General features: G+C 43.7%; 1 protein-coding gene across 3 annotated transcripts; it reads right to left on the bottom strand.

Annotated features, from left to right (window-relative positions):
* Positions 1–24,466: 24,466 nt before the first annotated feature.
* DSP (desmoplakin) lies at positions 24,467–117,614 on the bottom strand. Of its 3 annotated transcripts, none has more exons than XM_063923109.1 (24): positions 117,113–117,614; positions 95,679–95,775; positions 87,013–87,161; positions 86,704–86,872; positions 82,259–82,387; positions 81,965–82,015; positions 73,156–73,317; positions 70,281–70,385; positions 67,377–67,472; positions 66,327–66,452; positions 65,423–65,575; positions 64,606–64,760; positions 63,430–63,556; positions 63,098–63,332; positions 62,774–62,997; positions 60,341–60,507; positions 58,417–58,555; positions 51,054–51,247; positions 48,989–49,151; positions 46,841–46,924; positions 46,190–46,297; positions 45,055–45,153; positions 29,403–31,697; positions 24,467–28,221 (listed from the first exon to the last, which is right to left on the bottom strand). In XM_063923109.1, the coding sequence occupies exons 1-24, from the start codon at positions 117,322–117,324 to the stop codon at positions 25,042–25,044; spliced, it is 8,619 nt and encodes a 2,872-aa protein (XP_063779179.1). In that variant the 5' UTR covers positions 117,325–117,614; the 3' UTR covers positions 24,467–25,041. The 3 variants fall into 3 exon arrangements, with proteins under 3 accessions (XP_063779179.1, XP_063779180.1, XP_063779181.1); XM_063923110.1 differs by having other exon boundaries at positions 30,732–31,697; positions 117,113–117,612; XM_063923111.1 differs by having other exon boundaries at positions 31,200–31,697; positions 117,113–117,612.
* Positions 117,615–122,412: the final 4,798 nt, after the last annotated feature.

The raw sequence follows: 122,412 nt of genomic DNA, 5'->3' as shown, positions 1-122,412 counted from the left end.
CCCCGATAGAAAATTATTGGCGGTATACCTTTTCCCGCCAGAAGTTAGGGCGCGTTGGGAAACACCCCTTAGGGTGGATAAGGCGCTCACACGCTTATCACAAGTGGCGTTACCGTCTCCAGATACGGCCGCCCTCAAGGAGCCAGCTGATAGGAGGCTGGAAAATATCCTAAAAAGTATATACACACATACTTGTGTTATACTGCGACCAGCGATCGCCTCAGCCTGGATGTGCAGCGCTGGGGTGGCTTGGTCGGATTCCCTGACTGAAAATATTGATACCCTTGACAGGGACAGTATTTTATTGACTATAGAGCATTTAAAGGATGCATTTCTATATATGCGAGATGCACAGAGGGATATTTGCACTCTGGCATCAAGAGTAAGTGCGATGTCCATATCTGCCAGAAGATGTTTATGGACACGACAGTGGTCAGGTGATGCAGATTCCAAACGGCACATGGAAGTATTGCCGTATAAAGGGGAGGAGTTATTTGGGGTCGGTCCATCGGACCTGGTGGCCACGGCAACAGCTGGAAAATCCACCTTTTTTACCCCAAGTCACATCTCAGCAGAAAAAGACACCGTCTTTTCAGCCTCAGTCCTTTCGTCCCCATAAGGGCAAGCGGGCAAAAGGCCAGTCATATCTGCCCAGGGATAGAGGAAAGGGAAGAAGACTGCAGCAGGCAGCCCATTCCCAGGAACAGAAGCCCTCCACCGCTTCTACCAAGTCCTCAGCATGACGCTGGGGCCGTACAAGCGGACTCAGGTGCGGTGGGGGGTCGTCTCAAGAGTTTCAGCACGCAGTGGGCTCACTCGCAAGTGGACCCCTGGAGCCTACAAGTAGTATCCCAGGGGTACAGATTGGAAATTCGAGACGTCTCCCCCTCGCAGGTTCCTGAAGTCTGCTTTACCAACGTCTCCCTCCGACAGGGAGGCAGTATTGGAAACAATTCACAAGCTGTATTCCCAGCAGGTGATAATCAAAGTACCCCTCCTACAACAAGGAAAGGGGTATTATTCCACACTATATTGTGGTACTGAAGCCAGACGGCTCGGTGAGACCTATTCTAAATCTGAAATATTTGAACACTTACATACAAAGGTTCAAATCAAGATGGAGTCACTCAGAGCAGTGATAGCGAACCAGGAAGAAGGGGACTATATGGTGTCCCTGGACATCAGGGATGCTTACCTCCATGTCCCAAATTTGCCCTTCTCACCAAGGGTACCTCAGGTTCGTGGTACAGAACTGTCACTATCAGTTTCAGACGCTGCCGTTTGGATTGTCCACGGCACCCCGGGTCTTTACCATGGTAATGGCCGAAATGATGATTCTTCTTCAAAGAAAATGGACGATCTCCTGATAAGGGCAAGGTCCAGAGAACAGTTGGAGGTCGGAGTAGCACTATCTCAAGTAGTTCTACGACAGCACGGGTGGATTCTAAATATTCCAAAATCGCAGCTGTTTCCGACGACACGTCTACTGTTCCTAGGGATGATTCTGGACACAGTCCAGAAAAGGGTGTTTCTCCCGGAGAAGAAAGCCAGGGAGTTATCCGAGCTAGTCAGGAACCTCCTAAAACCAGGAAAAGTGTCAGTGCATCATTGCACAAGGGTCCTGGGAAAAATGGTGGCTTCTTACGAAGCGATTCCACTCGGCAGATTTCACGCAAGAACTTTTCAGTGGGATCTGCTGGAAAAATGGTCCGGATCGCATCTTCAGATGCATCAGCGGATAACCCTGTCTCCAAGGACAAGGGTGTTTCTTCTGCGGTGGCTGCAGAGTGCTCATCTATTAAAGGGCCGCAGATTCGGCATTCAGGACTGGGTCCTGGTGACCACGGATGCCAGCCTGAGAGGCTGGGGAGCAGTCACACAGAGAAAAAATTTCCAGGGAGTGTGATATAGTCTGGAGACTTCTCTCCACATAAATATACTGGAGCTAAGGGCAATTTACAATGCTCTAAGCTTAGCAAGTCCTCTGCTTCAAGGTCAGCCGGTATTGATCCAGTGGGACAACATCACGGCAGTCGCCCACGTAAACAGACAGGGCGGCACAAGAAGCAGGAGGGCAATGGCAGAAACTGCAAGGATTCTTCGCTGGGCGGAAAATCATGTGATAACACTGTCAGCAGTGTTCATTCCGGGAGTGGACAACTGGGAAGCAGACTTCCTCAGCAGGCACGACCTCCACCCGGGAGAGTGGGGACTTCATCGGGAAGTCTTCCACATGATTGTGAACCGTTGGGAAAGACCAAAGGTGGACATGATGGCGTCCCGCCTGAACAAAAAACTGGACAAGTATTGCGCCAGGTCAAGAGACCCTCAGGCAATAGCTGTGGACGTTCTGGTAACACCGTGGGTGTACCAGTCGGTGTATGTGTTCCCTCCTCTGCTTCTCATACCCAAGGTACTGAGAATTATAAGACGTAGAGGAGTAAGAACTATACTCGTGGCTCCGGATTGGCCAAGAAGGACTTGGTACCCGGAACTTCAAGAAATGCTCACAGAGGACTCATGGCCTCTGCCGCTAAGAAGGGACATGCTTCAGCAAGTACCATGTCTGTTCCAAGACTTACCGCGGCTGCGTTTGACGGCATGGCGGTGGAACGCCGGATCCTAAGGGAAAAAGGCATTCCGGAAGAGGTCATTCCTACCCTGGTCAAAGCCAGGAAGGAGGTGACCGCACAACATTATCACCACATGTGGCGAAAATATGTTGCGTGGTGTGAGGCCAGGAAGGCCCCACGAAGAAATTTCAACTCGGTCGATTCCTGCATTTCCTGCAAACAGGAGTGTCTATGGGCCTCAAATTGGGGTCCTTTAAGGTTCAAATTTCGGCCCTGTCAATTTTCTTCCAGAAAAAATTGGCTTCGGTTCCTGAAGTCCAGAAGTTTGTCAAGGGAGTACTGCATAGACAACCCCCTTTTGTGCCTCCAGTGGCACTGTGGGATCTCAACGTAGTTCTGGGATTCCTCAAATCACATTGGTTTAAACCGCTCAAATCTGTGGATTTGAAATATCTCACATGGAAAGTGACCATGCTGTTGGCCCTGGCCTCGGCCAGGCGAGTGTCAGAATTGGCGGCTTTGTCTCACAAAGCCCATATCTGATTGTCCATTCGGACAGGGCAGAGCTGCGGACTCGTCCCCAGTTTCTCCCTAAGGTGGTGTCAGCGTTTCACCTGCACCAGCTTATTGTGGTACCTGCGGCTACTAGGGACTTGGAGGACTCCAAGTTGCTAGATGTTGTCAGGGCCCTGAAAATATAGGTTTCCAGGACGGCTGGAGTCAGGAAAACTGACTTGCTGTTATCCTGTAGGCACCCAAAAAACTGGGTGCTCTTGCTTCTAAGCAGACGATTGCTAGTTGGATGTGTAGTACAATTCAGCTTGCACATTCTGTGGCAGGCCTGCCACAGCCAAAATATGTAAATGCCCATTCCACAAGGAAGGTGGGCTCATCTTGGGCGGCTGCCCGAGGGGTCTCGGCTTTACAACTTTGCCGAGCTGCTACTTGGTCAGGGGCACACCCTGGCTGAGGAGGACCTGGAGTTCTCTCATTCGGTGCTGCAGAGTCATCCGCACTCTCCCGCCCGTTTGGGAGCTTTGGTATAATCCCCATGGTCCTGACGGAGTCCCCAGCATCCACTTAGGACGTCAGAGAAAATAAGAATTTACTTACCGATAATTCTATTTCTCGTAGTTCGTAGTGGATGCTGGGCGCCCATCCCAAGTGCGGATTGTCTGCAATACTTGTACATAGTTATTGTTACAAAAATCGGGTTATTATTGTTGTGAGCCATCTTTTCAGAGGCTCCGCTGTTATCATGCTGTTAACTGGGTTCAAATCACAGGTTGTACAGTGTGATTGGTGTGGCTGGTATGAGTCTTACCCGGGATTCAAAATCCTTCCTTATTGTGTACGCTCGTCCGGGCACAGTATCCTAACTGAGGCTTGGAGGAGGGTCATAGGGGGAGGAGCCAGTGCACACCACCTGATCCTAAAGCTTTTACTTTTGTGCCCTGTCTCCTGCGGAGCCGCTATTCCCCATGGTCCTGACGGAGTCCCCAGCATCCACTACGGACTACGAGAAATAGAATTATCGGTAAGTAAATTCTTATTTTTTCTCTGACGTCCTAGTGGATGCTGGGAACTCCGTAAGGACCATGGGGATTAGCGGCTCCGCAGGAGACTGGGCACAAAAGTAAAGCTTTAGGACTACCTTTTGTGCACTGGCTCCTCCCCCTATGACCCTCCTCCAAGCCTCAGTTAGATTTTTGTGCCCGGCCGAGAAGGGTGCATTCTAGGAGGCTCTCCTGAGTTTCTTAGTAAAAGTTTAGTTTTAGGTTTTTTATTTTCAGTGAGACCTGCTGGCAACAGGCTCACTGCATCGAGGGACTAAGGGGAGAAGAAGCGAACCTGCCTGCTTGCAGCCAGCTTGGGCTTCTTGGCTACTGGACACCATTAGCTCCAGAGGGACCGAACACAGGCCCAGCCTCGGAGTCCGGTCCCAGAGCCGCGCCGCCGGCCCCCTTACAGAGCCAGAAGCAAGAAGAGGTCCGGAAAATCGGCGGCAGAAGACATCAGTCTTCACCAAGGTAGCGCACAGCACTGCAGCTGTGCGCCATTGCTCCTCATACACACTTCACACTCCGGTCACTGAGGGTGCAGGGCGCTGGGGGGGGCGCCCTGAGAAGCAATAAAAACACCTTGGCTGGCTAAAATTACATCACATATAGCTCCAGGGCTATATGGATGTATATTAACCCCTGCCAGATTACAGATAAAAGCGGGAGAAAAGTCCGCCGAGAAGGGGGCGGAGCCTATCTCCTCAGCACACTGGCGCCATTTTCCCTCACAGCCCCGCTGGAAGGACGTCTCCCTGACTCTCCCCTGCAGTCCTGCACTACAGAAAAGGGTTAAAAAGAGAGGGGGGGCACTAATTAGGCGCAGTATAAATAAAACAGCAGCTATAAGGGGAAAAACACTTCTATAAGGTTATCCCTGTATATATATAGCGCTCTGGTGTGTGCTGGCATACTCTCCCTCTGTCTCCCCAAAGGGCTAGTGGGGTCCTGTCCTGTATCAGAGCATTCCCTGTGTGTGTGCTGTGTGTCGGTACGATTGTGTCGACATGTATGAGGAGGAAAATGGAGATGTCACCCCCTGGGGAGTCGACACCTGAGTGGCTGAGCTTATGGAAGGAATTACGTGACAGTGTCAGCTCTTTACAAAAGACAGTAGATGACATGAGACAGCCGGCTACTCAGCTCGTGCCTGTCCAGGCGTCTCAAAAGCCATCAGGGGCTCTAAAACGCCCGTTACCTCAGATGGCAGATACAGACGCCGACACGGATACTTACTCCAGTGTCGACGATGAAGAGACGAATGTGACTTCCAGTAGGGCCACACGTTACAGGATTGATGCTATGAAAAATGTTTTACATATTTCTGATAATACAAGTACCACTAAAAAGGGTATTATGTTGGTGAGAAAAAACTGCCTGTAGTTTTTCCTGCATCTGAGGAATTAAATGAAGTGTGTGATGAAGCGTGGCTTTCCCCCGATAAAAAACGGATAATTCCTAAAAGGTTATTAACATCATACCCCTTCCCGCCAGAGGATAGGGCACGTTGGGAAACACCCCATAAGGTGGATAAAGCGCTCACACGTTTGTCTAAACAGGTGGCACTACCGTCTCCTGATACGGCTGCCCTTAAGGAACCTGCTGACAGAAAGCAGGAGAATATCCTAAAATGTATATACACTCACACGGGTGTTATACTGCGACCAACAATCGCCTCAGCCTGGATGTGCAGTGCTGGGGTGGCTTGGTCGGATTCCCTGACTGACAATATTGATACCCTAGATAGGGACAGTATATTACTGACTATAGAGCATTTGAAAGATGCATTTCTATATATGCGTGATGCACAGAGGGATATTTGCCGACTGGCATCAAGAGTAAGTGCGCTGTCCATTTCTGCCAGAAGAGGGTTATGGACGAGGCAGTGGTCAGGTGATGCTGATTCCAAAAGGCATATGGAAGTATTGCCTTATAAAGGGGAGGAGTTATTTGGAGTAGGTCTATCAGACCTGGTGGCCACGGCAACTGCTGGGAAATCCACATTTTTACCCCAGGTAGCCTCTCAACATAAGAAGACGCCGTATTATCAGGCGCAGTCCTTTCGGCCCCATAAGGGCAAGCGGGCAAAAGGCTCCTCATTTCTGCCCCGTGGCAGAGGGAGAGGAAAAAGGCTGCAGCAAATCAGCCAGTTCCCAGGAACAGAAGCCCTCTCCCGTTTCTGCCAAGTCCTCAGCATGACGCTGGGGCTTTACAAGCGGACTCAGGCACTCCCCCTCGCCGTTTCCTAAAGTCTGCTTTAATGACGTCTCCCTCCGACAGGGAGGCGGTATTGGAAGCCATTCACAAGCTGTATTCCCAGCAGGTGATAATCAAGGTACCCCTCCTGCAACAGGGAAAGGGGTATTATTCCACGCTGTTTGTGGTACCGAAGCCGGACGGCTCGGTGAGACCTATTTTAAATCTGAAATCCTTGAACACTTACATACACAGGTTCAAATTCAAGATGGAGTCACTCAGAGCGGTGATTGCGAACTTGGAAGAAAGGGATTATATGGTGTCTTTGGACATCAAGGATGCTTACCTCCATGTCCCAATTTACCCTTCTCACCAAGGGTACCTCAGGTTTTTGGTACAGAACTGTCACTATCAGTTTCAGACGCTGCCGTTTGGTTTGTCCACGGCACCCCGACCCCTTACCAAGGTAATGGCCGAAATGATGATACTCCTTCGAAGGTAGGGAGTTTTAGTTATCCCGTACTTGGACGATCTCCTGATAAGGGCAAGATCCAGGGAACAATTGGTAGTCGGGGTAGCACTATCTCAAGTAGTGTTGCGGCAGCACGGTTGGATTCTCAATATTCCAAAATCGCAGCCGATCCCGACGACACGTCTTCTATTCCTAGGGATGATCCTGGACACAGTCCAGAAAAAGGTGTTTCTCCCGGAGGAGAAAGCCAGGGAGTTATCCGAACTAGTCAGAAACCTCCTAAAGCCAGGCCAAGTGTCAGTGCATCAATGCACAAGGGTCCTGGGAAAAATGGTGGCTTCCTACGAAGCAATCCCATTCGGCAGATTCCACGCAAGAACTTTTCAGTGGGACCTGCTGGACAAATGGTCCGGATCGCATCTTCAGATGCATCAGCGGATAACCCTGTCACCAAAGACAAGGGTGTCTCTCCTGTGGTGGTTGCAGAGTGCTCATCTTCTAGAGGGCCGCAGATTCGGCATTCAGGACTGGGTCCTGGTGACCACGGATGCCAGCCTGCGAGGCTGGGGAGCAGTCACACAGGGAAGAAATTTCCAGGGCTTGTGGTCAAGCCTGGAGACATCACTTCACATAAATATCCTGGAGCTGAGGGCCATTTACAATGCCCTAAGCCAAGCAAGACCTCTGCTTCAAGGTCAGCCGGTGCTGATCCAGTCGGACAACATCACGACAGTCGCCCACGTGAACAGACAGGGCGGCACAAGAAGCAGGAGGGCAATGGCAGAAGCTGCAAGGATTCTTCGCTGGGCGGAAAATCATGTGATAGCACTGTCAGCAGTGTTCATTCCGGGAGTGGACAACTGGGAAGCAGACTTCCTCAGCAGGCACGACCTCCACCCGGGAGAGTGGAGACTTCACCCAGAAGTCTTCCACATGATTGTAAACCGTTGGAAAGAACCAAAGGTGGACATGATGGCGTCCCGCCTCAACAAAAAATTGGACAGGTATTGCGCCAGGTCAAGGGACCCTCAGGCAATAGCTGTGGACGCTCTGGTAACACCATGGGTGTACCAGTCAGTGTATGTGTTCCCTCCTCTGCCTCTCATACCCAAGGTACTGAGAATTATAAGACGGAGAGGAGTAAGAACTATACTCGTGGCTCCGGATTGGCCAAGAAGGTCTTGGTACCCGGAACTTCAAGAGATGCTCACAGAGGACCCGTGGCCTCTACCTCTAAGAAGGGACCTGCTCCAGCAAGGACCCTGTCTGTTCCAAGACTTACCGCGCCTGCGTTTGACGGCATGGCGGTTGAACGCCGGATCCTGAAGGAAAAAGGCATTCAGGAAGAAGTCATTCCTACCCTGATCAAAGCCAGGAAGGATGTGACCGCAAAGCATTATCACCGCATTTGGCGGAAATATGTTGCGTGGTGCGAGGCCAGGAAGGCCCCAACGGAGGAATTTCAACTGGGTCGATTCCTGCATTTCCTGCAAACAGGAGTGTCTATGGGCCTAAAATTAGAATCCATTAAGGTTCAGATTTCGGCCCTGTCGATTTTCTTCCAGAAAGAACTGGCTTTAGTTCCTGAAGTTCAGACGTTTGTCAAGGGGGTGCTGCATATACAGCCTCCTTTTGTGCCTCCAGTGGCACCTTGGGATCTCAATGTAGTTTTGGGGTTCCTAAAATCACATTGGTTTGAACCACTTAAATCTGTGGATTTGAAATATCTCACGTGGAAAGTGGTCATGTGTTGGCCCTGGCTTCGGCCAGGCGCGTGTCAGAATTGGCGGCTTTATCCTGTAAAAGCCCTTATCTGATTTTCCATTCGGACAGGGCGGAATTGAGGACTCGTCCTCAGTTTCTCCCTAAGGTGGTGTCAGCGTTTCACCTGAACCAGCCTATTGTGGTGCCTGCGGCTACTAGGGACTTGGAGGACTCCAAGTTGCTGGACGTAGTCAAGGCCCTGAAAATATATGTTTCCAGGACGGCTGGAGTCAGAAAATCTGACTCGCTGTTTATCCTGTATGCACCCAACAAGCTGGGTGCTCCTGCTTCTAAGCAGACTATTGCTCGTTGGATTTGTAGTACAATTCAGCTTGCACATTCTGTGGCAGGCCTGCCACAGCCAAAATCTGTAAAAGCCCATTCCACAAGGAAGGTGGGCTCATCTTGGGCGGCTGCCCGAGGGGTCTCGGCTTTACAACTTTGCCGAGCAGCTACTTGGTCAGGGGCAAACACGTTTGCTAAATTCTACAAATTTGATACCCTGGCTGAGGAGGACCTGGAGTTCTCTCATTCGGTGCTGCAGAGTCATCCGCACTCTCCCGCCCGTTTGGGAGCTTTGGTATAATCCCCATGGTCCTTACGGAGTTCCCAGCATCCACTAGGACGTCAGAGAAAATAAGAATTTACTTACCGATAATTCTATTTCTCGTAGTCCGTAGTGGATGCTGGGCGCCCATCCCAAGTGCGGATTGTCTGCAATACTTGTACATAGTTATTGTTAACTAAATCGGGTTATTGTTGTTGTGAGCCATCTTTCCAGAGGCTCCTCTGTTATCATGCTGTTAACTGGGTTCAGATCACAGGTTGTACGGTGTGATTGGTGTGGCTGGTATGAGTCTTACCCGGGATTCAAAATCCTTCCTTATTGTGTACGCTCGTCCGGGCACAGTATCCTAACTGAGGCTTGGAGGAGGGTCATAGGGGGAGGAGCCAGTGCACACCAGGTAGTCCTAAAGCTTTACTTTTGTGCCCAGTCTCCTACGGAGCCGCTAATCCCCATGGTCCTTACGGAGTTCCCAGCATCCACTACGGACTACGAGAAATAGAATTATCGGTAAGTAAATTCTTATTTTTCTGCTGCGGGGTACACTGGGCTCCACAGGGAATGACATTGGGGTTTAGAGTAGGATCTTGATCCGAGGCACCAAGAGGCTCAAAGCTTTGACCTTCTTCCCAGAATGCGTAGCGCCGCCTCCTCTATAACCCCGCCTCTGTGCACAGGAACTCAGTATTGTAGTTTGTGCCATGCAGTAAGCAAGCATACAACAGGGGGGCTGCTCCAGCAGCCCTGAGAAGAAGCTTTTAAAGAAAAATGAAGACTTCAAGGGCTGCAGCAAAGACACTGTGTTAGATGTCAGTCAGACATCTCCTGCTGCAGCTCCATCACCTCCCCCAGCGGCGCTGTACACTCCCGCGCCCTGGTTGCCGGGTACGTACAGCAGAGGATCCGATTTTCTTCCCGTTAGTCACACACGACCGCTGTTCACCTAGTTCGCGTGGCCACACTCAGGGAGGAGGTAAGTGGGTCCCCCCGGCGGGACTCGCTGTAAATCGCGATCCCGCGCGGCCGGTGGGTGGCGGGCTGGTGCGCTGACGTGGACACTGTGGTAGTACAGGGACCCCACTAGACCACCAGGGCAAGGGCACAGGTCGGTTTTCTCTCATAAACCGTTTATATAAGCCCACATTAACCGGTGGTGAAGTCCAGCAGGGGGATAAGGCTTTGACCTGTAGCCCCTCCCCCAGACCCAGGGCACCATTTAGAGTAAATGTTCCCGCCCTGGAGCTGCATATCTCCCTCACTCCCTGTCAGCGTTTGGGCGCCATTACCTCAAGCTGAGTTGATCCTGGGACTGTTTGGGCAAATCCTCCTCTGTAAAGCCGCCTGCATGTCAGCGCTGTGCATTTTACAGGACACTTAAGTATCCTACATGTCTGCTGACAGTGTAGTTAAGAAAGAGTGCATTTAGTCAGGGTTATATAGTACAAGTACCCTGTGATATACATCCAGTCTTTACTGTGCATTGTTATATCTATTGAGTGTATAGCTATACTTAGTACTACTCATTATTGCTAGTCCAGTGCAGTTTTATTGCATGTCATAATTTCTGCATTGTACAATGGTGGTCATTCCGAGCTGTTCGCTCGTTGCCGTTTTTCGCAACGGAGCGATTAGATGGAAAATGCGCATGCGCATAATACGCAGCGCGCATGCGTTCACTAATTTAACACAAAACTTTGGAGATTTGCACAAGCTCGAGTTTGAGTGATTGTAGTGTGTTTGACAGGAAGTGGGCGTTTCTGGGCGGAAACTGGCCGTTTTCAGGGAGTGTGCTCAAAAACGCAGGCGTTCCAGGTAAAAACGCAGGAGTAGCTGGTGAAACGGGGGAGTGGCTGGCCGAACGCAGGGCGTGTTTGTGACGTCAAACCAGGAACTAAACGGACTGAGGTGATCGCAATCTAGGAGTAGGTCTGGAGCTACTCAGAAACTGCAAGGAATTATTTATTAGCAGTTCTGCTAATCTTTCGTTCGCTGTTCTGCTAAGCTAAGATACACTCCCAGAGGGCGGCGGCCTAGCGTTTGCAATGCTGCTAAAAGCAGCTAGCGAGCGAACAACTCGGAATGACCACCAATGTGACTATGTGTGTGTGCATATAGCTGCTGTGTGACCTCCATTTCGTGTATCTCACTCAGATTGCTATCCCTATATTTTATAACCTGAGGGAGCTAAGTGCGTCAGTTTTATCATTTAATATAGGTAGTTCACAGGATATACTCAGTGTGTATTTTTTTCTGTGATTTCTAGTCACCATATACTTCTTGAATTCCCTGTTTGTGCTGATACACTGCACAGGGGGTTCTTGTCAGTTATTGTGCTGCTGATATTGTACTGTGTTGCCTTGTATTGAGCTTTCGGATATGTCAGTTACAAAGAGCAATGGTGCTGGAGCTGATCCCACCGTGCGTGGTGGTGACGCTGCAGACACATTTGAGGAAAACATAGCAGCTGAAGGTTCAGGTTCTGTTGATCCTTACGCCCAAGTGGGACTGTAGCAAAATGACCCACCTTGGGCTACCTTCTCCACGCTATTGAATGCGCTGCTAACTAGACTAACGCCCCTTATGGGAACTCCTGTGCCGGTACTACCGCTTATGGGTGGTCATTCCGAGTTCGCTAGCTGTTTTCGGTCGCTGCGTAGCGATCAGGCAAAAAAGCGGCACTTCTGCGCATGCGTATGCTGCGCAATGCGCATGCACGACGTACTTTCACAACAGCCGAAGTAGTTTCACACAAGGTCTAGCGAAGCTTTTCAGTCGCACTGCTGGCCGCAGAGTGATTGACATGAAGTGGGCGTTTCTGGGTGGTAACTGACCATTTTCAGGGGAGTGTGTGGAAAAACATAGACGTGTCAAATACAAACGCAGGCGTGGCTGACCGAACGCAGGGCGTGTTCGTGACGTCAAAACAAGAACTAAATAGTCTGAAGTGTTCGCAAGGTAGGAGTAGGTCTGGAACTGCTCAGAAACGGCACAATCTTTTTTTGTAGCCGCGCTGCAATCCTTTCGTTCGTACTTCTGCTAAGCTAAGATACACTCCCAGAGGACGGCGGCTTAGCGTTTGCACGGCTGCTAAAAGCAGGTAGCGAGCAAACAACTCGGAATGAGGGCCATGGTCCCCGCGGTTAACCCGCCATGGGCAGATCAATTGTTCGCTCAGTCACTGACTACTCAGAAGTCTAACCCTCGCCCGCCTAAGACCAAGGGGTCCTCTAAGTGGGCCATTACTTCCTCACAATCCACCAACGTCCCAGACTCCTCGTCTGATGAGGATGGCGTTTATACTGACCCCACAGATTCTTATCCCGATGCTTCTGATGGGAAATCTGTTTCACAGGTGGATGTTCCTGACTTGTTGGAGGCTATCAGGACCATTCTTCAAATTACTGGTGACCCGGAGCTTGATGCTGCCCCTAAGAAACCGGACAGGTTTAAACATCAGAAAGTGGTTAAACAAGTTTTACCTCATTCTGACCATTTACTTGACATACGTCAGGAGTCCCGGGAAATAAATTCACGCCTCACAAGAAGATGCTGGCTCGCTACCCCCTCACTGCGGCGCTAAGTAAAAATTGTGAAACACCCCCGCCAGTGGATCCGCAGGTGGCGCTGCTGGTGGTATCTTCAGCTCTGCCGGTAGCTACCGTCACGTCTCTGAAAGAACCGACGGATAAGCGCTTGGAGGGTTGTTTAAAGGCAATTTACACCCGAACTGGTGCTGCGCATAGGCCCACCATTGCAGCGACATGGGCTGCAGAGGCTGTGGAATCGTGGGCTCAGGAGCTGGAGGCAGAGTTGCCTTCCAACGCTTCTGATCATGCTAGGCAATGTCTGTCATATATTGTCACAGCTTCTCATTACATTAAGGAGGAGGCTTCTGATGCTGGTATTCTGGCAGCCAAGGCTTCTACTACGTCCATTTTGGCTCGCCAGATTCTCTGGTTACGGTCCTGGTCTGTGGATGTGGACTCTAAAAAAACCCTGGAGGTACTCCCTTTTAAGGCGAAGACCTCAACAAGATAGTGGCTGACTTAGCGTCTGCTAAAACAGCATGTCTACCTAGTACTGCTCCTTCGGTGCCGAAGGCTAAGAGTACTCCCTTTCACTCCTTTCGTCCTTCAGGGAAAGCAAAAGGTCAGGCGTACCTGAAACACGTTCGCACTTCCAAACCCAATAAGCCCAAACCCAAAAGGGCCAGGGCTGCCCGTCAGCCTGCTTCCAAAACTGACAAGCCTGCCGCATGACGGGGTGGGCTTCCCTATGGGGGATACCAGGGTGGGGGGCTGACTTCTAGGGTTTACCCAGGAATGGTTGTAGACCACTTCCTATGCCTGGGTACGGGAAGTCGTCACTCGAGGTTACGCCGTATCCTTCAAGAATCATCCCCCTCATCGATTTTGCCTGACAGATGTCCCTTCGGATCAGGTGAAGGCAAAAACTTTTCATTCGGTGGTACAGTCCCTCACGTGGTAGTACAGGTGCCTCTGGCTCAGAGAGGCAAGGGGTACTATTCACCGCTGTTCCAAGTCCCGAAACCGAACGGGTCCTCCAAGCCCATTCTCAACCTCAAGTCCTTGAACAAATTTGTGAGGGTCTCCAAGTTTCGTATGGAAACTCTTCACTCTATTGTTCTGGCATTGGAACCTGGGGATTATATGGTCTCCCTGGACATACAGGATGCTTACCTGCATATTCCCATTGCAGTGTTGCATCAGCAATACCTGAGGTTTGCAGTTGGCAACCTCCATTACCAATTTCGGCCGTTACCTTTTGGTTTGACCACGGCTCCGCGAGTTTTCACCAAGGTCATGGCGGTAATCACGGCTGTACTCCGCCGTCAAAGGGGTCAGGATCCTACCGTACCTGGACGACTTGTTGATCCTGGCAAATTCCCCAGAAATTCTCCTATGCCATCTAGATCTGGCTATCCAGTTTCTGCAAGCCCACAGGTGGCTCATCAACTGGAAGAAATCTTCCCTGGTTCATGCTCAGAGCATGGTGCACCTGGGTGCGTTGTTGGACACTCACAACCAGCGGTTGTTCTTGTCTCAGGAGAAAGTCCTGAAGCTTCAGGACAGGATTCGATGCTTCCTATCTTGTCCGCAAGTGTCGATACATTTGGCAATACAAGTGCTAGGTCTCATGGTGTCGGCTTCCGACATGGTGGAGTACGCTTAATTCCATTTCCGCCCTCTGCAGAAGCTAATTCTTGCCAAGTGGGACGGCCTGTCTAACCGGATCAGGTCTCAAATGATCTCCTTGTCTCCAGAGGTCCGTCTGTCACTGAGCTGGTGGCTTCAGGACCAACGATTGAGCAGGGGTCGTCCCTTTTGGATCTCCAACTGGGTCCTTCTGACGACGGATGCCAGTCTGAGAGGTTGGGGTGCGGTGTTGGAGCAACACTCCCTTCAGGGTCGGTGGACCAAAGAGGAGTCTTTCCTCCCAATAAACATTCTGGAATTGCGGGCGGTGTTCTTGGCCCAGCATTTAATACAGAACAGACCTGTTCAAGTACAGTCGGACAACGCCACCATGGTGGCATACATCAATCATCAAGGCGGCACTCGAAGCCGCATGGCAATGAGGGAAGTATCACGGATTCTTCAGTGGGCGGAACGCCATCTCCCAGCCATATTGGCAGTGTTCATTCCAGGGGTCCTAAACTGAGAAGCGGACTTTCTCAGTCGTCAGGACGTACACGCCGAAGAGTGGAGCCTCCATCCAAAAGTGTTTCAACTCCTCGTGGACAGGTGGGGCCTTCCAGATGTGGACCTGATGGCGTCTTGACACAATCACAAGGTTTCGGTCTTCGGAGCAAGGACAAGGGATCCTCAAGCAGCGTTCGTGGACGCACTGGCAATTCCATGGAACTTTCAGCTGCCATACGTGTTCCCTCCGGTTTCACTCCTGCCCAGAGTAATAAGGAAGTTCAAGCAAGAAGGAGGAATCCTACTTATGATCGCTCCCGCATAGCCCAGACGGCATAGGTTCTCAGACCTTCAGGATCTCTCGATAGAGCATCCTCTTCTACTTCCACAGCGCCCAGATCTCCTCGTTCAGGGCCCCTGTGTATATCAGGATTTAGCCCGGTTGGCTTTCACGGCATGGTTCTTGAAGCTTACGTCTTGAGGGCCAAAGGATTTTCTGAGGTGGTCATTCAAACCATGTTGAAGGCCCAGAAACCGGCTTCTGCTCGGATTTACCATAGGGTCTGGCCTCCATCAAGCTTCATATTTCTGCCTTGTCGGTTTGGTTCCAGAGAAAAATTGCGATTTTACCTGATGTACATACGTTCACTCAGGGTGTGTTTCGGATTCAATCTCCATATATCCCGCCTGTGGCCCCTTGGGATTTGTCGGTCGTTTTGGAGGCGTTGCAAGGGTCTCCGTTTGAGCTTCTTGAATCTGCAGATCTTAAGTGGCTTTCTCTTAAGGTATTGTTTCTGCTGGCTATTGCCTCTGCTAGAATGGTGTCGGATTTGGGTGCCTTGTCTTGTAGGTCACCATATCTGATTTTTCACTGTGATCGGGCAGTTCTTAGAACACGTCCCGGGTATTTACCGAAGGTGGTGTCTTCTTTCCACCTTAATCAGGAGATTGTGGTTCCGGCCTTTGCATCTCCTGAATTGTCTTCCAAAGAGCGGTCTTTGGATGTGGTATGGGCTCTCCGTATCTACGTGAAGAGAACTGCCTCCATCAGGAAGTCGGATTCTCTCTTTGTTTCTGTGTGGTTTTCACAAACGTGGCTGGCCTGCTCACAAGCAGACCCTGGGCAGGTGGATTAGAATGGTGATTGCACATGCTTATGTACAGGCTGGCCTTCCAGCTCCTGCTACCATAAAGGCCCATTCTACTCGGTCGGTTGGACCTTCTTGGGCGGCCCGCCGTGATGCGACCCTTGAACAATTGTGCAAGGCGGCTACGTGGTCCTCAGTGAACACGTTCATAAGGTTCTATGCGTTCGATACTTCCGCCTCCCAGGATGCTTCCTTTGGACGCCGGGTTCTTGTGCCCGCTACAGTGCGTCCCCTCCCATAAGGAACTGCTTTAGGACATCCCCAATATCATTCCCTGTGGAGCCCAATGTGCCCCGCAGCAGAAAACGAGATTTATGGTAAGAACTTACCGTTGTTAAATCTCTTTCTGCGAGGTACACTGGGCTCCACAGGGCATCCACCCTGACGCACTTAGCTTCTTTGGGTTGGTATGGCATTAGCCGCTGACACTTCTCCTGTCATGAGAATGTGGTGTATGTGGCTACTAACAGTTGTCGTCTCTTTTGCCTGCTACTGCATTGGACTGGTTAACAAAAACTGAGCTCCTGTGCACGGAGGTGGGGTTATAGAGGAGGCGGCCCTATGCATTCTTGGAACAGTCAAAGCTTTGAACCCGTTGGTGCCTTGGATCAAGATCCTCTACACCCCAATGTCATTCCCTGTGGAGCCCAGTGTACCTCACAGAAAGAGATGTAACAACGGTAAGTTCTTACCATAAATCTTGTTTTTACACTGCTTCATGAATAGACCCCTGTGTAGTCATCTGCTAAACAGGACATCAAAGGTACTGCTGGCACTTTGATTTGCTGGTGTAGTTGAACTGCTGGATAACCATATTTGAGCAATTTGGTCCTGAACACATATGGCCATTTTATAGGGATCAGTACTAAATGCCGCTGGTCGGAATCCCGGCGGTCGAAATACCGACGCCGGAATCCCGACCACACAATGCCTACAGGGGTGGCGAGCGGAACGCAGCCCCTTGCGGGCTCGCTTCGCTCGCCACGCTGCGGGCACGGTGCCTCGCTACGCTCGGCACACTATTATATTCTCCCTCCGTGGGTGTCCACGACACCCATAGAGGGAGAATATGTCGGGATTGTGGCGGTCGGGATTCCGGCGTCGGTATTTCGACCGCCGGGATTCCGTCCGGCGGCATCTTGACCGGATCCCATTTTATATAGCTGTCAAGACCCAAGTGGGCATCTTGGTGGAACATTATTAAATATACAGTATGAGAGATTCACAGAAAATATTTTGTTGAAAGAGAGAACTGTTTGAAATACAAGACCTCACAGGCTGACTGAATACCTTGGTCATGCCAAAAGAAAGAAATGTTGGGATAAGATTTCATTAATTCATTATAGCCAGTGGCATTGTTATTTGGATTTAGCCTAGAACTCCAGGCTTGAATGAACTGAAATATGGCATAATAAATGTATTATTTGCCTAATATGACAGGATGATTACACTAATTGGTATTGAAATAGGAATACAAAGCTATATTTATTTATTTGTTGTTGCTTGTACTTATTTCTCTTAATTGAATTTGATTTATTTTGTTAGTATTTGACTACTGTAGAACTAATAAAACAAGTATCAATCTAATTCTCCATTAGAGCAGCCACACTGCCATCTATATGCATCCTTATTTCATTCTTCAACATAATCATTAATCAATTTCTTTCTACGTTTTCTGTACATGAGGGCCAATATAATCCAATTTATTTTAGTTTCATGAATTCTCTGGATGCAGTTGACCTTCAGTATTTTGTGTTTCACCTGCTTGTACTTCACGAGCTGCTGCCTATCCCAAACCTCTGCACACATATAAGGGATGGTCATCAGTGTGCTCTTCATCAGTGGTTACCATCGATGGCAAACCTATGGATGGCCATTGATGGTAACAAACTGTCATGGAAGACATCATTGGTTTCAACCACCAATGGCCATCTCTGTTTTTTACTGATCAGCATGTGAGCCAATCACAGCTTGGGGGTGGGGCTTTGTGGATGTCAGGGGAAAAAAACATTGGGTGGTTCTATACTATTGATGGTAGGAGAGCATTTGGTTCCTCCCATCGATGGCAAAAGTATTTGAAATCGGGCAAATACTGTTGATGATTTTGAATCATTGATGGTCGATGGCCATCCCTAGTACACATGTATATATATATATATATATATATATATATACACACACATGTGTTTGGATATTAAGCTAACAGTTCACATCCATGGTTGGAATAAAACTAGATTGTAAGCTTGCAAGCAGGGCCTTCCTACCTCTATGACTGTTTGTTATTACCCAGTTTTGTCTTATCATTGTATAGAGTTGTAAAGCGCAACAGAATTTGCTGCGCTATATAAGAAGCGGTTAATAAATAAATAATATTATGAAGGGCAAAGTTAGTAACAGAAAATATGTAATAGATTTTAGACCCAGAGATTCTTAACTCACAAAAAAATAGATTTTTATACTTACATTAAATCCTTTTTTCTGCATGCATTTGGGGAAACTGGCAGATGTAGAACCAGAACTACGGCTGTGGCACTTTAAAAAAAAACTGTAAACTGCTTAAATTTATGTTTTACATGCACATCCTTCCCCTTTGGGTGTGTACACTCACCAAGTCATGGCGCCTATCACCTTCCCAAGAACACTTAAAAATTAAGTTGTAATGAAAAGGTATGCATCAAGGAACATGTGGCTGCCCAACACAGATGCAGTACTGTGTCATGACCCATATATGTACTTACTGATTTGTAGGGTAAGCAATGGAAATGTCAGAAGTGATCCGTCTAGCTGTAATGTGTTTAGACAAAGGCCAACCTTACGTAAGAAATATCTTAATGGACCAGAAGATCATCAGTCTTCCAACACTCAAGTGAGTCACTGACATTTCTTTAATGCCATGAAGAGAAAATATCCCTCTACATATGATTCTAACCCAGTGCCAGACTCACAATGTCCTGATTTAAGGAGACTCTAGAAACCGCCCAAGTTATCGAGATTCCATCTAAGGGTGCGTCTCAGATGATGTGCAAAGATGCAATGTCAGCAACGATTTTCCTTCAACACCCAGACAAACAATATAGTGCACACATGCTGTGCAATCTTACAAACGACCGACCGATATACAGTATCTTACGTTGTTTGGTCATTTGGTTGTTAACGATATATCAGGTATCAGGTACGTAGGTAGGGCATACACTAGACAATTTGATGAAAATCTTTGACAATATCATCAGATTGAGCTGCATGCACGACCAACCTGAAGACGTGATGAACAATTCACGGGAGCATGCGATAGTGTGTAAGTCCCTATCTGTTGGAATCGGGTACATTGTTAAAAAATTGTCTGATGTGTACCCAGCTTAAGTCAGAGGCTTCAGCTCAGACATTCTCCAGGCTATGGAAAAAGGCAAAGGCAAAACATTAATCCATGTGAAAAAAATGGAGTTCATTTACTTACAGTGAATTAAAAGGAGCCAGTTGTAATACTTTTAGCAGTAGTTACCTAAGACTCAAGGGACTATATAGGAGGACTGAATGATGGTCTAAATTGGATCATGTCATATTAAAAAAAGTCTGCACCTTTGGCAGGAATATTATCCTGTTTTGGAAAAAAACAGACTGCAGAGACCTGAATCTTGAGAGAACACTGTTTGAAGTCATTATTGAGGCCATAATGCAAAAACAGTAGGAGTCAGGATAAATGGACAGAAGTAGGTGGAACCAGCATCCTCTATAACAAGAAACAAGTCTTCCAGACCCTGTGATAGCTTGGCCCTGGCACGGTTTCTATCACCTTGTCAGAAAACCCTTTCTTAAGTATCATAACTTCTATTGCCACACCTTTACAGCCAGTCATGCTAAACACTGATGGTACTGTTCAATGGTCCCTGGGTTGAGGAAAGTAACACAATAGACTCACTAAGAATGTCTGTGTACTACAACTTCTTTAGCCATTCAATTGCTGTTTCACCATCAGCAGTTGAATCCCTTGTCTTTTTAGCTTTTTAACACATGGCAGTAATGCCACAGATGGCAACAAGTACCAAATTAAATTGTCCAGATCACCACATGGGGCAGTCAGGGAATCTACAAGAAACCCGGTGTATGCCTGACCCTCTAAGTAAAGCTACTCATCTTGTGGTGCAGCCGAGACACCATCATTTTATTGTCTGGCTGACCCTCAAGTGTAAACAGTCTGCCAAAAGATGTCCTTTCTCCACGATGTAGAGTATGTCTGCTGAAATATTTAGCTTGCTTCTGTTCTACTACTTGTATAAAACATGTGATCTCTAGAATTAAACTACTTTAAAATCTGCATTTACATAACGGCTAATAAAGATACTTATCTAGAACCTTGTAGGAGTCATTCTGACCCGCACTTTTCTGTAGCCATGTTGGCCCAAGTGCAAGCAGAAATATACTTTTCAGGGGAGTATCCACTGCTTCATAAATAGACTAAGGATGGTCTCTTTTCACATCTGTACCATCCTCAAGAGTAGTGGCATTGTAATTGGAATAGTTCACTAATATGCTCCTGGGGGAACCACCTTGGGCAGAAGATAAAGGGTCTGCAATCTGCAGGTAACCTGAAATTTCTACTCATGTTTGGTCCATGCTTTACTGTGCAAGCAATTCAACTGTGCGGTCGAAGGAAATAAAATCAACTGTACACATATGAGACCTACTCAGTCTTCCTCCTTTAAAACCTGGTAGGAATCCTCAGAATAAGACCCTCACTAGGATGGTTATAAGGCAGAGCTCTTATGCTTCCAGGGTCTCACCAATTCTCCAAGATACTCTCTAATGAGTAGGAAATCTTAACCAGCCATGAAACTGATTTTGGGGGGTGATATACTAAGCCTTATAGAGTGATAAAGTAAAGAGAAATAAAGTAGCAGCCAATCACTTCCTAACTGCCATGTTACGCGCTGTGTTTGAAAAATAACAGATACGCTGGGTACACACTGGCGGCAGGTGTGTACCCCCAACATGTCTGAACTACATCATTCACAGACATATTGTATTGGCCCTGCTGCAAAGCTGATGGGTGATATATTTGCAGATATATCAGCACAATGGGCTGTGTGTATGTGCAGTTTGCAGACCGCCTGTGCACTTGCTGCAGTTGCCACAAGTGACTGACATCACAACTGGGCAGGCACACATCGTGCTGATGATCGGCAAGTGTGTATGCACTTACAGTTGTCTAATAGGTCGGTTGATCCGTCAGCCTAGTGTGTATCGAGCTTTAGGAGCTGATTGGTTGGTCCTTTATCTCTCTCTACTTTATCACTCTTTCAGGCTTATTACATCTGCCCCTTCACCAGTAGCTGAGCATCAGCGACAGAGGTGGAGGAGAGATCTTTTCACTTGCCACCTAGAGAAGCGCAGATAGTTGTGCAAGTTCATAGACAGAATGGTCCCGGAATCTAATGCAAGCTGGTTCTCCCAGATCAGTGATGCCAAGCACAGGGGTGAGTGACAGTTGGGTATTAATCTCATATACTGCACATATTGTAAGTGCCAATGTCCAACCGTTCGCTGGGCAATTTAGACTTGCATTTCACACAAGTATTGAAATTTACTAATAAAACACCTTTATACTTAGACCTGGAATTACTCCTCTTCTATGACATAAGGAGAGAATGACAAATACAGGTACACAATAGATCAAATTAAACCTGTTGGCAGCACACACAGAAAACTCAGCAATAAGATGGTATCCGGACTCCAGGTCGACAACAAAAAGGTCGACACACCTTAGGTCGATGCCAATTGCTTGACACACCTTATGTCGACATGGACAAAAGGTCGACGTGGACAAAAGGTCGACATGAGTTTTTTATGTTTTTTTTCTTTTTTCGAACCTTTTCATACTTAACGATCCACGTGGACTACGATTGGAACGTTAAAGTGTGCCGAGCGAAGCGGTAGCGGAGCGAAGGCACCATGCCCGAAGCATGGCGAGCGAAGCGAGCCATGCGAGGGGACGCGGTGCACTAATTGGGGTTCCCGGTCACTCTACGAAGAAAACGACACCAAAAAAACAAACTCATGTCGACCTTTTTCCATGTCTTGTTCCTGTCGACCTTTTGTCCATGTCAACCTTTTGTCCATGTCGACCTAAGGTGTGTCGACCAATTGGCGTCGACCTAAGGTGTGTCGACCTTTTTGTTGTCGAGCCTGAGTCCCAGACCCCAATAAGATATAAGTACATAATCACAGAGCCGTAACTAGACATTTTGGTGCCCCGTGCCAGAAGAGAATTACTGCCCCCTTCTTCCCCTATATGAAAAGCAGAGACAGTGCGCGCAGAAGGCACATGTCAAGAATATAGGGGTGTGGCCTAATGGGGAAGGGGTATGGGCACAGAATAATACCAATTCAAATTACACTGCACGGTAGTGTCCATTATTCAAAGTACACCACAGAGTAGTACCCCTTAAACACGTTACACTACAGTAGAGCCCCTTATAAATGTTGAACCACAGTAAAACCCTTTATTCACATTACACCAAAGTAGAGAGTTCCTTATACATGTTATGCCACAGAAGAGCCCCTTATATATGTAACACCAAAGAACAGCCCCCTTATACACATTAAAAGAGGGAGAGGGTAAGAGAGCTTCTGTGTGTCCGCGACAAGTAACTCACATTACTGCTTGTGTCCTCAGTGCCGGCAACCAGCTCGGACACCCAGAAGTTCCGCATTAACACTGCACATACACAGCAGGAGGGGGAGCACATGGCTGTCATGTCTACAATATCCAACACATTCCAAGATGAACAATTGGGGTGGCTGCAGACAGTGCACCCACAGCCCAAATACACTGTGTGCAAAGCACCATCTGTACCACCATAGTTACGGGCCTGCATACTCACTCAGAAAGTAGGCAAATAAATGTGCATTTTCATTAGCTTCAGTGACTAAAGCTCACCAAAGAGGAGGTGCTATTCTGCCTCAGGATGTCTGTTCCAGTTGACTGGCTTAGCAGAAAATTGAAAAGATAAAAATATGATAAAAATCTCCATTTGAGTGATTAAGAAATATACAATGACTGAATAGAAAAACAAGTACTGCTTCAATGTAACGGATCTGTAGGTTTGTTTCCCATTGATACTCATATAATATTTTGGTATGTTTCGGCATAAACATGGGGGGTGATTCAGACCTGATCGCTGGGCTGCTAACTTTGCTGTCCTGCGTTCAGATAGTCGCCGCCTCCAGGGGGAGTGTAAGTTCGCCATGCAAGTGTGTGATCCTATGTGTACGCCGAGCTTCTAAAATCCACTTTGTGCAGTCTCTGCGCAGCCCAGGACTTACTCCTACAGTGCGATCACAACAGGCTGAACTGGTCGGAGCTGACGTCAGACACCATCCCTTAAAACGTTTTTCCGGACACTTCCAATAAACGGTCAGTTACCACACACAAACTGCTTCCTCCTGTCAATCACTTTGCGAACGCCCATGCGATCGGATTTTTCGCACCATCCCGTCGCTGACCAGCGATGCCCTTTGTTGCGTGCGCATTGCGGTGCATACGCATGTGCAGTTAGTACCTGATCGCCCGCTGTGCGAAAACGCACAGCAGCAATCAGGTCTGAATCCCTCCCATGGGCAGCACTGTATTTTCATGAAGATAGCTTAGATATGCATTCAATGGTATCACAGGCTAAATACAATAAAAAGAAATGTACTGTCCGGGATGGTGAAGTGCCACAAATAAGTCTTGAATGTAGTCTGCAGGCACCCAGCAGAACAACCTTGACCGGAAGTAGTAAATGTCGGTGGGGGCCGTGTGTGTGTTTGTGTGTGTGTGTTTATTGCAAACTAAAGTGGGATGTAAAGGGGCCCAAACAAAATTAACTCCTAAGGACTCATGAGGTCTTAATCTCTTAAGCCTGCCCTGGTGAATTGTATGCCAGTTTTGTCACTGAACATCTAAAAACAAATATGGGGGTCATTCCGAGTTGTTCGCTCGCAAGCTGTTTTTAGCAGCTTTACACACGCTAAGCCGCCGCCTACTGGGAGTGAATCTTAGCATCTTAAAATTGCGAACAAAAGATTCTCAAAATTGCGATTACACACCTCTTAGCAGTTTCTGAGTAGCTTCAACCTTACTCGGCATCTGCGATCAGTTCAGTGCTTGTCGTTCCTGGTTTGACATCATAAACACACCCAGCGTTCGCCCAGACACTCCTCCGTTTCTCCAGCCACTCCCGCGTTTTTCCCAGAAACGGTAGCGTTTTTCCGCACACACCCATAAAACGGCCAGTTTCCGCCCAGTAACAACCACTTCCTGTCAATCACACTACGATCACCAGAACGAAGAAAAAGCCGTGAGTAAAATTCCTAACTGCATAGCAAATTTACTTGGCGCAGTCGCACTGCGGACATTGCGCATGCGCACTAAGCGGAAAATCGTTGCGATGCGGAATAATTTCCGAGCGAACAACTCGGATTGACCCCCTATGTTTTTTGATAGTCATTCAATTTAATATAAACATTAAAAAAGTGAACAAATAAAAATAACATTTGAAATGGTTCAAACTTTATTGCCAGCAAATATAACAAAGAAGCAAGAATGAAAACAAAAATCTTAGGCACCACACACAGTAGATGTAAATAGTATTGCAAATATTGAGCTAGCAATCGTAGAGTAAGTTTATATAAAAAAATATATGGTATGGAATCCTAACCTTTATAGCATTTTGGAAGAAATTACAATACGAAATTCATCTCCAATTGTAAAAATCCAGGAGAATATTAAAAAACAGCTAGGAAGCATTCACTAACAAAGCTTTTACTAGCACAGACTTTATAGAAAAGGCACACCAAATGTTAACTACAATACAAATAATGTATGTTATGCCTATTTTCCTAAACAAATGGCATTGTTTTCTTTAACCATTTTAGTAGTGATCGGCTTAAAAAAAAAATGTAGTCCCTCATAACGACAAGTTTAAATTCTCTCATATTCAGTGCACATATTCAAAATTCTCAAATTAGAAAAAAACAAGCAATTTTAATTTCCCCATCTACATTTTAAAAAAAGGCAAAACTAGTAACGTTCCCTACTGTAGATAGTTAATCCCCATTACCAATTAGTTCCCCAAAGAGCCATTACTAATAGACTGGAAAGTATAACTGTAAGAGGAAGAGGCGGAAGATCCAGCATCAAAACTTCCTCTTCGGGATCCACTGCGTGAACCAGAACGAGATCCTGAACGGGATCCAGGTGCTGAGGACACATTATATGGACTGCTTATGCCTTTAGATGACACTGAAGCAGCTTCCAGCATTCGTAAACCTGTTATGTCTTCAACCATTGATTTATCAAACGCTTCTTTGTAGGATATTTTCAGTTTAGTTTTTGGACAGGTGAGAATTTTAGGGTAGCTGTTTATATCTCGTAACTTCTGAGCACCACGGCCATCAATCATGCCCTTCCGAATTGCTTCTTCTGTAGTAATTCTTAATTGTGTTTCTGGGTCAATAAGGCCTCCTGTTAAGTACTGGAACTCAAGAAAGCGTTGTCCAGCCTCATATGGCAGCCAGTTTACCTTAATGGCTTCTGCAGCAGATAATTTTTTCTGTCCTCTAACTCCATCAAAACCAGAGTAAGCTTTTTGAGATTGCTTGAGCCTGGCTGACATATCATGGTCTATTATGCCTTGGGTGACAGCATCTTGCAAAGAGAGTTTCTGTCCACTGGTTGGGTTTATAATCCCTCCAGTACATGCTTGTGCCTCCAATAAGCGCTGTCCAGTTATTGTGTCAACAATACCACGTTTGATGCCTTCTGAGATTGAGATTTTTTCTAAATTTTCTGTATCAAATATTGCTGCAATAGGACTGGATTCTTCTAAGGTGTCTGAAAATGAGCCACTTTTAGACCATGAACTGGTTCGAAACCTGGGAGAGGAAAGAGAATCTTGCCTCGAAGTAAATAACACATCATCACTTAGATTTTTGTTGGAGATCTTATCTGCAAATTGAGTAAGGCTAAAAGTACCAGAACGATATTGTTCAAAATCATTTTTGCTGATTACGCCCAATTCTATTGCTTCTTGGACATCATACTGGTTTCCTGTTTTTCTATCAACAAGGACAACCCTGGTTGAACCATCTGAACCCGTGCTAGTTATTTCTTCCCATTCACACTCCTGTTCTGAAAGATCCAGATAGGTGTCATGATCAATAAGACCTTTGCTATAAGCTTCTTGTACTGTCATTTCTCGGTTTGTGTCTGGATCTACTATGACCACTCTACGCTTCCTAGAAGTTTTCTTTTGGGATGCTTGTACCAACTTTTTCTTCTCTCTTAGTGGCAGTAGGCAAAGATTTGTTTTATCATCAACAATGCATCTTCCTTTTAGTTGCAGGTATGTCAGATTTTCTTCTGTGTTTGGGTCAAAAAAGCCTTTGGTATCATCATTTGGATCAGAAAGAATTTCATTCATTTCTTGGTTAAAGTATCCACGCTTGTAAGCAGCATCAACTGGTAAACGATGACTTGCTTTGGGATCAATGATTCCACCAGTGGCAATTTGAGCTTCCAGCAAGCGGATACCATGTCCCTTTTCAATAAGTTCTTTGTTCATAGCCTGAAATAAAGATATAATGTTCCCAGTTTCTGGGTCTTTGTAACCTGTCACTGCCCTTTCTGCAGACAATAGTTTTTCCTTAAATTCAATTCCAACAAGACCTCTTCTGTAAGCTTCTTCAACTGGAAGTCTTAGATTATTTACCGGATCTACTATAAATCCAGTGGCTGCCTGTGCTTCTAGTAGTTCAAGTGTGGTTCCTGGTCTTAGTAAGCCTTTTTTCATTGCATCGTAAATCCCTAATTTTTCTTTTGTAGCCTCATTAAAGATTCCAGCAATACAACTGGATCCCTGCAGGAAGTCTTTGATTCGTTCACTGACTTCTTCCACAGAAATTTGCCCAGCTTCTAGTTGATCTACTGTAGATGAACGAATGATACCCGACTCCACTAACTCATTCACAGAAACTGCTTGTCTAATGCCTTGGAATGAGATGCTTTTCTTCATTACTGGTAGCAAAAGAAGTCCTGAGTGAGCCTCAACTCTGCATTTCTGTTTAAGCTGTGCATAACTTACATTTTTCTTAGTGACTGGTTCTAGGAACTTCTTTGCATCATTACTGGGATCATTTAATGAGCTGTTTAAATCCCGATCAATCAAGCCACGAGATAATGCAACTTCAACAGGCAAAAACACACTGTTTACTGGGTCTACTATTCCTCCAGCTGCCACTTGGGCTTCTAGAAACCGCATACCAACGTCCCGGCTAATTAAATTTTTCTTAATAGCTTCAGCAACAGATACTATCTTTCCAGAGAAAGGATCTTTAAAACCAGTGACTGCTTTTTCTGCAGTATACAAGGCTTCTCTGTCTTGGAAATCAATTAGGTCCCTGGCTATAGCATTGTCTACGGATAGCTTCTCATTCTTCTGCAGGTCTATTATTCCTCCTGTTGCAGCTTGAGCCTCTAGTAGCATGACTGTACTTTCAGGAGAAATCAGTTTCTTCCTTTTAGCTTCCACAAATGAATATTTTTCTTTAGGTGTAACAGAGACACCAGCAATTACACCAGCACCCTTCAAATAAGGTTCAATCTCAGCTGCTACCTCTTCAAATGATTTTTGTCCCTTTATTAATTTTTCAAAAGTTGACTTTGTTAATATTTGACATTCAAGAAGCTGGTGTGCTGTAATCTTTTTCTTCAGCCCATCAAAAACAAACTTTGAAGGATCTATTGCCATGTCCTCATCAGTCTGAATCTGCTTACTTGAACTAAGAGGACGCTTCTTAAGATTTTCTAACTCCCATTGCAGCGCACTCTGTTTTGCTTCCAACTCTGCCTGGGTTGATCGATGTGTCTCCTCTACTTTACGTCTGCATCGTTCTTCAATTGACCTAATCTCTGCCTGCAATCTTTCAATTTCACTTTTCAATGAAACTTTTTCTCTCTCACTCCTCTGCCAGTCACTTTCAACCCTCTTCACATCCTCCTCCTTCCGTGTATATTGACTCTTCCACTGATTAAATTCATTTCGAATTTGCTGCTTCTCTTCTTCCAAGCGCTGCTTACTCCTGGTTTCTGCATCTAGTGAAGCCTTTGCACGGCTTAGTTCCTCTTCCAGACGTTGAAGCCTTACTTTCTCTTGTTCCAAAAGTTTTAGTTTCATGAGTAGGCTTTCCTTTTCTTGGAAAATTTCAGAACATTTCGTACTGGATTCCTGTATCTTACTAGTTGCCTAGATCAAAGACAAAAAACAGAATCAGACAACTCATTTCTATCTTACTTCAAAATTTCTACTTCTAAGATTCATAAAACCAATCATTGGTTTTCCTTGTAGCACTGTTTTTGTTTTTGTTTGGAGTACAAATTCTTGTCCATTATGTTATATGTCCCTCCTCTGTAATATTATTCAGAATTTTCATGTACTTTGTGATTCGTTTTTTTATTTTTGGTGCACCAATATTCTCATAATAAAAATGAAAAGCTACAATAAATTTATCAGTTTCAGTTAAACATAAATCTGAAGGTTACACAAAAAAAATGTAAATAGAGCTCACAAACTGTAAACGACAAAATTTAATAAGAAAAGGCAGATGCATTGACAACTGAGACATGTAATACATATGATTAGAACAAGAGATCAAAGCTATAGTTACTTGGTTACATCACAAACAAAGACAATCATAAAGGACAATAACAATATTAGTTATATTAAGTTATCTAAAGTATTTATATATTGACCTCAAATAATAGTGCAGAGCTGTATAAGTGTGAATATTGCGGTGCTAAAGACATTTGTTCCTTCTGAAGTATAGCTTCTATTTAGATTTGTTCTGTATAACAAACGCATGCATATTGAAGATATACTATATAATAGCTGCCATTCTTTAATATAACAAGATAAATGCATAGGTTTGTGTTTTTAGCGAGATTTTAATGTAAACTTAGTTATCTAAATACTTTGACTATGTGTTAAATATAATAAACCTTTTAAACTAAGTACGCATTTTGGTATCCATAGTTGCATATTTTCAGTTCTAACTGAATATGCTTTCTTAGGTACTCATTTTAAATATTATATTCATTTATGATGGGTTAATCATCTGAGCCAGATTTATATTGTAGGTTTTCAAGTAAGGAGACTACTGTTTATACAGTGGTAAATAGTTTGATCTTAATGGGAATTATATTTAAAATGGATTATGTCATATGTATTTTGTGAGATTAAATTAAGGGGTTTATGACAGTGATTCACTGGACAGTTTGACTATGGTGCCCCTGTCCTTAAAGCACCCATAAAAGGACACCTAATGTTCCAATTATAAATCTGACTCAATTATGAATAATTAGTTTTAAATAGCAGATATATGAACGATTACTGGACATAAGTTACATGAAGGACATTTATGTGAGTACCTCTAGTGCTTGCTTTTGGAATTTTTCAATTTCCTGTCTCAAATTTTGTCTCTCTTTCTGTAACTCATTAATTAGGCCCTGTAGCTCCAATGATCGCTTGTTGCTGATTTGTAGCTGGCTCTTTAGCTCTGTAATAGTAGCATTTTTTTCACCATCCACTTCATCTTTACACTTTTTGACTTCTTCATTTTCCAATCTAATATAGCGCAGCTCTTCTTCCTGCCTTAAGTGCTCTTTAGTCAGATTTTCTGTGATAGACTGCAGCCTTTCTATTTCTATTTTACTCTCATTTAAGCTTTTGTTTCTCTCTTCTATGGTTTTCTGCAAGTGCTCATTTCTGATATGAGCCTGTCGTAAGTTTTCTTGCTCTACATGCAGCTGCCGACGAAGACTCTCAACCTCAGTTACAAGTTTACTCAGCTCATCAATATTTCTCTGCTGATCTCTAAGTTGACTGTCTAAAGTTTCCCTCTGCTGCTGTAAGTCCTCTTCACTTTTCTTTTTAACAATAGTAATTTGCTCTATTTGCTGTGTAAGAGTTGTGATCTTTTTCATTTGCTCACTGCAACTTCTTCTGAGTGCATCCAGCTCATCTTCCAACTTTTTATTTTTTGCATGCTCATCGGAAGCAATTCTTTTTTGACGGTTTATCTCTTCCTCCAGTTTGTTCTTTTGTGTTTGCATGTCTTTCAGGTTAGACTGATGTCTGTTTATATCGTTTTCCTTTCCTTGCTTTTCTAGCGATAGTTTTTCAAAATCTGATTGAAGTTTGAATAACTGTTGTTCCTGGATTTTAAGTTTGCTTATAGTCTCTGTGGCAGTGCTGTTGGCTTTCTGCAAGTCAAAGTGGGTCCTTTGTAACTGAACATGCTCACCCTCAAGTTTTTTCCTTTGGTCTATTTCAACCTCTATAACTTTTTTCAGTCGCTCAATTTCCTTATTGCGGTCCTGAATGGTTTTGGCAGCATCTTCAAGGGATTTTTTGTGTCTGTGTTCCTCCTCGGTCCTAAGACTATTGAGCTGCCTCAGTTCAATCTCTAGCTGCTGTTTCTTTTGAGTTATTTCCGATGCCAAAGACTTCTGTTGGTAAGAGTCATCCTCTGTTTTTTTCAGGTTGTTTGTCATTTGTGTCAGTGAGATCTTCAGTCTGTTGACCTCGGTCAGCAAGTCCCGTTTCTCTCTTGTTAAGTTATCGATTTGTATACTTAAGTCACTGATGTTGTCTTCTTTCTGAACAGTTATTTCGTGGATGGTGGTTTTTGTAATGTTAATTTCTGTCTCATACTTGTTCTTTAAATTTATAAGCTGATCGTCATAACTGTTTCTTACCTTTACAAGCTCGTTTTCATATTGTCTCTGTCGTGCAGCCTCCTCCTGAAGTTGGTACTTAAACTTTTCAAGTTCATTGTTTTTCTCCTGAATTGTCCTGCCAGCTTCTTCCAGGGAAATCTTGTATCTTGCAATGTCCTCTGAATGAACATGAATTAATTTCTGTAATTCTGTTTCAAGGTGTTGCTTTCTCTGAGAAAGCTCGGAGCCTGAGGCTTTTTGCTGAAAGGCATCTTCTTCTGCCTTTCTGCGATGCTCATTTACTTGGACAACTGTGTCATTAAGTCTGGTTATTTCTTGGGTAAGATCCCTGTTTTCTCTGGCAAGCTTCTCAAGCTGAGCTCTTAGTTCATATGTGTCTTCTTCCTTCTGAACGGTTATTTGCTGTATTGTAGTCTTGGTAATGTTTATTTCAGATTCATACTTGTTCCTCAAACTACTGATTTCGTCACTATACTGCTTCCTTACCTTTGTCAGCTCATTCTCAAAGTCCCGCTTCCTCTGTCCCTCGTCCTGAAGAAGAACCCTTAGTCTTTCTATCTCATACTCCTTTTCCTTGATTATCTTGTCCGTTTCTAATTTTTGACGGTTAACAACATCATATTCACTTTGTCTTTTTTGTTGTACTTGTTCAAATTCATTCTTCTGGAGATGACACCTGTCCTCTAGTGCTTTCCTCCTTCTTTTCTCATCATCTATCTCATAGGTAAGCCTAGTTATCTTCTCATTCAGTTCTGATATCTGACTATAGCACTTGTCAAGGTTCTGTTTTGCAGAAGTTCCGTCCATTTCAGCTTTCCGCTTCATATCCTCCAGGAGAAGGAGTTTTGATTTATACTCTGAACATTCTATCTGATACTTTTGCAGATTCTGATCAAGAAATTTATTTTTCTGAGAATTATCTGAATTTGAATCTCTAGTAAGTCGCAATTCCTCTTCTAGCAGTTCAATTCTAGTGTTTTTCATCTGTAAGAAAAGAAAACTTTAAATTAGAAACAGCTGCAAAAATGGTGTTAAAGTCTTTCTAACCTTTTGGGAATTGATTTTACTGTGTCATGGTACTGTGATGTGTTTGCAAGGTGTACACAGAACCCTAGATGTGCTTTGTATGTATATTCTACAAGAACTGCAAATGTATCAGGCAAACATAAGTTTGATTATCCAAAATTACAATTTTCACACAAATTGGTTAAAAAAATAATATCTATATATAAGAAAAAAATGGAAGGCTGTCATTGCTTTATTTGTTTTCCACTCTAGTACTGTCCACATTCAGGGGGTTATTCAGGTTTGTTAGCAAACTAAAAAAGTAAGCAACTGGGCACCAACTTTAGATTTGGGTGGGATATATTGTTTTTTTACATGGTAAATACTGGCTGCTTCATTTCTAGCCTGCTATTTAGATTTCAGTTTTAACACACCCCACCGAAATCTAAATATCTCTGCACATGTTACATTTGCCCCACCTGCAATGCAACATGGTTTTGTCTAATTGCTTACTTTTTTTGTTTGCTAACAAACCTGAATAAGGTCCTCAGTCAAAATGGTGCAATTATTACACCATCTGGTCCTGATTCATGCATATGTAGCCACATCTTTTTGTTGTTGTTTTTGTTTTTTTCTTTTCTCTTAAGGCCCATATACACGGCACGATTGGGGGAGAGATGTGTGCTGAGCGGTTCGCTCAGCACACATCTCTCCCCCCGCACAGCACAGCGCGATGTGTGTTGAGTGTGTGGGGGGAGTGGGGGGCGTTCATTTCACCCAGCGGGTGAAGTGAGCAACCCGCTAGATTGGCCTGCATGCAAGCCAATCTAGCACCAGTGATAGCGATGCGTGGGGCTGCGCATCGCTATCGCTGTGAGGGGTGCACACGGAACGATCACTGCTTGAAATCTAAGCAATCTAGTCAGATTGCTTAGATTTTAAGCAGCGAACGCTCCGTGAGTACCCGCCTTTACGACCTAGAGGAAACTGGGGTCCATTTAGTACCATGGGGTATAGACGGGTCCACTAGGAACCATGGGCACTTTAAGAATTTGATAGTGTGGGCTGGTTCCTCCCTCTATGCCCCTCCTACCAGACTCAGTTTAGAAAATGTGCCCGGAGGAGCCGGTCACACTTTGGAGAGCTCCTGAAGAGTTTTCTACATTTATTTTTATGATTATTGTTTTCAGGCAGGGCTGGTTGGTACCAGCCTGCCTTCTTCGTGGGACTTAGGGGGAGTACGGCCCAACCTCTTAAAGGGTTAATGGTCCCTTTCCTCGCTGACAGGACACTGAGCTCCTGAGGGACCTATTTGCAAGCCCCACCACGGCGAGCGTACAGTCCCGCAGCAAGCCGCCACCCCTAACAGAGCCAGAAGAATGAAGAGTGGAGAGTACTGAGCCGGCGCCCTGGCTAGCGGGTCGCCGGCCACTATGGCGGCATGAGGGTACGGAGAAGCACGGCTTCTACATGGGGCAGAATGCGTCTCTGGACACAGTACACGACTGCGTCCCCATACATTGTACACAGTACCTATACTGGCACTACAGCCTTAAAATAAGAATTTACTTACCGATAATTCTATTTCTCATAGTCCGTAGTGGATGCTGGGACTCCGTCAGGACCATGGGGAATAGCGGGCTCCGCAGGAGACAGGGCACATCTAAAAAAGCTTTTAGGTCACATGGTGCGTACTGGCTCCTCCCCCTATGACCCTCCTCCAAGCCTCAGTTAGGTACTGTGCCCGGACGAGCGTACACAATAAGGAAGGATCTTGAATCCCGGGTAAGACTCATACCAGCCACACCAATCACACCGTACAACTTGTGATCTGAACCCAGTTAACAGTATGATAACACAAACGAAGTAGCCTCTGAACAGATGGCTCACAACAACAGTAATAACCCGATTTTTGTAACAATAACTATGTACAAGCATTGCAGACAATCCGCACTTGGGATGGGCGCCCAGCATCCACTACGGACTATGAGAAATAGAATTATCGGTAAGTAAATTCTTATTTTCTCTAACGTCCTAGTGGATGCTGGGACTCCGTCAGGACCATGGGGATTATACCAAAGCTCCCAAACGGGCGGGAGAGTGCGGATGACTCTGCAGCACCGAATGAGAGAACTCCAGGTCCTCTTTAGCCAGAGTATCAAATTTGTAAAATTTTACAAACGTGTTCTCCCCTGACCACGTAGCTGCTCGGCAAAGTTGTAATGCCGAGACTCCTCGGGCAGCCGCCCAGGATGAGCCCACTTTCCTTGTGGAATGGGCCTTTACAGATTTAGGCTGTGGCAGGCCTGCCACAGAATGTGCAAGTTGGATTGTACTACATATCCAACGTGCAATCGTCTGTTTAGACGCAGGAGCACCCAACTTGTTGGGTGCATACAATGTAAACAACGAGTCAGATTTTCTGACTCCAGCTGTCCTTGAAATATATATTTTTAATGCTCTGACAACGTCCAGTAACTTGGAGTCCTCCAAGTCGCTAGTAGCCGCAGGCACCACAATAGGCTGGTTCAAGTGAAATGCCGAAACCACCTTAGGGAGAAATTGAGGACGTGTCCTCAATTCTGCCCTGTCCGAATGGAATATCAGCTATGGGCTTTTGTATGACAAAGCTGCCAACTCCGAAACTCTCCTGGCTGAAGCCAGGGCCAACAGCATGGTTACCTTCCATGTAAGGTATTTTAAATCTACCGATTTTAAAGGCTCAAACCAATGAGATTTGAGAAAATTTAGAACCACGTTCAAATCCCACGGTGCCACTGGAGGCACTATTGGGGGTTGTATATGTAGTACACCTTTGACAAAAGTTTGTACTTCAGGCACTGACGCCAATTCCTTCTGGAAGAAAATTGATAAGGCCGAAATTTGAACTTTAATGGACCCCAATTTGAGGCCCATAGACAATCCTGCTTGCAGGAAATGTAAGAATCGACCCAATTGAAATTCTTCCGTTGGAGCCTTCTTGGCCTCACACCACGCAACATATTTTCTCCAAATGCGGTGATAATGTTGTGCGGTCACTTCTTTCCTGGCTTTAATTAAAGTAGGAATAACTTCCTCAGGAATGCCCTTCTCTTTTAGAATCCGGCGTTCAACCGCCATGCCGTCAAACGCAGCCGCGGTAAGTCTTGGAACATACAAGGTCCCTGCTGAAGCAGATCCCTTCTTAGAGGTAGAGGCCACGGATCCTCCGTGAGCATCTCTTGAAGTTCCGGATACCAAGTTCTTCTTGGCCAGTCCGGAGCTACCAGTATTGTTCTTACTCCTCTTTTCCGTATAATTCTCAGTACCTTTGGTATGAGAGGCAGAGGAGGGAACACATACACTGACTGGTACACCCACGGTGTTACCAGAGCGTCCACAGCTATTGCCTGAGGGTCTCTTGACCTGGCGCAATACCTGTCCAATTTTTTGTTGAGGCGAGACGCCATCATGTCCACCTTTGGTTTTTCCCAACGGTTCACAATCATGTGGAAAACTTCTGGATGAAGTCCCCACTCTCCCGGGTGAAGGTCGTGTCTGCTGAGGAAATCTGCTTCCCAGTTGTCCACTCCCGGGATGAACACTGCTGACAGTGCTACGACATGATTCTCCGCCCAGCGCAGAATCCTTGCAGCTTCTGCCATTGCACTCCTGCTTCTCGTGCCGCCTTGTCGGTTTACGTGGGCGACTGCCGTGATGTTGTCGGACTGGATCAACACCGGCTGACCCTGAAGCAGCGATTTTGCCAGGCTTAGAGCATTGTAGATCGCTCTTAGCTCCAGTATATTTATGTGAAGAGACGTCTCCAGGTTTGACCACACGCCCTGGAAGTTTCTTCCCTTTGTGACTGCTCCCCAACCTCGTAGGCTGGCATCCGTAGTCACCAGGACCCAGTCCTGTATGCCGAATCTGCGGCCCACTAACAGATGGGCAGTCTGCAACCACCACAGGAGAGACAACCTTGTTCTCGGTGACAGTGTTATCCGCTGATGCATGTGCAGATGCGATCCGGACCATTTGTCCAGCAGATCCCACTGAAATGTTCGTGCATGGAATCTGCCGAATGGAATCGCTTCGTACGAAGCCACCATCTTTCCCAGGACTCTTGTGCATTGATGTACTGACACAGTTCCTGGTTTTAGGAGGTTCTTGACAAGTTCGGATAACTCCCTTGCTTTCTCTTCCGGGAGAAATACCTTTTTCTGAACCGTGTCCAGAATCATGCCCAGGAACAGCAGATGTGTTGTCGGGGTCAATTGAGATTTTGGAAGATTTAGAATCCACCCGTGTTGCTGAAGCACTACTTGTGTTAGCGCTACACCGACTTCCAGCTGTTCTCTGGACTTTGCCCTTATCAGGAGATCGTCCAAGTAAGGGATAATTAATACGCCTTTTCTTCGTAGAAGAACCATCATTTCGGTCATTACCTTGGTAAAGACCCGAGGGGCCGTGGACAACCCAAACGGCAGCGTTTGAAACTGATAATGACAGTCTTGTATCACGAACCTGAGATACCCTTGGTGTGAGGGGTAAATCGGGACATGTAGATAAGCATCTTTTATGTCCAAGGACACCATGAAGTCTCCTTCTTCCAGATTCGCTATCACTGCTCTGAGTGACTCCATCTTGAACTTGAATTTCTTTATGTACAGGTTCAAGGATTTCAGATTTAGAATAGGCCTTACCGAACCGTCCGGTTTCGGTACCACAAATAATGTGGAATAATACCCCTTTCCCTGTTGTAGGAGGGGTACCTTGACTATCACCTGCTGAGAATACAGCTTGTGAATGGCTTCCAAAACCGACGTCCTTTCTGAGGGAGACGTTGGTAAAGCAGACTTTAGGAACCGGCGAGGGGGAGACCTTTCGAACTCCAGCATGTAACCCTGAGATACTATCTGCAGGACCCACGGGTCCACTTGTGAGTGAACCCATTGATTGCTGAAAATCTTGAGTCGACCCCCCACCGTTCCTGAGTCCGCTTGTAAAGCCCCAGCGTCATGCTGATGGCTTTGTAGAAGCCGGGGCGGGCTTCTGTTCCTGGGCAGGGGCTGCTTGCTGCCCTTTCTTACCCTTTCCTCTGCCTCGCGGCAGATAAGACTGTCCTTTTGGGAGCTTTTTATAGGAGCGAAAGGACTGCGGCTGAAAAGACGGTGTCTTTTTCTGTTGGGAGGGGGTCTGAGGTAAAAAAGTGGATTTGCCGGCAGTTGCCGTGGCCACCAGGTCCGAAAGACCGACCCCAAACAATTCCTCTCCTTTATATGGCAATACTTCCATATGCCTCTTGGAATCCGCATCACCTGACCACTGTCGCGTCCATAAACTTCTTCTGGCAGATATGGACATCGCGCTTACTCTTGATGCTAGAGTACAAACATCCCTCTGAGCATCTCGCATATAAAGGAAAGCATCCTTTAATTGCTCTAGAGTCAATAAAATACTGTCCCTATCCAGGGTATCAATATTTTCAGTCAGAGAATCCAACCACACTACCCCAGCACTGCACATCCAGGCTGAGGCTATTGCCGGTCGCAATATAACACCAGTATGTGTGTATATACTCTTCAGTGTAGTTTCCAGCCTCCTATCTGCTGGATCCTTGAGGGCGGCCGTATCAGGAGACGGCAACGCCACTTGCTTTGATAAACGTGTGAGCGCCTTATCCACCCTAGGGGGTGTTTCCCAGCGCGCCCTAACCTCTGGTGGGAAAGGGTATAATGCCAATAACTTCTTGGAAATTAGCAGTTTTCTATCGGGGTTAACCCACGCTTCATCACACACGTCATTCAATTCCTCTGATTCTGGAAAAAATACAGGTAGTTTTTTTTCACCCCCCACATAATACCCCTTTTTGAGGTACCAGCAGTATCAGAGATCTGCAAAGCCTCCTTCATTGCCGTGATCATATAACGTGTGGCCCTATTGGAAAATACGTTTGTTTCTTCACCGTCGACACTAGATTCATCTGTGTCGGTACCCGTGTCGACTGACTGAGGTAAAGGACGTTTTACAGCCCCTGACGGTGTCTGAGACGCCTGAACCGGTACTAACTGGTTTGCCGGGCGTCTTATTTCGTCAACTGACTTTTGTAATGTGCTGACATTATCACGTAATTCCATAACTAAAGCCATCCATTCCGGTGTCGACTCCCTAGGGGGTGACATTACCATCATCGGCAATTGCTCTGCCTCCACACCAACATCGTCCTCATACATGTCGACACACACGTACCGACACACAGCAGCCACACAGGGAATGCTCTAATCGAAGACAGGACCCCCTAGCCCTTTGGGGAGACAGAGGGAGAGTTTGCCAGCACACACCAAAAGCGCTATAAATGTATATAAACAACCCTAGAAGGTGTTGTTTACTATATATGCGCTCTTAATATATAAATATCGCCAATTTATGCCCCCCTTCTCTTTGTTACCCTGTTTCTGTAGTGCAGTGCAGGGGAGAGACCTGGGAGCCTTCCTCACCAGCGGAGCTGAGCAGGAAAATGGCGCTGAGTGCTGAGGAGAATAAGCTCCGCCCCTTTTTCGGCGGGCTTTTCCCCGGTTTTTAAGAAACTGGCCTGGGTTAAAATACATACATATAGCCTTAATGGCTATATGTGATGTATTTATTTTGCCACTAAAGGTAATTATATTGCTGCCCAGGGCGCCCCCAGCAGCGCCCTGCACCCTCCGTGACTGAGTCAGTGAGCCGTGTGACAACAATGGCGCACAGCTGCCGTGCTGTGCGCTACCTTCAAGAAGACTGAGGAGTCTTCTGCCGCCTGCTTTCCGGACCTCCGTTCTGCCGTCTCTTCAGCGTCTGTAAGGGGGATCGGCGGCGCGGCTCCGGGACGAACCCCAGGCTGACCTGTGTTCCGACTCCCTCTGGAGCTAAGTGTCCAGTAGCCTAAGACTCCAATCCATCCTGCACGCAGGTGAGTTGGAAATCTCTCCCCTAAGTCCCTCGATGCAGTGATCCTGTTGCCAACAGGAATCACTGAGATTGAAACCTAAAAAAAAACTTTTCTAAACAGCTCTTTAGGAGAGCCACCTAGATTGCACCCTCTCGGACGGGCACAAAAACCTAACTGAGGCTTGGAGGAGGGTCATAGGGGGAGGAGCCAGTACGCACCATGTGACCTAAAAGCTTTTTTAGATGTGCCCTGTCTCCTGCGGAGCCCGCTATTCCCCATGGTCCTGACGGAGTCCCAGCATCCACTAGGACGTTAGAGAAAACGTTTTTCTCCATTTTAAGCAACAGATTCCTCAGCCAGTATAAAAAAAGCGGGAAGACCATTGAAGGGGTGGGCCTTCACTATGAGAGGATCCAGCAGCTCACCAGCGCCATTTTACCTCTGCAGTGGTCACAGATGCTGACAGGACAGGGACGCGCAGCTCCTCCAGTGTGACTCCAGATTACCTCAGCGGTACCAGGGGGTCATAGCAGGGGGGGAGCGACTATTAGTGCACCAAGACCCCTATCAGGATACTTAGTCTGCAACCCGGCTAAGCTTGGCAATAGCGATAAGGGCGCAGTGGGGGCTGGCTCCAAACATCTCTGTGTCTCCCTGAAGGGTTCTTTGTGGGTTAATTGTGCTTAACCTTTCCTGTGTGTGTGTGTGCTGTCACATTACATTATGTCTTGTACTGCAGAGTGTTCCTCTTCACCGGGGGACTCACTACTGGGTACTCAGGGTTCACAGGCTAGCGGGACTGAACCGGAATGGGTTAATTCTCTTAAGGGAATGATCTCATCTCTTTCTTCAAAATTGTCCCGCAATGAGAAAGAGACGCAAGACTTAAAACAAACCGTGGATGAGTTTATGAATAGAGACTCAGTCCCCAAAACAGCATCTCAGTCCCCTCCCATTTGTCCGCAAAAACGGTCTCTGGCCCATATCCTGCAGTCTGACGCTGACAGGTCAGACATGGCGGAGGCAGAGGTGGACTCAGAGGAAGGGGCGCAGCTCTGTCACAAGGAATAGAGGCTTCTTATAGAGGCTTCCAGAGATGTTCTGCATATTCCTGATAAAGTGTCAGAGGAGTGTGAGGAATCTTATTTTAATGTAAAAAAGAAGTCCTCAGTCACTTTTCCTGTGTCAAAGGAATTGAATACTCTGTTCGAAGAACCATGGGTTAATCCGGATAAGAAATTTCAGATCCCTAAAAGGTTGCTCTCAGCTTTTCCTTTTCCTTTGGAGGATAGGAAAAAATGTGAAAATCCACCTATAGTAGACGCATCAGTCTCTAGGCTGTCACGTAAAATTGTATTGCCTGTTCCTGGTGCAGAATCCCTGAAAGACACGGCTCATCGTAAAATTGAGACTACTCTCAAATCACAGCTGCTGGGGTGGCCCAAAGACCCACTATTGCATGTGCGTGGATCACTAAAGCCATTGGTAAATGGTCAGGTAGCCTAATAGAGGGGTTAGATTCTTTATCTAGGGGGGGTGTTGTCTTACTCCTGCAGCATATACAGGACTCTGCGAATTTTATGATGGAAGCCTTAAAGGAAATAGGATTGCTTAATGCACGCACTACTGCTATGGCGGTGTCGGCACGCAGGGGCCTGTGGCTACGCCAGTGGACTGCTGACGCGGATTCCAGGAAAGGCGTGGAAGGCCTGCCATTCACAGGAGAGGCCTAGTTCGGAGATGAATTAGACAAATTGATCTCCACATCTACTGTGGGTAAGTCTACGTATCTTCCTTCTGCAGCCCCCCAACATAGAAGACTTATTCAGCTTCTAAGTTACAGTCCTTTCATATGGCCAAGTTAAAGGGCAAATCCAGAGGTGATTCTACGTCCTCCAGCAGCGCAAGAGGTAAACCACGCAAAGCAGCAACTGCAGGTGCTCAGGAACAGAGCTCAGGCTCTGCTTCCTCAAAGATCTCAGCATGACGGTGGACCGCAATGCCTGGAAGGCTGTCAGGTGGGAGCACGCCTACAATTCTTGAGTCAAATCTGGTTAAATTTGTGCCAGGATCCCTGGGTCATATATCTGATTTCCCAGGGCTACAGACTGGAGTTCCAAGAGCTCCCACCTCACAGATTCTTCAAATCAGGCTTGCCAGTTTCACAAGAGGCAAGTATAACTTTACAACATGCCATCCAGAAACTGGTGCAGACTCACGTCATTGTTCCAGTTCCACCTCATCAGTTAAACAAGGGGTACTATTCCAACTTGTTTGTAGTACCGAAACCGGACGGTTCGGTAAGACAAATTTTGAACCTGAATTAGTTGAACCCGTATTTACGAGTGTTCAAATTCAAGATGGAATCTCTGAGAGCGGTGATCTCATGTCTGGAGGAAGGGGAATTCCTAGTGTATCTGGATATCAAGGATGCGTACCTTCACATTCCGATCTGGCTGCCCCATCATGCTTATCTACAGTTTGCACTGCAGGACTGTAACTACCAGTTCCAGGCCCTACCATTTGGTCTGCCCACGGCACGAGGGTGTTCACCAAGGTGATGGCAGAGATGATGTTTCTCCTCCACAAACAGGGAGTGAACATAATTCCGTACCTGGACGATCTGATAAAAGCACCGTCCAGGGAAAGGTTGCTGGACAGCATTGCTCTCTCAACCAAACTTCTCCAGGATCATGGATGGATTCTGAATCTTCCGAAATCTCACCTAGAGCCAACACGGAGGCTTCCATTCCTGGGAATGATACTGAATATGGAGTCGCAGAAGGTGTTCCTTCCGTTGGAAAAAGCATTGGTAATCCAGTCGATGGTTCGGGATGTCCTGAAGCCAACCCGGATATCGGTGCATCTGTGCATTCGTCTTCTGGAGAAAATGGTGGCCTTTTATGAGGCTCTTTAATACGGAAGGTTTCACGCAAGACCCTTCCAGCTCGATCTGTTGGACAAATGGTCTGGATCGCATCTTCACATGCACCAGAGGATCCGTCTGTTGCCAAAAGCCAGAATCTCCCTTCTGTGGTGGCTACAGACTTCTCACCTCGTAGAGGGTCGGAGGTTCGGAATTCAGAACTGGATTCTGCTAACAAGAGACGCAAGCCTCAGGGGTTGGGGAGCAGTCACTCAGGGGATGCAGTTTCAAGGAAGATGGTCAAGTCAGGAAGTCATCCTTCCATTCAACATTCTGGAACTCAGGGCCATATACAACGCCCTTCTGCAGGCCTCACATCTTCTTCAAGATCAGGCCATTCAGGTCCAGTCAGACAATGTGGCGGCAGTAACACATAAACCGACAGTGCAGAATGAAAAGCAGAGCGGCAATGTCAGAAGTGTGAAGAATTCTCCTCTGGGCAGAAAGAAACGCTGTGGCGTTAGCAGTCTTCATTCCGGGAGTAGACAACTGGGTGTCACGATCCGGGTATCTGGACGCCATTTCTTACCCATCAGATGCCTCCTAAGGCTGGCTCAGCGCTCCAGGACCGGATCCCATCTGTTATCCTGATGTTTACATTCCTGTATCTCCTGTCACTCTGAGACGCTGTCACAGTAAACGCCATATTACACCTGGCATGGCGTCTCCCGCGGCCTCCGCCGCCGTCCCTGAGCTTCTGCATGCAGAGTGTCAGAGTGGCGATCGATTACGTCAGCCGCGGCCTCCGCTGTGTCCGCGTGGTTGGATGTGCACTTGTCAGCCTGGCGTCTCCTGTCTCCAGTGGCCGGCGCCGCCATTACTGTTTTCATTACCACATGGATTACAAACCAAACTTCCCTCCAAGTGTCTGCATGGGCGCAGCCATCTTGGATTCTGTCAGCTGATCATTTCCTCCAATCTGTTGTCAGTATTGTTAATCTGCATAATTGCCTAGCCAATCCCTTCCTTGCTGCAGGTATAAATACACTGTGCCTGAGCAAGGAAGGCGTCAGTGCTTTGGTTGTCAAACCTAGTTCCTGTTTGTCTCTCTCCTGTGATTGTCTTCCAGGTTCCAGCTCCTGTCTCAAGACTTCCACCATAGAGACCCGCACCAGCATTCCACCTGCGGTGTAGCCTGACTCTCCAATCCATTGTGGATTCATCTGTTTCCAGCTACAACATTATCTGCTTCCAGCCCAGCTTCCAGCAGAGTACAGCTTCTCTTAAAGGGCCGGTGTCCTTTCTACACTTTACCACTCTCCACCGGTATTATTATTTCTCCGCTCTCAAGTTCTACATTTCAGTTCATATTTCATCGCTCCCAAGTTCATTTATTATTTAACTGGTTCCAGCCAGTATCCACTCCGTGCTAACAACAGTCTGGTTCCAGCCAGTATCCACAGCAGCCGTTTTATCTTCAGCAACCCAGCTTTTCCTGGAACACCAGCTGGTACAATCCTGGGTTATCTCCATTGCTACAGTCGGGCCTGGTAAGGACTTTCCATCTAGAAGATTATAAGAACTATCTCACACTACCAGTGCCCTGTGGCTCCTGCCATCCTGTAGTACCCAGGAACTGTATTTATTCTTTGCTGACTTTTACGTTTTCTTTTACTGCTGCTGTGTTGCGGAGTTGTCATAATAAACATCATTGACTTTTATCCAAGTTGTCGTGGTCACGCCTTCGGGCAGTTATTATTCATGTTACTTACATGTCCAGGGGTCTGATACAACCTCCCAGGTTCCGGTACATCTCAGCCCCTACAACTGAGGCTGCCTCCCGTCAGCTCAGGCCCTCAGTTGTGACACTGGGAAGCAGACTTCCTCAGCAGACACGACCTGCACCCGGGAGAGTGGGGTCTTCATGTTCTTTATGATCCTAATAAGATTGGGTGTCCTGCTTCTAAGCAGACTATTGCACATTGGATCACACTTACTATCCAGAATGCTTATTGCACGGCAAGTCTGCCATGTCCAAAGTCTGTACAGGCCCACTCTACTCGGTCAGTGGTTTCTTCCTGGAGTGCTGCCCGGGGTGTCTCAGCTTTACAGCTCTGCCGAGCAGCTACTTGGTCAGATTAGAACAAGTTTGCTAAGTTCTAGAAGCTCGATACTTTGGCCTCTGAGGACCTTCAGTTTGGTCAATCAGTTCTGCAGGAGCATCAGCACTCTCCCACCCGGTTTGGGAGCTTTGGTACATCCCCATGGTACTAAATGGACCCCAATATCCTCTAGGACGCAAGAGAAAATAGGATTTTAATTACCTACCGATAAATCCTTTTCTCGTAGTCCGTAGAGGAGTATTTCCTGCACTGTTATTTGGTTAAGTAATGTTGGTTCAGCCATTGCTGTTCCTGTTTCAAGTTTGGTTAGCTTGGCTTTCCTCTTGTGTGTGCTGGTTCGGAATCTCACCACTATCCTTATATATCCTTCTCTCAAAGTATGTCCGTCTCCTCGGGCACAGTTTCCTAGACTGAGTCTGGTAGGAGGGGCATATAGGGAGGAGCCAGCCCACACTATCAAATTCTTAAAGTGCTCATGGCTCCTAGTGGACCCGTCTATACCCCATGGTACTAAATGGTCCCCAGTATCCTCTACGGACTACGAGAAAAGGATTTACCGGTAGGTAATTAAAAGCCTATATTTACACACTGTGCATGTGTACTTGACTGCATCCACATCTTTTTAAATGTATGCAAGTTTCACAGTTACACACAAGTCAGCTATTTCTGCCTGGCCACTAAATAAGCATTTCTAGGTTGAAACTGTGCAACAACACACACAAGAGAACAGTCTTGTGAGAGTGTAGTGGCTGTGTAGCCAGAGTAACTCACTAAGATGTGCCTATAAATTCAATATAGTGATTCAGACAGATCCAATGCACCCAGCATTGGGTAAGGTGCATTGGATCTGTCTGATTGTGACCATCTGTGCATTGTGACCATTCCCATAAATGCTAATGGGAATGGTCACAGCTGCTCTAGCGTATGAAGAAAAATTGGGGAGATGCAATCACAAAGATGGGTACACTTTAGGGTGTACAGTGTAGTCTCGTTAATGTTCTGTTTTCAATCAATTCGCATTCAGAATACGCCCACATTCAACCCTCTGTGCAACCCAGAATGAGGCCATCACATTTCAATTCAATCTATCCAATTTTTGAAAACTAGAAATGTTGGGTAATTAATATAATCATCCCAATTTTTGTGTGGAAAAATCTGGTATGTTTGCAGTTCCACAGATAAATATTTATAACCCTCACTATTTAAAAAAAATGACCCATTTATTGAAAGGCTCCTATTAATTACTGGATAGACTCTCCCACAGGAACTTTGATGCTGGCACCAACACTAGCATGTCTAGCGAGACGATGATGTAAACTTCTTCTATGCCAGTTGTAATGGTTTATTTACAAAATATAGCAGTGTCAGGTTTGCATTAATATTGCAACTTTTAACTGGGAAACATGACAGAAGAGATGGCCATTTGTGGTAAAGTACCTTCAAGTCTTCCATGTTCTTTGTCATTTCATGCAGAAATCTGTAGTAATCATTTCCTCTGGTAAGCAGCTCAATGTAGCGTGCCTGGATGTCAGCAGACTAGGAGGAAATACAAAGGTTGTCAACATAGGCCTGCCTTTGTGTCTGACTAAATGGTTTTCATCTAACTCATCTATGTATATTTTCTTTTAAAGTGATTTCAGTTCCTTAACAATTACATCCTATATTCTTTGTTAAAGCAAATACATTACTTAGAAAACATTACTTATATTATTATAGCCCATAATGATCTGTATGTAATTATCATTTTAAATTGCATTATATACAAGTCATCATTGCCACTCTTTTTGATCTATCAAATAAATTAAGAGATTGCAAGTAAACTGTGATGCATCTAATGAATTGTAACTGGGTTGAATAATTTATTAATTTCATATTATACAGAAAAAAGAAAAGAAATGGAGAGCAAACATTCTAAGAAATGCTATTATAACAGCATTGGTAAACATCTAGCATATATTATGGTTCACTACAAGTACAATAAAAAATTATATGCAGCAACAGGTGGGAGGGACTGGGATGGAGTGGGTGGAAGAGAGATTGAATGAGCAAAGCAGTGGACTGGGGGCTCGGCAGTGGCAGCACTGGGGTCTGTGACACCCGGTGTGGCTAAGAGACATTCTGCATGCACATCTGAAAAGGGGGTGTGACTTTGCATGCAGGGGGCATGGCTTCACAGGAGCCCCGTAGCCGTCACCTGATGAGTGTGCGGGCTGCCCCCCGGAGACTCTTCCAGCTACTTTACACTGCAACACCCGGCTCCTGTCACTGTGGATGAATCAGCATTTTGGTGTCACCCCCAGATGCAGCCCACACCCCCTTGTGACAATATGGGGAGTGGAGCAGCTAACAGTGTGGGAGGATGGGTCAGAGCAATGGGACGATTGAAGTGATCCAGCATATGCCAAGGCCCTTTACTACTTAGTCTTAACTAGATGTGCTCCATGTGGATGCAGTTTTTAGACTTCTACAATAAAAAACAGCCCGGGTGCTGTCATTTTCTGTGAAGCAAGTATCTGTAAATAGTAATGGATCATTTCAGTAAAACTCAAAAATAAATATTTGGTGCACTAACCTCTTGCATAATGACTGTAGCAGGGGACTGCACCATGGTCCTTTTTATTGGAATGTTAAGTAATGTTTCCAGTCCAGAGCTGTAAGATGCCAATTGGAGCTCATAATCCTGTACAACAATGAGATATACAAAATATGTCAGTGAAAAAAACAAACATAAAACCACTTTATCCACACATTTAAATTCACTGTGTCCTTTTTCTGCACACCACATATGCGCCAATACTCTGCAGCTTCCTAAACTGTCCTGTTTTTATTCACTGTTCAACACTGTAGAGAACTGTGGCGCCTACAAATCTACAGTTATAATAATGGCAATAGGTAAGAGTAAGGAAATGTACATTGACAACACTTACAGGGGAAGAAGAGGACAATGCTGACAACATATGTATAATGAGGGCAGGTACGGCACAATGATGACATGACAAAGTGGTAACAATAAAAACAGGGTGTGGCCAAATACTAACATAGTAGATTTGATAAATGCGTAGTAAAGTATGGCCCTATTAGTTCTAATACATTACAATAAATGTAATTTTTTGATGTTAGATTACAAAGACTACTATGGAAAGTGGCCATACAATAGTCCTTATACTCATCTATTCTCTTCCTTACTGTACTTATGGGTTACATGTTGCAGATTCTCTCTTACCTTGATAGATGATGCACATTGGTCTGCAGATCTCAGCACCTCTTCTAACTTTTCTCTTTTGCCTTGTATTTCTCCATTTAAATTCTGTGTAACAGTATAACATAATACAAATGTAAGAATACAGAACACATTTGCATTATAATACAGTGGCACTTTAAAATCTGTGCCCAGATGGGGACCAAAAGTCTATGCAAGGGGTTTCTATAGTGCACAAAGGGTTAAAGAATTTCTGCATAGGTCCATATTTTAGAGTAGCAAGTAATTAGCCAAAATACATAAAAACGAGACCGCTATTACTAGCATACATGCATAATGATGACATGTCCTCCCCAGTGTTAATTGAATAATCAATGATACAAGGGGATAGAACAAAGATTAATACGGGGCACACATTTCTAGTAATGGGTTTTCAAAACTTATACATTACATATATACACATTAGAAGTTGTAATACCAACAGACACTATGGGGGATATTCAACTGTTTGAAAAGTCGGTTGGGTGTCTGTTTTTCCTGTCTATTAGATAGGAAAAAAACAGATACCCAACTGACTTTTCAAACAATTGAATATCCCTCAATAAGTGTTAACCGTACATTTAATATTAACTTGTATAGAAAAAGTGTGTCTACCAATGTTGTAGAAACATTAAAAGATGGGAGAAGGCAAAACGTAAACAATGAAATAGCTAAGTGCTAAACACAATTAAAATGGTCATCCACAATCCTCATAGAAGGGGAACTTTAAAATGTCTACTGTTATTATAGTACACAGGTTCTCAAACTCGGTCCTGAGGACCCCACACAGTGCATGTTTCCCAGGTCTCCTCACAGAATCACTAGTACAATAATTAGCTCCACCTGTAGATCTTTTAGAACGTATCAGTGAGTAATGAATGCACCTGCTAGGTGATCTGGAAAATGTGAACTCTGTGGGGTTCTGAGGACTGAGTTTGAGAACCTCTGTTATAGTAGGATTAATGGGGGGTCATTCTGAGTTGTTCCCTCGCTAGCTGCTTTTAGCAGCATTGCAAACGCTAGGCCGCTGCCCTCTTGGAGTGTATCTTAGCTTAGCAGAATAGCGAACGAAAGGTTAGCAGAACTGCTACTAAATAATTCCTTGCAGTTTCTGAGTAGCTCCAGACCTACTCCTAGATTGCGATCACCTCGGTCCGTTTAGTTCCTGGTTTGACGTCACAAACACGCCCTGCGTTCGGCCAGCCACTCCTGCGTTTTTACCTGTCATGCCTGCGTTTTTTAGCACACTCCCTGAAAACGGCCAGTTACCACCCAGAAACACCCACTTCCTGTCAATCACACTACGATCACTCGAGCGTGGAAAAAACGTCGCTCGAGCTTGTGTAAATCTCCAAAGTTTTGTGTTAAATTACTTAACGCATGCGCGCTGCGTACCATGCGCATGCGCATTTTCCACCTAATCGCTCCTTTGCGAAAAACGGCAACGCGAACAACTCAGATTGCCCACCAATATTTCTCATACAGTCTAAAGCCCCATACACACTAGGCGATATTGTGAACAATATCACTCAGAAAGGGCTTTCTGAGCGATATTGTGAACAATATCGCCTAGTGTGTACACTCATTGGGCCTAATTCAGAGTTGATCGCAGCAGCAAATTTGTTATCAGTTGGGCAAAACCATGTGCACTGCAGGTGGGGCAGATATAACATGTGCAGAGAGAGTTAGATTTGGGTGGGGTGTGTTCAAACTGAAATCTAAATTGCAGTGTAAAAATAAAGCAGCCAGTATTTACCCTGCACAGAAACAAAATAACCCACATAAATCTAACTCTCTCTGCACATGTTATATCTGCCACACCTGCAGTGCACATGGTTTTACCCAACTGCTAACAAATTTGTTGCTGCGATAAACTCTGAATGACCCCCTCTATCGTTAAGGATGCGCACTCCCGTGCGTCGTTAAGGACCCCCTCCCTCGTCTGAACATGTACAGATGAGGGAGGTCCTCCTTAACGACAGCTATGCTGCAGATGCTGCATGGCCGTTGTCCCCCCCCCCCCCCTATATCGATCCCTTCCCCGCATATATCACAATATCGGCGTCGGCGGGGATCGCCCAGTGTGTATTGTGCTTAAAGCAGGTAACCAGTCTATCCTGCTGTGTTACATACCTTTTGCTCACTTAGATATCTTGCAACAGTGCTTGAATCTGAAAGCTTGGCAGACTCCAAGACATCTTGCTTGTGCTTAGTGTCACTTATCCATTTGCTTAGTGCCTGGTACATGTCTTTATAATTGCTCAGCTGTTTTGCTTGCTTCTCCAGTTCCCATGACCTGGAAACAACAGATTGTAGATAAATCGCCTATAGAATTACATTGTACTTTCTTTTGTTCCTAAACACATTTATTTTACACCTATTTAGCAGTCAGGTAATGTTTGTGGGATATAATGCTCAACTTAAAGGACCTAGGGGTCTATTTACTAAGCCTTGGATGGAGATAGTGGACGTGGATAGGGATAAAACAACAATAACCAACCAGCTTCTAGCTGTCATTTTCAAATAAAGCCTGTAACATGACAGTCAGGAACTGATTGGCTGCCACTTTATATCTCTCCACTTTATCTCGTTCCAAAGCTTAGTACATAGGCTTCTAAGTTTTTGTAACGGAGGGCAACATAAGTTGCTTAATATGGCCGTATACATGAATTATATATGTGAAATATAGAGGCCAGCCTCATTGTTGTGCACATGAGTTAAATAACAATAAAAATATTATCTTTATTTTTATTTGACTCTTATGCACAATAATGATTACAAATGTGTATTGATGTTAACATTTTATCTAGGAATTGAATAGTTATTCCCAGTTACAGATTTCCTGGGTTAATACTATATTTATAAAATCCCCAATAATGGTATCTATGCTTGTTGTTTGCAGGTATACATTCTCCAATTGTGAGATTGCTTTCTACATTCCATGTGAAAATCCATTGCCTTTTCTTCTATTTGGGTATACCTGAAATACAATTTTTTATTAACGATTTGGAGCATACACACTGGACGATTTTAATGAATGATTTGATTGATCTGCCATAGCATACAAAGATATTGTCCAAATTGGCTCGTAGTGATAAACCAACAATGAATGACTGTGGGGAAACACATCATTCATCGTTGATGCCTCCACACTAAACAACATGAATGATTTATCGTTAATTTTTTAACAATATCGTTCATATCGTTCTATGAAATTGCCCAGTGTGTATGGCCCTTAAGATGCTTTTTTTGAAGAAAAAAAAAAGCCGCCCGATGCTAGAAATTCTAATGCGACCTGATGTGTCAAGAGGCTATATAACCCCCTTGAGCCAAGATCGTGCCTTAACCCTGAATCTCTCTTTAATATATATTTTTTCAATTGAAAAAATAAAATAAAATGTATATGTATGTATGTGTATATATATATATATAAATATATATGTGTGTATATATATATGTGTGTGTGTGTGTGTGTGTGTGTGTGTATATATATATATATATATATATATAAGGCTTTGCTGTGATATGAAATAAACCCACTTTTCTAAGTTACTGAATTGTTCTGTCTCCGAGCGCCGCTGAGTGTTGGATTACTGATATATATATAAATTTATTTCTGGATCATTCATGAAAACCCCCCATTTTTTTTGCTCAACCAAAAGGGAATCCTATGTCCATTTACTATCTGTAGGGGGCAGGTTAGTAGGATACTATTCATCCTGCTTAGAGTATTTTTTTCTTTCCTTTTTGCCCTCTCACAAGAAACACCTCTAACTGATGATTGTAATGCAGATAATAGTGGGGGTCATTCAGGTGCGAACGCAAAGTGGCGATTGTACACATATCGATCAATGTTTTTGCATGGAGCATGCACATCAGCTGCAGTGTACACATGCAGTGGGTGATTCGCGAGTGCGGTTGCAGCAATATTTTAGTCACAAAGTGAGTGATTGCATACGGCAACAGGTATATAACGAACAACCACAACTGAATGAACCTCACTAAAGAAACTGTATTGTTCTGTGGGGAATAGTACCACATTTCACATCGCAACACTGAAATGCATAACGTATATAGAAAATTGAAGGCAAAGCGGTAATTATCCTGCTCCAGTCAAGTAAGCCAGAATATAAAAATAAGACCATGAATGAACAGAGATGAAATATGCATATCAGTAAGACTAAGCACACTAACTTACCGGTCATCAATCTCCTTCTCTATACGCTGCCAACGCTCAGACAGCTGATTGGCCTTGTCAGAGAACTTGGAGATGTCCACCTCACAGTAAGGATAGGACTGAGAGACACGGTCATTGATTTGTAAGGTTTTCTGCAAATCTGCATCCATTGCATTCAGCTGTGACTTTTTCTGCTCCAGCTCCATTTTCATTTTCTAAAAATTAAATGTTTAACAAGTCATTAAAGAATAAAAGATCACAGGACAAATAAAGACGTATTAGTTATCCTATCCAGAAACAATGTCATCAATATGAACACAAAGGAATGAAAAGATCATCAATGAAAGAAAATCAAATAGCCATATATTTGCAGTTGGCTGGCTCAAGCTTCTTCTAGGTTTCAAATCATAAAGCAGAGTAACTGCATCTGTCCTGCAGTATGTCTGAGCCAGGGAGAACACAACATGACTACAAATTATAGCTGGTAAAGATTTGTGTAAGGAATAATATAATAAATATATAACGGTAACAAGAAATGATCAATGGATAATTTTATAAGAATAGTGGCCCTCATTCCGAGTTGTTCGCTCTGTATTTTTCATCGCATCGCAGTGAAAATCCGCTTAGTACGCATGCGCAATGTTCGCACTGCGACTGCGCCAAGTAACTTTACTATGAAGAAAGTATTTTTACTCACGGCTTTTTCTTCGCTCCGGCGATCGTAATGTGATTGACAGGAAATGGGTGTTACTGGGCGGAAACACGGCGTTTCAGGGGCGTGTGGCTGAAAACGCTACCGTTTCCGGAAAAAACGCAGGAGTGGCCGGAGAAACGGTGGGAGTGCCTGGGCGAACGCTGGGTGTGTTTGTGACGTCAACCAGGAACGACAAGCACTGAAATGATCGCACAGGCAGAGTAAGTCTGGAGCTACTCTGAAACTGCTAAGTAGTTAGTAATCGCATTATTGCGAATACATCGGTCGCAATTTTAAGAAGCTAAGATTCACTCCCAGTAGGCGGCGGCTTAGCATGTGTAACTCTGCTAAATTCGCCTTGCGACCGATCAACTCGGAATGAGGGCCAGTATTATCTCTATGTAAGAACATCAAAAGGTGACAACAGATATGGGGTAAATGAAGATATTTCATCAATCAGGAGATAGAGATAGGCAGTTGACGTAATTAAAATGTGAATATTTAGGTCTCATTTGGCCTTCAGGAGTAGAACATGAATGTGTTTTTTTAAAATAAATGTAACTTTTATTGTCTTTAGGTATACTGTAGCAACTTTATTTTGTTATTTTGCTCTTACAGTAGTTTGTATTTTAACACAAAGATGAGACATTATTGATGGACCAGACATTTTATACTAATAGAGAAGGTTGATGCACTGTGCCGAAATAAATAACACTATTAGAAAGTGGCTGCAAAACAACTGTCAGAAAAATGGAGGCAGACACTAGTGTGGGTAATCACTGCCTACTGCAGCCTGCTGCAGTACATTAAACTGTAATAGTTTATAGGTAATAGCTGCAATCACAACAGTAGAGCAGGCCATACACTGAATGATAATCATTCAGATACGGCCAGTGCATGACTGTTCTGAACTACTATCGTTCAGTACATGATCAATGACCATGACCACATGGTCACAGGGGAAATCCCCAGTGGGCCCCACTGCCTGAGCCACAACCCCCCCCCCCCCCCCCCTGCCTCTAATACCAGGTTCCAGAATGTTCACTCAAATTGTACATTGTTACTCTATTAGAGGGCCAGTTAAATGGTCTCTAATGACTGTCCAAGCCCCTGTGCGGTCTGTCCTCACTAGGGTGGCCAATCCCGGGATCGGCGGGATCCCGGGATTAGAGACCAAAAATGCCCGGATTTGAATCCCAGGATTCACATGCGCACTATTGATTCTTGACCGGGCAGCGCCGCTGAGCACTAGCGCTCGGCTCAGCCTCAGACGCTGCCCGGCCCCGGCTGCCCTGCTGTGTGCGGTGTGACATCAGCGAGGTCACGCTGCACAGCCCCTTACCAGCTATGGCCGCTCCTTCTGCCACATCCGCCCTCCAATGCGCCTGCCAGCCAGCCAGCCCTCCTGCCCGACATAATTTGAAAGTAACGAGGACTCTAAAGCAGGTGGACTGTGAGTGATACTCACACTACGCTGCTCTGCTGCCTGCCTCTGGACCCCTCTACTCCATAGTGAGTGAGTATTATATATATATCTTTATATATAGAATTAATTAATGTTGCAGCACTCTGAGTCTTTTAAACATCAAATGTGTATTGGAAAAATCACATCATGATTTTTTCAGTACACCTTTGATGTTTAAACGACTCAGAGTGCCACAGCATTCATTTATCCCATTGCTTCCATCACTGAGGGAACTGGGGCACTTTATTCCCTGAAGCAGAGTGCCGGGCTGTATGTACTATATATATATATATATATATATATATATATACATATATATATATGTGTGTGTATATAGTACAATCCCGGGATTGAGTTTATTTCAATCCCTATCCCCGGGATTGGAAAAACGGCCCGGGATTGGCCTCCCTAGTCCTCACCCTGTGGTAATTGCCCAAACCCCATAAGCATGTGCCCAGGCCCGGCACCACCCACTCAGCAAAAGGGATGCAAAGCAGGGAGGCACCAGGCTAAAGAGGCTCAGGATGGTGCGGGAGGTCCGGGACCCGTCTGGGCTCTCTGGGGGGGACCATCCATCAGGGGTGTGGGTTGCTGGCGCCGGGCAGATTGCGCGGGCAGGGCTGTCAGGGACGCTGGACTCCATGCAGGCTGGGAGCTGTGTTCTCAGCGCCGGGTTCCGGCGCCGCCATTTCGGATGTGGCGAAAAGCCTGTCTTGCCCTTATCACTCCTGAAAAGTGTAGTTTCCTGTGGCCAATGGAATTTGGGCAGCTGGCATAAAACAGGAAATACTGGAGGAGGGAATTTGCCAGTGTAACGTCTTTCACAGTTTACCTTGACTCTGTGCTCCTCAGCAGTGTATCTCAGCATCGAGCTCCTGTTTGCCACATCCTCAGCTGTTATCTGACCAAGGAACCTGTTACGGCTACACTTCAAATTAACTCAGCCAGCTACCTCAGTCTTGGCTTCCAATCCTGCTATCTGCTCCCAGTCGCCGCAGTAACCGACCCACCGGGAACTTCCCACTAGCCCTGGGATAGGGTAACCGGTGTCTTCCAGCCTCCTGCCGACCTATAAGTATCTTTAGGTCTCAAGCAATCAGCATTGGCAAACTTGTTCGGGGCTTTTCCTATGTCACCAAAGCAAAAACTCCATGTGAAAAACCTTCATCCGCCCCGCGTGTCTGTTATTTAAAGATCCTAGTGTTCACAGGCCTCCTGTACTAAAACTGGATTCACAGAATTCCCCAGACGTGACAGCTTGCACTGGCCAGATGGATCTGGAACTGGACAGGACTCTGGACTGGATCTTTTACACATCATAGCGAGACGTCTAGAAGGATTAGAAGGTTCACAGTGGCAGTTGGCGCAATGCCTACAAAAAGCAAGATTCATTCCAAGCCTCTCTAGTTAATGTAGTGATTGTCCGTCAGTTGGACCCTCAAGTCCGTCAGTCTGCTCCCAGCAAGTTCGACAGGAACCCGAAATTATATCCTGGATTCTTAAATCAGTGCGATGTGCACTTTACTTTACAACCTGCCAACTTTCCAACTCAGAAGGCAAAAGTAGCATATATAGTTTCCCTTCTCGCTGCCCTGGAATGGGTCTCACCGCTCTGGGAAAGAGAGGATTCCCTTTTAAACAACTATTCTGAATTCATAGCTACATTTAGGAAAATCTTTGATAAACGGGGATGCTCAACCTCAGCCTTAATTGAAATTATGCGCCTACGCCAAGGGAACAGGCCAGTAGGTCAGTATATAATTATATTTCAAACATACGCTTCAGAATTACAATGGAATGAGGAGGCTTTGAGCTCAGCTATCTGGAGTGGCCTGTCTAATCGTTTGAAAGATGATTTGGCGACACAGGATTTACCATCTAAGATGGATGACCTAATTTCATTGTGCAATAAAATTGACTTACGAACCCGAGAAAGGCAAGCTGAGAAGAACAAGGGTGATCGCTATCGTTTTTGACCTGCACCTCTGGTCTCCACTCCACCTGCAGTGGATCCTCCTGATGAACCCATGCAACCTAATCGGGCCTGGCTCACTCCTAAGGAGTGCCAGAAGCGGCGTCGGGAGAACCTGTGGCTATATTACGGAGCACCGAGGCATATGGTGGCATCGTGCAGTCAACGTCAGGGAAATTACCGCTCCTAACTGGGCTAGGAGACACCAGGTTAGGAGTATTGTCTCGGTCTCCAAATTCTGTTGAACCTATTCTAGTAATTTCTCTGGAGCTTCCACAAAGTTCTAAGTCCGTTCTCTCTCTTAGATTCCAGTGCTGCAGAGAACTTCATTACGGCAGACTTAGTCCAACAACTTCAAATTCCTGTGCGGGACTTACCACATTCTATTTCATTATTGGCGGTTGATGGAAGCCGCATTTCCAGTGGAGTTATTACTCAACGGACTTTCCCTGTTTCTGTTTGTATTGGTGCTCTTCATACGGAGCCAGGCATCACATGAAATAGTGCTGGGTTATCCTTGGTTAAGTAAACACAATCCACATATTGATTGGCAGTCCATGCAAATCCTGTTGCGGGTATGGTCTTGCTTCTCTTGCTTGCTGTGTATTAAGCCATTCAATAAAGTTCTTGTTACCTCGTCTCCACAGATTCCGTCTCTATACGCTTCTTATTCCGACATTTTCTGTAAACAGGGAGCCGATGTTTTGCCACCTCACAAGAACTGGGACTGTCCTATAGGCCTATTACAGGTTGAGTATCCCATATCCAAATATTTCGAAATGCAGAATATTCCGAAATATGGAATTTTTTGGAGTAGTACTGAGATAGTGAAACCTTTGTTTTATGATGGCTCATTGTACACAAACTTTGTTTAATTCACAAATTTATTAAAAATATTGTATTTAATAACCTTCAGGCTGTGTGTATAAGGTGCATTTAAAACATAAATGAATTGTGTGTATGTACACACACTTTGTTTAAATGCACAAAGTTATGAAAAATATTGGCTAAAATGACCTTCAGGCTGTGTGTATAAGGTGCATATGAAGCATAAATGCATTCTGTGCTTAGACTTGGGTCCTATCGTCCTGATATCTCATTATGGCATGCGATTATTCCAAAATATGGAAAAATCCGATATCCAAAATACTTCTGATCCCAAGCATTTTGGATATGGGATACTCAACCTGTACCAGGGAAAAATCCACTCAGAGGTCAAACTTACCCCCTATCGATTCCCGAAACAAAGTCTATGTCAGAGTATATTCTGAAATCGCTGGTTTCTTCTTCATCCAAAAGAAGGATGGAGGTCTAAGACCCTGCATAGATTACCGGGGTCTGAATAACATCACCGGGTTCTGGCGCCACCATCTTTGATGTTGGCAAAAAGCCTGTATTGCCCTTATCACTCCTGAAAAGTGTACTTTCCTGTGGCCAATGGAATTTGGGCAGCTGACATAAAACAGGAAGGCCTGGAGGAGGGAATTTGCCAGTGCAACATCTTTCACAGTTTACTGTGACTCCAGTTCTCTGTGCTCCTCAGCAGTGTTTCTCAGCATCGAGCTCCTGTTTGCCGCATCCTCAACTGCTATCTGGCCAAGGAACCTGTACCGGTACACTTCCAATTGACTCAGCCAGCTACCTCAGTCCCGGCTTCCAATCCTGCTACCTGCTCCCAGTCGCCGTAGTAACCGACTTCCCGGGAACTCCAACTAGCCCTAGGTTAGGGCAACCGGTGCCTTCCAGCCTCCTGCCGACCTATAAGTATCCTTGGGTCTCAAGCAATCGGCATTGGCAAACTTGTTCGGACTTTTCCTCTGTCACCAAAAAAAGCAATAAACCATGCAAAAAAACCTTCATCCGCCCCGCCCGTATGTTATTTAAAGATCCTAGTGTTCGCGGGCCCCCTGTACTAAAACTGGATCCACAGAATTCCCTAAACGTGACACTGAGAAAGTGTGTGTATGTATGTGTATGTATGCGTGTGTGTGTGTGTGTGTGTGTGTGTGTGTGTATGTGTGTGTGTGTATCTGTGTATGTGTGACTGTGTGGGCATAATGTATTAAAGCGTCATTACTACAGGGGGATTTTAAGTACGCGTCACTACTACAGGGGGAATTTTAAGTACGCGTCACTACTACAGGGGGGATTTTATGTAAGCGTCACTACTACAGGGGGAATTTTATGTAAGCATCACTACTACAGGAGGGATTTTGTGTAAGCGTCACTACTACAGGGGGGGATTTTATGTAAGCATCACTACTACAGGAGGGATTTTGTGTAAGCGTCACTACTACAGGGGGAATTTTATGTAAGCATCACTACTACAGGAGGGATTTTGTGTAAGCGTCACTACTACAGGGGGGGATTTTATGTAAGCGTCACTACTACGGGGGGATTTTATGTAAGCGTCACTACTACAGGGGATATTTTGTGTAAGCGTCACTACTACAGGGGATATTTTGTGTAAGTGTCACTACTACAGGGGGGATTTTGTGTAAGCGGCACTACTACAGGGGGGATTTTATGTAAGCGGCACTACTACAGGGGGGATTTTGTGTAAGCGGCACTACTACAGGGGGGATTTTGTGTAAGCGTCACTAGAGGGGGGATTTTGTGTAAGCGGCACTACTACAGGGGGCATTATGAGTATAAGCGGCCCTACTACAGGGGGCATTATGAGTATAAGAATCACCACTACGTGCAGTATTATATGAATAAGATTGTGCTACTGTGTGGCGTAACTTGAAATGGGGGTACTATTGCGTGGCATTGCCCCTTACTTGTAAGACCACACCCCTTTTTCAGTGTGCACCAAAGGCGCGCGCTGTCCATTTGTAAAGTATAGGAGGGCGCAAATGTATAGTTTGCAGGGGTGCGCCGAACACCCCAGCACCGGCCCTGCATGCGCCCCTACCACTGCAAACCCCCAGTGGGCCCTTCATGCACCAGTCCAGCCATGGACAGATGTATGGTTTGGTAATCATTTGTTGCTGTTTTTGTTTAAAGTGTCATTAATATATATTTGTACTGCAATGTCTAGCCACGTTAGTGAGATTTTTTTAAATGTTATTTATTCTCACCATGTAGAATGTATCTGCAACATTTATGAGGTATTGCAGTTAACATGTAAGATGACACTTTATATCCATCAAAGAACATATTTTCACGTGCTTGGAATAAAAGTTAGATTATATTGAAAGTAGACTGGTGGAATAATTTCTGTTTAACTGCATATTATTGTTTTACCTACCTTTAAGGAAGTTCTGTATGCTTCAACTTTAGCTGGATCAAGAGAAATGGTTTCTTCCTCTGTCAACCTGGCTTCATAAACCTTGATCAGATCTTCTATCTGAAGAATACTCTGAAGTAAAATCCTCAGTGACTGGAGTCTTAAAATGCAAAGAAGTAAAATATTTAGTAGGAAAAAAGCATCAAAGACTACCTTAGGATATTAAGTATATACGTTTATTTCTCGCACTTCTGTATAGAGCATTGTACCACATCAAATATTCAACATTTATTTTTTTTCTTGTTTTAAGACAACCCATGGATAAAACTAAGGGCCAAATTCTGCATGGATCGCAGATGTGTGAAAAATCGCACATCTACAATCCATTACTCTGACATGCGAAGACAGACAGCTACCCACCATGTTTCAGGTTGCAGCGGCTGCGTGATGTTGCCGCGGCCTGCCCCACAAACGGTCCAGACGCGCCTCCATTGCCTGGACCACACCCCCCACCCCAACGCCGCTGCGATGCCCCTTAAACACTGAGTCGACCCCCCTCCCACCCCGCCGTTCACACAAGTGAGATGGGGGCTTCAGCATTTGAACGCAATCGTACCTACATTCCATTCTGAATTAGGCCCTAAGATAGCTAAAATGTACTGCGCTACCACTTGCAGTGCATGAGCAGGAGTGTTGTAGACCATAACAATATTGTTTTTGCTTATTTTATTAAATGTAGTCTTAGGCTGGGTACCTATTAGGTGATGCATTGGATAATATATCATTCCAACTCAAATCAGAATGATATAGCGTCCATATCGCTCAGTGTGTAAGCTCAATTGCGCATGCACGTGTGTCATCAGTACACGTCAGATATGCCAACCCCACTGGCGACGCCATGCAGGTGAAAGTGGGATGTACCACTATATTGTGCAATCGTACACGGGACCGTGCAGTGTGTATGGCCACCTGATATATAGGTACATCTGCCGTGCTATCGGCTGGTATACACATCGTCCTTATGTGTACCTAGCCTTATACTGAAAAAGATATTTATCAAAATACTCTGGGGCTCATTTATCAATGAGTTTTAAGGATAAATGGTGCTCCAGCCAATCAGTTCCTAACTGTCCTGTGTTTGAAAAGTTTGGAGCAGATTGGCTGGAGCATGATTTATAATACACAACGAGTTGCATATGATAAGAACTTGTATGATAAATCAACCCTATCTCTTAAAAGAAACACTACAGCACAAGTAAGTCCACTTTTGGACATTGGAGGGGTGTAGTATGGTATGCCAGCGGGCGGGCTCCCGGCGACCAGCATACCGGCGCCGGGAGCCCGACCGCCGGCATACCGACAGTGTGGCGAGCGCAAAGGAGCCCCTTACGGGCTCGCCACGCTGCGGGCACGGTGGCGCGCTACGCGCACCGCGCTATTTTATTCTCCCTCTAGGGGGGTCGTGGACCCCCACAAGGGAGAATAGCTGTCGGTATGCCGGGTGTTGGTATGTCGGGTGTCGGGATCCCGGCGCCGGTATACTGTGCGCCGGGATCCCGACATTCGGCATACTGAAGACCACCCCATTGGAGATCTGTAGCTGATGTGCATCTACAATTGTGACTGCCTGATTTATGAATACAGTGGGGTAGATTCAAATGTTAAAAAAGTCAGTTGGGAGTCTGTTTTTTCCTATCTAATAGACAGGAAAAAACAGACACCCAACCGACTTTTCAAACATTTGAATTCCACCGAGTATGTTAGGAGAAGTAAATAATTACAATATTTGTATATCTATACAATTTAAGGTAAGTTGTAAAAAAAAAAAAAATAGTAAGTCAGACTTTACAAAATGCTATGTGTATGTCCTTTACAAACATAAATATATACATTATATTTTATTTCATTGTAATGTATACATTGCACTTAAACATCTATACTATACCTCTCCAAGTGGTCTGCAGAAAATCCATTAACATTCTCCATTTTCTTTAAGAGGACATTAAGCTCAGACTGCAGGTATGAGGATTTATCAGAGTCCTTTAAACTCAAAATCATCTCCTTAATCTTGCTAATTTGTGCGGATAACCCTTGTCCCTCTCCTCTCACAGTCTGTTCAAGATAAGTAGAGAAAGAAATACATTTAATGTGCCAGAACTACACACCTGCCACTAGATCAGACATATACAAGTATATACTACAGACATTAGCAAATCATTATGTAATGTCTATGATGATAGATGCACAGGTGTAACCCCTGATGCCAATGAATCTATGAATTCTACGTTAGCCTCTGGGTACCAGCTGTAAGGGGGCACAGAGGGGCGGGCCCAGAGACGGGGTACAGGGGGCTCAGTTATACTGGGCCCTGGAAGGCACCACAGATAAATGATTCTATAACTGCTGCCTGCACCGACTATCTGTGGGGTCAGGGCAGCTGCTGTTCCTTGACCTTCTGGCACCTCCAGCGGCCAGTGCAATAAAGTTTATTGGGAGGTTTATTGCAATGCGGTGTGAGGGACAGACAGCATGATCCTGCACTTCTCAAAGCCAGAAGAGCTTCGGAGCAAAGAGGAGCAGCCAGAAACCACAGAACAAGGTGTTTTTGGGCTGGAGCCAGAGGGATGAAGAGGCTGAAGCAACACTGCCGGGCTGGAGAGACAGAAAGAGTGTTAGCTGGAGAGACACTTGAGGGCTGGAGAGACAGAAGAGGACTGTTGAGACAATGGGACTGGAGCTGTAGAAACACAGGGGAATAAGGCTGGAGAGACACAAGGTGTGGATGAAGCTGAAGAGAACTGGGAGGAAGTGGTTGGAGAATATCCACAAGTGGCAGGATTCCTGGCACATTACTTCCACCTTTGTCTCTTAAACTGTACTTCTGACTGCACTTCCAGGAGCTTCTGGCAGCTGCCATAGTGTCTCCCCCTGTCATGCCCAGTGGGGATGGTTAGTTTAGCTATGTTAACCCCCCTCAAAGCGTATGACGAGTCCCACTCATAAAGCATCATGTTTAAAGTTATATTGATGATGATGATGATGATTATTATATCATCAGCATTATCCCATCTGCATATTCAATATGACTACTTCCTCTCAAAGATGTAATGCACCTGATGTGATCAGAGCAGAAGTTGGAATGAGTTACAGTGGCACAAACGAGAGCACTAATAAACACAGAAGGATTAGATAAGAATGTACTCTACTTAGTTTGGCTGATCCCCTAATGAGACACCTATCCATTTTTAAAAATGTCTGCCTTAATGCTTATGTGCTACTTATTATGGCAATGATTTTGGGTGGAGAACGCCTTTAAAAGGATAAAAGCAAGCCATGTACTGCTCATGGGCAATACATCATTAAACACACCAATGCTTCCTATGCTGCTTACACAAATATTATACTACAGTACCTGTTGGCATTCTAGTGCTTTGTTCTTTATGTTACTTGCTGTGGAGAAGTAAAGTGCGGCAGGATTCAGTTTGAGCAAAAGATAAGCAGCCTGCCCGTAAATCTGTGGCTTGGGCAGTAAGGTGTATGGGTAGTACAAATGGTGTAATGGTTAGCATTACTTTCTCAGCACTTAGGTTATGGGTTCGATTCCCATCACAGCCCTAACTGTGGAGTTTGTATATTCTCCTCAAGCTTGAGTGGGTTTCCTCCCACAATCCAAAAATATATTTGTAGGTCAGTTGGCTCCAGACAAAAAAAAAAAAATTAACACTAGTGTGCAAGTGTATGCATGTACGTATGTGTATGGCAGACTAGATGGGCCAAGTGGTTTTTATCTGCCGTCAAATTCGATGTTTCTCTGGGTTACTCTATTATTGTAGTTCAAAGTGCAGCCCATTGTGCTAGCTTCTGTACAGCAAAGTTGGGATATCAAAAAGCACCAGTGTTTAAGCAAATGATAGGGAAACCATGTGTAATATCAAACACCAGTTTTAACTTTTCTACAAATAAATTATTTAAATGATTTTAACTGTATAGAAACGTAACAACTGTAAAAATTGGAGCAATTATGCAGTGTATGTTTATCATATTCCCTTAAGTAAACCCACTTCACAATTTAACATCAAGTATGAAAAGTAAAACTGTAAACAAATCTCAGAATGTGAATTTAGTGAATATAGGGGAGAATCCAATTAAGGGCAATGTGCGATATATCTCAATCTGGAACTGCACATCACAGGACCCCAATAACGGAAAAATTACCATTTATTGGCTACCGCAATGGCCTAATACATCCTGCCAATTTATTGCGTTATATACTGTAGCCCTTAGTTGAACTGACCCCATAGACTCAAGTTGGCCTTTCATAAATGGCATGATACATCAGTTGATGAAATAAAATAAAAAAGAGTTAATAACGGTTTACCTCTATATCATTAATTCTGTATGGGATGTCTCTGAGCGTCTCTTGATTAACAAAATACACGTTTCTGTGCAGAAGTTTGGTCTCATTGATCTCCAGTTGCTGGCGGATTTTTTGCAGTTCAAGTAACAGCCAGCTCTCTTGTTTCAGCCGATCCTGGTCAGCCCCTACAGGTTTGCTCCCTTTCACATTAGAGGAAGTGGTGTTGGTGACGATTTCTACTACCTCTGCTCAAAGAAACAAAACAAATTGAAGCAAAATTACTCTTGAATATGAATTTTATAGTCATTGCAATAAATTTTGGTAGTAATACATATATCTACAAACCATTGCTTATTTGAGGCGGTCTTGTCTTAATACTAGTAGTAGTGGTTTGGTAGGTGGGGAGCTGTACCACCAGGGTCTGATAATGCTTTTGTGCTTCGGAGAACTGAGAGTGCATTTTCCTCTTCTCATCATCCCCGAACATGTTTGAGCCCTGGCTGTTCCTCATGAATTCCTGATAGTGTACCTCCAAGTCTGTAACTACCTTTTGATAGTCTTCTTGGCGCATAGTCTTCAGCTGTAATAAGAAGCCATGGAATCAATAGAGTGGTATTTTGCAAAAAAAAAATTTTTGGGGGGGGTGGAGGGAGGAAGACAGGATGTTCAATCAATACCTTAGCAAGGGTCATGGTCCTAATTTTCTCAATGTCAATCATGCAGTAGTGCCAGGACACCAAGCTCTTCATGTTGATGTAAAGTTGGTTCCACAGAGTCAAAATTGCTTCATAAAACTGTTCAATACTGAAAGAGAACACATTTATTTCTAGAGCCAACAGCAAGACAAAAAGGAAGAATGTATGTAATTCAGATTTATTACATTTTCCTACTGTAAAATAGAGAGGACATTTAGATCGGTACTGAAAGCTACTGCAGTAGTTACAAAGCATTAGCAAGGTTCTAAAACAGGTAAATGACATAGGAGTGCAGCATTGGCTTATTTGCTTTTTAGGTGTGTTGCCTAAAAAATAAAATCTTTATGTAATTTAATAACCTGAGTCCTCTGTATACGGCATGTAGGATGATATACTGTATAGGCTCATTAGGTTGTATGTTCTGTAGCTTTGATGTATTTTGGAAATGGTGTGACACTTGCTAGGGGTGCTCAGAAACATTTGTTGGTTTATAATTTGCATGTGGTAGTATTTATCTCTTGGATTGGCTGCGCTCCATGCTGAACTCTCTGATTTATTCAAACATGAATTAAATACCATTGTGTGTTTTACTGCATAAGTACACTGATACAGGTGGCACTTGATATGCCGGCTGTCGGGATCCCGGTGTTTAGCATACCGGTGCCGGAATCCCAAAAGCCGGCATTCCAACAATTATTTTCCCTCTTGGGCTATCCACGACACCCCTGGAGGTAAAATAAATAGCATTGCACGCTTAGCGCGCCACCGTGCCCGCAGCATGGCAAGTGCAGCGAGCCCGCAAGGGGCTCTTTTGCACTCGTCCCACTGCCGGTATACTGGCGCCGGTATGCTGGGCTCCAGGATCCCGAGCACCGACATACTGTAGTAGACCCCACTGATACAACTACAATCATTTTATAGGCAATAGCACTAAATGGTCACACTAGCAATATGGGGACTATTCTGCAAAGCAATGGGCTAAAGAAGAAGAAACAATTTAAAGAACATTACTGTTTGTAGAACTTTCATTATTAATTTTATGTTTTTGAAGAAAACAGTTCAGAATGGGTTTTGAATGACTTTTAGACATACAACAAATTGTAAATATAACCAATTGTTTATATCTTTTCCATTACAATTCACACTGGGAATTCTTACTTGGAAGACAAATCCACAGCTCCTGGATTTGGCGGTGGAATAATCAAACTGACTGAAGGAACCACCATGTCCAGCCCACCAGGACCTGTCACGTTCCACTTGCTGCGCTGAGAGTTATTCTTCAGAATGCATTCATCGCCTTTGTGTATTACTTTCTGGGGGGAATTTCAACAAAAATGTATATTTTATCCCTTGTATAATTGTAAGATTAAATATGAATTAATAATACTGATGACATGCTGTGTTTAGCACAAATTCATGTAAAAGTAACTGCATTAATTATGCAGAAAAGCCTGTAAGCAAAGAAGGGGCCCATACACAAGTTATTTCACTTTATCTGCCATTAATGAAACATGATTGGTGAGTGCAAAGTATTCAAGTCAGGGTCACCTTGCTTCAGTTTCCTTTTTCTTATCTAAGCACTGTGATTAACTATTTTTATTGTAACTTATTCGTTATATTCCACCCTTAACTAACAGGCACTATACCAACTTTCAAATATCTAATGCAAATCTTGGCATCCATCTCTATGTAAAAAGTTCAATAAAGTTGTGTTAAATGGAGAAAATTATCCCATGTGGACTTAAAAGATATAACTGAAGTTCAAAACTGTCCAACTGGGACCTAAAGCATATGCACAGATCATACATCTCACTACTCAGAGGCCAACATGGATTCCTAAATGGTTCAGTCTGTCCTCATATAGAAGCAGCCTGAAATTACAGATGGTAATCTAACAAGTACAACATCTGTGTAATTCACATTTACCAGAGTCAACCTGGACAAAGTAGTTACACCAAGTGTAAAGGCATATTACCTGGTCCTGCTTGTAATCACAGAGAGCCTTCAGGACGATAGGTTTGTCTCTCCTGTAGTCTGGGTTCCGGGGTTTGAGCTGTACTATTTTTTTGGATTTGTTCACCAGGTTCTGAACCTGTCTCTTATATTCATTGATTTTGTCTCGTTCTTTCTGATGAAAATAAATGTATACATTAAAAAAATGAACAATTTTACAAACATATGTAAAACACAAGTACAACCCTTCCTGCAACAGTCACTATATAAACTTTCCTTAGTGGTGTGATACATTTAGCATTCCTTGGGAAGAGGTATGGATAAATAAAAAGATCTTTGTGTACTGTAACATTAGAATTATTTTATTTTGAAAAGGTGACACAAAATGGTGTGTGCTTGTTGGCACTAGACCTTTTGTATTAAAATATATTATATAAACCATCTATGTCAAATCAACCCTGAAGCCCCTCTTCAAAAAAGTGCTTGTACAAATAACAGCGTGACATTCAGAGGGGATGCAGTTACTATACCGGCTGTCGGGATCCTAGCTTTCATGATACCGGCGCCAGAATCCCGACAGCCAGTTCTCGACACCGGGCCCAAAGCGTGGCAAGCACAGTGAGCCCGCGAGGTGACTTGCTGCGCTCGATGCCAGGATTCAGGCTGGCGGGATACTGACGGCCAGGATCACGTATATATTCCATTCAGAGGACACCTCTCTCATGGTTTCCTAATCAGGATATAGGAACTGGACGGGAGCTGGTCTGCAATGCTGCAGTCCTGAAGCCTTGTTATAACACAGAGGGAAGATACAGGACAGCATAAAAGTGTGCTGTACTGACTAACTGCCAAGTCTCTTCACTATTTCTCCATATATCTGGGCCTGTTTGTTAGTGATGTGTCCTAGGTTATTACTGGAACCATACCTCTAGGTCTTTAATCATTTCCAAGACACGTTGCAGTGGCATGCTTTTATCACATGGGTACTTCTTTCTGATGGTGTCCTGCAGATTTGTCAAGTAGTTTTCGGTGCTCTGTGCTTCTTCAAAAAACTAAATAGAAATTACATTAAGAGTGAGATTCACACAATATAGTTTTAGCTCAGAGTGCGAGACAACAATAATAATCTGGCCAGTGACCACGCCCAGTGACTACTTTGACAATATATATGCATGGGCAATGCCAGTAGTGTTATAATATTAGCACCTTATCAGCCGTTTAGTTATTGGCAATGAGCAAAGTGCCTTTTTTAGAGTTAAAGGTGGAAATGAAATACTCCTTTACATTTAAGAAAGATATATTGTTTCCTCCATGTGTCAGGTAATTTGTATGCAAGAAAGGCATGTTTTGCACAGGGATGTGGTAAAGATGCCAGGTGTCGAGATCCCGGCAGTCAGAATGCCGACCCCGGAATCCCAACAGCCGTCAGAATGCCAATGCTGGAATCTCGACAGGGTCAGGAGACTGTCATTGGAACCCTGGCAGTTGGTATCCCGAACAAAAGTATTTCGGGCGGTTTAGGTTTCGGCACCACCAGGGAGGATAGGGGGGTTAGATTTAGGCACTAAGGGGAGAGGGTTAGGGTTAGACTGCAGGGAATGGGGGGGTTAGGTTTAGGCACAACCGGGGGGTGGTTAGGGTCAGACACTAATGAGGTAGGTTAGAGTTAAGCTATGGAAAGGGAGGGTTAGGGGTAGAGGAGAGGGGGGAACAGTCTCACCTACACCCTGTTGGGATTTACACTATCAGGATACTGGCATCAGTATTCTGACCACCGGCCGGGATATCATACTGCGCAGGAGGGGATGAATCAATATAATCAAAAGACGCTAAATTGGCTTCATTGTCATCTTCACAATTAAAAAAAGAGCAATTGCTAAATGTAGGTGGAACAATAATTTCATTTGTTTCTCTAAAGAAATGATATTTTCTGGAGAAAGCAGCCATCGCTGTACAGATGTAGATCATTTGCTTACTTGGAAGTAGGTAGCATTTTCTTTCAAATGGACATCAATGCATTTGGTAATCTGAAGAATCCAGCTCCACTGGGTCTGCAGGGTATCCATGTAAGCCTGAAAAAGAAGCCTTGTTTAACTGTGCTGCTCCAGAGAGATAGATAGATAGATAGATAGATAGATAGATAGATAGATAGATAGATAGATAGATAGATAGATAGATAAGCTGCAGTATATACTGTACAGACTATTGTTGTTTAACACAAGATAACCACTGAAATTCAACAGTCATCATCTTTTATTGACCCTGCATTTCTTAAGTCTATAATATTAATCAAGCAATTAAACTTGTTATTTTCCTTTATGTTATTGTGAGGTCCTCATGCTTTCAGACTGGATATGAAATGCTGCACCCACAACTGATCTAGGTCCCCTTATATTACGTAGCAGCAAGCTAAAAGATATTTGAAAGTATTTATTTATTTTTTTAAATTGTGGGTGAAAAACAGCGAATTGCACTTTTAGATATTTAATTTAATTTTTTTGGTTTTGCAGTGTATACTTATCTTCTATAAAAGCCCAAGCTGCAATGCTGAGAGCGGTATTGGCGTGGTCAAATGCTACATGGGTCGTGGCCAATAAAAATGGGGGCGTGATACACATATGGGGGGGCCAGATACACATATGACCCCAATAGTGCCAGATACACGTTGCCCCACAGTGCCAGATATAAATTGCCCACACTGTGCCAGATACACAAATGCCCCCACAGTGCCAGATATACAATGCCCCCACAGTGCCAGATACACAATGACCCCACAGTGCCAGATACACAATGCCCCCACAGTGCCAGATATACAATGCCCCCACAGTGCCAGATATACAATGCCCCCCTGTGCCAGATATACAATGCCCCCACAGTGCCAGATATACAATGCCCCCACAGTGCCAGATATGTGTGCTCATTAAACCGCCCCCCACCCCCCCTGCTGGCTCTGTTTCTTCTCCTGCCCCTCAGTTCTCTTTGATGCCCGGTCTCACTCTCCAGCGGCGGAAGGGTCAATCTGAAATTAGGCGCTGGTTTTTTAGCCAATCAGAGCTTGTGGACCGGCAGCCAATCTGGAGCTGCGGCTGCCGCTCCGCGAGCTCTGATTGGCTAGCAAACCGGTGCCTTATTCAGATTGACCCCGCCGCCGATGGAGAGTGAAACCAGGCATCAAAGAGAATTGAGGGGCAAGAGAGGTGCTGCGCTGCCCTCTCCTCCCCTCACACAGAACGAAGCCAGCGGGATGCAGTATGGTGGATGGCCCGGCGGTACGGCGTACCGGCTGGAAATTTCTTACCGGTACGTCGTACCGCCATACTTGCAGTGCTGGTGTGGCCCCAAAACAATCGCAAAGGTAATTATTTATATTACTGAATTCCATATAATCAAACAGAAATGACCACCATATCCCATAATGACAGCTATAACTCTGTGGGCCAGATGTTGAAAAGTGATAAATTTCATGGTGATAAAATGTCAACCAACCAGCTTCTGTCGTTTTTCAAACCCAGCCTGTAACATGGCCGTTAGAAGCTGATTGGCTGGTACTTTTATCACCGTGGAATGTATCACAAGGTTTAGTACATCTCCCCCTGTGTGTGCAGAAATCATCCATCTGCACTAATAGCCCTCATTGAAGAATGATCTGGCCTCTCTACCAGTCTGCCAAGAGGATTGGCTTTGTCCAGTTTGACTACCTGATCCAAGTTGCAGTACGGAGGAGTCTGGCAAGTTTAGATATCATTTCTGTAAATTCACTGTGTATTGGGGGGTACCACGAAACATACATGCATCCTAATCTCTACTTTAAAACAGGTTGTTCATCTTAATCAGTAAAATAGCTATAAGCCATCTGCATAATCTGTGCATGGTAACTAGTAAATCAGCACTACATTCCCTGCTGCTCAGGTAGCCATAAAGCTCTGTTTTTTTCTCTGCACCTCTCTTCATAGAGACAGGTACAGCAAGGTGAAAGTTGAACTACAATTTGTCAATTTATCTTTCACTATGCTCAAGGCAATGTACAGATGGGTGAGATGTCAAACTAGTTCAGCTGGCACCTTGCTGTACATGTTTCTAGCAATTGGTTTCCCCAGCACCCTGAATGATAACAGTATTATGGGGTTGCTCCAAGGTAGGTAGCTCTTAGCTTAGACATATTTTAGTAAGGAGCCATTATCATGTGGCTCCTTGCTGGTTAATATTAGACCCAGATTGGGGTAATGGAGGTGTGAGGTGTGGTGCCTCTGGACTGGCTGAGCTGGATAGCTTTAGTGTGGCATGCCTTTACATTCTATTAACACTTTTCACTTATTAATTTTCTAACACTATTTCTCTATTTTAATTACATTTCATGTTTGTATCACCCTCTCTATAGCTTCGGCTTCCTAAATACTAATTTATTAACACTATATAGTTTTTTACACTGGTATGCCGCGCTGGGCTTTCTGGATCATTCTGGTTTTTTGGGGTGCCACACCCTGCACCTAGATATAGCGCTAGGGACCCCAAATATACAGAGAGGCCTTGATGCGGCTTTGGGGCTTAACCACACATTTGCGCAAATATGTGTAACGAAGATCTCTGAATTCTATTATCATGTGGGATTTAGATCTGGTTACTGTTATCATTCAGGGTGCTGGGGAAACCAATTGCTTTTTTTCTTGCTCAGAAATACCCCTTCCTTTCGAGCACCTGAATGATATCACTAAGCTAATTGAGCATTTACCAATCTATATGTCTGTACATGTTTCTACAAAGGACAGCACAGGGGAGCTCTCAGTGGTCCAATCCAATAGTTGTTTTGCTGTAGCACAACTTTAATTTTGCCAAACCTTCTGGTTTATAACTTCCGTCTTTCATCTCCTACATAATCCTACCTCAACCTTGTCTGATGCTGGGTGCTGATTCATTATCAACTGGTCACTTTCTTGTTTGAGCTTGTTAAGATCTTTTTCTTTAACTTCCAACTGGCTCATAAGTTTCTGGAAAACAAAAGCAAACAGTGAATTTCATTCTTCCCAAAATAGTTTGATAAATGTAACAAAAATCCTTTATCTCAAGACAAAGATGTATAAACCGTAGGTCAAGTATGCTGATCTGTGGCAATACAACAATATACTCTAATGGCAATACATCAAGACAGTACATATAAATATACAAAACTGAACTGCCTATAATAGACAGAAACAGTTTCTTAAGGACAATGTGACTCAAATATAGAAATCAAGGTATCTGACCACATCTAGCGAGAACTATAATTTGTCCTCAGTTTGCATTATATTGAAATAGGATGGCTGCATTATTTAGGGAAACCATAGATACGGCATAAACACAGAACCACTCAAAATGTAATGCTAGACTGCTGATAAATTAATATTGCACTCTGCCATCTCATGGATGCCATTGCCAATTTAACAACCTTATAAGATGCTTTTACCAGTATTCCTCAGAATAATAATAAATGCATTGGAATATATACATATATTTGGAAGACATATTGCAGGCTCACTAGATCCTCTTATTGTACTAGAGATTAAAAATAAAGTGGAGACAATGCAAGCTGACATATTTGGATCATATTTACAAAATTAGTGCCGGCATGAAATGAAAATCTGGGTCACTGCCTGGCCTCATGCTTATGATAGAATGTATGTAATGTTACAAGAATTCCTCAATGGAATGTTTACAAAACACTGTTATATTTGACACATGGACTGTGCTCCATACGGACATGCATTTAATAATACAAATATCTTCCTTCACTTTGACATGAGCCGCACACACATTAATACTCTGTGCGATTGGTGGACTCTGTGGCTTCAAGTCCTTTTACCCACTTCCATCTATATCATCATCCTTAATCCCATCCGCACATTCCCCAACAGCCAATCTCAGACTTCTAGATGTTCCCTTCACTCATTCTTTCCATTTTCCCATTAGCCCAAACTTCCACTCATTTACTATACCACTTGGGTTATCTTGTTTGCTTACCATTTATTAATTTATATGTACTCAGTATTTATAACAATTATATATTTTATATTCTAATTCTTGCTCTATAATCATATTAAATTCACCTCTTATTAACTTCCAGTATCTTCTCTCCATGCACTAACCAGCATTTACTTATATTCATCCTATATCTGTATCCTGACCCACATCCATCCATTCTTCTTTTATTTCATCTCCTTTCACTAGTTCCCTGTCCCCATCCCCCCGTTCCGCCGCCTTTCGTACTAACAGCACTTCAATGGGAGTGTCTGTATTAGAGATGAGCGGGTTCGGATTTACTCGGATTTACTTGGTTCTCAAAACAGCATCTTATTGGCTCACGGATGTCACGTGTTTTGGATAGGCAATAAGAAAAATCTGGATAAAACCGAACTGGCGTTAATTCTGGCGTTAAACCGAACCCGCTCATCTCTAGTCTGTATAGACAAATAATGTCTAAAGTTCAATATGATGATCTTCTATATTGTTTCTTATAAGGTTAATAACTAAAGAGCAGAGAAAAAGAAGACTCTGTTAGGGGCATTCAAAAAAAGGAAAATTCAGTAATAGTGTTATTGTTTTCTCTAACTTTTATTTGTGTATAAAGATAAAATAATGGAGAATAAACGATCAAGCTACTGATTTCTGAACCACAATTAGTTATACATTTTTTTTATATAGCATAGAATTTGACGGCAGATAAGAACCACTTGGCCCATCTACCCATGTACATACACAATAGGATTCATTTGTTGTTGGGAGCCAATTAACCTACCTGTAGATTTTTGGATTGTGGGAGGAAACGGGAGTACCTGGAGACAACTCATGCCAGCACGGGGAGAATACACAAACTCCACACAGTTAGGGCCATGGTGGGAATTGAACCTATGACCTCAGTGCCGTGAGGCAGTAATGCTAACCATTACATCATCCATACACTTTCAGGACTTATTTATCCAGCTTCACCCTACAACTACTATAAAGGACACACAGATCTAGCTCTAAATCAGCCTAGAAATTCATCTACAAGACACCACTAGCAGTGCTGCTCAGTGATGGGCAGATAATTATTCTATGTGGGGGACACATTATATCCTCCTACATCAAAGTGTATCGGTACATTCATTGCCTTAGCAAGAAATGAAGGCAAACAAAAAGTCTGATAACAAAAAGGTGCTCAGGTCTTAGTAAAATGCTGCACCTTAGAAATGTAAAAACATGTTTAGCCGCAGCCATCAGAAAAAGAAAAAGAAGAATGTCAGAGAAAATTAAGATAGTGTTACGTTAGATAGATTAACCAAAGAGACCATTAAAGTATTTTTGAGCTGGTTCTTAATTTTTTTTTTACTTTTTATGGCAAAGAGATATTTGAGTTTTTGCATGTCTTCAGCCCACAAGTGATACACTACTAGGATTATAAACAGTGAAGAATAATATTTTATTTTTGGAGGGAATGGTCCAAAATTAGAGAACATCTAAAGTTCTGTTTTAAGGCCACCAGATACCCCGACAGCCAGGTCAGGGATTGGGAATATTATACAAGTTTAAGAATTCTGATTCCCTGATTCAGACCAATGGGGATCAGCAAATCAGGGATCTTTAATGTTTAATTTCCCCAATTTACCAACGGATCACCAATCATCCATGGCGGTGCCGGTTGGAACGGGGAATAGGCTTTGTGATATAAGGGGTCCTTTAGAGTAAGAACATTTTCCCCAATTGAGGCGTTCACAGATGTCCCTTTAAAAAATGCTGACTTACAGAGAAAGCTTCCTGCTTCCTGGGAATGTCCGTGTTCTTGTCACTCCAATCGTAGACTAGTTCTTCTTCCTCTCGATCATTGATCCACATGATTTCCTTAGACGTGGCTTGGATGATGCTCTGTAGCTGCCGCAATTGATCCATTCTTTCAAATGATGCTTTCTAAATGCATGAAACCAATAAATATATATTAGGACAATTATACAAGCAAGATCCAGCTACCTTGGTAAGACACTTTCCATTTACACATTCACTTTTCTCATAGCTCCTTTGATAGAAGGCTGTTGCTACTAACATTCTATCTTTATTTTTTTTACATGTGGGCAGCATGGTGGCATATTGGTCAGTATTACTGTGTTTCAGTGTTGGGATTTCAACTGAATGCTCCGGTATCATCCCACAGTCCTAAATTCACTGGTAGGTTAAGTAGCTTCTGATAAAATTGATCATGTTTGTGTGTTTTGTGGGGTGGGATTTAGGGGGTCATTCAGAACCGATCGCTGCTGTGCGTTTTCACACAGCAGCGATCGGGAATGAACTGCGCATGCGCCGGTGCCGCAGTGCTACTCTTCAGAGCTTCTCTTCAAGTACAAAAGCATCGCCGTTGTGCGATGCTTTTGTACTTGTGCGACGGGGCAGGGACTGACATGCGAGACGGGCTAGCCCTGTGCTGGGCATCCCCCCGCATGTCAGTGTGACTGATCGTAGATGTGCTAAATTTAGCACATCTACGTTCAACTCTGAATCACCCCCTTAGACTGTAAGCACCAATGGGGCTGGTGAGAATGACTCAATATTCCTTGGAAAGTGCTGCATAATTTGGTTGCACTATAAAAATAAAGGATACTAAATGTAAATACCCAAGGTGCCACCAAAATGTTGGCACTCCAGGGGATGAATGAGTACACCTAATAGTGGTGCCAACCAAATACCTAATTGTAAAATGCAATGGAATCATCTGGCACTATGTAAGTGTTACTAAATAAATATATCTACCTAATGAGTGTTTCCATAGAACCCCATTGTATTTTGAGCATTAAGACTTTTTTAAAATCTGCTGCAATGCCATAAATTTACAAAAAGTGAATGCTAAAAGTGTTTATGTATTGGCTCATTGTAGTATATACTTTAGTCGCATAAGCATCTACAGTATGTGCTTTTATTAGGCTTTGTGAATTTAAAATAATGCCCATATATACAAGGCCTTATAGAGATACAGTATATTTATAGGCTTAGAAATGTGCAGCACGTGGACAGCCATATACATACACTTCATAGTAGAGATGAGCGGGTTCGGTTTCTCTGAATCCGAACCCGCCCGAACTTCATGTTTTTTTTCACGGGTCCGAGCGACTCGGATCTTCCCGCCTTGCTCGGTTAACCCGAGCGCGCCCGAACGTCATCATGACGCTGTCGGATTCTCGCGAGGCTCGGATTCTATCGCGAGACTCGGATTCTATATAAGGAGCCGCGCGTCGCCGCCATTTTCACACGTGCATTGAGATTGATAGGGAGAGGACGTGGCTGGCGTCCTCTCCATTTAGATTAGGGTTGAGAGAGAGAGAGAGAGAGATTGACCTGAGGCTGTGATACTGTAGAAGAGAGTGCAGAGTTTAGTGACTGACGACCACAGTGACCACCAGACAGTGCAGTTGTTTGTTTTATTTAATATATCCGTTCTCTGCCTGAAAAAAACGATACACACAGTGACTCAGTCACATACCATATCTGTGTGCACTGCTCAGCCCAGTGTGCTGCATCAATGTATATATATATCTGACTCTGCTCAGCTCACACAGCTTATAATTGTGGGGGAGACTGGGGAGCACTGCAGTGCCAGTTATAGGTTATAGCAGGAGCCAGGAGTACATAATATTATATTAAAATTAAACAGTGCACACTTTTGCTGCAGGAGTGCCACTGCCAGTGTGACTAGTGACCAGTGACCTGACCACCAGTATATATAATATTAGTAGTATACTATCTCTTTATCAACCAGTCTATATTAGCAGCATACACAGTACAGTGCGGTAGTTCACGGCTGTGGCTACCTCTGTGTCGGCACTCGGCAGCCCGTCCATAATTGTATATACCACCTAACCGTGGTTTTTTTTTCTTTCTTTATACATACATACTAGTTACGAGTATACTATCTCTTTATCAACCAGTCTATATATTAGCAGCAGACACAGTACAGTGCGGTAGTTCACGGCTGTGGCTACCTCTGTGTCGGCACTCGGCAGCCCGTCCATAATTGTATATACCACCTAACCGTGTTTTTTTTTTCTTTCTTTATACATACATACTAGTTACGAGTATACTATCTCTTTATCAACCAGTCTATATATTAGCAGCAGACACAGTACAGTGCGGTAGTTCACGGCTGTGGCTACCTCTGTGTCGGCACTCGGCAGCCCGTCCATAATTGTATATACCACCTAACCGTGGTTTTTTTTTCTTTCTTTATACATACATACTAGTTACGAGTATACTATCTCTTTATCAACCAGTCTATATATTAGCAGCAGACACAGTACAGTGCGGTAGTTCACGGCTGTGGCTACCTCTGTGTCGGCACTCGGCAGCCCGTCCATAATTGTATATACCACCTAACCCTGGTTTTTTTTTCTTTCTTTATACATACATACTAGTTACGAGTATACTATCTCTTTATCAACCAGTCTATATATTAGCAGCAGACACAGTACAGTGCGGTAGTTCACGGCTGTGGCTACCTCTGTGTCGGCACTCGGCAGCCCGTCCATAATTGTATATACCACCTAACCGTGGTTTTTTTTTCTTTCTTTATACATACATACATACTAGTTACGAGTATACTATCTCTTTATCAACCAGTCTATATATTAGCAGCAGACACAGTACAGTGCGGTAGTTCACGGCTGTGGCTACCTCTGTGTCGGCACTCGGCAGCCCGTCCATAATTGTATATACCACCTAACCGTGTTTTTTTTTTCTTTCTTTATACATACATACTAGTTACGAGTATACTATCTCTTTATCAACCAGTCTATATTAGCAGCAGACACAGTACAGTGCGGTAGTTCATGGCTGTGGCTACCTCTGTGTCGGCACTCGGCAGCCCGTCCATAATTGTATATACCACCTAACCGTGGTTTTTTTTTTTTCTTTATACATACATACTAGTTACGAGTATACTATCTCTTTATCAACCAGTCTATATATTAGCAGCAGACACAGTACAGTGCGGTAGTTCACGGCTGTGGCTACCTCTGTGTCGGCACTCGGCAGCCCGTCCATAATTGTATATACCACCTAACCGTGGTTTTTTTTCTTTCTTTATAGTCATACTAGTTACGAGTATACTATCTCTTTATCAACCAGTCTATATTAGCAGCAGACACAGTACAGTGCGGTAGTTCACGGCTGTGGCTACCTCTGTGTCGGCACTCGGCAGCCCGTCCATAATTGTATATACCACCTAACCGTGGTTTTTTTTTCTTTCTTTATACATACATACTAGTTACGAGTATACTATCTCTTTATCAACCAGTCTATATTAGCAGCAGACACAGTACAGTGCGGTAGTTCACGGCTGTGGCTACCTCTGTGTCGGCACTCGGCAGCCCGTCCATAATTGTATATACCACCTAACCGTGGTTTTTTTTTCTTTCTTTATACATACATACTAGTTACGAGTATACTATCTCTTTATCAACCAGTCTATATATTAGCAGCAGACACAGTACAGTGCGGTAGTTCACGGCTGTGGCTACCTCTGTGTCGGCACTCGGCAGCCCGTCCATAATTGTATATACCACCTAACCGTGGTTTTTTTTTCTTCTTTATACATACATACTACTACGACATCTCTTTATCAACCAGTCTATATTAGCAGCAGACACAGTACAGTACGGTAGTTCACGGCTGTGGCTACCTCTGTGTCTGCACTCGGCAGGCAGTCCGTCCATAATTGTATACCACCTAACCGTGGTTTTTTTTTCTTTCTTCTTTATACATACATAGTTACATAGACATCTCTTTATCAACCAGTCTATATTAGCAGCAGACACAGTACAGTACGGTAGTTCACGGCTGTGGCTACCTCTGTGTCTGCACTCGGCAGGCAGTCCGTCCATAATTGTATACCACCTAACCGTGGTTTTTTTTTCTTTCTTCTTTATACATACATAGTTACATAGACATCTCTTTATCAACCAGTCTATATTAGCAGCAGACACAGTACAGTACGGTAGTTCACGGCTGTGGCTACCTCTGTGTCTGCACTCGGCAGGCAGTCCATAATTGTATACTAGTATCCATCTCCATTGTTTACCTGAGGTGCCTTTTAGTTGTGCCTATTAAAATATGGAGAACAAAAATGTTGAGGTTCCAAAATTAGGGAAAGATCAAGATCCACTTCCACCTCGTGCTGAAGCTGCTGCCACTAGTCATGGCCGAGACGATGAAATGCCAGCAACGTCGTCTGCCAAGGCCGATGCCCAATGTCATAGTACAGAGCATGTCAAATCCAAAACACCAAATATCAGAAAAAAAAGGACTCCAAAACCTAAAATAAAATTGTCGGAGGAGAAGCGTAAACTTGCCAATATGCCATTTACGACACGGAGTGGCAAGGAACGGCTGAGGCCCTGGCCTATGTTCATGGCTAGTGGTTCAGCTTCACATGAGGATGGAAGCACTCAGCCTCTCGCTAGAAAAATGAAAAGACTCAAGCTGGCAAAAGCAGCACAGCAAAGAACTGTGCATTCTTCGAAATCCCAAATCCACAAGGAGAGTCCAATTGTGTCGGTTGCGATGCCTGACCTTCCCAACACTGGACGTGAAGAGCATGCGCCTTCCACCATTTGCACGCCCCCTGCAAGTGCTGGAAGGAGCACCCGCAGTCCAGTTCCTGATAGTCAGATTGAAGATGTCAGTGTTGAAGTACACCAGGATGAGGAGGATATGGGTGTTGCTGGCGCTGGGGAGGAAATTGACCAGGAGGATTCTGATGGTGAGGTGGTTTGTTTAAGTCAGGCACCCGGGGAGACACCTGTTGTCCATGGGAGGAATATGGCCGTTGACATGCCAGGTGAAAATACCAAAAAAATCAGCTCTTCGGTGTGGAGGTATTTCACCAGAAATGCGGACAACAGGTGTCAAGCCGTGTGTTCCCTTTGTCAAGCTGTAATAAGTAGGGGTAAGGACGTTAACCACCTCGGAACATCCTCCCTTATACGTCACCTGCAGCGCATTCATAATAAGTCAGTGACAAGTTCAAAAACTTTGGTTGACAGCGGAAGCAGTCCACTGACCAGTAAATCCCTTCCTCTTGTAACCAAGCTCACGCAAACCACCCCACCAACTCCCTCAGTGTCAATTTCCTCCTTCCCCAGGAATGCCAATAGTCCTGCAGGCCATGTCACTGGCAATTCTGACGATTCCTCTCCTGCCTGGGATTCCTCCGATGCATCCTTGCGTGTAACGCCTACTGCTGCTGGCGCTGCTGTTGTTGCTGCTGGGAGTCGATGGTCATCCCAGAGGGGAAGTCGTAAGCCCACTTGTACTACTTCCAGTAAGCAATTGACTGTTCAACAGTCCTTTGCGAGGAAGATGAAATATCACAGCAGTCATCCTGCTGCAAAGCGGATAACTGAGGCCTTGACAACTATGTTGGTGTTAGATGTGCGTCCGGTATCCGCCGTTAGTTCACAGGGAACTAGACAATTTATTGAGGCAGTGTGCCCCCGTTACCAAATACCATCTAGGTTCCACTTCTCTAGGCAGGCGATACCGAGAATGTACACGGACGTCAGAAAAAGACTCACCAGTGTCCTAAAAAATGCAGTTGTACCCAATGTCCACTTAACCACGGACATGTGGACAAGTGGAGCAGGGCAGGGTCAGGACTATATGACTGTGACAGCCCACTGGGTAGATGTATGGACTCCCGCCGCAAGAACAGCAGCGGCGGCACCAGTAGCAGCATCTCGCAAACGCCAACTCTTTCCTAGGCAGGCTACGCTTTGTATCACCGCTTTCCAGAATACGCACACAGCTGAAAACCTCTTACGGCAACTGAGGAAGATCATCGCGGAATGGCTTACCCCAATTGGACTCTCCTGTGGATTTGTGGCATCGGACAACGCCAGCAATATTGTGTGTGCATTAAATATGGGCAAATTCCAGCACGTCCCATGTTTTGCACATACCTTGAATTTGGTGGTGCAGAATTTTTTTAAAAACGACAGGGGCGTGCAAGAGATGCTGTCGGTGGCCAGAAGAATTGCGGGACACTTTCGGCGTACAGGCACCACGTACAGAAGACTGGAGCACCACCAAAAACTACTGAACCTGCCCTGCCATCATCTGAAGCAAGAAGTGGTAACGAGGTGGAATTCAACCCTCTATATGCTTCAGAGGTTGGAGGAGCAGCAAAAGGCCATTCAAGCCTATACAATTGAGCACGATATAGTAGGTGGAATGCACCTGTCTCAGGCGCAGTGGAGAATGATTTCAACGTTGTGCAAGGTTCTGATGCCCTTTGAACTTGCCACACGTGAAGTCAGTTCAGACACTGCCAGCCTGAGTCAGGTCATTCCCCTCATCAGGCTTTTGCAGAAGAAGCTGGAGACATTGAAGGAGGAGCTAACACGGAGCGATTCCGCTAGGCATGTGGGACTTGTGGATGGAGCCCTTAATTCGCTTAACAAGGATTCACGGGTGGTCAATCTGTTGAAATCAGAGCACTACATTTTGGCCACCGTGCTCGATCCTAGATTTAAAGCCTACCTTGGATCTCTCTTTCCGGCAGACACAAGTCTGCTGGGGTTGAAAGACCTGCTGGTGACAAAATTGTCAAGTCAAGCGGAACGCGACCTGTCAACATCTCCTCCTTCACATTCTCCCGCAACTGGGGGTGCGAGGAAAAGGCTCAGAATTCCGAGCCCACCCGCTGGCGGTGATGCAGGGCAGTCTGGAGCGACTGCTGATGCTGACATCTGGTCCGGACTGAAGGACCTGACAACGATTACGGACATGTCGTCTACTGTCACTGCATATGATTCTCTCAACATTGATAGAATGGTGGAGGATTATATGAGTGACCGCATCCAAGTAGGCACGTCACACAGTCCGTACTTATACTGGCAGGAAAAAGAGGCAATTTGGAGGCCCTTGCACAAACTGGCTTTATTCTACCTAAGTTGCCCTCCCACAAGTGTGTACTCCGAAAGAGTGTTTAGTGCCGCCGCTCACCTTGTCAGCAATCGGCGTACGAGGTTACATCCAGAAAATGTGGAGAAGATGATGTTCATTAAAATGAATTATAATCAATTCCTCCGCGGAGACATTGACCAGCAGCAATTGCCTCCACAAAGTACACAGGGAGCTGAGATGGTGGATTCCAGTGGGGACGAATTGATAATCTGTGAGGAGGAGGATGTACACGGTGATATATCGGAGGGTGATGATGAGGTGGACATCTTGCCTCTGTAGAGCCAGTTTGTGCAAGGAGAGATTAATTGCTTCTTTTTTGGGGGGGGTCCAAACCAACCCGTCATATCAGTCACAGTCGTGTGGCAGACCCTGTCACTGAAATGATGGGTTGGTTAAAGTGTGCATGTCCTGTTTTGTTTATACAACATAAGGGTGGGTGGGAGGGCCCAAGGACAATTCCATCTTGCACCTCTTTTTTCTTTTCTTTTTCTTTGCATCATGTGCTGATTGGGGAGGGTTTTTTGGAAGGGACATCCTGCGTGACACTGCAGTGCCACTCCTAAATGGGCCCGGTGTTTGTGTCGGCCACTAGGGTCGCTAATCTTACTCACACAGTCAGCTACCTCATTGCGCCTCTTTTTTTCTTTGCGTCATGTGCTGTTTGGGGAGGGTTTTTTGGAAGGGACATCCTGCGTGACACTGCAGTGCCACTCCTAGATGGGCCCGGTGTTTGTGTCGGCCACTAGGGTCGCTAATCTTACTCACACAGCTACCTCATTGCGCCTCTTTTTTTCTTTGCGTCATGTGCTGTTTGGGGAGGGTTTTTTGGAAGGGACATCCTGCGTGACACTGCAGTGCCACTCCTAGATGGGCCCGGTGTTTGTGTCGGCCACTAGGGTCGCTAATCTTACTCACACAGCTACCTCATTGCGCCTCTTTTTTTCTTTGCGTCATGTGCTGTTTGGGGAGGGTTTTTTGGAAGGGCCATCCTGCGTGACACTGCAGTGCCACTCCTAGATGGGCCCGGTGTTTGTGTCGGCCACTAGGGTCGCTAATCTTACTCACACAGCTACCTCATTGCGCCTCTTTTTTTCTTTGCGTCATGTGCTGTTTGGGGAGGGTTTTTTGGAAGGGACATCCTGCGTGACACTGCAGTGCCACTCCTAGATGGGCCCGGTGTTTGTGTCGGCCACTAGGGTCGCTTATCTTACTCACACAGCGACCTCGGTGCAAATTTTAGGACTAAAAATAATATTGTGAGGTGTGAGGTATTCAGAATAGACTGAAAATGAGTGTAAATTATGGTTTTTGAGGTTAATAATACTTTGGGATCAAAATGACCCCCAAATTCTATGATTTAAGCTGTTTTTTAGTGTTTTTTGAAAAAAACACCCGAATCCAAAACACACCCGAATCCGACAAAAAAAATTTGGTGAGGTTTTGCCAAAACGCGTTCGAACCCAAAACACGGCCGCGGAACCGAACCCAAAACCAAAACACAAAACCCGAAAAATTTCAGGCGCTCATCTCTACTTCATAGCATTATTTAACATTTGTAAAATATGTAAAACAATGTTAACACTCATGCCCATTAATAATCAGTACTTACCAGCAATGCGTCATATTCTTCTTCTAGTTGATAAATTGCTCCTTTTTCTCGCTAGTAACAAAAGCATAATACAAAAATCAATTAAATACTGTGATGAAAATATTGGTCCTCTCAACATTCATATATAAGAGGATAATGTCATATAAAATGCAATAGCTATAGTGTCCATCTGCAATTTCTATAAGCACACCTGGTTCACTCCATATTTATTAAAATATATGACAATTACGGTTATTCTAATATCACTGTAGCCATCAAATCTGTATCCATACAAATATTAAATTGATTAATTACCAGATCAGCCTTAATTTTGTCAAGTTCCCATCGGTAGTCAGCGATGGCGTTGTGGAACTTTCTGTGGTTAGCAATTTGCTGCTCTACCGACGAAGCATCAAATCCCCAACTGACATTTTCCATCTGAAGCTAAAACAATAAAAACAAAACGTTACTACACCTTAGGGTGTACAGACACTGCTTGTACATCATCTGTGAATATTAAATAATGCCCATGTATTCAAGGCCTTATGATACAGTATGTTTATAGGCTTAGGAAATATGCCTCAAGACAATATCGCTTACAGACCACACAAAATCTATCTTTCTCAAAATTGTAAACCCATATATATAATATTAGGCAACTTCCAGTGGCTTCTGTAATGTAATGGATATAATCCTGCAGAACTGGGTTTCTGTAAAGCATGGCGTAAATGTCCCTTGGGACCTAAACTCAGCCTAGCAGATGTATGTATGTCAACATTCAGCAAAAAGCATATTTCCTAACTTGTTGTTTGGGAATAAAGAAGGGCATTGCAATACGCTTGAAGGAAATCCATGCATTATGGTGAGTAGAGTTTATGGGGGATATCCAATTATCCCCGGTAAACATCGGGTACAAAAAAAACGGCCGTTTTTCTGACTTTTTTCCAATGCTTCACCGATTTTTTTTTTACAGGCTATCCAGATGGATCGCCTGTAACAAAAAAAACCTTCATCCGAAAACACACAGGTTCAGTGAAACCTGTGTGTTTTCTTGTGAAACAGACCCGTTTTCGGCCGAAAACGGGGCTGTTTCCGGGGATTCTGCCTGCCTGCCAGAGGCAGGTGAACAAAATCACTGATAAGCCGGCGCGTGCCACGGCTTATCGAGGCTAATTGGCTAGCCCCCGGCAGGACAATTAGCCCACGGTAAATTACCAGGGCTAATTGGATATCCGGCTATGTTGCAGTAAAGCCTTTATAAATACTGTAATGTGTTATCTCCAGGGAAAACGGCTTTCTGCTAATTACATTTATACATGCCTTGTAGGCTACACCAGCACAGGGAATACACCTGGTCTGCTGGAACCCCAACATATGAGTACATTTACATGCAAAGGTGTAAAAAAAAAAAGGCTAATTAATTCTTAACAGGTTTTTGCTGTGTATAATACAATATGCTCTGTTACATAAGAGTAACAGGGAGAAGCAGAATACAGGTTGAGTATCCCATATCCAAATATTCCGAAATACGTAATATTCCGAAATACGGACTTTTTGGAGTGAGAGTGAGATAGAGAAACCTTTGTTTTCTGATGGCTCAATGTACACAAACTTTGTAATACACAAAGTTATTAAAAATATTGTATTAAATAACCTTCAGGCTGTGTGTATAAGGTGTATATGAAACATAAATGAATTGTGTGAATGTAGACACACTTTGTTTAACATACAAAGTTATAAAAAATATTGGCTAAAATTACCTTCAGGCTGTGTGTATAAGGTGTATATGTAACATAAATGCATTCTGTGCTTAGATTTAGGTCCCATCACCATGATATCTCATTATGGTATGCAATTATTCCAAAATACGGAAAAATCCCATATCCAAAATACCTCTGGTCCCAAGCATTCTGGATAAGGGATACTCAACCTGTAATTGCATATATAAAATACACATGGAGACAGAGCACAAGCTTGATTCTCTGCACCGTCTCCCCCTACGCTCCCACAGGCATTCTTCATTTTCAAAAGAGAACTGCTCATAGGCACTTAGAAGCATTGTTTTGCAGAATCCTATTGAAGTGAATGGAGAGCCATTTTAGGAGTGTATTAGGAACGTATCTGAAGCATGAAACGTATGTCTGGAAACACACCAGATGAAAATGCTGCAACATGCTGTACCAAGGCACACCTACACCTGGGGGAGTGTGGCTGCTTTCCAAGACATGAACACATTTCACACACACACAGTCACATAGGACTTTTGCAATTCATGCAAACACAGACTAGACGGGCCTCCCAAGTCACATGTTCTGGCACACTGCCCAGAAAGCTCTTCATTAAAACATTTAAAGAGTAGTCTTGTTCACCCAAGCGAGATTACTGCAATTATTTCAAAGAGTTATCATAAAGCACTTTAGGCACGATATTGATTAAATATTATTTAATAACAGAAATCCTAATTATACACAAAGGGGCAGATGCAGACAGTTTTCATACTATGGGGCAAATTTACGTAACATCAACTGATTTTATAGTTATCTCTTGTTGCTAATCTTAAATGGTGCTCCAGCTACTAACTGTCATGAGTTGATTGGTTGGAGCACCATTTAATATTAGTAACGAGTGATAACTAGAATATCACTCGTTGTTAAATCTGCCACTATGTGTGGAGCACATACATCCATGGTCATATGTAACTCAGTCACATTCTCCACAAGGGTGTAACAGAGTGGATACGTGGTTCTCACGCAAAGACCACGGTTAGCAAGAGCAGTCAACATAACGTTGGGCTCTGTACAGTTGTGTTTACACTCAGATTCACCTATTTTCAGATAGATCTCTTGCAACAGGGATAGAGCTTGTGCAAGTGCGCACTGATAATGACAATGTATACGAAGCCAAGTATATGGATAGGGTTGGGGTGGTCACATAACCTGAAAATAGCTGAAAAATTGCCTGGATTGTCTAGTTTGGTTTTCAAACCAGTCTGATCCTCCCAACCATCATTCAGCCAGCTTCAGGATGTGATTAGAGAACCACCTATCGGACAGTTTCTTGCCTTGTCCCTATCAGAAGGTCTGCTGCACAAATTGTATAGCCAGCATTAGTAATACTATACAGTGCATATTGTTTGTGGCATAGGGGAGAGAAACAATAGATAAAATAAAAGAACGTAAAACAAATACAGGTGTAGCTACAACAACAGTGGAGTCTTTGGGCAATGGCCACATATAACTTTTGCCAAAATGTTTGCTTCAACAAATGATACAGTGATGATAGTGTCTAATAATTGGCCACTTTATGGGTGCTGTAAAATGTGATAGGGCGTACTCTTGTGGTAACAATAGCTGCAAACAAAGTTTTATAGTGAAAGAAATAAAAAATCAATCAATACTGAATCACAGGATAATGCTTAAGGGGAATATTTATGAAAGAAATGCCGGGAGTGTCCAGTGGTGTCTGGTGACTTCACACCCCAGGCATACCATCGTGACATCACAGGTTTAACTCATTGGAGGAAATTCAATTCTTTGAAAAGTCAGTTGGGTGTCTGTTTTTTTCCTATCTAATATACAGGAAAAAGCAGACACCCAACTGACTTTTCAAACAATTGAATATACCCCATTGTCTATGATAAATGCTGCTTCATCCAATCAGCTCCCAACTTTAATTTTTCAAACACATGACAGCTGAGAAAAGCAAAGAAGAAGGCTTTTGTATAGTATTGTATATAACAGTGAATTGGTAATCATACCATCTACTGGATCTCTACTCTTATTAAAAAATTAAGGAATTATTGCCATCTATACTAATCCGGAACCACATAATTACAGGGGCTATTCTAGGAACGGACTCCTTTACTAAACGTATACGTTTCCTGATAATGACAACGGGGTTGAGGCTGTGAGATCAGCGGTGGGGATCCCGGAGGTCAGCATACCAACCCCCGGGATCCCGACCACAGAATGCTGGTGGGGGGACGAGCGCAACAGAGTGGGAACAGTCCCTGTCAGTCGGCATGCCGACTGCCGGGTGTTTAATCGCTTGGGGTCCTGGCATCGGCATGGTGACCACCGGGATCCCGAGCGGTGGTCACACGACTGCATCCCTGACAACTGGGTAAAATATTTTTTAGCTATTGTGATTGTGTTATTATATTGCTCTTTCTAACATTTTTATATGTACCTTTGTATGTGTTTTTTTATATCTATATTAAATTGGAATATTTTATTTTATATTAACTCTCTGGTCAATATTTACATACAATAGTATACAGGAATGCAGCCTTCTTCTTTGCTTTTCTTGTATTTGTACTGTGGGAGTGGCTCTCCCCATTCTTTATAGGCAGCTGCCAAGTATAGCAGCTCATGTCACAGGCGCCTAAGTATACCTTGCTATAACATTCTCTGTATTTACATGACGGTTAGGAGCTGACTGGCTGAAGCACCATTTATCATATGCAAAAAATTTTAAAACTTGTTGCGTATGATAATACTCGTTGATAAATCAGCCCCAGTGCGAGATGGCCAGAGCGCCGAGATTCCAGCTACACTCGTACGTTTTGTAAAAGCAGCAATCATTTACAAGCCAAAACCAGGTAGGTTGTACCTTGTAAATGATTGATGCTTTAAAAAAAACAAAACACACTGCATTATATCCAGCCCATGGTGTCTGACATAATCTTGTACTTTGGTAGAAATATGGACATGATGAACATCCCAAAGATAATAAATTTGTGCTGGCAAATAGCTACTCACTCTATGCTGACGAATCTGAGTTAAGGTTTCTTTAGTTATCCGCTTAGTAATGTCATCCCATCCCGAGCCACTCTGAGAAGAAAACCCGCCACCTTTAGATCCTTTGCGTATACGCGGACCATGAATAGCTTTGTCAAGGGCACGCATTTGGTCTTGAAGCTGAAGCAGCCTACAAAACAGAAAGTGCTACTTTATGGACAAACAAAATACAATATGCACAATTTCAATTTGATATGTTTATGTTCGAAAGGTACGATTCGCCATTTGTTAATAAGAGGCATCATTTTTAGGTGTTTTGTATGACTATACCTCCTGTGATAGGATTCACATGGCTGTCCCATTAATCCCATTTCTCTGATCAAGCCATCTACCATCTCCATTTGCTCATGAGCTACCCCAAGACACTCATCCAGTTCTCTGTTACGGGCCAGCTGACTTCCATCTCCATATTTCAGCTCCTGGAAAATGAAGTGAAATAAGTTATTACTTGATTGCAGAAGACTAGGCTGTTGCAATAAGGACATATGGTCAAAGCCATATATACCAAGCCAATATGGCAAAACAATACAAAAAGTGTTCAGATAAAAGGAAGATGCATAACTGCAAAAATATTAGAAGGATAGAGCGCTACTACTGTATATTATCAAGTTTCCTGAGAAAAGTACACTTATTAACATCAAATGTAATTAACTTGCAATTCGTTTGAAATGAATAATGTATGCAGATGAAGAACTTATTCTAATTAGTAATATGACAAGAGCGATGAGAACTAGTTACAGGCAGTGGTAAAAAGCACCATCTAGTGTTCCGTACATGCTAATCAATTGCCAGGGTTCAGTATAAATTGCTTGTGCTCGGGATCCCGGCGGTCATAATACCAACACAGGGATCCCGATGATGGAAAGACCGACAGGGATGTGTGGGGTGTTCTCCCTCCTCTTCTACCCCTTAACACCCCGTCTGGTGCCTAAACCTACCGCTTTCCTCCCCTACCACCACCTCCCCCGGCTCTAAACCTAACCTGCCGGCTATACTTACAGTTGTGATGCTGACTGTTGGGATTCCAGCATCGTTTTCCTGTCCCTTTCGGAGTTCCAGGTCAGGATTGTAAAGTATGGTGGGATTCCAGCGTCTGTATTTTGACAGCCAGGATCCAGACAGCTGGCATTCTGACTGCATCCCCAATTGCCATTAGTTTGTATTTAATTGAAACAAATGAACCAGGACCTCCGGGCGTTATGCAGAAAACTAAGAGGAAGATGTCAATCTTGAGCTATTTGTCCATAATATATGGGCATCTGCCTGTATGGAGCGTTTTCTCTAAGTCATCAATGGCATCAATGTTTTTAAGGAATTTATAATGCAAGCCTGGCAAAGGTTTTACATTTAACTAAAAGCTTGCTAGCTATCCGTGCCTATTTCTCCGATCCCTTACATTTATTTATGCTACTCCGCTGTCATGGCTGGGAGTTTGAATCTTTGTTGTGCTAATAGATATTGATAACTTTGTATTTACATGCCTATCGATATGCAGTGGCCAGTATACATAAATGATTAATAAACTAAAGGATATGAATGTTTTCGATTACTACAGTAAAGTTACATAGCAGCGTAGTTTCCCCATACATCAGCTTCAGCCTTGGAAGGGATGATGTGATTAAATTCAAGTGAGTATGAGGAATGTGGCACATTGCTAGCACAATCTGTAGACCAATAAGTCATTTGTTCCTGAGTGTACTTCATCACCAAATGGTATAGTATACGGTATTCTCCAAAAAATAGACCAATAATGACTGTAAACAGTTTGTAAACAGAGTCCAGACTAAGTTTCTCAGTGGGTGAACGGTCTTTTTGAATATATGCTTTCTTGCCTAACAATCCTAAAACATAAATGGAGGATGTGAGAAAAAGGGCCCACACACACATACTAAAAAAGTAGGATAAAATAAAGTCAAAAACTGAAATTCTGATGATCCCCCCCCCCCCCCATATCTGGATTCCCGGACTCCAGATAGATTTTGAACACAATAGTTGTATATCAGGCACACTAAACTAATTGGAGCATTTATTGGAAAAGGAAGATACACAGTATATTATTATTCTTACACAGAACAACAAAATGAGATACTGTTCAGGGCTATGAAGATGCAATAGGAAAAATGTGTTGACACAGTTAATTATAGAAAAAAGGTGTTAACCATGGCAACCAGAGTCTCATTCTTTGTGGTAATGGTTAGTTAATTAAAGTAAAACATTTAGAAAACATGTACATTGGTTGCATAGTTGAATAATGATCTGTACATTAGGTTAATTCCCTTATTCTCACAAAACTCCTATTGATAAAAGGAAGGCAAAGTGCCTTAAATGGGGAAAGAATTACATAAAAACTAGGTATTGACTATGTGATTACATCATGGATCAACCGCATATTACAGTATATGTGTATATTAATGTATTAGTAACCCTTCACTTCCAGTTTTGCTTGGATGATGGTCAGTCCTTAATTGAAGCTATTTGCAGTTCTATGGAAGTTCTTGTAGGAGTACAGATCACAGCTGTAGATTTACACCTAATGTTTTCTGCTAACTCATATCCTCTGCAATGACTGTGGAATTCTCAGTATGGGCCATAAGTATTAAAGACAGGTAGATGGGCCAAGAGGTTCTTATCTGCATATCTCAAATTCTATGCATCTTTGTTAAGTATATACTTACGATGGTCATTTTAATCTTTACATTTTCCTCATCAGAGATGTTGCTTGTTAAATTACATGCACATCTTTGCACTCTCTACATTTCCTGAACACATAAGCCATTGGCTCTGGGATGAGTTGTCACAGGAGGAGATGCTGAGATTGCCATAGCTAAAAAAAACTGGCTAAGAAAAGTAGTCTGGTCTCTTTACAAGAATTCAGCCATCACTAGAGCCCAGAGTGGTGTGTTTGGCCTAGTTTTTGGCATAGTTGTACTTGAATCTTTAAAGATTCAAGTTCGTACAATCATGGGCCAATGTAGTGAACCAAACAGTGCATGCCACTGGCCTTTTGAACTTGGCCCTGCCCAATAAGTCATGACTGGCGTCATACAACACACCCCCTCACAACAACTTATATTGGCTATCATGAGCAAGGATAAGGTAGTCCAATGGCCGGGTGGGAGCAGAGAAAAGCACCTGAAGAAAGAAGCAAGAAGATACCTCACAACAGAAGAGAGGAGGCTCTGGTGGAAAGAATAAAGACAATATCACATGAAGGAGAAGATAAGCACTTCCGTAAAGAAGAGAAGAAACCCTGCACTGGAGAACCTAATAAATGTTTGCAAGCAGCAGCAGAGGACGACATTGGAAAAGGACAGCAGAAGAAGGATACTGAAGAACTATTAGTAGTCGTCCTGGGACAGTAGAGGACTTTTTTTTTTAATGAGAAATGAAAAACAAAGGAGCTTCCATTCTCCTTTTGTTGCCCTTCTAACTTCTGGAACAGAAAAGGTCTCTGGGTACCACTAAGCCCCACCGCATCACTGATGCCCCTTTTACACCTAAAAACGTGGGTCGCAGCCAGGAGCCTGACACGGGTGCTTCTCGGCTGTGACCCGCGTCAGCCCCCTTTCCGGCTGCAGTCACCAACCCCGACATATTGCCGGGTTGGTGACGTTGCTGGTGATGCGGTGGGGGTGGTGCTGGGAGATCACGTGATCTCCCAGCGCCGCCCTTCAATACACTGTGAACGGGAGCCGGGGCGCATCGACTCGGCTTCCGTTTACACAGCACAGCTTGCCGGGTTGAACCCGTGTTCAACCCTGCAAGCTACCCGGGTTGGAATACCGGGTCACTTGACTCGGATTATTCCAACTCAGCCCTTTCACACCAACCAGCAACACGGGTTGGGCACTAGGCCTGTATCTCTGCCCCGCATTTACCCCTCTTCATCTGGGTTCTAGGCCTGATGGCCATAAGTGGCGAGGTTTTAGTCCTATATTCCACTTTGCCATCAAAAGGTATTTCTACAGTGAAGCAGGCACAAGGAATACTGTGCATACAGTATTAAGCCCACTAGATCCAGTCACAGCAGGACTGTCTGATAGTTTAGTGGGACTGAGTACTAGGGCCCAGTACCCTAGACAACCAGGGTGGCGATTTTCATCCTTACACAGTTGGCGACACCTCACACTGTTTTTTCCACTTAAACTGCCCACACATAGAATAATAATAAATTAACCCTTTCTATGCCTATTACTGCTATATGACCTAATAAACCTCCCTGATTACCCTGTAAATAGGTTTCCACATTACTCCGGTCCCATTAATGTATGGCTTTTTGGTGTATTCTTGTCCTGCTTAAATTTGGATTGCTGTCTCTGTATGCATTCTGTGCCCTGCATTACATTGTAAGCAGCAACTTTACAGTAAGTCACATCAGTTGGTCAGAGTGCTTTGTCCTCTGTCTGGCCCTCGCACTTCTGCGTCCAAGGGGGATCCTTTCTGCTACAGACACCTGTATTTTCCCTCATATATTCCCACCATTAACCAGAACAAACCAGGGCAAGAGCACAGTGGAATGTCTATACTGCCTCTCCAAGCACTTTGCACTGAGAATTCCCACGCCTGAAGTTTTCCTGATTTTTATTCCCTTTATTTTTCTTGCAGGAGCGAGGTCCCATTTGGTGTGGGGAGAGCTGCTGCTGGGAGGGTTTTTACTTTGCAGATCCTCAGCAGCTGGAACCTGTAGGTCACTCACCCATGGGTGTATGTACCTACTAACAGTATGCATGACTAAAGTAGCTATATATATATATATATATATATAGTTAGCGAGTATGGCTCGGCACTCACTTGTAGGGGTATAATTACTTGCTGCGGTGCCCTCTGAGGATCAAAGGCAAGATCCGTTATAGTGAAGAGAAAATCAGCGGCACTCTACAGACTGTTATATAATAAAAAAGTCTTTAATCCGGTCCTACGCCGTTTCGGGGACTACGCCCCGTCTTCAGGGACAAATGATACACAAATGCATTGCACATAAAATACACTTATATACACACCCAAGTGGGTACTCAGTACCTGTATTGAACTCACCTGTCCCGCGCTGCCGACCGCGTCCCATCCATCTGAGCGAGAACCCGCGTCTCCGAACGATGACGTCAGTCGGCCGCGACGGGCAGGGAGCCAATCAAGTAAAGTGTGAGCCGCGTTACTTGGTAACCGCTGTAAACAAAACAACGGTTAATCTCGTGCACTGTACTGTAAGCATAAAATCACAACAAAACAAGACACTGATCACACTTGACAAACAAACACTAACAAACATAAGTTAAAAGACACGGTGTTAGCTGTTAACCTAAGCGATTCCCAATTTCACAGTTGTTACCTGAATACTCAATAGTTAAGTTAAACAGCTAAGTAAATCTGCCTTAATGATAATAAATGTGAGTAATAATATTAGGCATAGCGGCTATCCAATTCAATCTCTAGCATTTACTGACACCTAGGCTCTTTAGAATTTAAGCCATTGCTGGTAAGGAAATATATTATCCTATTAAATAGCAGCATCCTGTAATCACTTATAAGAAACATTGCAGGCCTAAAGTTTCATTTAGTCCCTTAGGTGACATAGTACCTAGGACATATATCCACCTACTTTCACGCTGCATAAGGATTTTATTACGGTCCCCACCCCGATGTGAGAGAGGGACATGGTCAATTATGATGGCTCTCATACTGGCTATCGTATGCCTTGCCACCAAACAATGTCGTGCGATGGGCTGTTCGCTCACTCCCTTTTCAAATGCTTGTATTATGGCACTACGATGTAGTGCCATCCTTTCTCTGAACTGTCTCTGTGTCTTGCCTACATAGGCCAGACCACAGGGACATTTCAGCATGTAAACTACATGTGTTGTGGTGCAAGTGACCCTATGATGTATTTTATATTGTTTCCCTGTAGTGGGGTGACTGAATGTTGGGCCTGTCAATAGTGTGTTACAGGTCGAGCACCCCAGGCAACGAAAACAGCCCACTTTGGGACGCAAAAAATGAGATGATATTTGTTTGGTTAGTGGAAATACATCCAATTTAACCACTTTATCTGAAATACTTTGTCCCTTGGTGTAACTGGGAAGTAATTGGGTGCCGAGTAGGGCTGGTAAAGAGTGATCAGTATTAACCAATGGCCATAATTTCTTTGCCTGACTGACAATGGAGGTAGTGGCCGTGGTGTAACGGTTGACCCATGGAATTTTAGGGGCCTCATGTGTGGCGGCTGTCGGGGGAGCTGCTGCAGAGGTCAATAGGGACTCCCTAGTTAGTCGCATAACCTTATGTTTATTGGCCAAAAGTTCCTCTCGTGGGTACCCTCTTGTAAGGAATTTATCCACCATTTGTGCTAATGCCTCCTCTAATTGCTGAGGATCAGAAATGATACGTCTGGCCCTCAGCATTTGCGAATATGGCAGGCCCTTACATGACAGTCAACTGCCCGATTGTACCACTATTCTACACTGTCCCAAAAGTGCATAAGTCACTGACTAATCCCCCTGGACGTCCGATTGTATCGGCCAGAAACTCCCTATATCATCCAGTGGCGATTTTTCTGGACGCATACTTAAATCCGTGCATTCAAGCGGTTCCTTCATACTTGAAGGATACCACCACCTTGTTAATTCACCTGCAGCAAATGATGTTACCGGCTGATAAATTAATTTTGTGTAGTGCAGATGCCACCAGCCTCTACACCTGCATCCCACATGATGCAGGTGTGGAGGCTGTACGGCATCTCATTACGGATAATCCACTGTACACGGGTCCGCCAATTGAGGTCTTTTTGCAGCTACTAACATTAGTATTGACCCGCAATTATTTTACATTCAATGGGCGTATGTATTTGCAGCTAGCTGGTTGTGCGATGGGGTCCCCAGTGGCCCCATCGTATGCAAACGCCTACATGCACACTGTGGAGACTGCTCTCTTTGGGTCTATTACACAATCATCTATGTATTTCTATAGGAGATACATAGATGACTTACTGATCTTTTGGCGGGGTAGCGCTGAGTCCTTAGCGACAGTACTAGATAGGCACAATGCCACCGATGGGCCAATTAAACTCACTTACCAGATATCGGAGACCCATATTCATTTTCTGGATGTGGCCATCCAGATAACCTCGGGGCAATTACAAACTAACCTATATGTCAAACCTACTGACAGGAACTCGGCACTACATCATGCCAGTTTTCATCCCCACTCTACACGTAAGGGCCTGCCATATTCGCAAATGCTGAGGGCCAGACGTATCATTTCTGATCCTCAGCAATTAGAGGAGGCATTAGCACAAATGGTGGATAAATTCCTTACAAGAGGGTACCCACGAGAGGAACTTTTGGCCAATAAACATAAGGTTATGCGACTAACTAGGGAGTCCCTATTGACCTCTGCAGCAGCTCCCCCGACAGCCGCCACACATGAGGCCCCTAAAATTCCATGGGTCAACCGTTACACCACGGCCACTACCTCCATTGTCAGTCAGGCCAAGAAATTATGGCCATTGGTTAATACTGATCACTCTTTACCAGCCCTACTCGGCACCCAATTACTTCCCAGTTACACCAAGGGACAAAGTATTTCAGATAAAGTGGTTAAATTGGATGTATTTCCACTAACCAAACAAATATCATCTCATTTTTTGCGTCCCAAAGTGGGCTGTTTTCGTTGCCTGGGGTGCTCGACCTGTAACACACTATTGACAGGCCCAACATTCAGTCACCCCACTACAGGGAAACAATATAAAATACATCATAGGGTCACTTGCACCACAACACATGTAGTTTACATGCTGAAATGTCCCTGTGGTCTGGCCTATGTAGGCAAGACACAGAGACAGTTCAGAGAAAGGATGGCACTACATCGTAGTGCCATAAAACAAGCATTTGAAAAGGGAGTGAGCGAACAGCCCATCGCACGACATTGTTTGGTGGCAAGGCATACGATAGCCAGTATGAGAGCCATCATAATTGACCATGTCCCTCTCTCACATCGGGGTGGGGACCGTAATAAAATCCTTATGCAGCGTGAAAGTAGGTGGATATATGTCCTAGGTACTATGTCACCTAAGGGACTAAATGAAACTTTAGGCCTGCAATGTTTCTTATAAGTGATTACAGGATGCTGCTATTTAATAGGATAATATATTTCCTTACCAGCAATGGCTTAAATTCTAAAGAGCCTAGGTGTCAGTAAATGCTAGAGATTGAATTGGATAGCCGCTATGCCTAATATTATTACTCACATTTATTATCATTAAGGCAGATTTACTTAGCTGTTTAACTTAACTATTGAGTATTCAGGTAACAACTGTGAAATTGGGAATCGCTTAGGTTAACAGCTAACACCGTGTCTTTTAACTTATGTTTGTTAGTGTTTGTTTGTCAAGTGTGATCAGTGTCTTGTTTTGTTGTGATTTTATGCTTACAGTACAGTGCACGAGATTAACCGTTGTTTTGTTTACAGCGGTTACCAAGTAACGCGGCTCACACTTTACTTGATTGGCTCCCTGCCCGTCGCGGCCGACTGACGTCATCGTTCGGAGACGCGGGTTCTCGCTCAGATGGATGGGACGCGGTCGGCAGCGCGGGACAGGTGAGTTCAATACAGGTACTGAGTACCCACTTGGGTGTGTATATAAGTGTATTTTATGTGCAATGCATTTGTGTATCATTTGTCCCTGAAGACGGGGCGTAGTCCCCGAAACGGCGTAGGACCGGATTAAAGACTTTTTTATTATATAACAGTCTGTAGAGTGCCGCTGATTTTCTCTTCACTATATATATATATATATATATATATATACACATATATAGTAGCTATATATATATATATATATATATATATATATATATATATACACACACATATATACACACACACACACACAAATTACGAAGACAAGTAGCTCTTCTATATATTAAACAAGAAACACTACTTACAGGTTGTGCAATTAGTTCAGCGCGAATTAGGCTATCTGAAATATTCTGAAGCATATCCTGAACAGTGTTTGGCCGCCGGGACATTGTGCCAGTTTGTCTGGAAAAAAATAAAAATAGGAAAAATTACTGGGAAAGACAAACAGAACAAGGAAAAGAAAGAGTACTGGACATGGTCATTGATAAAATAGGTTTTAAAAATACTCTAAAATTATTCCAATGTAGATCTAAGATGAAACACAAGAGTCTAACCAATTGCAGTAAATCGTGTGAAGACTCAATGATGCTTAAAAATAGGCACAAAAAGGACAATTAATTGAAGGTTAAATGCTTTAATCATTTTTATTTAAAAAATGTTTTAACAATTAAAAAATACCTACTATTGTATTACTGTGGCTAGAATAAACTATTGTGCTTTCATCTAAACCAACAAACCCTTCTCCACTTCACAAGTGGATAGAAGCAAGTTAATCTATAAGAAGTCTTATACTGTATCAAGGAATAATAGTGTGGAAGGTTTGATTTTCAGCTAGATCTCTGTTTTGTTTATGGGACAATTAAAAATAAAATTCATATTTATTCATTAAAAACTTAGGGGTTCTTTATTAATACAAATATATTTCCCCTTCCCCCCTTTGAGTAACATCTATTATTAGTACAGCTATTAGTCGCAATAAAAGAATACAGTTCTACTGGAAGGAAACAGCTAATCCAGCAGGAGGCTGTCTTAAGGCCCATATACACTGGGTGATTTTGAGCTGAAAGCAGATCACTTTTGGTGTTTTGAGCGGCTTTCAGCTCAAAACCGCCCAGTGTGCATGCCCAAACGATGAGCGGTGAGTGCTGATGCGCGCTCCCGCTTCATCGCCAGCGGCCGCCATTCATCTACTGGTATTACCAGTAGATGAACGGCGGGGTGAGCGGCTTTCCATAGCGTCCTGCTATGGAAAGCCGCTCACCCCCGCTGACATTGCTGGGCAGGGGGGAAAATCGCTCAGTGTGTATGCACTGAGCGCCTTTCAGCCCAGCGATGTCAGCGATCATCGCTGTGCTTACACGCTGGGCAAAAACGCCCAGTGTGTATGCACCTTTAGAGATAATGCTGTTAAATGAACATGTCTTTCACCACTTGCTTATAGCACTGGTGAAAGATACTTGCAGGCACTGACCTGTGCAAATATGGCCATCAGGTTAGCATGCACACAGTTTAGTCCGAACATCCCTTTCTAGTGATACTGTAACCTATTGCCTACAATGACTAATTCCATCTGAAGATGGTGCTAGCTATTAGGGGCAAGCTCCATAAAAGCTTAGGGGGGAATACAATTAGCTGTGATTATTTGTCTCGGGCTAATTGATCCCCCAGGGCAATTCAATTAGTCCCCAAAGGCAACCTGCAGGCTGCACTTAACAGATTTATTTTCAGGTCTGAACAGACCCGAATAGAAATACCTGATAAATAGCCTGTTTTCAGGTACCGCAGCCATGTTAACAACATAGGTCCGGGAAGTTATCCAATATTCTATAGGATAGTGCCCGAAAACATCTTAATTTAAGAGACATTGTATTTAATTGAATAACCTCAGGCATTTAAGGTCCAGGCTACCTCCACCCCCTTTTCACCCCCATTAAATTAATGGGGCCAATTGAATTACCCCTTACATTTTTTGTACTTGATGAATTACTCCAGACTGCAGTCCCCTCTGAGACTGCTATAGTCTTCATTTGTTTGCCCAAAGCATGATAAATCACTGATATTTCCTATATAAGCTTTTATTAAATATCCCTGATACCTACATATGACTATAGCGTGCAGAATTAGGTGTTTCCACATGATTTCATGCTTGATAAATAGTATTTCTATGATCAACACATTTAAACACATAAAAGAAATGTATTTCTAATAAAACTCCTTTTAAATGACATGAATACAAGACTTTGTGGAACTCATCAATAAAAAATGATCTTCCTTAACCACAGAATATTAAACCATTAAAATAGACAACATTAGCACCTCTACTAGGAAATGGAAAGATCCATGAAACTTGTGTTCCTCAGTTTGAGCATTATAAATTGTTTAGGTCATATACACCCAGTGAAGGCAACAAACAAAGGGCCTAATTCAGACCTGATTGCGGCAGCAAATTTGTTCTCTAATGGGCAAAACCATGTGCACTGCAGGTGGGGCAGATGTAACGTGCAGATAGAGTTAGATTTGGGTGTGGTGTGTTTAAACTGAAAACTAAATTGCAGTGTAAAAATAAAGCAGCCAGTATTTACCCTGCACAGAAACAATATAACCCACCCAAATCTAACTCTCCCTGCATGTGTTGCATCTTACCCCCTGCAGTGCACATGGTTTTGCCCATTAGAGAACAACATTGCTCCTGCAATCGGGTCTCAATTAGGCACACCATATTCCATAGAAGCTCTTTCTATCACTGGGCTGTCGCAGCAAGCCAATGCTGGTTTGGGCTGGGCTGTCATGGGTGGGTAGAGATTATTTCATTTGTCAGATGTCTCAGCTTGCAAGTTAATTATTTTTTCCGCCAACAAAATGACTAATTATGCTGACTCATTTAAAAAAAGGTGTTCAAGAATATAAGAGCTTGTATACATTTCCAAGAAGATCATTAGTTGTTATTGCATAAGTACAGTATTATCAAATGTGATATAAACAAAACTTATTTGTACAAAACCCACAAATAGAAAGACACATTGCATTGAAAAATACATCTTAATCAGTGTGATATTTCTCAATTTGTAGAGTGCAGCGTACCAATCACATCTGTGAGGTGTTTTAGAGAATACAATAAACTCATCTGTGCTAGAGTACTATTAAGTCTTATGATACAGAAACAACAACAAAAATATATGTTGTGGTCCTTCCAGGCTTATCCTTTACTTTGGAATCCTTGTTATCCCGTCAGCAGACTGCATCCTGCTTTACCAACTGACCATACAGGACATTTCCATTCATGGACACCGCCAGGAATTTGGCTCATCAGCACCTTTGAAAGCTTTTGCTTGGATCGGATCCCGCATAATAGAGAGGACAGCTTCACTTCCAAACCAGCTTTATTGGATCAAGCTATAGATCTTCCTCCAGCGGCAATTCATTGTGGTAACGTTACCTACACGAACAGTGTCCATTAATATTGTCCGAAAGGTCTCAAAAAGTCATATCATCTGTGGATGCTTATTGAAATCTGCATAATTGCATGGGACATTACAAGGTTCCTTCATGAGAAATGTACTAGCATGACCCAATTTAATCTTACACCTTTTTAAATATTGTTTTCAGTACCGTAACTAGGTATGTGCGCTGTGTGCCTTGCACACAGCGCAGGATGACCTGGGGCGCAATCTGCCGGCCGCACAATCTACTCAGGTGATGAGTACCTGTCAGCCCTGCCTCCCCCCCGCACCAAAGCCGAAGCTATCAGAACTAACTGCTGCTGCGGGGTTCCTCTTCTACACGGGCAGAAATAAAACAGAAGCGGGCGGGCCAGCCCCACCACTCAAATTTCCTCCCCTTCCTCTTACCGCCTTTCCTCTAAAGCAAAGCAGTGTTGCCGTGTCTTAACGTCATGATGTAGTGACTGGACCTGGCGCAGGGATCCGCTGCTGCTGGCGCCAATGACAGGGGGATCCGCTGCTGCTGGCGCCAATGATGGGGGGATCCGCTGCTGCTGGCACCAATGACAGGGGAATCCGTTGCTGCCGGCACCAATGACAGGGGGATCTGATGCTGCCGAATGAAGGTAAACAGTGCCGTCTGTATGGGGGGAGGGAGCAAGGAGGAACACAGTGCCGCCTGTACAGGGAAGGAAAAGAAGTACACAGTGATGCCTGTACTGGAGGGTGGGAGGGGGGAATGTCTGTCTCAATCCTTGTTCAACCCTTTCTCTTGGTCTCCCACCCTTCTCTCTCTTTATTTATCTCTCTCTCCCACCCTTCTCTCTGTCTGTTTCCCCCCTTCTCATTCTTTCTGTCTGTCTCATCCTACTCTATATCCCCTTTTCTCCTCTCTCTTTTCTTATTTCCCCTCCCCTCTCTCCCCCCTTTATCTGTCTCCTCTTTTCTCTCTTACCCTTATCTCTGTACACCACAGTACACTTCACTACACTACACTCTAAGGGTGAAGGGGGGTGTAAGGGGGAATCTGCCTGCCGTACTGTGTTAAAGGGGGACTCTGCCTGCCGTAATGTGTAAAAAAGGGGACGCTGTCTGCCGTAATGTGTAAAAAAGGGGACTGTCTGCCGTAATGTGTAAAAAAGGGGATGCTGTCTGCCGTAATGTGTAAAAAGGGGACTCTGACTGCTGTAATGTGTAAAAAAGGGGACGCTGTCTGCCGTAGTGTGTAAAAAGGGGACGCTGTCTGCCGTAATGTGTAAAAAGGGGACTCTGTTTGCCGTAATGTGTAAAAAAGGGGACGCTGTCTGCCGTAGTGTGTAAAAAGGGGACGCTGTCTGCCGTAATTCGTAAAAAGGAGACGCTGTCTGCCGTAATGTGTAAAATGGGGACGCTGTCTGCCGTAATGTGTAAAAAGGGGATGCTGTCTGCCGTGATGTGCAAAAAGGGGCTCTACCTGGTGTAGTGGCGCTACTGTGCGGCGTAATTTGAATAATGGAGACTACTGTGCACCATTATATTAATTGCTATTATTTTGTGGCCACACCCCTTTCCCGTGAAGTGCACATGGTTTTCCCCAACTGCTAACAAATTTGCTGCTGCGATCACTCTGAATTACCGACCATGTGCACTGCAGGTGTGGCAGATATAACATGTGCAGAGAGAGTTAGATTTGGGTGGGTTATTTTGTTTCTGTGCAGGGTAAATACTGGCTGCTTTATTTTTACACTGCAATTTATATTTCAGTTTGAACACACCCCACCCAAATCTAACTCTCTCTGCACATGTTAAATCTGCACCCCCCCGCCCCCCCCCCCCCACTGCAGTGCACATGGTTTTGCCCAACTGCTAACAAATTTGCTGCTGCGATCAACTCTGAATTAGGCCCCTAGGGGGTAATTCTGAGCTGATCGCAGCAGCAAGTTTGTTAGCAATTGGGCAAAACCATGTGCACTGCAGGGGGGGCAGATATAACATTTGCAGAGAGTTAGATTTGGGTGGGTTATTTCGTTTCTGTGCAGGGTAAATACTGGCTGCTTTATTTTTACACTGCAATTTAGATTTCAGTTTGAATACACCCAACCCAAATCTAACTCTCTCTGCACATGTTATATCTGTCCCCCCTGCAGTGCACATGCTTTTTCCCAACTGATAACAAATTTGCTGCTGCGATCAACTCAGAATTAGTCCCCTGGTTCAAAGATTTAGATCAGTGCCAGTTAATGACACAGATCAGATGGGATGGTCATAGTGAAGGATACCAATGGTTTGTTCTGTGATGACAATCTCATGACTCAGCAACTAGAGAGGTGGTACACAGTGTACACGGGTTTCTCATGGAAGGTCTATAGTGCATTGTGTCACCTACATATGCACACATATCATGTTAAGGTTCATAGCCAAGCACCACTTTCATCCATAATTACTAGACCTTTCGAGAGGTAATTTAGCAACAAGCAGAAACAGCAAAATAGAATGCCAAACCCCTTCATTGGTCTCTTTTTTTAATAATTTCATTTTTGCAACAAGAAAATATAAACACTAAATCATTGTGAATTTAATCACATATGAAATATTTCTAGTTTATTTAATTACAGTAAACATTCATGGCAACAGGTAACCTAGCCATCCAATCATGGGGGTAATTCTGAGTTGATCGCAGCAGCAAATTTGTTAGCAGTTGGGCAAAACCATGGGGGTAATTCTGAGTTGATCGCAGCAGCAAGTTTGTTAGCAATTGGGCAAAACCATGTGCACTGCAGGGGGGGCAGCTATAACATGTGCAGAGAGAGTTAGATTTGGGTGGTTATTTCGTTTCTGTGCAGGGTAAATACTGGCTGCTTTATTTTTACACTGCAATTTAGATTGCAGATTGAACACACCACACCCAAATCTAACTCTCTCTGCACATGTTATATCTGCCCCCTCCTGCAGTGCACATGGTTTTGCCCAACTGCTAACAAAATTCGTGCTGCGATCAACTTGGAATTACCCCCCATGTGCACTGCAGGGGGCGAGGTGGGGGGGGGGGGGCAGATATAACATTTGCAGAGAGAGTTGATTTGGGTGGGTTATACACTGCAATTTAGATTTCAGATTGAACACACCCACCCAAATTTAACTCTCTATGCACATGTTATGTCTGCCCCACCTGCAGTGCATACGGTTTTGTCCAACTGCTAACAAATTTGCTGCTGCGATTAACTCTGAATTAGGCCCCATATCGCACTAAATTGCCTTTACTTACCCCTTTAACGAAATGCACCCCAGGTTTTTGGTATGTGTGAAAGCAAACTACCTAGGACAAAGTCCCTGGTGTCTGACCCTGGTACAGAGCAGGGTCGGGGATCCAGGTAGTTTGCTTTCACACATACCAAAAACCCAGGGTTGATGTGCATTCACATTTGCCAGCTAGATATGGCAATTTCCCGGATTGCATATATGAAAGGAGTATTAATTAAGAATGCCATCCATGTAAACACCATCTAAAACAGTTACCAGTGACTGCAATATGCACGCAAAGTATTTATGGCATCACAGTCCCATCCATATGTCCCCTAAACTCAGAAATGCAACAAAATATAACACTTCCAAATATATATTCTCACACTTTCCAAGGCCCCTTACCAATATGCTGTTAACCAACGGCAGTTGCAGTGTTTAAAGTCATGTTTAAACTTTATTAGAAAATAGCAGCCTAGTGACAGACAGCACCAAAGTGGCCAATATGCAATAAAGAACGCAGGCTAGAGGTGGATATACAATATAGAGAGCATAATTTTAAGGAAATATGGGCCCGATTCTGCTTAGTTGTAGTTTTGCGAAAAATCGCAAAACTGCAACTCCTTTCTCTAGCATGCAGGCCGCCCCCTGATAAAAACAGCAATGCGCTCGCACCTTTAGGGTAGTCCCCTGCCTTCGCAGTCTAGCTGCAAAGGCAGTCGCCGTGCCGCCATATTTAGGGTTGCAGCAGCTGAGTGTGACTACATGCAGCCGCCGCCCCCACCCCACAAACAGTCCAGACATGTCTCCGTTGCCTGGACCGCACCCTCCCAATGTCGCGATGACTACACCATGACGACACCCCATCACCACCCCCATTGAGACTTAGATTGCGATCGCTTGCAGAAGTGCAGGCATCTCTGATTAGCGATTTCCGCAATCACTGCTGAATTGGGTTCTATATACAGGGCAGAAAGCATCCTAGAAACACAGTGCAATACAGGGAGCATCCAAGTGATTGCCATAGAGAGTGCTAGTCATATTCCTAGCTTATATTCAGGCTGCCATTTACCAGGACTCAGCCACACCCTCTAGCCACTTTTCCGCTCTACTTCAACTGCATGTCATTGCCACTCCCTTCCATCCACGACAATGGGCAAGTCCACTGACCCCATCATCCACAACATGGTAGATGTTCACTGATGCAGAGTCATACAGTCCTATGTGATAAGAACTGAAAGCGTGGGGAGGAGATGGATGAATATCCAGAGTCCTGATTGTGGGAGCACAGTGTACGTAGTAACCCTGTGACCTTTGTGATGAGGTCAGACCTTACATTTACAGATCAGACATAATATGGCCAGAAGGGTAAAATATTTTAATGTTTTGTGTTAAATACCATATTTTATATTGAAAATGTATATTTGCAGTGATAATCATAACTGCATAATAGTAAAAATATAAGAACATCTTTAATATACTTTTAATAACCAATGTAAAATTAATGACTAATAAGCCACTAAAGTCATGGGGTACTCCTTACATTAGTCATATGCATTTCATGAGCTTAATGCTGTGTTTGTGAGTAATAAAAGTACTAAGGTGTGGTTCCGAACATATAGTTAAAGCAAGGCAAGGCCCAAGGGCTGTACATAGAATTCCACAGTCTGTACTGAATTTTCAACCTAATGTATCAATCATAGGATCCACTTAGGATATGTGCATTGAAAAGCTGATGTCTAGGAAACTGCAGATTTTATAAAAAGGTGCAAAGTCAAGTTCTGCTTTAGACAGGGCATCAGTGTGCTTACGTTTTGCATAGGAGATTAGGGTTTCATAATAACGCCATTGTTTGTGGATTTCCCTTACGGTGAATAGGTTACATAATTCCTGATCCTGCAAATACAGTAAAGGCCCCCTGAATGGTAAGAGTATTCTGATGTCATCATTAGTATTACTTAGGCAATAATTAAGAATATTCGCTGGCAGATTCCTCCTTAGCGTAAGACCCAGGTCACCAGGTACACAGGGACATTTACCAGGTGATAGAGGTCATTGTGTTAGGCATGCTTCTTTCGGTCTAACACTGTACCTATTTAAAAAAAAATACAAGAGAAAACCACCAGCTCACCATTAAGAGTATGAGCGGTGTGCGCAGGATAGGAGGAAATCAATCGTCGCCATATGTGCAGGACTAGAAATCACTACTAGAGCGGGAAGAGTACTGATAAGATGGCCGGTGTCTTAGCTGCAATAAGCACTGTGATGGTTATGTAGCTGGCATGTTATCACAATACCAGCCAGGTGGATACTTGATGATAACTAAAATATTTAATCAATGTGAAAGTTTTGGATTGCAAAGTTAAAGCATTTAGAAGAGAACAGCAAGACCTCCAGTTTTAACCCTTAAGGTGCGTACAAACTGAGCTATTTTCCTGTGCCCAGCGATGTTTTCACAGGGGATGAAGGGGGGGGGGGGGGGGGGGGGGGGTTGAAGCACTTCCCACAGTAAGAGCCTGTGGGAAGTGCTTCATTCAGCTGTTCAAACAGCCTGACGGACGGCAGCGGCCAGCAGAGATGCGGGAGCTGGCCATACACACTGGCCGAGTTTGAGCTCAAAGTAGCTTAAAATGACAAAAGTGAGCTACTTTGAGCTCGAAATCACCCAGTGGGTATGAGCCTTTAGTCTTACATGGGGCCGGGGAATAATAGGCAGAGTTGGATGCATGACAAGATATGCCAGTTTTACACCAGGAGAGAACAGTAGTATACGGTTTACTTTACACCATGAGAGGAGCCTTAGCAGTATTCAATAGTAATGAAGTACCAAATACATAAGACAATCTATGTCTCGCCAGTGTTGTAATTAAATACTAAGGGACATATTCATTATCATTTGTTCAGAAATTATGGCCGGGATGTACTAAAGCTGAAATGCGGTAAAAACCCAATTTTCTGGGTTTTTACTGCATTTCCAAATGCACTAAAGCCCCGACTCAAGGGCACCGATGCAGAGGGTAACAGCAGCTATAGCTGGTGTTACCCTATAGAAGCCTATGAGCTTCTTTCCACATTGCGCTGTGTGATGGATCCAATCTGACTGATTACTTTGCCCTGCGGCCACTGCGTCTTTCTGCGCATGCACAGACTAACTCCAGGGTTGTAAACCCTGAAGATCATGGATGGAAGCACGCAGTGCCGTTTCTTGCGGCGGGCGAGCCGTGCAACCGCACGGGGCGCCCGCTGCGGCACTTCTTGAGGACTTTGAATCCCCCCTCCCCTCTCCTCCCGAGTGCCCAGCTCGGGGGGCGGGGCTTCGCGGAATGACGCGATTGCGTCGTGACGTCACAACGCAATCGCGTCATTCCGCGAAACCCCGCCCCCCGAGCTGGGCACTCGGGAGGAGGGAGAAGGGGGAGCCAAGCCGGATGGCAGCGGCGCCGCGCAGACGAGGGAGAGACGGCTGAAGAGCGGGAAGAACCGCTTCAAATGTAAGTCAACCCCTCTCCCTCCCTCCCCCCCCCCCACCTGCCGTACTGTGTAAAATGGGGACACCTGTCTGCCGGAATGTGTAAAATGGGGACACGTGCCCGCCGGAATGTGTAAAATGGGGACACTTGCCTGCCTTTCTGTGTAAAATAGGGACACTTGCCTGCCGGAATGTGTAAAATGGGGACACGTGCCCGCCGGAATGTGTAAAATGGGGACACTTGCCTGCCAGAATGTGTAAAATGGGGACGCAGTCTGCCGGAATGTGTAAAATGGGGACGCAGTCTGCCGGAATGTGTAAAATGGGGACTCTTGCCTGCCTTTATGTGTAAAATAGGGACACTTGCCTGCCTTTATGTGTAAAATGGGGACACTTGCCTGCCGGAATGTGTAAAATAGGGACACTTGCCTGCCGGAATGTGTAAAATGGGGACACTTGCCTGCCGGAATGTGTAAAATGGGGGCACGTGCCTGCCGTAATGTGTAAAATGGGGGCACATGCCTGCCGTACTGTGTAAAATGGGGGCACGTGCCTGCCGCAATGTGTAAAATGGGGAAACTTTCCTGCTGCAATGTGTAAAATGGGAGCACGTGCCTGCCGCAATGTGTAAAATGGGGACACTTTCCTTCCGCAATGTGTAAAATGGGGGCACGTGCCTGCCGCAATGTGTAAAATGGGGGCACGTGCCTGCCACAATGTGTAAAATGGGGAAACTTTCCTGCCGCAATGTGTAAAATGGGGGCACGTGCCTGCCGCAATGTGTAAAATGGGGACACTTTCCTGCCGCACTGTGTAAAATGGGGGCACGTGCCTGCCGCATTGTGTAAAATGGGGACACTTTCCTGCCGTACTGTGTAAAATGGGGGCACGTGCCTGCCGCATTGTGTAAAATGGGGACACTTTCCTGCCGCAATGTGTAAAATGGGGGCACGTGCCTGCCGCAATGTGTAAAATGGGGGCACGTGCCTGCCACAATGTGTAAAATGGGGACACTTGCCTGTTGTACTGTGTAAAGTGGAGGCACATGCCTGCCGCAATGTGTAAAATGGGGACACTTTCCTGCCGCAATGTGTAAAATGGGGACATTTGCCTACCGTGCTGTGTAAAATGGGGACACTTGCCTGCCGTGCTGTGTAAAATGGGGTTGCGTGCCTGCTGTAATTTGTAAAATGAGGACTTTTTTTTTTATCCTGTGGTGGCCGTGATGATGAGATCAGATGAGGCCACGCCCACCTTAACAAAGCCCCACCCATTTTAACGAGGCCACGCCCACTTGCCGGGAGCGCGCGCGCATGCTTTTACTCTTTATATCTATGAGGGGGGGGGCCCGCATTTTTTTTATGTGAATTTGGGGGGGGGCGCATTTTTAAATCTCGCACTGGGAGCCAAATTGGCTAGAAAGTTAACGGCCCTGGAAGCACATCACAAAGGACAGTGCATATGCAATTAGTATTGATGCGATATGTGGTGGGATGAAGAACGCAAGGTTAGTACATCCCGCCCTATGTTTTTAACTTGTCATAATTTGTTGTGGCAGACACAGATGCCGGGACAGCTGATTTTCAAGCGAGCTCTATCTCTTTAACTTTAACCACTAACTAGTAGCAGTGAAAATGTACACTGCCGTGCACAGCGAGGGCCTGAGGAGGGAGAGCGATCTAATGGGTTCCTTTTTGTGATCTGGATCTAATTCCAATAAGAAGGAGTGGGGCCTAGTTGGCTGCCGCTATCTGGACATGACAATCATTCCCGCAATCCAGCTCCAAAATATTTCAGTTTGACATATAACATGTAGAAACTACTGTTTTCACATGTACAGTATAATGGACATGTTCCCCTTGGTGAATAGACCCCATAGTCACATTTATCATGTAATATACCTTTAAGAACAGACAAAAATGCAACATTAAAGTGTCAATTAAGTCTGATTAAATACAAACATCTGTTATGCTGAACTTTAAAAAACAAAAATCAAATGACAGTATGTTTACCTACTGAAGACTGATTGCAATTATCAAATAAATAATGCAAATGGATCAAACAACCACTCAGAAGCTGCTGTTCATTGTCATCCTCTAACTATGCATTTTGTACCAGGGGAGTTTATATGCGCATGCATTTCGCTGCTGCCAAAAGGGCTGGCTGTGACTGCACATAGGCACTCCACCTATAGGCGTCAGAACAGCCTCTCTGGCCCCCACTGCCAGATGTAGGTAAATGGGGGTACTCACGGAGAGGTCGCTGCTTAAAATCTAAGCAATCTGACTAGATTGCTTAGATTTTAAGCATGATCTCTCCGTGTGTACCCCCCACAGCGATAGCGATGCGCAGCCCCGCGCTTCGCTATCGCTGGTGCTAAATTGGACTGCATGCAGGCTCAATCGAGCAGGTCGCTCTCAGCGGAACCCCGTCTACCCCCGCACGCTCAGCACACATCGCGCTGTACTGAGCGGGGGGGAGAGATGTGTCCTGGGCGGTTCTCCCTTAACACTTTAAACTGATAGCACAATGAAGTCCTTGAAGCTCTGGTGGCATGATTAACTGCAAAAATACTGTTCTTGCAAGAGAGATCAATGATTTGTCTGTGGTATTCCAGGTAATACTATTTAAAGAAATACAATAATTAACAATGACAATTTCAGCTGCAAGTAAACCAAAGACATGCATGAGAAATAGGCAAAATAACAACATATGTTGGAAGAGGGTATAACATTGACAAAACGCAAACAATCACCAAACCAAAGCAAAGAGGTACAAATTCTCTACAGTCTCTCATATTTGATGGTAAAGCTTCACTTACTGAATTTTAACTTTGTGTTTTCTACTTGGCAATTTGTATATGATTGCAAAATTCGTTTATTTATACAGATGCTAAGAAACCGACATGGAATGAGGATACTATGGGAGACTATATAATAACATGATGGACAGTCGTGAAGTCTTCTCTGCAGCTACATCGGAACAAACCAATCCTATATGCATGGGCCAGAAACAACTATAACACCAACAGTAATGGTAAGGAACAAAAAGATCATTCAAATTGTGTATATAAAACATTCTATAATAAGCAAATAACATCTGAACAGAAAATCTATTTCACAACAACAAGATCAGTGTATTAGCAGAAATACACATGAATACACTATTTGTGGAGTTTATTAACACAAGCTAAAGCTTGAACAGCTACATAACCAGGACCTCTGCTTATTAAATTATACCAAGCTACATTAATGAGGCAACAAAGCCATAACTGATTAGTCATAACCAGTTAATAAGCATTTTACTACTGGAAATGGCAACTTACCAAGCAATTAATGGTCATATAAGTGAAAATATTTCCGACGCATCAGAGGTAGGAGCAGCTTTATTCACAAGTGTCTATCACCAACCACAGACAACAATATTTATTACAACAAATTGGAAACAAGCGCTTCCAAAGGAATCAGTATTGGATCCCGACGGTCGGGTTCCCAGCGGTCTTAGGGCCTGATTAAGGGTTAGGGCCTGATTAAGGGTTCCAGCCACCCTAGGCTAATGCAAAAGTGGCCGTCCCCCATACGCCCCCCACACACACACACACACACACACACACTTCCCCACCACCAATTGTTTTGCTTACATTAAGCTAAAAATCTGTATCAGGCTTGAGCCTCAGCTCCATTCATATTGCCAATTACCACCCTAGCAGTGATGGCAACGGCACAAGCGGCATCATTCACAGCCTCGGCGGAGACAGGATCTCCTCTTCCCAGCGTCCCTGCCTCAGTGACGACAGTAAATCCCAGCAGACACCGCAGCACCCACAGTTCCCGGGAGAGATCTCATGAGACCTTGCACAGCCCCAACTCCAGCGGCACCAGGAAGCGCTCCCATCCCAGCGCAATATAATATTGTCCTTTTAAAGTGCACAGTATATTGTCCTTTTAAAATGCACAGTAGTGTAGTAAATCTCCTATTTATGGATTCTTGTCAACCTCAAGATGCATCTTATATATAGGCATCTCGTACGGAGTAAGGATATTGCAACAGATATCAGGAGGTATATCAGTCCAACAAAGATGGAAATAAGGGCCCTTGATGGGATGGGGGGTCCAGCTGTGGATCTTCTATATCCTCCAAGATGGTAAATTGCTGGTAGGCTTCTAGTTCCTCACCAATCCACCAACGCCTTTAAATTTAGCAAGTCTTTGTTGTGCAGATCCGCTGGAAGGTTTAGCTTGCTGCATATCAACACATCGCAGACCCAGAGAATTATATTCCCGATATTTAAAAGGGCAATACTTTAACCATACACAGTGGTGTTCCAAGTGGGTGATTTGTTAAACAAGCCCGTCCTTAGCTCCTTCACCGATCTCCAAGGCCGCTTCTCTTTACTTAACTCGGAGAGGTTACGGTACTACCAAATACAACACTGGTGGAACAGCCTCCATTGTGTTATCACCCCACCGAATCCTTCTATAGCATCTATATTAGGCTGAATTTTTAACAAAACACTTAAAGGTGAAATTTCTTTCTGGTACAAAACGTTAGTAGAACTAACTCCGTCTCCCAAATTCAAAGCCCAAGTTCGTTGGGAAGTGGATATTGGGTGTGTTCTGCATGACTCTCAATGGCAAACATTTTTTCAGTCTTCTTATAAAATGTCTAAATGTCTGAACCACTTTGAGATGCATGTCAAATTACTGTTTAGGTTATACCTAACACCTGACAGGTTGCATACGATTTGGCCTGCATGTTCAAAGTTTTGTTGGCACCTTTGCGGTGAAGTGGGCCACCTCTTCCATGTCTTCTGGACTTGTCTTCTTATTAAGATATTCTGGGATGAAATATTTGTGTTAATTAATAAGGTTCTTGATCTCTCCCTGTTCCCCTCTCCCTTTATAACACTATTGTATGTGTAGCCACGATCAGTAGGTTCTCACTTACGCTATGTTCTAGGACACATCTGTATTGCGGCCCGCGCGATCCTAGCCCAGAATTGGAAACAAACAACCCTCACCACCCCGTCTACTGAAAGTTATTCACAAAATCCAGCTTCATTTTCTAATGGAAACCAAATACATCCCTTATTCTTTTTCTGCTAACTCTCCCCTCTGGTGGATGCCTTGGCATGTTTAAATCACAGAAGGCGAGGGTGCAAAATTGATTGTGCATACCTCCTGCTTGGACACATGTCTGCCTAGTCCACATGATGATGGAGAACCTTCCCATTCTTAATTCTGGGATTGACTCATTCTTACTAGTGGGTTGTTGTTGTTGGGGTTTTTTTTGTTTTGTTTTTTTACTGCAGCCTTTGTTTTCTGTCATATCAAGTTTTGCATATTCATTGATGTTTGTAAGTATGTTCAGAATTGAATATTATGTGACTTCTTTAGCTTTATGTCTCATGAAGTTATATGATGACCCCCACCCCCACTCTTTTTCCCTTCTGTACCCCTGTTTTGCAAAACTAAAAAATTATCAATAAAAAATTATTGATGTTAAAAAAAGGGCAATACTTTTACTAGCCATGCCTTGCTAAAGTATTGCATTTTTATCATTCCAGCATAAACATGCTGAGCTCACGCTCAGAAGTGTCAGGCATAACAACCTGACTTTGTAAATAAACCCCATGGTGAGCCATATATATTGCGGTAAACTCCAATAAAGGCAGTTTTCTGACGTTTTTCCGCATTTTTTTATATATCCCGCGCTGTTGGTGTGTGACATACTGTACTGTACGAACTGACTGATTACTATAGGCAACTTCTTCAGTTTACACAAAACAACTTTGAAATGTAGGAATCGTTCATATTGTGCCCATATAGTAAATAACCACCACACAAATGCACTCGGATCCAACTCACAGGCACATATTTAGAATACCAAGGGAACTGTTACTCCGATATGACAATATGCAGGCATACAAATCAAACAAATCAGCAATGTGCTCTGTGTAAGGCAAGTTGGTGAAATATAACAAAATAACAGGTCCTCCTGCAGAAAACTACCTAAACCTCTCATCACTGCATATGCCAAACACGTGGCCAGTAACTTGCCCAGATGTAAGGTGCAGGGAAACGTGCGACCATGATATCTTGGCCACTTGGACATAGAGGTCTTTTTGTAGTAGATAGCTGAACAGTCCAAATTAAGAAAGATCATTTGTATGAAGCAGTATAGAGAAGCCAGTGATTACTGTAAGGAAGCAGAAGATTTATGGGAACTATCCAACAGCCAGGAGCGTTCAACATTATTGGACACTATAGAGTAATCATTTGAAAGCAGAGTTCTACATTAATGCAATCATGATACAAACAATGAAATTACATGAAACAGAATTAAACCTTTTCTTGCCCAGAAGAGCTTACAATCCAAGAGCGAGGTACACTTTATACAAGAGGTACAGGATTTATTTAATGTCAAAAGCCTTCACAAGAGTACATCATAGTACATAAGACCTTAGAAGACCGTTCATTTATAGCCACTGCTTATCACTCTCCTGATTCACAGGAGAATCATCTAGATCAGAAGGTAATCTAGAACAGGGGTTCACAACTGTCGTACTTGTCTCTTTCTGATGTAAACTCCAACTGGTGAAAGTACACATTAAATACAACAGAATTCAAACATTTTAATATAACTAATGACTTAATAATTGTGCTAAGCCATAGCACCTTTAAATGTGGTGCATTGGGATTCTAATACTGCTACTAATCACCTCCCCAAATCGCCCCATCCAGAAATCAGGGAGTCCACTAAACTACTTAACTCGCCAAAGATAGGCAAGGTCTTCTTGCCAACTGTTGCCAGTTGGGCACCAGTCTTTAAGGGTATACATGGGATAAATCATGACACATTTACTGTAATATATACAGAGGATAATACAAAAGAGCTGAGAAACACTGATTTACTGTACAGCATTGAAAGCTTATTTCTGTGCCAGTATAAGCCACAGTAGAAATCAGACAGGAAATGACGGTAATTAAACACTTCCTACATAGGTGACAAAGTGCATGTTGATAATGTACAGGTTGAGTATCCCATATCCAAATATTCCGAAATACGGAATATTCCGAAATACAGACTTTTTGAGTAAGACTGAGATAGTGAAACCTTTGTTTTTTGATGGCTCAATGTACACAAACTTTGTTTAATACGCAAAGTTATTAAAAATATTGTATTAAATGACCTTCAGGCTGTGTGCATATGGTGTATATGACACATAAATTAATTGTGTGAATGTACACACACTTTGTTTAATGAACAAAGTTATAAAAAATATTGGCTAAAATTACCTTCAGGCTGTGTGTATAAGGTGTATATGAAACGTAAATGCATTTTGTGCGAAAATTTAGGTTCCATCACCATGATATCTCATTATGGTATCTAATTATTCCAAAATACGGAAAAATCCGATATCCAAAATTCCTCTGGTCCCAAGCATTTTGGATAAGGGATACTCAACCTGTATTTATATTTTGGTAGTTTCAGCCTATGTAAGATCAAGTTTTGTTGTTTACGTTAAAACTGAAAGACACTGATGGAGGCATCAAAGAGCATTCACTACTCATTAACTATTGCAGCTTGAAACATTGGATTTGTTCTGGAATTTGCCACTCTCCAAAACAAAATACTCTCTCATGTCATTACAACAACAACAAAAAACATGTCAGTAGCTTCAAAATGACAAATAAGATAATTTTTTAATAAGTGTTTGCCCCTTTGCACCCTAATAAACCCTGGAGCAATCTGTTATCTTCAGATGTCACTTAATTCATTGTTTGTAATCCACAACATACAATTACATAATATTGCTAATTTACTTTAATACACAGGTCTGGAAATGCACAATCTACAAGAACAGGTTTATTGAAAAGTACCAGAGAAAAGACATAAGATGATTTAAGTTTCGAGGACACTTGTTAAGGGGGCCCTCAAGAGGCCTATGGGAACTGACAGAGTTACAGTTCTACAGGGTATAAACTGCAGTGCCAAGGGACTGTAAGCCATCTAAAGGACTCTTATACCAAGGGTGAGAAATACTTTTGTAATCAATTACTGTCTTTTTATTATTATTATTATTATTATTATTATTATTATTATTATTATTATTATTTGCAACTAAAAAAATGTTCTAGATTAGTTTATTCTCTTAATTTCCATTACAGTATTTTATGTTGATCAATGGCAAGTATTACAACATCAAATATATTCCATAATGAAAGAAATAAAGATGTAAAACATGCCAAAACATTAGAGGGAAGAGACATTATTTTTAAAGGGATAGTGCGTTACTTTACAGTGTTATTCTCAGTACAGAATTCCCCTCTAGTCTGGGCATCTCGTCACTTTCATTACGTTTCCAAACACACTCCTGGACTTTGCCCCATTCCTTCCCAGAGCCTTTCCCTTATAGCAAAGGGCTGGCAAGTTGCAGTCCTTCTTCAACTTCTATACAAAAGTTACTCAAAGACTTAAGACTTATGAAAATAAATTTAAATTTTAAAGGATAAATTGAGTATGTAGTTTAACAATTGCTCAAGAGGATGTATACATGTTATAGCCATTTCATTTTCCACTACTTGACTTTGCTTAACACATCAGAGGATGATCCTTACACAGTAATGATAGTTTACAATAATCTCTTTCAAATAATTTAGCAGAAAGTACAATTATGAGAAGAAATATACCTTTTTTTAATCCTCTGTAGGTTTGACTAAAGTTGCAAGTGAATGAATGCTCTAACAATGCTATAGATGAGTCATCTGTACTGTATACAGACACTAGTACTGGGCATATTATAGCTGCAGCCAGAGACCATATTCTAATGTTACTGCAACAAGCATCTAGTAATTATCTTATACAGAGTATGCAGGCTACAATATTTTCTCATAAAAATGATAAAAGTAGTTGTCAAAGCTGGAATAACAGCCTTGAATGCATTACATCATTTCATCAGAACATACAATGCTGCCTACGCAACCACAGGTCAGAGTGGTACAAGTTAGCCAGACAACCTCAGAGCTTCAAGATTTATTAGTGTTCTCTGTTTTGTCTTTAGAGAGATTCTTTTGTCAGGGCTGGATAAAACAAGGAGCTGTTCTGGAATGTGAGGTCACACAAACAGCAGCAGCTAACCCATCCACAGCAAAACACTGTCCTAAACTTGACCATCCCTTTTGTTTTGGAGAAACTTGTAATGCTACAGTATACATTATAATGTAGGAGGTCATTTGATCGCTTCCAAAAAGTCCAATGTAGAAACTGTTTTTGAAAAATTATAAACATTCTGCATTGTAAATCATGAGGGGGAAAAAAAAGTTGGCCAAACACTCTGCCCCACCCTACCCCCCAAGCATGCTTCTAGATGCAAAGGATTGTTGTTCCTTCAATGCATTCCATCTACTTTTCCAATTTAATTTGCTGTTGGTTATTAAAATAAATATTTTATTGAAAAACGCTTACTATTTTTTTGACCTTTGCAAACACAAAATATCATAATAGGTGTTAGTGCACCAATCACAGTTGAGATGCTCATAAAGGTGCATTATAATTATGTGCTCAGCAACCATCCCATAGGATCATCGCTACCCACTATTAATTAGGCTTGCCATAATATCCCTTTAATCCAGGACACCTATGATTTAAATGGGTTCTGTGGCTAGTTAAATTCAAGCATGCATTTCATTTGGTTTGTATCAGCCACAGAACCTGTGCAAATCATAGATGTCACAGATTACAGGGATATTATGGCAAGCCTAGCCATTTTTTATCATAACTCTGTTATGACTTTATGGTGGTGCAGTGAGATGCCCATTGTTAACTTTATAACTACGCAAACTCTTTTTTATTGTTTTACATTGTCACTTCTATGCAACACACTTAATACACGTACAATAAACTTAGTTGATATTAAATAAAGTTTTTAAATCTTGCAGTTTATTTCGCTATAGAGAAGATTATATCAGGCAACTTGTTTCTCTACTGCTTCTAAACTTCAACTCCCAGCATGCTTTGTGAGACAATGGCTGGCAAATCATGCTGGAAACAGTAGTACGGTAAAACACAGACAAGCCACATTGCCTCCGCAAGAACTACAGAGAGAAAGTGTAAAAGAACAAATAAAGTTTAAGACATGACATTTGTATAAATATAAGATAATGTATGCTTGTCCTTCACCTATCAGTGAATGATAAAAACTGTACAGACAAGTTAGGGAGTGCTTCTTATCTTGTGGGAAAATGAAAGATTTAGAGGAAACCTGCCAAGCCTCCTACACAAACACAGTATCCCCCCTGCAAAACTGCCCAGAGCGTAAAAAGAGAGAGAAAATTCCTGTCTGCTCAGTAACTTGTGGAAAGTAAAGGCCAGTGATCTCAGCCTTCCACCTAGAGCGCAGGGAATGGGAGGGGTGTTACCTGCTGCTTTTATGTCAACACTTGCAAAATATGTTCCCAACAATCAACAGGTAAAGAACTGCAACAGTAGTACACAAATGCTCTACATAGTGCCTCAAACAGGTGAAAAACATACACAGGGAAAAGAATAATGACAAACACATCGCTATGCAGGAAGTATAAACTGTTTTCTCTACAATCATATCTGTCACGGTCAGGTGTGACAGTGTTTAGGCCGACTAGTGACAATTATTTATATAGTACTATAATACTCTGCAGAGCTTTACAATTAGACTGTGTATGATTATATAATGTATAAGTGTGCATGTGTGTTTGCATTTTTATGAAAGTGTGAATGTGTGCTTGATTTGTGTCAGTGTTTGTGTGTGTAGTGTACTACGTGTATTTTACGTATGTGGCTGTTACCGAGTTGTGTGGAAGTACATTTATGCTTATATATGGAGTTAAAAAATTATATTGCAAATTGCAGTGGTGTGTTTTAATTTAACGGCACAGGCCATAATCTAATTTTTCAATTTTAATAAAAATGTGTGTTCCATTTTTCAGGATAAATGTTTCACTAATGATGGATTGGTCACAAAAAATTAATAAATAAACAAAAAAAAACTGTTACAGGTAAAAAGTCTTGAGAAAAGAAAAGGTTACATTTATGCAATTTGGATATCATGCAAAACTCATTTGAATACTTTAAAGAGAACTAGGATAAAATTTGCTTGTTTCTCATTCGGTTCTACAATTCCAGTTTTAATTATTGCAGTAGTGTTTTATTATAGGCTTGTCACAAAAATGTATTAGGAGACAGCTGCGTATGAATAAAAAGGTTTGAGACCACTCTGCTACAGCAACCGGAAACGTATCAGCAAACATTTAAAAACAATAACATTGTCTAAAGAGAAGATAAATGAATAATGCACTCTTAACTCTGTATAATACTGAAAGGATTATTAACTAACATAAAAGCAACTTTTAAATGGAATTACTATCAGTGACTTGTTTATTATGGTTTTACTAAACCATAGAGCCTTTAAAATTAGTAGTGTTAACATTTGCTGCTTTCTTTATATAAGATTACAGTGGTGTATGCTCCAATCACTGTGTACGGCGCTCCAGAACCCTTGTGGCACCATATAATAATAATAATACAGAACAGTACATTTCTGTGGTGCATATTATTTGTATCAGTTCCTCACCCATAGCCATCTCCGGTATGTTCACTGTAGCTTTGCTGGGCATAGTACATCTTCTGCGACATTCCTCCTCCTCCTCCTCCTCCTCCTCCTCCTCCACCTCCAACCATTTTATGGTGGTTGTTCATCTCATACCTTAGATCCGGGCCAGACTCTGCTCTAGTGAGCCTGCCTAGGGTATTGATCCGAGTATGGGACCCTCCGTTAATACTCATTTTGTTTCAGATCAGCAGCTGACAAAGCATTCGAATCAGGAAAAGTAGTTTACGTTTGGAGGTATAGACAGGTAAGGCTGGCCTAACCCCAAGCCAGGGAAACCCAGGTCTGGCAAGACTTTCTTCTCAGCAGAACAGAAAACAAAAGCCAAAATAAAGTAAGTGTATGGTGGATAAAGAGAAGCTAAGCAGAATGGGCACAGAGCTTCCTCCCTGTTTGCTGTACAGCTCTGTGCCTGTGTGGTCAGAGAGTCTGAAGTCAGGGAATGGGGGGAGGAGTAGGAGGTGGCAGGTCTTATCCAGCCCTCTCCTGTGAGAAGCCAGTGGCACACCTTTGTTTCTCTGTGCTTTTTTTCATAAGTATTGTGATTGCTGGCAACACCCTAAATATCTGTTATCCCAGCCCTGCCTCCACCCCTCGCATACTGTATGACAACAGCAAGCTCTCCCACTATAGGTACACATGTCTGCAAATTAATTATGTAAACCTGGATTAAGTTTTCAGGTACATTGGTTTCAATGACTTTCAACAGATAGTACTATTATTAGTATAAATGACAGTATTATGTTTAAAAATCCTTACTGTAGCCACAATATGTTATGTTTTTAAATAAAGGCGACAAAATAATCTGTACAATAAAGTCAGTCGAGTGCCGACATTAGCACTTGTCCACAGATGTGTTCATTGAATCAATCATCTATAGATCATTTTATATTAGATTACGAGGTGTGGCAGGTGAGCTACAGTATAGTGGTGTGTGCTGTTTTCTCTTCATGCATAGCACAGTACAAATGTGCATAGTTTACAAACATTTCATGGGCAGATGTCATGTGACATTTGGGGGGAGATTTATCAAAGCTTGGAGAGAGTTACAGTGGAGAGAGATTAAGTACTAGCCAATCTGCTCCTAACTGTCATATTTCAAACAGACTGTAAAATGATGGGAGCTGATTCATTGAAACGTTCTCTCTCTCCACTGTACTATCTGAAAGCTCTGATAAAACAGACCCTTGGTGTTTTATATTTGATCAGCGTTTTGGTCATAAAAAAAATGCATACATACTGTATAAAATCTAAATACATTTAGCTAATTAAATAGTATTAACTGGCTACGTGACTGACTGATTGTTATAGCTTGCTGTATTTGTTTGGTTTTTTAAATAGTTACTAGTGACAGTCAAGTAAAAAAAAAAAAGTTATGCAATACAATAGATGTAATAGCTTTGCACTGTATTCATACACCTGAATTTTGGAGTGGTCAATGATGAGCTTCTTGAAAAATTACATATATGAATAAAATTACAAATAGTTTGCAAATTCAGAAACGCTAGAGGAGGATTTGGCTAGTGTTGCAATCAGGCCAGATTGTCACAAATGAGGCCTTGACAAATGAAAACAACACTCGTCTATACAAATTGGCATGCAAACTACTGCTTTAATGTTACTCAAGAGATGGTTGATGAGAGTTGTAGGCCAATTACAGAGAACAAAACTTATTGGCTTTGTCATTGACGTTTTTAAATTTGATATTTCATTTACAAAACACCATTTATGTGAGATTGCCTACCTGCCTTTGATAGCAGGTGTACGTACAATAGAGAAAAACTCAAAGATATGAGCTTGCAATGAACCATGCAAATTCTATTCACTGCTAACAGCTGTGATCCTCCCTATGCTGAACGCAATGGCTATTTACAAGGAAGTGAAGTTGTAGCTGGAGACACAACACTGGACACAACCGTGCAAAGTCACTTAATTATATTCAAATGAAAAAAGTCTAATAGGACAGATTGCACCTCATTTTTCACTATTTGAACTGACAAAAGTATATAGCTTCCTGTGGCGGGCAGGTGTATTCCTTGGCTGTAGTTGATTACTGAGAAACATACCTGGATTTAAGCATTATCACTAGCCACGACAAAGATCCTCCAGTGTCACTTCTTCTTACTGCCGCTTAGTAAATGTCACAGCTTCCGCATTGTAAGCCTGTAGTACTGCACCTGCCTTCTCACCCTTGTACATTTATTATCTAGATCTGGTATTTTAACAATTTATGCCTACAATGTGACCAATTTCTCTCCACTCAGTCCTGTTGCACATTCAGCAGAATTAGCAGCTATAGGGGGTAATTCCAAGTTGATCGCAGCAGGATTTTTGTTAGCAGTTGGGCAAAACCATGTGCACTGCAGGGGAGGCAGATATAACATGTGCAGAGAGAGTTAGATTTGGGTGGGCTATTTTGTTTCTGTGCAGGGTAAATACTGGCTGCTTTATTTTTACACTGCAATTTAGATTGCAGATTGAACACACTACACCCAAATCTAACTCTCTCTGCACATGTTATATCTGCCTCCCCTGCAGTGCACATGGTTTTGCCCAACTGCTAACAAAAATCCTGCTGCGATCAACTTGGAATTACCCCCATTGTGTGGAAATATATGCTGGAAGTTTCAAACAAAACACTATGTCATATGCAGACACACAGATCCATTCCAAGATTTTGTATTTAAATGAATCTCAGCAGACTGGATAAGCCTTTCCTACAAATTATGCACTGGGTACCTAAAAGGAATCCCCACATCCAAAAAAATTAGATAGCTATAAACGTTTGCACATTTCTTATGTGCAAATGTATATTTATATTAGCAATAATATGCTCCTTTGTAAGCCATAAGTGATTAGACCTCTCCACATGAGCGTCCGACTATACATACCTATTCATACATACTAATATACATATTCATACTAGTATACATATTCTAAATACTAATAATAATAATAATAATGATGATGATCATAATAATAATGGATTTAATTTTACCAAAAGTACTATTAGAAATTGGTTGATCTCTAAGTAGAAATAATTTACCTGGTTGGTGAAGGCGCACAGCTACTGGTTATGCAGAGTCATTTGTGACTGAGGGAGCGTAACTGGGTGGCAATGAGGAGTTTTGTGAATGGGCAAAGTTCAGAGAGGGTGTGTGGTCGGATGTGCAGGCTTTGAAGCATTATAAACACACATAAACATGTCTGTTTTATGACGGATTTTATGAACCACGGACAGGGCTGTTGTGTGTTAATGATGACAATATGAAAGCAAGCATATAGATAGGAGTGGTCCAGGTATAGAGATACGTATAACACTGCATACTGGCAAATACGCTTTTATTTCTGTGCAAGGAATGCGTTAATACTTGCCACTGACTTAACTATGCATTGGATCATTATGTCCAGCTTGTCCAAAAGCCTTACTTTTCAGGAATCTATCTGGACAGCTATTATATAATGGGCCTAATTTGTTTTTGGTTTTTTTCTAACAAAGGGGCAGATGTACTAAGCCTTGGAGAGAGATACACTACCAACTATCACTTTTCAAAAACAGCCTATAACATGGCAGTTAGGAGCTGATTGGCTGGTACTTTATGTTCGTCCACTTTATCTCTCTCTAAGACTAAATACATCTTCCCCACAGACTCAGGAGTCCCCTTTCTATCTAACAGCTCATACTGGGTGTTTGATGGCTGGAGTACAGCTATTCTTCTCTTGTCAGCACCATTAAAGTACAAGAGAGTGCATCGACATCTCTTGCCATCGACACAGCCAGCTGGCATTGCCCCTGGTCTCTCTCTGATATATATTTCTGGACACCTCTGGAACTCCTCCGGATCCAGGGACAAAAGTAAAGCCTATGGGTGGGATGTACTAAAGGTGAAAATCAGGAAATCCAATTTTAGGCGTTTTTGCCGTATTCCCATATGTATCAAGCTCTAGAATGCAATACCTTCCAGAGCTTGGACCCAGTGGGGCATTTCTCAGTGATGCATATGGCTTTCTTTTTGTGTCCCTTCTGAGAGGGACATCAGATCCCTAACAGCCCCCCACACCGCCACCTCGACTCTGCAGCAGTGTGCATCACTCTGCGCATACGCAAAAAAGGACTCGCTTATCCTAAATATGGAAGTCTTTCTTTCACAAAAGAACAGCTCTCAGGAGAGCTCTGTTTTGTGCATTTCTAGGTACATACAGTGCAATTAATGCCAGTAAGTACTGTACTCGATAAGGGGCGGGATGTTTCTCATCGTGAATGCGATGCTTAGTACATCCCAACCTATGAATGTCTCTCACTGTGTTCTTCACTCTCTGACCCTCACGTCCTGCCTATTACTCCCTCTGTCCTCATCCCTACAGCTCCAAGGGACCTATCTGTTTGCTGTTATACGGATAGATGGTGAGAGCATTCGGCATGTCACACTCATGTTCTTAATTGGCTGGATAAAGCATGGACTATGGATTCAGATAGGATGGAGAAATGTGAGAAATAGGTGGGATGGGAAAGAGAGAGAGATATAAGGAATAGGGAAGACAGTGAAGAGCAAGATGGAGGATAGGGGGAGACAAGAGATAGGGATGGGAGGAATAGAGGGGAACAGTTAAGGCATATGGCAGGAATAGAAGAAGATGAATTAGAGAAGTGGGAGGAGTAGGGTTAGACAGACAATAAAAATATGGGGAGATGGAAGGAACTGGGTAAGATGGGAGGAAGATATGGGAGTAATAAGTGAAGATAACAGAAATGGGGCAGATGAGAGAGAAAGAGAGAGAGAGATGGTAATGATTGGGGAGACAGTAAAGAGAGAGAAGTGAGACATGGGAGTAAGGCATGTGAGGAATAAGGGCAGACATTGAGGGGCAGATTTGGATGGAAAACCAGGCTAGAAAATGTATGTATGCAGCCCTAGTGGTGGTAAGGTCTGCCGAGGTGGGGGGGAATCCCTCCTCATAGGGCAAGGGGTGGTAGGGTGTATGTCCCTGGGTTGGGGGTACTGTATCTACTGTGTGACATTTGTGTTACTAAGCATTGTACCTCTTTTTTATATAAAATGTTCCTTTATTGGTCTATTTTACATATGTTACAGAACCAGGTATTTGAGGGAGCTATTAGATCACTAAGGTTATGCTATAATTGTCATTGATTGCTGGAAGCAGGGGGCAGAATGGAATACAAAACCAGACCAGGAAATTTATGGAAGCAGTCTAACTTGGGAGGTGGGGTTTGTCAATGGGGTGGGGTTTGTTGAGGGGGGGTG

This window comes from Pseudophryne corroboree, chromosome 5, assembly GCF_028390025.1.
Source record: "Pseudophryne corroboree isolate aPseCor3 chromosome 5, aPseCor3.hap2, whole genome shotgun sequence".
Taxonomy (NCBI): Eukaryota; Metazoa; Chordata; class Amphibia; order Anura; family Myobatrachidae; genus Pseudophryne; species Pseudophryne corroboree.
Note: the sequence above shows the minus strand (reverse complement) of the source record. Positions and strands in the feature narration are given on the sequence as shown.

What these genes read in the sequence shown, in the direction of transcription:
- DSP (XM_063923109.1), bottom strand. Translation starts at nt 117,324, where the DNA reads ATGAGTATTAACGGAGGGTCCCATACTCGGATCAATACCCTAGGCAGG. An exon ending in GGAAGCAGGAAGCTTTCTCT is followed by an intron (nt 70,386 to 73,155) that starts GTAAGTCAGCAT and finishes TTTGTTTTCCAG; the next exon opens with AAACTTATGAGCCAGTTGGA. An exon ending in GGACCATGACCCTTGCTAAG is followed by an intron (nt 63,333 to 63,429) that starts GTATTGATTGAA and finishes TTCTTATTACAG; the next exon opens with CTGAAGACTATGCGCCAAGA.